Genomic DNA, 144179 nt, shown 5'->3' on the forward strand with positions numbered 1-144179 from the left:
AAGAATAATTTGTCAGTAAATATGACGACGATGAGCGGTATGTAGCCTGACTGCCTTGATATACGATATATCGTAGTATCGAATGCTCACAGCAGATAAACTTTTTTTCGGGGGTATCAGTCGTTGCTCACGACGTGTGTGTGTGTGTGTGTGTGTGTGTGTGTTGTTTTTCTTCTGGAAAGTACACGCGGCGGCAATACGTCTCTCTCTCTCTCTCTCTCTCTCTCTCTCTCTCTCTCTCTCTCTCTCTCTCTCTCTCTCTCTCTCTCTCTCTCTCTCTCTCTCTCTCCATTGGGCTATTTCATGTTCCAGCCAGTTCATCACGACTGGTATATCAAAGGCCGTGGTATGTGTTATCATGATATGGTGCATATAAAAAATCCCTTGCTATTAACAGAAAAATGTAGCGGGTTTCCTCTCTAAAACTATGTCAAAAATACCAAGTGTTTGACATCCATTAGCCGATGGCGGGGGGGGGGGGGGGGGGCGGGCGCGCAGCCCAGTGGTAAATCGTTCGCTTGAAGCGCGGTCGGTCTGGGATCGATCCCCGTCGGTGGGCCAATTGGGCTATTTCTCACTCCTCTCGCAATATCTGTGTGGTCCTTAACCATATGTCCGACGCTATATAACCGTAAATAAAATGTGTTGAGTGCGTCATTAAATAAAACAGTTCCTTCCTTCCATTAGCCGATGATTAATATATCAAAGTGGTGTCATTAAACAAAACAAACAATGGATCAGGGTGACACATTGGTTCCCATAAAGCTTGTAACACGTTTCAGATCGCTGCAGACAAATATATTTCTTTTTGTCCCCTATCAAAAGCTAGCTACGTCATTCTAATGGGCGGGAAATCGTGCTCCACTACATTAGGATCCGTCGCAGATCACCTGCAACTAAGTCTATGCGACAATCTGCAACCGATTTTACGAGAACCATGCCTGAATGCTAAGTTCATTGGAGAACATGTCAGACCACTAAATCGAGTTACCGTTCATTAATCATTTACCTACGTTTATTTACACCAGAACAGAGGGTTAACTTTGTTTTGTATGGCTTGTTGTGAGCCGATTTATCCGGGTCGTTTCGCCCTAAAACCCGACACGAGAGGTTAAATCACTCGGGGCGAATCGTCTAGGCGAAAAGGTCGCGCGTAAGGGCGAAACAACCTGATGTCAAACCTATTAACCCGAACAAAGGATGTAGCCGTGGTACCGTGCTCGCTTGATACGCGGTCGGTCTGGGATCGATCCCCGTCGGTGGGCCCATTGGGCCATTTCTCGTTTCAGCCAGGGCACCACGACTGGTATATCAAAGGCCGTGAATGTTTGACATCCAATAGCCAATGATTAATAAATCAATGTGCTGTAGTGGTGTCGTTAAACCAAACAAACTCTGACTGTACAAAGGATAACGTGAATAACAAGATATCCTTAAAGGGTCACACCAGTTCTTATAGGAAAATTATCATATAGGTGTATGGAATGTCCCTTTAACTTGTGATATATATATATTTAAGGGTTTCATGGTTTCCACGTAAGAACTATACTAATAATTGAAGCTAGAAGGTCACTTTTGGTTTCTGGAGTTGGTATATAAATATAAAACATTACGAATGAGACGATATATATTTTTTTTCTCTAAATATAAACTTAATTTAGTATAATGTTAGTATTTATAAGAGTAAACTTTTTGCGACAGCACCTTCTGGCTTTAATACAAGTAGCAAGCACATAACCTATCTATGGTCAAAAGGGAACCGATTGTTTTCAATACGTACACATCCGAACCCTCCTGCTTAAACCATTAAAAAAAAAAAAAAAAAAAAAAAAAATATATATATATATATATATATATATATATATATATATACTGAAGTATTCAAATAACTAATTACTCGGACTTCCGATAAACAAATATAACTTTGCTTATATATATATACTGAACATAACTTCCGATGAACATACAAAAACAAACCGGGGGAATAATTGTTATATATGCATTTAAAGAGTGTTCCATGATGCATCGTTTGGTGCAAAAATCATGGCCATAGGTTAACAGAAACTCGGAGAAATTTTGACCAAGTGTGGTAGGGGTTAAAAATAAAAACACCCACTTAATAACTGATATGACCACCTCTTGAATTGACCACTGCAGTGCATCGCAGGCGCATAGAATTGACTAAAGTGTTGATTTCTGCCTGTGGAATATTGTTCCATTCCTGAATGAGCGCTTGACGAAGTTCGTTGACGTTAGCGGGTGGGTTGGGACGACGCCTCAATCGTCTGTCCAGACTATCCCAGGCATGCTCGATGGGGTTGAGATCAGGAGTTTTAGTGGGCCAGTCATCAATGATATCAATGTTATTTGTCCTAAGAAAATTTACAGTGTCTCTAGCTGTATGAGAGGTGGCATTATCATGCTGAAAAATCGAGATGTTGGCGTTGTTATGGAACAGAGTGTGACGATACATGCTCTTAATTTCTTTTCGCCTGTGGCGATATTAATTGTTTTAGAAGGCCTTGTGCAGTTCCAAATGCACTTAGCCCAGATGGGCAATTTGTTACGTAATACCTTCGCGCGATCGTGCATTCCAATATGCACTTAGTCCAGCTGTGGAGGCCATGTGGCCAGTAGTTACGTAATACCTCTGCGAGTGCGGTTTTTACAACCGTGATTTGGCGAATGGCGACAGCCAGTCTGACGATCAGAGAAAAATATACCGACTCTGGGAGAGGTGGGAATATCAGATGATAGGTGAGGTACCGCCTTGTACCCCCAGGCGATATTCGCTGTCTCTGAGAGTTTTGAATAAATAGCTAGGATTTTAGATATATCGAGGAGAAACATTTGGAAGTATCCAGGGGCACGGACGTAGTCCACTGAACGATCTATATTAGTTCAGACGGGACTTTGGTAAATATATATTTTCTGCTCTGTGTATAACCTTGATGTGATTGATGTGACTTTAAATATTTTAATACTGTATTATACCAATATTATTTAGACGGTGCTGCCGGTCATCTGACGCAGTATTCTGTAGGCTCACCGTTCTGATATAAGCTATAGCCATATATATATATATCATCCTAGAGGACCTAGGTAAACTGTAGGTTAGGTTATTGTCTTTATTGTGATAGGTACCAGTATTAATTCTGTATTACAAGGTTATTGAATGAGTAGTTAGGGTTAATTAAAAATTAACCAGTTAGGAATAGTGTTGTAATTCCTTTATTAATTAAGTTCCCCTGGAAGCGTTTCTCCATTATCGCACGTGTGTGTGTTAGCGTTTCAATTATCACACGTGTGGGTGTTGTGTCACGGTGAAGTGATTAGCATACTGTGTAAACTAGACACCTAGAGATTAGCTAATTATGTGATCAGTTCTGGGTTGTTATTATTGTTGTTATTAATTAACTACTGCGGCAGTACATTTGTCAGCGTAGGTTAATACAGATTCCAAAGTGTATTGTGTTTTTGTTGTGTTTTCTAGTGAACTAAACGTGCTATAATAATATATACTTTATATAAGATCTTATCTCTGATCATACCTAGACGAGCCACATTAGGCTATAGCCGCCCGTTACAGAGAGATCTAATAGATATACAGTTAGGAGAGATATTTGGACAATCGTGTTTTATTCAGTTACGGGTATTATAGAATCCCCGTGACACAGAGGAATGACGTGATGAGCGAGAATGTCATCGCGGTAACGTTGAGCATTTAAATTGCCATCAATGACGATTAGTGGTGAACGATAACCATGGGCAGTGGCTGCCCAGACCATGACAGAACCTCCACCCCCGAAACGATCTCGTTCAAGAACACAACAGTCAGCATAGCGTTCATTTCTCCTACGATAGACGCGCACCCTGCCATCACCACGTTGTAAAGAAAATCGGGATTCATCCGAAAAAAGAACAGTATTCCAGCGTCGCCGTATCCAACGAGTGTGTACACGTGCCCAATTAAGACGATTTAGACGATGACGTTGCGTTAAAACGCATCCGACGTAAGGACGTCGTGCATGTAAACCGTTCTCCCGCAGACGATTACGAACAGTTTGCCCACTGATTCGGTTATTGTGAAGCCCAGGTGTGTTAGCAGCAGTAGCAGTGGCAGTTTGGAATCGATTGCGCAAATGCGTGTTCATGATATAGCAGTCTTGACCACGTGTTGTAACACGCGGACGTCCACGAGGTGGCAAGTCGTTGGTGCTTCCTGTCGTTCGAAATCTTACACGAAGATTTCGTATCGCTCGACTAGAACTCCCAACATGCCTTGCAACGTCTTCTGTCGACATGCCAGCATCAAGCATGCCAATCGCCCGTTCGCGTAAATTATTGGGTATTCTTGGCATACTAAAAATGCCACAATGTAAAAAACGTAATTTTTTTTTACAAATTTTGAAGCGTTTTCGTTCACTTGACAACAATGTCAGTAAGACAAGTAAAACAAATAGACCGAATACTACACGGGACATGTCGAACCATGCATGCATCTGCAAATTGAATTTCACGTTGTCGACGATTAACAGTGCACAAATAATCGATAAAATTCATGAATTCTGATAATACAGCTCAAGGCTAATACTACCTATATAATTTCATTACACAATGAATTCTTTAACACAACAAATACTATATGTACAAACCGGAAGTTTTTTTTTTTGTTCAGTATATATATGTGTATATATATATATATATATATATATATATATATATATATATATATATATATATATATATATATATATATATATATATATATATACATGTGTATATATATATATATCCTTGAGCATAACCCGAAACCTCCTAAAATCTTGGCTTCCCATTGTCTAGAGTCACCCCTTCCCACCCACCTTCCCCCGCATGATATTTTGCACATGCGCCAAGATGATGAGTAACCTCTCAATGTAATATAATTTTTTGACTTACGTTTTCTATCAAATACCATTTTGAAAGTAAGATCTATACGTATCTAATCGAATCTCTTACCATTAACAGCAAACATAATCAACCTTTGTGTTATGCTACTTTTCAATGCTCTGTGTTGCATATATATATTCCAGCCATTTAACTTCAAAAAGTGGAACTTTAAAAAGAAATGAAATCAGCCGTAATACAAGTGGTTATAATACAGAAGATACAGAATGAGGCCTCCATCTCTTGACCATCGGCTGGATATGTCAAAGTTAAATTTTGTTTCGTCTGACGACACCACTGGACATCGGCTACTGGATGTGAATAATTTGGTAATTTTGACTAATATAGTTTTAGAGAGAAAACCCACTATATTTGTTTCCATTATTAGCAAGGGTCGTTTATACGTACCATCCCACAGACGGAACAGCATATACCATAGCCTTTGATATACCACTCGTGGTGCACTGGCTGAAACAAGAAATAGCCCAATGAGCCAGTATAGCCCAATAGGCCCATATAGCCCAATGGGTCCATAGACGTGGAGTTGGGAGTTGGGTTGAGATCGTTCGGGACACAACCACTGGCGATGTCACAAGTTGCGCCTTTGACGAAGATGCCTGAACATCAAATTGATATTTTGTTTGTTTTATTTAACGATACCACCAGAGCACATTAATTTATTAATCATAGGAAGGAAGGAAATATTTTATTTAACGACGCACTCAAAAGATATTGAGGAAGGAAACCCGCTGTCGCCACTTTATGGGCTACTTTTTTTCGATTAGCAGCAAGGGATCTGTTATATGCATCATATTACAGACAGGATAACACATACCACGGCCTTTGATATACCAGTCGTGGTGCACTGGCTGGAGCGAGAAATAGCCCAATGGGCCCACCGACTGGGATCGATCCTAGACTATTAATCATAAGCTATTGGATGTCAAACAATTTGTCATTTTGACATATAGCCGCTACATTTTTCCATTAGTAGCAAGGGATCTTTTATATGCACCATTCCACATACAGGATAGCACATACCACGGCCTTTGATACACCAGTCGTGGTGTTTTGTTTAACTACACGACTAGAACGCATTGATTAACTAATCATCGGCTATTGGGTGTCAAACATTTGTTAATTCTGACTTTAGCAGCAAGGGATCTTTTATATGCACTTTCTCACAACCAGAAAAGCACATACCACGGTCTTTGACCAGATGTGGTGCACTGGTTGGTTGTACGGTGACAGACATGTCTGGTGCTGGAGTTGGGAGTTGGGTTTAGATCGTTCTGGACACAGCCACTGGCTATGTCAAAAGTTTCGCCACTGGCGATATAACAAGTTGCACCACTGGCGATGTCAGAAGTTTCGCCACTGGCGACTACCAGAAGTTGCGCCAGTGACTAAAACGGAAGGAAATGGTTTATTTAACGACGCACTCAACACATTTTATTTACGATTATATGGCGTCGGACATAATTATGGTTATGGACCACACAGATATTGAGGGAGGAAACCCGCTGTCGCGACTTCGTGGACTACTCTTTCCGATTAGCAGCAAGGGATCTTTTATATGCACCATCCCATAGACAAGATAGCACATACCACGGCCTTTGATATACCAGTCGTGGTGCACTGGCTAGAGCGAGAAATAGCCAAATGGGCCCACTGGCGGGAATCAATCCCAAACCGACCGCGCATCAAGCGAGCGCTTTACCACTGGGCTACGTCTCGCCGTTCTGTGACTATAAAATGCAAGGACATTAAATTAATACAGACACATCATCAGTAGACTGACAAGGACGGACACACTGGTTAGAGGACACAACGAGATAACGCTGAGACTTAACACATCTCTACACAAACACTTCCCTTCTTCCCATTCAGATAACCGACTCACGATCGCCGCAAACAGTTCTGTGTTGTTATGGCAGACACCGATGTGCACCCATTTCCCCAGTGTACCATTCAGCAAAATGTCAGACACTGGTAGCAACACGGCGACGAGTGGATTTCAGATGGACCATGTGCTTAACGCTGGGAGTGTTACAGAAGCTTATGACTTTTATTATCAACAGGTTGTCATGACGTAGCTAGACCAGACGCAAGAGGGTCGTAGTATTACGTTAATACCATCTATTCTGGGAAGTCCGACCATCTCTGGCTGTCTGAATGAAGACCATGCTCACCTCAAAGGCTATTTTTACGAGCTCAAATACATCATTAAACATATGGTGGTTTTACTATGTAAAAACCCACAAAAACCGTTATGCGTCTATACAAAAAGATAAGCCCTGTATATGTTACCATGACATTCATTACTATATAAAAACCTATAAAAACCGTTATACGGCTATACAAAAACATAAGCACTGTATATGTTACCATGACATTCATTATTAAAGACGTAAGTCATGTCAATACTGAATACAATATACCGAACAGCAAAAAAAAAAGAAAGAAAAAAAGAAGAAAACAAGTAAAGTTTGTTGTATTTAACGACGCCACTAGAGCACATTGATTTTTTATCTTATCATCGGCTATTGGACATCAAACATATGGTCATTCTGACAGGTTTTTTTAGAGGAAACCGGCTGTCGCCACATAGGCTACTCTTTTACGACAGGCAGCAAGGGATCTTTTATTTGCGCTTCCCACAGGCAGGATAGCACAAACCATGGCCTTTGTTGAACCAGTATGGATCACTGGTCGGTGCAAGTGGTTTACACCTACCCACTGAGCCTTGCGGAGCACTCATTCAGGGTTTGGAGTCGGTATCTGAATTAAAAATCCCATGCCTCGACTGGGATCCGAACCCAGTACCTACCAGCCTGTAGACCGATGGCCTAACCACGACGCCACCGAGACCGGTAAACAGCAAAAGAAATGCAGATATATTAACATTATATGTTTTTCGTGATAAAATTAATTCAGTAAATAGTCCGTCAAAATTGTCGTAAAATCTTCAAAATACATTGATAATTTTAATGGACACAAAAACACAACAACCCCAACAAAACTAATGAGATTCATGCTGAATATTTAAAAATAAACTAGAAAATTAAATGAATATTCACGTTTCTACTGGTGTTCAGTATATACAACTGACAGCTTTGTTTTGTTCTTGATGTCTGTATAACCCACACTACTCTATGGCAAAATACCAGAATGGAAAGATAAATATATGGATCCGTTCTTCTACACACATTACACAGTTTGCGGAGTAGTCATACAAGCAGAACAATGTTCAGTGAATTAAAAAAGCAGCCTCCCCTCCCCACCCCTAATCTTATGCAAAATACAAACACAATTGCCGTTTTAATAAACTCGTTATTTTCTGTCAACGCTGCAGTCAAGGTTTGTTTTGTTTAACGACACCACTAGAGCACATTGGTTGATCAATCATCAGCTACTGGATGTCAAACATTTGGTAATTTTGACATACATGTATAGACCCGCTAAATTTTCCCATTAGCACAAATGGATCTTTTATATGCACCATCCCACAGACAGGATAGCACATAATATAGCCTTTGATATGCCAGTCATGGCATTTTGGCTGGAAGGAGAATTAGCCCAACGGGCCTAACAAGGGGAATAGATCTTAAACCGAACGCATATCGAGCTACAATCTAATTAAAATTAGCTCCTGGATCAAACAGCACCCCGTTGGAGCTCATGTCCAGTTGACCTTTCATTCGACCAATCAAAATCATGCCAGTGATAAAACCTTACTTGCAAAATCATGCCAGTGATTTGAAAAGAATTTGAAAACATTCGGGATTATACCGAGGGTATACGAAATGATTCGGGTGAATTACGAAGTATGCTGCAAACTAATTTCAATATAAATCTTTATATAAAATTCGTTTAAAAAATCCCAACAAAACCCAGTGATGGTATAGCCATCAAATCTGTTTATGCTAGTATACAATTCAGTTTATTACTGCACTCTACCCCCCCCCCCCCACCCCCGTTTTTTAATGCTGAAATAGACCCAACAAGTTTGCCTATTGCATAGTCTCGCCCGATATTTTTTTGAATTTGTATGCTCCCGAATAACGCTATAAAAGGCGAAGTTTAATTGGTCGATATTTAAATTGTTATTTATAGATGAAATGTCACCTAAACATGGGAGTCCACGCAATGCTGTTACATCTACTGGTAGACCAGTAGAGATAATTTTAATCAGATTGATCGAGCTATCGCTTCACCTCTAACTACGTCCACATTGACTTTATAAAACACCTCTGTCAAGTCTTCCACTACGTTTATATGCTAGTGTATTTTGTAGTTCTGTAGTTACCCTTCTCTGAAAATGTAGACACTTCCTTAAAACCACTTTTTCTGCTCCCGAGGCATCACATTTTAGGTCACTGTGACATAGTCTAACACAAGACACAACCTGGCACCACTTGAGCTATTCTTTTTTTTAAATCTGCATCAAAGGCTCTTTTCAAACACTTTCGCAAAGACGCACTATCAAATACCATGGCCTTTTGATATATCACTGGTTGAATTTTTTTTTTTTTTTTAAAGGTTAAAAAGTCGTGAGAAGATAATCTAAGGATAGCTGTAGCTTGAGGCGAAGTTATTTAGATATTCTCCAACAATAACGAGCTGTTGGAGTAATAACACCTGGAGTTTGAGGGAAAAGAAGACTAACATAGAGGTTCTGCTAAAAGACGGGAAAATCAAATAAAGGCAGTTCCAGACTTGATACGATTGGGGGGTGGGGTGGGGGTGATTCAGGAAGGCTATAGGCGTACGGGCTCCGATTTTTTTTGTAGGGGCGCAGGCTGGTTTTTGCCCGAATTAAACGAAAATGGCCGAATCTGTATTACAACATTTATTCATATTTATAGTATTATTACCAAACAGCTAGAGTGGGTTGCAAACGAATCACTATGCATTTTTACATGAGGGTATAAGGATGGAAATGCATGGTAAATAGGTCTTAGGTTAGCATATTTTGCCCGAATTTTTTTATAATTTTTGCTCGAATTTGAGATTTTGCTCCAGTACCAGCGGTGCAGTTGCCCCACTGCCGCCTGTCTCGTACACTTACGCGGAAGGCTATTTAATTGTTTATGTCATGCGAGTCTGGGATCTGATGCGTTTCTAAATATCAAGTCCCCAGGCACTGTTAATAACATTACTACACTAAAAAGAACTCTCTGTACTAAGAACAGACAAAACCCCCACAAACTCGGCTATGTCCAAATTAATGAGATCTAAAACCTACTCTGAGAATTATACATTGACGTCTGTCTACACTCCCCCTCCCTCCCCCCCCACACACACATTAATATAACTGACATCATCAGCTGCTGTCATCTTCCAATATTGTGATGATAAATACTACCACACTTATTCTTTTATTTTTTGTTTGAAGACACCTCAGCACACTTGTACTATGGCCATTTGTTGTGACTGAAAAGTTAAACTTTTGATTTGTTTAACGACACCACTATAGCACAGTGGATTTATTACACATCAGTTATTGAATGACAAACATATAGTCAGTGTGTCATGTAGTAATTTTTCCATCTTTAGCAGCAAGGGATCTTTTATAATATGCATTTTTTTCATAAACAGGACAGCTCATACCATGGTTTTTGATATACCAGTCTTGGGGCACTGTTTGGGATGGGGAAAACCCAAAGCAAAGATTAGGTCCACAGAGTTGTTCTGACGGTCTAACATATCACTATTTCAATACTCAGGTGAGAGTTAAAGTTTGTTTTGTGTACCGACACCACTAGAGTACATTGATTTATTAATGTTAGTTAGTTTTGTTCAATGACACCACTAGAGCACACTGATTTATTAATGTTAAGGTTAGTTTTGTTTAGTGACACCATAAGAGTACATTGATTTTTAATCATTGGCTATGGAATGTCAAACATTTGGTAATTTTGACAGTCTTAGAGGATACCCATTACATTTTTCCATTAGTAGCAAGAGATCTTATATACTGAACAAAATAAGAAACTTCCGCTAACTTTGCTAACTAACTGATGAAAACAAACCGGGGGAATAATTGTTATATATGCGTTTAAAGAGTGTTCCATGATGCATCGTTTGGTGCAAAAATCATGGCCATAGGTTAACAGAAACTCGGAGAAATTTTGACCAAGTGTGGTAGGGGTTAAAAATAAAAACACCCACTTAATAACTGGTATGACCACCTCTTGAATTGACCACTGCAGTGCATCGCAGGCGCATAGAATTGACTAAAGTGTTGATTTCTGCCTGTGGAATATTGTTCCATTCCTGAATGAGCGCTTGACGAAGTTCGTTGACGTTAGCGGGTGGGTTGGGACGACGCCTCAATAGTCTGTCCAGACTATCCCAGGCATGCTCGATGGGGTTGAGATCAGGACTTTTAGTGGGCCAGTCATCAATGAAATCAATGTTATTTGTCCTAAGAAAATGTACAGTGTCTCTAGCTGTATGAGAGGTGGCATTATCATGCTGAAAAATCGAGATGTTGGCGTTGTTATGGAACGGAGGAATGACGTGATGAGTGAGAATGTCATCGCGGTAACGTTGAGCATTTAAATTGCCATCAATGACTAGTGGTGAACGATAACCATGGGCAATGGCTGCCCAGACCATGACAGAACCCCCACCCCCGAAGTTTCTTTTTTTGTTCAGTATATATGCACATCCCACAGACAAGACAGCATATACCACAGCCTTTGATATACCAGTCTGGTGCACTGGTTAGAACAGACACTGGCCTCGTGGTTAGGCCATCGGTCTACAGGCTGGTAAGTACTGGGTTCAGATCCCAGTCGAGACATGGGATTTTTAATCCAGATACCAACTCCAAACCATGAGTGCTCTGCAAGGCTCAATGGGTAGGTATAAACCACTTGCACCGACCAGTGATCCATAACTGGTTCAACAAAGGCAATGGTTTGTGCTATCCTGTCTGTGGGAAGCGCAAATAAAAGATCCCTTGCTGCCTGTCATAAAAGAGTAGCCTATGTGGCGACAGTGGGTTTCCTCTAAAAAAGTGTCAGAATGACCATATGTTTGACGTCCAATAGCCGATGATAAGATAAAAAAATAAATGTGCTCTAGTAGCGGCGTTAAATAAAACAAACTTTACTTTACTTTGGTTAGAACAGAAAGTAGCTCAATGGGCTACCGACGGGGATCGATCCCCAACTGACCTCGCATCAGGCGAGCACTTTACCACTGGGCTACATCCCAACCATCACCCGAGTGTTTTGTTTTGTTTTTTGTTTAACGACACGAGAGCACATTCAATAATTAATCATCGACTATTTGATGTCAAACATTTGGTAATTCTGACATGTAGTCATCAGAGGAAACCCACTAGAGTTTTACTAATGCAGTAAGGGATCTTTTATATACACTTTCCCACAGACAGGAAAGAACATACCACGGCCGTTGACCAGTTGTGGTGAACTGGTTGGAATGGGGGGAAAAAAACAATCAGTTAAATGGATCCACTGAGGTGGTTCGATCCTGCGATGCAAGCACCTCAATCGAGCAGTCAACCGACTGAGTTAAATCCACCACCTCCCAGCTGAGAGTAAAGTAAAGTAAAGTAAAGTAAAGTTTGTTTTATTTAACGACGCCTATCTAGAGCACATTGATTTTTTATCTTGACATCGGCGTACTGGACGTCAAACATGTGGTCATTCTGACACTGGTCAGCTTTTTCATTCTAATATTCTGCAGTAACAGTTGCCAGTTTGTTTTTACATCAGGCTGTCTGAAAGTTCTCCGAGAGTCTATGACAGACCTGCTACTGGAGATCATGTTGAATACCCCATCTGATCGACACAGACCAGCTTCTTCTAATATTTGAACTATATCCCATCACTTTGTTTGTTCATCATGAAACCTATCTGAAAGTTCTCGCTGGAGAGAGTCTATGACAGACGACAAATGGAGAGATGTGTTGAATACCCAGCATTCTGATCGGCACAGACCAGCTTTCTTCATTCACAAATTACATTTAGTAACGTCATTTTGTATTTTTGTTCATCATGTACCTATCTGAAAGTTCTCGTGGAGATAGTCCATGACAGACGACGTACTGGAGAGCGTTTGAATACCCAGCATTCTGATCGGCACAAACCAGCTTTACATTCTTAAATATTCTAGAGTAATCGCCAGTTTGTTTGTTCATCATGTACCTATCTGAAACTTCTCTCTATTCAGTCCTATGGTTCGACGACGTACTGGAGAGCGTGTTGAATACCCAGCATTCTGATCGGCACAGGCCAGCTTCCTTCATGATGCTAAAATTCTGCTCGCCTCATCATACCCTGATATTGTTTGTTCATCATGTACCTATCTGAAAGTACTCTGAATTCTACTCCGGAGAGAAATGTTGAATACCCAGCATAATTTCGGCACAGACCAGTTCCTGCATTCTAACGATTTGCAGTACCCATCACCAGTTTGTTTGTTCTCATGTACCTATCTGAAAGTTCTCGTGATTTTAAGTCAATGACAGACGACGTACTGGAGAGCGTGTTGTCATGACCCAGCATTCTGATCGGACACAGACCAGCTTCCTTCGTTCTAAATATTCTGCAGTACGCCGTCACCAGTTTGTTGTTCATCATGTACCTATCTGAAAGGTCTCTATGACAGACGACGTACTGGAGAGTGTTGAATACCCAGCATTCTGATCGACACAGACCAGCTTCCTTCATTCTAAACCTTTCTACAGCAACACTGTTGCCAGTTTGTTTGTTCATCATGCAACTATCTGAAAGTTCTCGTGGAGATAGTCTATGACAGACGACACACTGGAGAGTGTGTTGAATACCCAGCATTCTGATCAGCACAGACCAGCTTTCTTCTTTCAAAATATTCTGCAGTAACGTCATTGCCAGTTTGTTTGTTCATCATGTACCTATCTGAAAGTTCTTGTGGAGATAGTCTATGACAGACGACGTACTGGAGAGAGTGTTGAATACCCAGCATTCTGATCGGCACAGACCAGCTTCCTTCATTCTAAACCTTTCTACAGTAATGCCAGTTTGTTTATTCATCATGTACCTATCTGAAAGTTCTCCCCGAGAGAGTCTATGACAGACGACGTACTGGAGAGTGTTGAATACCCAGCATTCTGATCGGCACAGACCAGCTTCCTTCATTCTAAACCTTTCTACAGTAATGCCAGTTTGTTTATTCATCATGTACCTATCTGAAAGTTCTCCCCGAGAGAGTCTATGACAGACGACGTACTGGAGAGCGTGTTGAATACCCAGCATTCTGATCGGCACAGACCAGCTTTCTTCATTCTAAATATTCTGCAGTAACGTCATTGCCAGTTTGTTTGTTCATCATGTACCTATCTGAAAGTTCTCATGGAGAGAGTCTATAACAGACGACGTACTGGAGAGCGTGTTGAATACCCAGCATTCTGATCGGCACAGACCAGCTTCCTTCATTCTAAATATTCTGCAGTAACGTCGTTGCCAGTTTGTTTGTTCATCATGTACCTATCTGAAAGTTCTCCCTGAGAGAGTCTATGACAGACGACGTACTGGAGAGCGTGTTGAATACCCAGCATTCTGATCGGCACAGACCAGCTTCCTTCATTCTAAATATTCTGCAGTACGCCATCACCAGTTTGTTTGTTCATCATGTACCTATCTGAAAGTTCTCGTGGAGATAGTCTATGACAGACGACGTACTGGAGAGCGTGTTGAATACCCAGCATTCTGATCGGCACAGACCAGCTTCCTTCGTTCTAAATATTCTGCAGTAACGTCGTTGCCAGTTTGTTTGTTCATCATGTACCTATCTGAAAGTTCTCGTGGAGATAGTCTATGACAGACGACGTACTGGAGAGAGTGTTGAATACCCAGCATTCTGATCGGCACAGACCAGCTTCCTTCATTCTAAATATTCTGCAGTAACGTCGTTGCCAGTTTGTTTGTTCATCATGTACCTATCTGAAAGTTCTTGTGGAGATAGTCTATGACAGACGACGTACTGGAGAGAGTGTTGAATACCCAGCATTCTGATCGACACAGACCAGCTTTCTTCATTCTAAATATTCTGCAGTAACGTCGTTGCCAGTTTGTTTGTTCATCATGTACCTATCTGAAAGTTCTCCCTGAGAGAGTCTATGACAGACGACGTACTGGAGAGCGTGTTGAATACCCAGCATTCTGATCGGCACAGACCAGCTTCCTTCATTCTAAACCTTTCTACAGTAATGCCAGTTTGTTTATTCATCATGTACCTATCTGAAAGTTTTCACGGAGATAGTCTATGACAGACGACGTACTGGAGAGTGTGTTGAACACCCGGCGTTCTGATCGACACAGACTCTTCTCCAGCATGTCAATCAGGTGGTGGTGAAACAGCGGGAAAGGCATGCCCAGAGGCAGAGAGATGTCCAGCTGAAGTGAAAATAACACGTCATGTGACATCAGGTCAGGTTAGGTAAGTGAAGGGAATCAGAAGAGAACAGAGAGACAGGAGAGGAAAGGTAATGAAAGGAAAGAAAACAAAACAAAGAAAAGAAAGAAAAGAAAAAAAGGAAGGGAGAGCACATATTGATTTTATTTTGTAATAAATTAATTAAGTAGCAATGATACACTGAATGACTGTTTAATACATTATACAATGGTTTCGACTTCGTATATAAATGCCACATATTATTATATTCAGTAAAGAATGCTATTTATATTATTCCATTTTTTCAAGAATTATTCCAGAATTCAAAATATCTAATTTTATTATTATTGGTTAGGTAATACAGCTTCATTACACATATAATTTATAACTTTCTTATAAAGTATTAAAATGAAAAAATTTTAAACAAAAATACCCCCCCCCCCCCCAAAAAAAAAAAAAAACACCCAAGAAAAAAAAAAAAAAAAAAAAAAAAAAAGGATGATTTACCCAATCTTGAACACACTGGAGTGGTGTAATGTTATAACCAGCAAACATTGCGGGATTACCCAGAATTCCTCTTGCTGACATTACACCTGCAAAAAACCCCCCCAAAAAACCAATTTAATAATAACACAACAGAATTCATTCTTCTCACCTTATTTATCTCCACACATTCAAGGTAAAAATAACATTTTAACAGTTACAAATATAATGTTTTACAAGACCATGCTTAAAAAAAATTTCCCCTTCAGAATCTTAAATATCTTTTTAAAAAAATCCTCAAAATGTTTTAGTTGTCCATTTTGGTGTCTTCTTTGTTTTTTATCCCACCCCAAATTTCCAATATGATATATAGAGGATTCGTCACGAGTATTTTTTAATATGGAAAATGTAAACCGAGTCTATGTAAATCGGTATTTGTCAAGGCTCTGCCGAGACAAATACTGATTAACTAGACGAGGTTGATATTTTACATATTAAAAAACACGAGTAGCGAATTCTATTTATCCTATAACACTTCTAAAATAACATTCTAATTACTTTTTTAGTAAATCACAGTACTAAAGTTGCCGCCATCGATAATATGCCGTCATCACGATTAGCACAGATTAGTTTGACATCACGCCTTTTAAACAAATCTTTGAAAACGTTACGCTCAGGTACACGGGTCTTGTTGGCTTGTAAGCAAATGACCCATCCACAGCAACAAATTACCTAGAGACCTTGCAGATTTGCATACCATTATTAACCGGGTTAATAAAGTAAATTATCATATGGGTTTATGACATGGATATCATGGGTGAGTTATAGGATAAATACTATTAAACATCACATTAAACCAAAATAAACTGCTGTCCAACAGCTGTTTTAAAATGACGAGTCAGAAAATGACAAAATCAATTTCTGATTAAAAAATTGCTCAAATAATATTGTATTTATTGGCAGAACAATTTTTAAATGTGAGAACTGCTACCAAACCCACAACATAATCTGCTTCATCATTACTGAAGGGAGATAACCTAACTACATCAGTATGCATTGGATTAGATGTACTGGACTTGATAATGTGATAAATGAATTTTGTTAACGAAAATATTTAGTCATGTGTAAGAGTTGATTTATTTGCAATTACAACAGTGATTCTACAATCCACAAGGCAGAAAACAAAAAACTCCAAATGGTGTGGGAAAAAAATAACAACTTACAATTACTAATAACTTGAAATTAAAATTCAAAAAGCCTGATTTTTCTTAAAGGGATATTCCTGAGTTTGCTGGAATTTATAAGATGTTATCGACTAACAGAGGCTTTTTAACGATTGTACTTAAATTAAAATATTAGTGGCTGTATAATTAAACATGTTTCTGATCGTTCTAATATTTGTACTAGTTTAAATTTCATTTTATTTCCTAAAATATATATTTTTCGTATATACAAAATTATTTGAAGACAAAATCCAGTTTGGGCTTCATACAAATATTAAGACAACCAGAAACACATTGAATATACAGTCACTGATATTCTAAACAAGAAAATATATTTAAAATGTAAGTTTAATCATAGAAATATTTTATTAGTCGGAAACATCTTACAATGCAGCAAACTCAGGAATGTCCCTTTAAGGTGTGCATTGTAAAAATATGTACTTACATACATAAAAGTAAAAAAAAAAACGCTGAATTTTGGCCCTAGTGGTTTTCTTGCATAATACAAAATGTCTCTCAACAGGTGTCTGTATTTATATAAAACAAAATTAATTCATAGCTAAAAAAAGTAGAACCTTCAGAAAACTCACGGTATGTCTCATAATTTCTGAAATAAAATAGGTCCAGAAACATGTTTCAGATACTTTTAATGTTCAAATGTTTACTGTGAATATTTATATTTAATTAAAACGTTATCCACAGATTTTTAATTAAAGCTTTGCATACGTTTTCATTTACCATTTACTCCCGTTTCTTTAGCCACCCTAGTAACATCATCCAGTGACTTGATGTCACCATTAGCTACAACCGGAATGTTTACATTTTCTTTAATCAGTCGAATAGCGTCCACGTTAGCTGGCTGGTGGTGCTGGTCCTTGGTGCGGCCATGCACTGTGATCCACGATACCCCGGTCTTCTCCAACTTCTGACACAAGTCGACTGTCGTTCTGAATAAATTAAAAAGGATGCGTAATTATGTACAGTGTTGTACATTTTGTATAAGCAACAGAAACAATCACACACACAGAGCTCACACCATCACTTGCTAAAAGGTCCAAAATATTTTGCCATCTTAATGCTTAGTAACCAGGTATTTTTTTATGACTGCTGCTATTCCTAGAGCTGGGCGGTATACTGTATATACCGTTAGGTATCGGTATCATGTCAATACCGATTTACAGTACTGAGCACATTTCAAAATACCGATATTTCGGTACTGAAAAATGTTTCCTGCCATTTAGTAAAGCACTAACAATATATCTGACGAACACAAAATGGGTTGGATATAAATCAGACGAGAGCTGTGTGTATGAAATTTAATTTTATTTAGATAAAATTAACGGGTGAGACTTAACTTGGACATGCATTTAAAGCCAAGTATATCGAAAACACAGCTCGATGTCGGTATCGGTTCAATATTGAATACCGTACCGATACCGAGGTAAATCATCCCAAAAATACTGATATCGATACCAAACCTCAAATTTCAACACCGCCCAGCTCTAGTAAATACTATTTGCATGAGCACATGTTAAGTCTACTTTTTTCAGCTGTTTGTTGTACAGAGAGAAAATATGCCATCAAACCATTAATAATATGCAACACACATTATGTTGATATTATTATTTCTGTGCTTATTTCCAATTAAGGTTCAAGCATGCTGTCCTGGCACACATCTCACCTATTTGAGCTCTGCCCAGGACAGAAAGTGATTAGTTGATAGTGGATATACTGAATTATTAGCTACAACACATTTTACTTTGAGTTATATTTGAAGCTTTGTTTTAGCTTTAAAGAATAAGTGGTGTAAAACCTAGATCACACGGCTGTTTATTTGTATAAAGTGAGTGTGCAATTTCACATTTTTTTTCTTGGTTATTTTGAGTATTTTTTAGTTGCATACCATTTGCTAAAACAGCTTTAATTTACCAAAACATCATCTTTCCAGGGCCCCGTTCCACGAAGCACTACTATTGTCATAAATACCTACCAACGTGACCTTAACTTTTTTCTATGATCGCCAGTCCATTCCACGATGCGGTGTAGCTTACTATCGTCGTAAATGTCAAATAACAGTTAGATGATGATCTGATAATTTTCTGAGAAAGGATGCTAACTTTTTGTGTAAAAATGGTGCTAATATATACCAAATACCTCTTATGAAACTAGGTGTACAATGAAAAAACGTCTAGGTCGTACGACCTTTACGCGAAAATACATGAGACAACTCTCATGTCTTATACATTCGGCAATTATCGCTTAGCAAATAAACTGACAAAGTTACTTCATGGATGTCAGATACCAATGAATACATCTAAGATGTTCCGAAAAGTCAATAACAAATTTATTATTTAACTAATTCAGACTTCTTTGCAAAGAAGATTTTAATCATTAAAGGGGCACTTACGACTACCGCAAGGTTGCTTTTGTGGAGCTGCTGTAAAGTTTACAGTTCTAGTTGTAAAAGTCACTACAATTAACCATAGCTACGATTCTTTCGTTGAATGAGGCCCTGCTTTATTGCTCATAAAACTTAAGGATGATTCTCAAAGAAAAATACACACTTAGGCTGTAAAAACATGACTAAGAATTAAAATATATTTACAAAGTTTGAGTTGAAGTAATATATAAAAAGACATCAATAACAGTGCTGTACATCATCATAGAGCAATTATATATTTATTTGTCCTTATATGTTGATGTAAGTAGTTACTACATAACATAATTAGGTTAAATCGTAAGGCAAATTTAAGTAACGTACCTAATATCACTGTGTATTCTCATTTTCACTGAAACAGTGAAGTCTGGATTCTGAATCCGAGATTTTGTCTCATGTACAATATCGTATAGTAACTGTGGCTTGTCTATTAAACAGGCACCATATCCCTCCGCCATTGCCCATCTGTACAAGACAAAAAATTCAATATTTATTTACTGAGATAAATTAAATAAAAATGTGTTAAGAAAAGAAGAAAAAAAAGAAAGAGAAACAAACTCAGAATTCAAAACAAAAACAGAAAGTACAAGTAAGTAAATATTACAGATATTTAATCTTCTAATTATTGAAAACAGCTGCACAATAAGAAAAACCTTTTAAAGGGTTCAATGATTTTTATTTACTATTTTGAAAACTGATTATTTCACCAAGCGTAGAAATTTATGACCAAACAAAATGTATATGTACAGTATGTAATTAGGGAATGAAACTAAAGTAAACTTCAAAATAACTGCACTTTAAAAAAAAGAGAAGACATTTTATGCTTTAAAAGTTTTTTTTATAATGATTGTTATCTCCTTGTTTTAAAGCACATTTGCCAGAAACCTAATTAAAATATGGGTTCTTTTTACTGTAAATTTATACTAACACAATATATTCACAATAGTTAAGGATTAATTTCATAAAAACACACCTTTGAGGACAGCCGCAGTTCAGGTCAATTCCATCTGAAAATCTATTAAAAAATAAAAAAATAAACATTTCACCTACTACAGATCAAAATAAATAACTGAAGATGAACTCCAACATTATATAATGTTCTTTCAAAAGTTATTTTCCAGAGCTGACTTCTACATTTCAACGGTTAACTTGTACAGTATTTTCTTATGATCTGAAAAACATTAAGTAATCTTTTACATGGATGGTAGTGGGGGGGGGGGATGGGATTGATTGTGCAACCCACCACACCTCAGGCAAGTGCTCTACCACTCAGTTATACCCAGTCCCATGTGTACATAGAGAATTTCACAAGAAAAAAGTGTTGTGTCTATATTATATTTTACAATCTGTCTGTATTATTTTTTAAGATACTAACGGAGAAATTATTTCTGCTGCATTGGCCAGATCTTGCGGGTTGTTAGCGGCAAACTGCACAATTAGTGGCCGGTCCTCTGAAAACACAAAACTTTATGAACATTGGAAAGCAAAGGAATATGTTTTTTGTGATATCTCAGCACATTTTAAACTATGAAGGAAGAAAATGGTTTATTTGACAACACACTCAACACATTTTATTTCCGGTTATATGGAGTCAGATTAAACTATGAAGCTTTTGTGTCTAACATATGGTTACTGTAGATCCTGAAATTAATGTGTCCCTAAATTAATGCGAGTGATGGTGGGCAGACTAAAATGCGACATGAAATTAATGCGAGTGGCCTCCCTTTGAAATATTACTTTTCTAACAACACACGTCTGTGTACTTTTTGGTTAAATCCAAGTTACGGGTGCATTCGGTGAGATCAACTCACTAACATGTCTGCGTACACATCAATTAACCTGTTTAATTCCTAGTGTTTTTGGTGAGACCAACTCAAAGCATATTTTTGCAGCAATCATTTACGTTACCTAAATCTGGCTAAACATTAGCACACATGTACCATTACAACTGAATATTACTTATCTGTGAACAACGATTTCTAAGTCGTAATTAAATAACAAGTCACTTAGTGATATGCTGACAAAGTTGCAGCTACTTGAACAGTAAAACAAAGAAACGGCTGACCTCAGGATTAGCGTGCTAAAACCCATCATGTGCGATGGATTGAGTCGGCTTTTGACAGGGTGGCCAAAGACCCTGCAAACGTCACATGTTACTGGGATCTTGCTGGACAATTAGTCTGTCTCGCCTACACTGAATTGTTTTCCAATTGTGTTTTATAAATATATTAGAATTTTAATCTTTCTTTGTTTTGTTTTAACGTCAGACACATAGACAAAACATAGAAATAAATGTGTTATATTATGAATGCGAATAACACGAATTTGCATTTTTCGCATTAATATTATGATTGAATTAACTTCAAGATCTACAGTATTTCAACACTTGGTACAGATACTAGATAGTGAGAGAAGGAATATTTGTTGAACGGCAACTCAGCACATTTTAAACTATGGCTATTTGGTGTTATATTGTCACTTCGACAACTGGTCAACACAAAGAAAAAGACAACCTGCTTTAGTATTCCTGAAATTTTAAACTATGGCTATTTGGTGTTATATTGTCACTTCGACAACTGGTCAACACAAAGAAAAAGACAACCTGCTTTAGTATTCCTGAAATTTTAAACTATGGCTATTTGGTGTTATATTGTCACTTCGACAACTGGTCAACACAAAGAAAAAGACAATCGGCTTTAGTATTCCTGAAATTTTAAACTATGGCTATTTGGTGTTATATTGTCACTTCGACAACTGGTCAACACAAAGAAAAAGACAACCTGCTTTAGTATTCCTGAAATTTTAAACTATGGCTATTTGGTGTTATATTGTCACTTCGACAACTGGTCAACACAAAGAAAAAGACAACCTGCTTTAGTATTCCTGAAATTTTAAACTATGGCTATTTGGTGTTATATTGTCACTTCGACAACTGGTCAACACAAAGAAAAAGACAACCTGCTTTAGTATTCCTGAAATTTTAAACTATGGCTATTTGGTGTTATATTGTCACTTCGACAACTGGTCAACACAAAGAAAAAGACAACCGGCTTTAGTATTCCTGAAATTTTAAACTATGGCTATTTGGTGTTATATTGTCACTTCGACAACTGGTCAACACAAAGAAAAAGACAACCGGCTTTAGTATTCCTGAAATTTTAAACTATGGCTATTTGGTGTTATATTGTCACTTCGACAACTGGTCAACACAAAGAAAAAGACAACCGGCTTTAGTATTCCTGAAATTTTAAACTATGGCTATTTGGTGTTATATTGTCACTTCGACAACTGGTCAACACAAAGAAAAAGACAACCTGCTTTAGTATTCCTGAAATTTTAAACTATGGCTATTTGGTGTTATATTGTCACTTCGACAACTGGTCAACACAAAGAAAAAGACAACCTGCTTTAGTATTCCTGAAATTTTAAACTATGGCTATTTGGTGTTATATTGTCACTTCGACAACTGGTCAACACAAAGAAAAAGACAATCGGCTTTAGTATTCCTGAAATTTTAAACTATGGCTATTTGGTGTTATATTGTCACTTCGACAACTGGTCAACACAAAGAAAAAGACAACCTGCTTTAGTATTCCTGAAATTTTAAACTATGGCTATTTGGTGTTATATTGTCACTTCGACAACTGGTCAACACAAAGAAAAAGACAACCTGCTTTAGTATTCCTGAAATTCAGCAAGGAATCTTCTACATGTAATTTCCCATAAACACGTCAGTACATACCATGGCCTTTGATGTACTAATTGCAGGGCTAGCTCTGGCACTCGCCAAATTCGCCACTTGTGAATTTAAAAAACAACTGGCAACTTTGATTTTATTTTGGCGAATTAATTTCATGTAATAATTGATATTTTGTGGAAAAAATAACAGTGTTTCTGAAATGTTTGAAGTTCAGTAGATAATTTGGCGATATTTTCTGCTGACCCAGAGCTAGCCCTGAATAGTGAGACGCTGGCTGGGATGGCAAAAGACAAAAAGAAAAACCAAAGTCTACCGAGGGCAATCAATCCTGCAATTCAAGTGGACTACCACTGAGCAACATTCCACCCCAAAGGCAACATTAGGTATAAAAGTATAAATTGATATAGAACTTCCATCAAGTAATGAAGGAAATGTTTTATTTAGCGACACTCTCAACGCATTTTATTTAAGGTTATATGGCGTCACACATATGGTTAAGAACCACACAGATATTGAGAGAGGAAACCTGCTGTCGCCACTTCATGGGCTACTCTTTCCGATTAGCAGCAAGGGATCTTTTACATGCACTATCCCACAGGCAGGGTAGCACATACCACGGCCTTTGACATGCCAGTCGTGGTGCACTGGCTGGAACGAAAAATAGCCCAATGGGCCCACCAACAGGGATAGATCCCAGACTGACCGCGCATCAAGCGAGCGCTTTACCACTGGGCTATGTCCCTCTCCTCCATCAAGTAATGATCACAAAACAAACGTAAAGCAGAGCGATAAATACCAGCACATGTTGTGAACTCGCTGTCTCTCGCTTTTACCGACCGGATGAAGGAGTCTGAGATTATCATCGGGGTGAAGGCAAGGTCACACTGGTATTTTCGTACCAGCTGGCGGAATGGCAGCCTGCAGCGAAAACAAAATTAATAACATTTGACTGATATCTTTTTTATTAATTGGCAAAGAGGCAGTCTGCTCTAAATATATATATATATATATAGATATATAGATATATAGATATACACATATACAGATATATAGATATATAGATAGATATATATAGATATAGATATAGATATATACATATATAGATATATAGATAGATATATATATAGATATATAGATATATATATATATCTATCTATCTATCTATATATAGATGTAGATATATATATATAGATATAGATATATAAAAAGAAATAAAAAAGAAATTTTAACTATATATAGATATAAATGTATAGATATAGATATAGATATATAAAAAGAAATAAAAAAGAAATTTTTAAAAAATAATTTAAAAAAGGAAATTGTTGGAATCTGAATTTGTCGTATTTTCACCTAAATCATCCCATACATTACAATGTATAACCCGAATTAAAGTTGTAGACCAAGTTTCAACTTGTAAAAATGGACAGAGCTCGACCTTAGCAGTCGCCCGGGATGTTTTGGCTATCAATTTCCCCCTCTGGCTACCAGATATATAAACCTGGTAGTCTGCCAGGCTACTAGCTTTTTTTTGCACATCCAGTTACTCCGCAATCAATAAGACACTTAAACATCTAAAAAAACCCCACCTAAAACAACATGTTTAAATAAAATAAATGATTTTGCTTTCATTTCTTTTTTAAATTTATTAAAATTATGGGGCTACCAATTTTTACCGAGGCCCGAGTTTGATTAATCTACAAACCTGCACTTAAAACAGAGAAATACTCTTAAAAATAGACCAGAGCTCATCTCCATAACTGTTATATCTCAGAGGTTTGTGTGTTTTTAAAACTACCAAAAATACATTTTGTGGTATTAAAAACACCAAGAAGACCAAAAACCGTTTAAATGTACAGAAATGGATATTCTAAACAACAAATGTAAGTAATGTCTAATTTCAATTACCAAAAACGCCTCTGATATGATAAATTAATAATTTACTAAATAGATATGTTTATCTGTTTAAAGATGATGTTTACTTTCATTTTAAAATATTAAATAAACATTCAGCGAACTAAAATTTTACATATTCACCATCAAAATTTTTAAAGATATAAATTCTTTATATTCCTAAGTCAAATATTCGACTTTTCATAGTATTTAGGGGTGGAAGGTGGGGTGCATACCCCCAGTATCAACCCTTTAGATCTGCATATTTCACAACAGTGTTTCTGCCAGAAAGAAATGTTTGGGTATATGGCACTATGAAATTAAATACATGTATTTGCAATATGTGTACTGAATGCAACCACAATCGATAGTGGGTATGGGGAGGGGGCCTCCCCTAGAAAGAAAACGGATTAGGTTTAGGGTTAGGGTTAGGAAAATCATACAGTAATGATAAGTCATTAATTTTGTCAAAAAGTAAACTTTAACCAAAAAATCTGCAAAACAATTTGGGTATGGCACCATACCCATTTTACTTTCTGGCAGAAACCCTGCACATGTATACCTAATCCCTTTTTAGCAATCCATATACAAACATCAGGGCTTCTAGAATATTGATAAAATCCACTAGCCATGGGATCAGTGATTAAAGGTTATTACTAGCCACGATTAAAAATTCACTTGCCCTACTTTACTTTAAGTTCATCTAATTTTACTAAATAATAGTAATACTCAGATATGTCACCTAAAGGGGGAGATACAGATTAAAAACACTAACATTGGTGGTTTGGGGTTGGGGGAAAATATTCACATTTACAAAATAGATGTAACTGCAATTGACCAAAACATTTCACTAGCCGTCAGGCATGGCAACAGTAGTTATTTACTAGCCCAACATTGAATATCACTAGCCATAGGATTGGAGCTACCGTAATCTAGAAGCCCTGTAAACATACTTTGAGTATCGAACCATTGGAGCACATATCTTCACCGTGGTATCCCCTGTCAAGAGTTGAAGTGGGGTCTTCCAGGTACGTTCAGCATACAACGAGCTGTCTGCATCCATTCTTCCCGGACACGAAAACCTCTCCTTTTGTACACAGATGTACGATGCATCACATCAGTTAGACTAGCAATTTTAATTTATTATCTCATTATACTGGTCAAGAATAAGTTGTATTCTAAAAAAATAAGAAAAGAGAACAAAAAGAACAAATTAATTAATTCATGACATTTTTTTTTTTATATACATGTATGTATCTCACTGGAATGCACTGATCACAATCTTAAAAACAGACCACTGGTTAGAAAGGACAAAAATGATGGGGATCAATGTTATCACCCATCATGCATCCAATGTTATTTTACTGAGCTGTACTGATAACTGCTTATTTTATACAGTTTATAAATACAAATTTAACTAGGTCAGTAACGACTTTATGGTTGACCTGGCACATTTATAAATTAACACTTACAGTTTTACATTAACTTAATACCGTATACCAGTCTCCACTAAATGTTTCAGCAATACAATACATATCCACCAGTATATTTGTTATCAAACTTTTGGTAATTTTGACATATAGTCTTAGAGAGGAAACCCGCTACATTTTTCCATTAGTAGCAAGGGATCTTTTATATGCACCATCCCACAGACAGAATAGCACATACCACGGCCTTTGATATACAAGTTGTAGTGCACTGGCTGGAACTAGAAATAGCTCAATGGGCCCACTGACAGGGATCAAATGGCCATGCATCAGACGATATTCTTCAAAATGTTGCAAACGACTGGTCAGGTCAGTTACAAATTTGGTTTTTATGTAACTGTTACTTCATTTGCGACAAAATTTTAGATCTCAGAGCATGGTTTTCATCATTTTCTCAAGTGACAGTGTTTCCTTTAACAAATGAGATAACAGATGTTTTGAATTATCTTTATCATAATGCTAACATGGTGATAAAAACTTACTGACACCATTCTGAGTCTTATTAACATTTTGTGGGATTTCACCTCATGAGAACTGAATGAATATTAAACAGACATTTTGTACTTACTTTGTTTCTTACTCTTCCAGTTGATACTCATATTTGTACAAACTATTCCACACTAGGGTCTACATGGGTACTCGAGTACTCGGGCACAGGGCCAAGTCTAGCATGTCGAGTTTGTTCACAGGACTCGCGTACCCGTACAAGGTAAAATATAATGATCAACCAGGGCTCACCCTGGATCAAAAATACCTGTAGCCCAAATATTAGCCAAATGGAATTTTTATTAGCCAAATTTGTTTTACGCAGTACTGTATAGAGTATTTATATATGAATATGAAAATGTACCTTTTTCAGCTAATTGTGTACAAACTGGAATAAACAGGAATAACAAAACCTCAATGGGGGTTGGGGCAGTTAATATATTACTTCGATTTTTCAGCGGGGGTGGGGTGGGAATGGGGTTATGCAATATCTTCAGAGTTTAAAGCCAGTACCCATACACCCACCCCCACTTCTAAGGCCTATGACATTAAATTAACAAACATACAGAAATATGGGGGTGGGTGGATGTTTATGGAGGGTGCTCTCGACCATAGGTACGAAATTAACAAAGACAAAGGAATAAACAAAAACTGCAGTTAGATATTCATTGATGCAAACAACTAGTTTTTCTACAAATTAACACCAAGATTTACTTTTGCGTAATCATATTGTTTAATGTCCGCAACGATGTCTCTTGACACGCGGGTGTCGGCTAACTCTGAAGCGTGACGTATATTCGCACTGAGAGCTGTCCTCAGTTCAGCCAATGAACGTTCTTCCTAACGTTCGCGAACTATTTGATTGGTGTTTGTCGTGTCCATTTGGTTTAACGTGAAGCGCACAAACCAGTCTAGCGAACGTTTTGTTTTCGTTCAGTCTGGCTGAACTCAGCCCTTGAGACAGCCTACAGGTCTATTGGCCCTGAACTGGCATGTGTATTCAAATTGACATGTATTGTCGGTCTGTTTTTATTACTTTGGTTCAAAGATTTTACAAAATAAAAATAACAAGTTACAGATTTTCCAGACATTGCTATCATACATGTTGAATGCATGCCGTTAAAATTAATAACCGTGATTATTAAAATAAGCAAACATTATAAGGCCTACGCTGTATTCTGCATGACACCGTTTCTCGTTACCGGTCGCGAGATGGCTATTACGCTAATTAAATATTTGCTAGTATTATTATGTTTGAGGTGTCGGATAGATTATGTAACTGTCTGTTCACATCAGAAGAATGGACAATACTTTCAGCAGCAGATGATCAGCGATATAAGTTACACATTATATGATCATGCGCTGGTTTCTCATTTTAAACTGGCCGCCCATCCATCACAAAACTGAATGCATCAACCAGTTTCTAAATGCAATACAATGGCATGATTTGGCATCCATGTTCAGCGCAGGACTTAAGATGCATAATGCCAGTTTACTTTATTCCTTAGTCTCATTATCATCTAGTGTAAGTGTCAGATATTCGTGTCTGGGTCAAGTTTGACCCTCGAGTACTCGACTCCAATATTTTGAACTCATGGAGGCCCTTCTCCACACCCATACACACACCAGGGTTTTGTCAGCTCGCACCCATAACTAAATATTGATTATTTCGTCAATTGTATTTTTGAAGATATCTAGCAATGTGTGTAAATAACTTTCTTTCAAACAAAAACCCACATGCAAGCATATAATATTACCACACACACACACACACACACACACACAGTTATTCATACATGACTGCAACATATTTATAAACATGCAACCAAACGATGAGTCAAACAAATAGTGTTGCCTTCACTATATTACATCTGTACATTTACAAAGTGACCTATTTATATGTAAAAAATTATATTTTTGGTTTTACTGGGCGATTTGTCATTCCAGCCAGTGCACCACGACTGGCATATCAAAGGCCTTGGTATGTGCTATCTTACCTGTCGGATGGTTCATATAAAAGATCCCTCGATACTAATGGAAAAATGCACTGCGGTTTCTCTAAAACTATATGTTAAAATTACCAAATGTTTGAGATCCAATAGCCGATGAATAATCAATGTTCTCTAGTAGTGTCGTTAACCCAAACAATTCTATTTGTGTTACTACTTTGTGGTCAAAAACGTTATTTGGTACGACCTGTCACTTGGAACTATGTAGCAAGAGTTCCCTGTGTAAACTACCAAAATTCGACTGATGATAAAATCAATACATGAACATAAGACAGTTATTACACCAATATTATCCTACCATTCATGTTATGATAAACGAGCCTATTTTTGTTTAAAAAAACAACTCCCCGATCTTCTCCAAAAACTCACATGGCCTCCACTTTCGCTTCTTTCTGACCTTGAACCCTGCTGGTTCTATCCGGTATTACGTTTTTATATTAGTTATTAGTAATTTAATACTTATACTTATTTTTAATTATACAAATAAACCATTATTATTTATATTATACAATTTTTAATTAAAAAAAAATACAAACAAATTGTTCGGGTATTTCCGACATATTTCGTTTTCATGATGGACGGTGATGTGTTGGCTGTATTGGAAAATGATGGTTTGTTTATTATTCACACACGTGATATTGCTCTTATCCATACTAATGATTATTATTTTAAGCAGTATGTTTGTGCATTTTTAATTGCTATGAAAAGAACATACTCATGAGTAACAGTTTAATAAATGTGTATTCCTTCAAATATATCAGTCACGTATCTATATTCGCTCATCACTCATCTTCGCACAGGACCAAGCAAAATATTAAAATGTTTTATTAACGCAAAGCACAAACATATTTCCGTATTTAGTAAACATACATGTTTTTGTCATTAACAGATCTCAATGATTGTCATTGCAATTTGGCAAGAATATGACACCCCCCCCCCCCCCACACACACATCAGAGATTAGGAAAGAAAGAAAAAATTTAATTGACAGCTTTCTTTTAAATATGTCACATATTTATTAGGATACAAAGAAAAATTAATTGACAGCTGATAATATAACATACATTTTGAGATCTTTTATTAAATAAATGTTTTTCTTTTAAAATTAAAATGATCCTTACCACAGTTAAAAGTGTATATAAATTATTATACAGATATTTACATGTAATTGTTTCTTCTTTGTTTCAGATATATTTCGACAGTTTCTTGAATCGTCATTTGATGTTAAGGCTTATTCCAACAGAGCCATACAAGGCTTGGCCATATCTGAACAGCTGGGGAAACTTGCAGAGGGCATTTCCCTACTTGACAAAGAAATACACTCACAGGTTTGACATTTTAAATAAAATCTCAGAATACAGGGCTAATACACATGTATGGAACTGCCATTGGCAGTTGAATTTCAATAATTTGTATATTTTAATTAAATTACATGTGCTACTTTTTCATCATGACCCAGTTTCATTAATAATTACATGTGCTACTTTTTCACCATGACCCAGTTTCATTAATGTGTGTAAGTTGTATTAATATTAATTGTAACTACCCCTCTGATTAAAATCTGTTAAAAAATGTAAACACTTCCTTGGTTATCTACAATTCGGTCATATGTTCAATGCATTGAATTTTAAATAAATTAATCTTTTATTTGTGTTTTATAAAACAAACTGTAATATAACAAAATTGTTTTCAATGCTTTTAGATTGTAGAACATCATGAAGACTTGTTATCGCAGGCAACAAGTGTGGAGACTCTGGAAGGTAATTCTATTTCTCATTCCAGCCATACACATTTATTATATCTAGAATAATAGTTTGAACTTGTATACAAACATGTATGTAAATTCATTATTTACTGTGAGCTAAAATTTGAAAGAGCATGTAAATAGTAAATGAAGATTACTATTCCATATAATATTAAAATTAAGTTTCATGGATTTTTATGGTCTTTTTTCAGGTGTCCTACAAATGATGCAGACACGAATCCAGTCTCTTTTGGCTGCAATGGACAGGTAAATTCTTACTTAAAATCATTCAGTATCAGTTTCACATTCTACGCAAATACATGTAAAAAACCAACTTTTTTCATGTTAATTACTAGAAATGAAAAACTACTTCTCTCCTTGTTCTTTGATGAAATGGTCACAGTAACCCTTTCTTTTATGATGTTATGTCAAATGATTTTTGTTTAATTTCTAGGATAAGAACAAAGGTTACAGATGTTTACAACAAAATACAGTCAAGAACAATCCAGCTCCGACATTTGCAGGTAATTTAAATTTTAAATGGAAAACAAAGGTTAAAGTAGAAAAGTATAGTTCCCTTTTTTTTTACCCAGTAGGTACTTTTTCATTCAAATCGGTGCTCCACATGTGGTATATTAAAGACTGTGGTATGTGGTGTCCTGTTTAATGTAAAGTGCTTATAATTAAAAAGGCCTTTTGATACTAACTGGTAGGAGTAACCTATGTAGTGTGAGTGGGTTTCTTCTCTAACTCTCATCCATATGTCGAAATTCCTTAATGACATCTTATTTACGTGTAGCTGTTAAACAATATCTTCATATTGCATAAAAAGCACTGACCCTAGTTATTGGGCATTCTAAAATATTTTCAGCTACTGCAGGCTCTTGTCACATTTTGCTTAAACTATTAATTTGTGAAAACCCAATGTTTTCAGTTGTTCTGGTGCTTATAGTAGCTACAAACTCATTTTAAACAAAACCGAAAAGGTTCCTGTGTGTACATCTTTAACCAAGGTCAATGTATTTAAACATGTTTTTTTGTTGTATAATATATTTACTCCTTTTTAATTTCCTGCTTGAATCTTAGTGGAATATAAATATTGAAAAACAGTTTATTAATCAGTATTTACTGCTAAGGATATGTTTATCTTGTTAAACTCAGAATCGGCAAATTTTCTTTTTCTTCAGACAACGTGTGACCTGCTGCGTAGAACTATCAGAGTTATGTACCTTAACAAGCGACTACACAGTCAGCTGCAGGGAGGTGCTAGAGAAATCACCAAGGCAGCACAGAGTCTGAATGAACTTGGTGAGTTGATGTTATATATTTAAAAAAAAACCCACATATAAAGTGGCAATTTCAACTTTGTAAATATTTTATGATGGATTTGTATAAAATATAGTAAATGTATATTTCTGAGGTTCTAGAATGCAGTTGCCCGATGCTCGAGACCAGTGTTTTTTAGATTCAGGCCACTAAAAATTACTTTGTTGCATCCTGATGGCAAGTGGAAATATTGAGAAATGCATTTCAAGTTATTTTGATCTAATTACAGCTTGACATTCCATTAATTTTGAGGTTGGCATGTTGTACTTCATTTGGGCTTGTTTAAATTATTTTGGGCACACCCTTTATTGCCTCAGTTTTGGTTCAATCTAAAGCCCTGGATATTATAACAAGGTACATATATTTTATTGACAGGAAGGAAGGAAATATTTAATTTAATGACGCACTCAACATATTTTATTTACGGTTATATGGCGTCGGACATATGGTTAAGGACCATACAGATATTGAGAGAGAAAACCCTCCATGGGCTATTTTCGATTAGCAGCAAGGGATCTTTTATATGCACTATCCCAGTCAGGATAGTACATACCACAGCCTTTGTTACACCAGTTGTAGAGCACTGGCTGGAACGAGAAATAGCCCAATTTGCCCACTGACAGGAATTGATCCTAGACCGATAGCGCATCAAGCGAGCTTTGTACCACTGAGCTACGTCCCGCCCCTTTATTGATAGGTTATATAGATTGTGTCATGTTGATATTATAACAAGGTAATGGATTGGTTATTTATGTAGATTATGCTATAGATATTATAACAAGGTATCAATTTATTGACAGACTATGTCTGTGAGGGAGTGGATCTCAGTGGTATTGAAGTGATTGAAACAGACCGCAGATTTATAAAACAAGCACGGAAAGAGGTTGAGACTCAAGCTCAGAAAATGTTAGAGCAGGGCATGGAAACACAGGTAATAATATTGGCAGTCATAATATTTACATGTAGTTGATACCACTGTTGATAATGTCATTGGATTAGTATTTTATTTACACGGTCATTGATTAAATAGTCCCAAATTAAACAGCAGTTTGTATTGCCAATTATGCTTTTTAAGTTCCAAGTGTCTGATATACAGCAATAATTTTTATTTTGTCCCTAAAACTATTGATTTAAATTTGATTAATTACCTCAAGTTGAGAGTATTGACAATTTCAGAAAATATTTAGTTTTTGAAATCATCAGCATTTACAAAACACAACTTTGGATTGAGATGCTACACTTACATTTGGAATGGTGTAGCAATATCTTAACTTATATATAATTATTTTTGAAATAATTCCAAATAATTTCCTCAGATAGTGTAAAATGTATTTTAAAAAGAAGTTTTTTTTCTCAGTTTTACCGGTAATTCATTTTCAAAGGAGTGTTCTTGTGTATACATTTTGCATTTTATGTTCCGTCTTTATACCTAGTAGGTACACTAGAAATACTCAAAACTATAATGGATTTTTCTATATAAAAGTGTCTTCGCTAATTCTCTAACCATGTTGGAAGTCCTGTTATTGGTTGCCAGTGTGACATCATAGCTTAAATATCAGTTTGTTTCTGTCCTCGTGTTAACGTACAAAAACTAAAACAACAAAGAAACATGTTCATATTTCTGTTATCGTTAATATTCTTTCGATTTCAGCAATAACTAAATTCCTTTCTCAGAAGAACGTTTCTAAGGAAGGCAGTTTAGCTAACTGCCGAAATGACGGGACATGCTAATTAACTTGTCTTAATTTCAATGGGTTTTTTACTGTGTATCACAAATATGCACTTATAATTTTCTCTATGCACTGTTATGTGAACAACCGATTAACCTTTATTTTGATGTTTGATTTCTACAGAACCAGACCCAAGTGGCCACGAGTCTGCAGGTGTTTCACAATCTGGGCTGCCTGAGTCAGGTGGTCGAGCGTGTGGTTAATGACTGTAAGGAACACCTCCACCGTAACATCCGCAGCTGTCTGGATGTACAGGCACTGTCTCAACAACAGTCCAACACAAGAGGTAGGCTCCCAGTCTAACAGACATTCTCTCAGTGTTTCCTACAGCTTAGATCGTTAAAATGCATGTGAAATTGGCTGGGGTTTGGATTTCTTTTCATGCTTTTTTTCAAAGAAAACAAACATTAATGGTAAAAGTATCCTGATAATTAAGGTTTGTCCCATTGAACATGGCAGTAGAATGAATGAATGAATGAATGTATGTTTAATGTCACCCCAACACAATAATAGAGACGGGCTATCAGGTGTCAAAAAAGGTATGCAATGGGTGCATAAGTCATAATAATTCAAATCATTCATATAGATGTATATTCTTACTGATTGTATAATTAAAAGTTAAGCAGTTAACAAAAACCAAAACATCCAGCGATAACCTGTGATCAAAGTTCAAATTCCAACTGATTCTCAACACTAATAGTTTATATCTGCCTGTAATTTGATATATAGAGGATACTCCGCGATTGTCTTGTGATATAATTTATCAGCACGAGTTGATAAAAGTATGAAATTCGAGGCGAGGCTTGCCGAGGATTTTATACTTTTATCAACGAGTGCTGATAAATTATGATATCACAAGGCACGAGGGGATATTCTTTTTATCATCCATTATCATTCTTTTCATATGCGACAGTTGTAAACAATGTCAGTAATGTGGGTTGAATGTCAGCGGTAGACTCGTTAACTAGCAGAACGGCAGTGGCGTGACGCCACTAATGGTAGGTTTAGCGCAGAAACGAACACAGTGACATAACAAAACATTGTCTTGTGATTAAAATTTGACCAATCAAGATTATAAGAAATGATATCTCCTGCGGAGATATCACAGGAGATATCGCAAATTATAGTGCCAGCGATATCTCCTACAAAAGCCTTTACTGGATGATAAATTCATTTAATGCATGCACAGAGATTATTACAAATGTATGTGATATGTTTTGGATGAATCTGGATCTGTTCACAATACTGATCATTTGGATGCACACAGCTGACTTTATTAAACATACATTGTATGTGCCAGGTGGTCCCGGAAAGGCCGCCATGCCAGCTCCAGGAAACACTGCAGCATTTCGAGCCATGCTGTGGACGAATATGGAGAAATTGATGGACAGCATACATGCATCTTGTGCACAGGTAAGTCTTCATGGCAATCCAATGTTTACAAACATTGATAGCTCCTTTGTCATGATATAAAATGATCACATTTATTTTTATTATCAGCAGGATGTGATAATGTTTAATGCTGTAAATATGGATTAGCACAGCTTTGTACTTGCATTTAACATGTAATATGTGTGGTCAAAGGGAATAATTTTAATGACTGTAACAGTAAAATCAACCTCCACTGAGAGGATTTGATCCACGGACTCTCAGTACGAGAGTCCAGCACTCTACCAATTGAGTTAATAAGGAAATTCCCACTGGCTACTGCCAGTAGGAGCACTTTATACCAACACTACTACATGACTACTATAGCATAGGCAGCATTGTACATTGCGTCTGTCCATTCTTTACTTTTTGTCTTGTTTTTAAATGTTAAAACTAAATGTTAAAACATAAAAATATTTATATTACATTGCATGAACATACAAATCATAGGGAGGGGTTAATGCATTAAAATGTGGCTTTCGTTTTAAATGTTAAAACGTAAAACAATATTGATATTAGATTTCAGTTACATACATATACTCTTCAAAAAAAGAAACGCAAAAGGGTACAAATGGGTTATAACTCCGATTTTATGTTTCCTACAGGTTCATGCTTTGTGAATATAAGGTCATTGCATGTCCCAAATACATTCCCACGGTTACATTCGATAAAACGCAGCTACTGTACAATAAAGTTCCAAAATGTGAATATTCGCAAAAACGCAGCCACGTGCAAACCATGTCACCACTGCACGTGCGTTGTCTGCACGTGCAACATGAACACCGACAGTATAAAAGTGCAGGGTGTTCGCTTGCCTGGCCTCTGTATCTGGCCGACAGTTGACAATCCAGGAGATGCCACGTCTCAGTGAACCGCAGAGAAACAATGCCATCGGCCGACTAGACGCAGGCGAATCCAGAACGGCCGTTGCCAGGGCATTCCATGTGTCCCCAAGCACCATCTCCAGACTGTGGGACCATTACCAGCAACATGGATCAACACGTGACCTCCCTAGATCCGGTCGACCACGGGTCACTACCCCCGGGCAGGACCGCTACATCCGGGTACGCCACCTTCGGGGACGATTGACTACTGCCACCTCCACAGCCGCAGCAATACCAGGTTTGCGCAGGATATCCGACCAGACCGTACGGAACCGCCTACGTGAGGTAGGAATTCGTGCCAGACGTCCAGTTCGAGGTGTCATCTTAACACCACAACACCGTCGACTCCGACTGCAGTGGTGCCAGATTCATCGACAATGGCCTCAGCTGCGATGGAGACAGGTGTGGTTCAGTGACGAGTCCCGATTTCTGCTCCGACGTCATGATGGAAGATGTCGCGTGTATAGGCGTCGTAGGGAACGTTATGCGGCAAACTGCGTGCAGGAAGTGGACAGATTCGGCGGGGGTAGTGTCATGGTGTGGGCAGCCATCTCACACACTGGCAGAACTGACCTGGTCCACGTGCAGGGCAACCTGAATGCACAGGGCTACATTGACCAGATCCTCCGGCCACACATCGTTCCAGTTATGGCCAACGCCAACGCAGTGTTCCAACATGACAACGCCAGGCCTCACACAGCACGTCTCACAACGGCTTTCCTACAGAACAACAACATTAATGTCCTTCCTTGGCCATCGATCTCACCGGATTTGAACCCAATTGAGCATCTATGGGACGAGTTGGACCGACGACTCCGACAGCGACAACCACAGCCCCAGACCCTGCCCGAGCTGGCAGCAGCCTTGCAGGCCGAGTGGGCCACCATCCCCCGGGACGTCATCCGTAATCTGGTTGCTTCAATGGGCAGGCGGTGCCAGGCAGTTGTCAACACACGCGGAGGCCACACCCGGTATTGACTCCAGATGACCTTGACCTTGGTGGTGTGTCCTATCACTTACTCACAATGGACTAGAGTGAATTGTGAACAATCCTGCAACATTTGCTAATTATCGGACTCACCATTCAATAATTAAATCAATTCTCCAAATGTTACGACAATGTGGTTTTGCGTTTCTTCTTTTGAAGAGTTTATATACTAGTGCAAGGGGTTAATGCATTAAAAATATGAAAAAAAAATATCCCTTGCAAAATCAGCACTTTTGATGTATAATTTTAGGAAGGGGAGGGGGTGTAATAAAACAAGAATAGTGTTAGACAGATGTGACCAGCCACTATATGATATATATATCTGCAGATGCATCATCTACAACAAGTGCTTGTCAAGAAGAGAGATCCTGTTACACACATCTGTTTCATTGAAGAAATAGCCAAAGTAAGTTGGGAAGCATTTATCAGCAAAATTACATTACATGGCTTGAACTTAAGAGCTTGTTTCCCCGGCAGTTTTGTAAAGAATTGCTATGTGTGAAACGGCCAACCGACTGCAGTTTTGAGGCTGTCTATGACAGTGTTTTAAAATGTGACATTTGCAGCAAGTAAACATTACTGAAAGGTTATTTTGCTGTATTTAGACATTTCAAATGTACAAATGTTAATATTGGCAGATAATGCACACCAGGCAGCCTTTGAAATAAGCACTTGTCCGTTTGTCCTGACAAGTGAAAATCTATTCGGACAAACAAACGCACTTTGGTGCTTATCCTGTGGACTAGTGAAAATGTTGAATGAAGTTTCGTTTTAAACAATCAAAAACATCATTCTTGTACTTGAATAAAACAAACTACTTATTTGGACAAGTGAAAATGATGGCGGACAAGTAGATTTCTAGATGTATTTGTCTGTTAGACTAGTAAAACATTCTGCTTATTTCTATCACTGCCAGGTGGATACATTTTGCCATTGTTGAGGAGCTTGACAGATGGCACAAAAGATCTATCTGCAATGCTCTCTGCCTACAGCAATTTATTTAATTGCCGTCGTTAAGTTCAAGCCCTGCATTACTTGTGGTTATTCCAGTTGCATGTAGGATGAATCTTTATCTGTTTTGGGAGGGGAAGAATGTAGCCCAGTGGTAAAGTGCTTGACTGGGCTATTGCTCATTCTAGCCAGTGCACCATAACTGTTATATCAAAGACAGTGCTATGTGCTATCTTGTCTATGAGATGGTGCATATAAAAGATGTGAAAATGTAATGGGTTTCTTCTCTGTTTGGCCCAATGTGTTACATTTCAAAGAATTGGTTACAGATATATTTCTTTTCAACCAGTAACACCACAGTGACCGCATCACTGGTCAAACAGTCTGTTTTCATGAGCTGGTCTTACCTTAGTTAGTAGACAGTGGTCTTTAGTGTGTACTTTCAGAACAAGTAATAGTTCACTATGTAACAGACTGGTGGATTGCGTGAATTTAAATTAACATATTGTGCCCTGTTAAAAGTGTATATCACTTAGTGTCAATATGTTCATAGTACATTCAAATACTAACCTAATTCAATTTTGCTTAAATCAGTTTATCATTGACTTGTGTTTCAGTAATCGTTGTCATACCTTGAAGTGGAATAGAGTGTGTGTGGAAGAGAAACTGATTAATAATAATATCTATCCTGAGGCTTTTACGTGTTGGACAGTCATAATACTGTGTATGTAATGATAAATAAATATTATTATCTGAATTTGTTAAAGTTTTATATGCACAGGCTCTTATGGAACAATAGATTTGATTCAAACCATTTTTAATGTTTTAATTATTATTTTATTGTATTATTTATTCCAGCACCGGAGTGATGATGTAAATATTATGCATGAGTTCTGGATTAGTGTAACCAACATGTTGACAAATGAGTTCAGAGAAGCTGCTGAAAGTAAGTAATTTTACTAACTGATCTGTTGTACAGAAGAGAATGGGGTGAGGTGGGGTTGGACATATCATGATATGGTTGAATATTCCGAGTATAGAGGGCCATGCCTATTCACCAAATTGGATTGAAAATCTAGTAAGCATTTTAGCCAGATAGTTATGCTATATTTAGAATTTTTGTGCCATTTAGGCAAAATGTCATATACAGAGGCAGTGGGACAGTGATTGTCTAGCCCCCCAATTGAAGATTATATATCTCCCTCCTCAGTTGAAAAGTGAATTAATCTGACTGGCCTAGTAGTTGGAAGGCAAATTACCAAAGTAATGTAACTGGCCCCCTCTTCCACAGGGGCATCTTCCGAAGGAGATGAAAAAATTGTGAGCGATTTTGTAAAATTCCTTTGAAAATGTCTAACCGCAGTCAGTTTTTACAATCATGTAACGGAATGATAAAAGTACATGTAAAAGCTGCTGTTTCATATTACAGCTCTAGGTGAAATTTCTAACTATAGTTCATCTCACGGGGAACAACCTTTTTTAATGCTATAGAATTTACTAGAAGTTATTTATTTCTGAGCCGATTGTTTTCTAAATTGGACGCAAAAATTGTTTCCAAAACACTTTTACTTTTCTTCTTACAACAAACAAAACTGAAACTATTTACAAAATAATTTTTTTTTTTTTTTTGTAGGATGAGATGGACAATAGCTCAGTTGTTGAAATAAATTTATGATAGACACCAAGCAGCCAGAGTTGAAAATTTGATGAGATGTTAATAAACAAATATTCCTTTCGTTTCTTACATCGGTAAAACATTTGCTGAATATTATGTCACACATGACTTCATAATATTCTTTCAGCTTCCACATTCCTGAAACAAGCCTTTGAAGGGGAGTACCCAAAGCTGTTACGTCTGTACAATGATCTGTGGAAGAGACTGCAGCAGTTCAATATCAACATGGCTGTCAGTCCGGGCAGCTCGGACGTCGCACCGGTCGATGATGTCAAGAAAGTGGATAGTTCCGTAAAGTCAGATAGTGACAGCAAGAGATATGAGTGAGTTCTTGACAAATTCTCATTTATGTGTTTGTCACCTTGAGGGAAACAAAGCTATTGCTTCTTGACAAAGGAGCTGGTATACATTGACACTTGCACCCATGACAGGCGTGCACTACAACAGTTTGCTGTGAATGTGCATGTTAAGCCCTGTGACCTGACGTGACCTGAGGAAAACAAGCATCCTTTTATTGTCATGAAAGGTTTTAATAGTATCCATTTTGGGATGATGTATGTTCAAAAGGGGATGAAAGAAGACTTTTTATAAATGTGTGTGTGTGTGTCTTGTGTGTGTCTTGTGTGTGCTCTTAGAAGAAAGAATGGGATTAGGGAGAAGTATTTTTAAAATATGTGAAATATTTATCAGTTGACTAGTGGGGTTTGATAAGTTGCAGGATCAGTTGCCATGAGTGGTTTTTTCCTTGTCTTATCCAATGCCCTACAACTAGTACGTCAAAGACCATGGTGTGTACTGACCTTCCTATGGAAAAATGCACACAATATCTCATGGGGTAACCTGTATTACAGTTTCTTCTCTCTCTGTGTCTCTCTGTGTGTGTCTCTCTCTCTCTCTCTCTCTCTCTCTCTCTCTCTCTCTCTCTCTCTCTCTCTCTCTCTCTCTCTCTCTCTCTCTCTCTCTCTCTCTCTCTCTCTCTCTCCCTCCCTCTCCCTCTCCCTCTCCCTCTCCCTCTCCCTCCCCATTCCTCCTCTTTCCTCCTCTCTGTCTATGATTTTCTCTTTTGAGTGATCGATCTTTATCAAATGTCATTAGAACCATTTTGTTAGATACTAAGTAGTCTTAATTTAAGATGTGATAAAAAATGCCTTTCCTTCCGCCCATCCAACTGAGTCATTGATTATGTTGAATTTTTGTATTACAGCTCTGAGGCAGCTCTGCGAGAGACGCTGTGCAGCTTTGAGAATGCCTACTTGTCGAGATCTCTGTCTCGTCTGTTTGACCCCATCAACCTGGTGTTTGCAAGCGGCTCCTCCAATCCACCAACATCTGAGGAGGTGGAAAACATCGTGAAGACAATTTCAAGGTTTCTATATACAGTGAAACCCCTTTAAACCGGACACCCACAGGATCAAGTAAAAAGTCTGGTTATAAGGGGTATTTGGTTTAGAAAGGTTATGTAGGCCTACTCCACTGACATTTAAAAGGGGACTGAAAAATTTCCTATTTTATGGGAATTCTGGTTTATATAGATTCCTGTTTTGAGGGAATTCTGGTTTATAGAGATTCCTGTTTTGAGAGAATTCTGGTTTATAGAGATTCCTGTTTTGAGGGAATTCTGGTTTATAGAGATTCCTGTTTTGTTTGAATTCTGGTTTATAGAGATTCCTGTTTTGAGGGAATTCTGGTTTATAGAGATTCCAGTTTTGTGGGAATTCTGGTTTATAGAGTTTCCTGTTTTTAGGGAATTCTGGTTTATAGATTCCTGTTTTGAGGGAATTGTGGTCTGTAGGTATTACTGTTTTGAGGGTTTTCATTCTATAATTATAATTATAAGTATTATACCTTGGGTACTAGAGTTACAATAAATATAAATCCTAGAATTCATAAAATAAACTTCAGTTATTTTTTTATTGGTAAGAGGCACTGTTTTGAACATAACTTTGTTTTCTTCACTAACTTTTAAGTGATTTAGTGACTTGAATATCTATAAGTGACCTGCAATTGTTTACAAAGACAACTGGCCTTAATAGTGTAGTGGTTAAGCCATGGGACTTAGTCCGGTAGGTACTAGCTTTGCACACTGGTACCATCTCTCATCCAGGGCGAGACGTAGCCCAGTGGTAAAGCATTCGCTTGATGCGCGATCATTTTGGGATCGATCCCTGTCGGTGGGCTCATTGGGCTATTTCTCGCTCCAGCCAGTGCACCCTGACTAGTACATCAAAGGCTGTCGTATGTGTTATCCTGTCTTTGGGATGGTGCATATAAAAGACCCCTTGTTGTTAATCAAAAAGAGTAGCTCATGAAGTGGTGACAGCGGGTTTCCTCTCTCAATATCTGTGTGGTCCTTAACCATATGTCTGACGCCATATAACTGTAAATAAAATGTGTTGAATGCATTGTTAAATAAAACATTTCCTTCCTTCCAGATCCCATTCAGAATGAGCTCATTGAATGATATGTATTTAGTAATGTAGTCAATTTGTTTTGTCTTGTATCTTTCAGTGAACTGAATGTGGCAAATGTGGACAGCAAATTGAGTATTACAGTGGCTAAAAATGTGGCCAAGACGATCAAGCTTTTCTGTGTGAAAAGTGAACAACTGGTACATAATGTAGTAATATAATTAATTAATGATTGAAAGATCTATTAGAAACACATTATATTATACAGTTACTATTCAGACTGTTGACAGTAATAATGTAATTAAAATGAATATTATTGGTGAGTAGAGAAATTTAATTACTATTAAACTATGATAACTTGAAATATAAGTTTCAGGGAATTTGAATTTTCAAGTCATATGAGATGGTGGGGGGCAGGGGAAGGGTTCAGAAGGGTCACCTTTCCCCCACTGCTGAAGCAAATCTTCACATTTGGGCAAAAATTATATGATGGAGATTTACAAACAAAATGAGCTGGCCTGAATATTTCATCATTCTATTCACAATATTTGTTGTAATCCATATCAATATTTGTAGTTATTCAATTGAAATCCTATGTAGCTGTAATGTATAAATGTTAACGAGATTCAGGCATTTTTGTTTAATTCAGGCGAAAATCACAAAAATAGAAGCAAGCCAAATCAAAACTGTAAATAAATTGTGTGGCTTCATTCATATTGTAAGAAACACATGTTCCTTTTGTGTATATTGTAAAATGAAATGAAGTACAAAAAATAAAACATAACTGACATAATAAGCTGTTTTTATATGCATGGATATAGATGTTAAAATAATATTTCCGTTTCTGTTTTAATTAGCTGACTACAGACGGTGAAGCCAGCCAAGTGATAGGACCACCAACACCAGGACAGAGCCGGAATGCGTCGGTCGTGAATACACTGTATCAGCTGCATCACTCCATGGCAAAGGTGAACTCGTGTAATATGCTAAATGAAAGATTTTTAAGGACTTGAGGTGGATCTGAGTGTATAGCTTAGGTGTAAGTTCAGTTGGCCGTTTGTCGCTAAGGCTTTCTAGACTGGTTTTTGTGTTTCACATTAATCATATGACATTTATCAAAATAATGGCTGGCTGAACTTGGGCCAGTTTCCTGAGGTGCAGTGAGTTATAGGATCTGTCCTCATCAGTGAATTATTTATAATATGGTTTGTCATGCACACAATCAGGGACGTTTGTGTCCTGGTTAGGTGGGGGTGCTCTCTGTAAGCTATATGAAGTAATAACAACTGCAGCTCTGATTGAAAGTAATACGAGACAAATAAAGAGTTTTAAATTCCTTCCAAGCAAAAATAATTTATGCCATTATTCCACTATATCAGAAGCCTCAGTAATGGTTTTGGACACATTTTAACCCGTTTCCTGCCGTTGACGTGTATACACGTCAAGCGTCATTACAATGACGTCATTTTGCATTGTTTTCATTTAAAAATCGTTTTCTAAATTAATTGTTGACATTTTTGTCAAAAAAAAGTAAGAAAATGTTAATAAATAGTCTTTAGAATGACATATCCAAATATTTGCTAAATTGTTGTTGTACATCTTATGTTTTTTTGAAAACAAAAATGACCCGTCAAATGGCGCGTGGCTATTGTTTGTTATTGTTTCTTGTTTTTTGGTAGCGGTTTCTTTTATCTCTACAAAGTTGTCATAATATACTATTATATATGAACTACATTATGACATTTGCATTAAAATAGAACAAGTATCACTTTTAATGCCTAAAAAAAGGTACAAACACAATCAAGTAGTTGTAATCCGACGGCATAAACAGTCATCGAAAAGCGCCATTTCCCTATTTCTATTTATAAACAACAGGTCATGTGACAGCACATTTCCCGCCATACAATTTGACAGCAGTAGAAAACATTGCTTGCATGTGCTGCTAACTGTTTTCATTAATAATTACAACATAGTTACTTATACTACAGCAGACAATATTCTAACTAGCTATATGTATGTTTGCTTGAACAGTTACGTCGACTATATGATCGAACACGTACATGTTCATCGTTGTTTTGTTGTGTGTTGTTTTTCTGCCAGTTTTTCCTTTTTCCTTTTCAGCATGACATATTACATTCACATTGGTATTAATCACTACTGAGTGGATATATGTTTGTTCTCATTTTTTAAAAGTGAATTACAAATGATAGTTTACGAATATCTGCTGAATTAGTCTGGGGAATACCTTGACCTACATTATTTTTAATAACCAACCGCAAAACATTCTCGTTGCGTGTCACACATAATTATGTGGTGCCACCGGTTTCTTGTTTTATTATTGAAATGGATTAAAGCATGTATTATACTGTACCAGTCGCGGATCCAAGGATTGTGTGTGTGCGGGAGGGGGTGGGTGGGGAGAGAGGTGCCGTGCATGGCTTTTTATGAATAAGTTAGTGTATATAAGCAGTGAATGTTTTGTAATTATGTTTGTATGGTGGATGACATTTTTTTTTAAATCGGGCATGTGTGCTGGGATTTTAGGTGGGGATGTCTGGAGAGTGAAGTTTATAGGGGAGTTCAGTCATGCTCAGCCAGGAATATGTATTGTTTTTGTTTTTTTAATCTGCTCAAGCAGGGACTGGAAGGGGGGTGGGGGGGGGTGGGGGGCAGTGGACCCATTCCCTGCACACACATCTGCAAATGTTATAAAGATAAATTAATCATCATGAGGTAAACTGTAGTTGTATTGGATCGAGTGTATTTTGATAAATTTATTGGTACCAAAATCTAAAATTCGGGCGAATACGACACAGACATTCGGGCAAATTGAGCTGGCCTGAAACCTTTTCGTCATGTACTAGTATTTCCAACATTTCTCCCACAATACTAGTTGTAATTAAATCCATGTAAAAATGTGAAGTGCTTCCTTTGAAACCCTGTATTATATATACTAAAGTTGGTTGGCAGTAACGCTAAAACTAATAAATATTGTTTTTTAGTTGGTGGTATTTTCGTTTAATTCGGGCACAAATTAGCCTGCTCTTCTCCCTCTCCCACCCCTACAAAACAAAACGGGATCCCATACGCTTATGATTAGTACATCAGGCCTGTACGGTACAAATTGGTGTGGATGCGTCGGGGGAATACACACCCTCGCCGCGAGGTCCAATTTTTTTTTCCACGCAACAGTTATCGACCGTTTTTTATAACATCCACACGGTCCTTTTTCGTGTTACGCAACACCCCCAAAACATGCAGTAACTATATGGACCTATATAAAATGTGAAAATTACAGTAGGATAATGGTTTGCAATAGATTCGAGTAAGTAATCGCATTTTTTTATTTTATTAATATTATCGACGATTGACCCAGATACAATACTTCGCGGTACCAACTGCCAGTGATTTCTTCTTCTTTCACTCCCTCAATAAACATGTCAGAAGAAGTTGCACAAATATAAATTCATGATTCCGATAATAATGTTTTCAACATTTATTGTGACACCTATTGCGGTAGGGAGCACATTTTCTACGTCCGCTCGGACTACTGTGAGTCATGCATAGACGTTTCATGTTTTTGACTTCTCAAAAAGTTCTTAATCAGTTCCAACTACATTTTGTACCACACATAAACACATTCTGACCTCCCTCTCCAAGGGCCTAAGCGACAGGGCCCAAAATTAAAAAAAAAAATGAAGCGGTATAGGCCAAAGCGTACAGGTTCTCATTTTTGTTGGGGATACAGGCAGATTTCTGCCAGAGTTGAACGAAAATCCCTGAATTTGGATAACAACAATTATTCATATTAGCTTTACTGCCAAACAGCAGGGCCTCAGCTAGCGGGTAGAGGCAATGGTGTGTGTGTGTGTGTGTTTTATTTTTTATTTAACGACACCACTAGAGCACACTGATTTATTAATCATCGGCTATTGGATGTCAAACATTTGGTAATTTTGACATACTAGTAGTCTTAGAAAGAAAACCCCCTACATTTTTCCATTAGTAGCAAGGCATCTTTTATATACACCATCCCAAAGACAGGATAGTACATACCACGGCCTTTGATATACCAGTCATGGAGCACTGGCTGGAACGAGAAATAGCCTGGTGTGGGAGGAATGCATTGGGGGAGGGGGGTAAAATAATAGAAAAATAGTTTATTGCTACTGATGTTTTAAGTATGTAACCTCCCTGAAATGACCGCAAAATGGTGTCTTGCACCTTCCATGCTCATTGGTTCATTGTTTAAATCCTAGTTACAGCCCTGAATAGCTACCGTATATAGGGTTGCAAATGAATCACTACATATTTTTACATGGATTACAACTAATATTGTGTGAGTAAAATGATGGAAATACATGGTGAAAATGTTTTAGACCAGCTCATTTGCCTGAAATGCTACATCTGGATAGTATTCAAATAATATATAAAGGCAAATAGATGACCAGTGTATATAACTTGTGAATGTCCCCCTAGGTGGGGATGGAGTTCACAGTAGTTATATAGAAATTGAATATCCGTGACTCATTTCCTTGTGAATTTGGTCATTCTACCCCTCACCTAAGGGTGGGGCACAAACATGGGAAAATTAAGCCAATTGTCTTGTCCAGGAATACCATAAAAATATCAATTTTGCGAATTCCGTTAATATCGTGTCCCCCGTCCCATTTTACTCTTTTTTTTGACAATTGTGACCGTGTGAAGCACTATTGCAAGTATCTTGTGTCACAATAAATTACTAAAATGCATAAAATCCTTTTTACTATTTCTATTATTCTAATATCAGTGTCCAGGGTTTCTGCCAGAGGGTATGAAGGGTAAAATTATGCACCCTAAAATCTTGGGAATTAATGGATATGTTTTAATAATTTTTAGAACGATTATAGTAAGATTGCTGCTGCTTAAAGTTTGTACATGAAATGCAGTGTCCAATTTCAAAAGATTCCAAACCCCATAACCACCTAGTAGGGGCAGTTATGATCTGGATTATTGATTACTGGTGTCCTTTGCTTTTGACCTTATGACCCAAAAGTTGCATGCACACAGCAAATAGTTTCCAGTTTTACATACCTTACCATGGTAACCAAAATTTTGCATTGGTTACCATGGTAACAGTTTCGATCTGGGTACCATGGTAGCATATAGTTTTGAACTGGTTACCATGGTAACAGAATTAATAAGCTTCATATATCTTTTGTACAGGCATAGTACCGGTAGTGTTTTATTCATGTTTTCTTAATTAATAATGAAAAAATTGTATATTGAAATGTGCAGCCATTGCCATGGTAACATAAATAAAATAACCATCCCCAAAATGCTATCATTACATAGGTGGATCATTATGGTATATATGGGTGTAATTTCATGTTAAAATGTCCATGGATTTTAATAAACTTACTAGAAATGTAGAACAGGTGAAAATTCTTTGAATTTAGCAAAAACGAATGCGGCAGGATAAGGGTTAATATATTTGTAATTTTGTTATGGAAGATGTTGTAATACTGTTTCAGGTATTGTCAAATATTGGTCACTTCGCCCAAGAAGCTCAAGATTCCATTCAGACAGCACTAGAGGTAAGGTTTGGATAATATTATCTAAAAAATACATACATTTAATCCTTATCCACTGAGATGGCAAAAATAACTCCCATCAGTTTCAACAAAACTTTATATTGTAGATATATATATATACTCTTCAAAAAAAGAAACGCAAAAGGGTACAAATGGGTTATAACTCCGATTTTATGTTTCCTACCGGTTCATGCTTTGTGAATATAAGGTCATTGCATGTCCCAAACACATTCCCACGGTTACATTCGATAAAACGCAGCTACTGTACAATAAAGTTCCAAAATGTGAATATTCGCAAAAACGCAGCCACGTGCAAACCATGTCACCACTGCACGTGCGTTGTTGCACGTGCAACATGAACACCGACAGTATAAAAGTGCAGGGTGTTCGCTTGCCTGGCCTCTGTATCTGGCCGACAGTTGACAATCCAGGACATGCCACGTCTCAGTGAACCGCAGAGAAACAATGCCATCGGCCGACTAGACGCAGGCGAATCCAGAACGGCCGTTGCCAGGGCATTCCATGTGTCCCCAAGCACCATCTCCAGACTGTGGGACCGTTACCAGCAACATGGATCAACACGTGACCTCCCTAGATCCGGTCGACCACGGGTCACTACCCCCGGGCAGGACCGCTACATCCGGGTACGCCACCTTCGGGAACGATTGACTACTGCCACCTCCACAGCCGCAGCAATACCAGGTTTGTGCAGGATATCCGACCAGACCGTACGGAACCGCCTACGTGAGGTAGGAATTCGTGCCAGACGTCCAGTTCGAGGTGTCATCTTAACACCACAACACCGTCGACTCCGACTGCAGTGGTGCCAGATTCATCGACAATGGCCTCAACTGCGATGGAGACAGGTGTGATTCAGTGACGAGTCCCGATTTCTACTCCGACATCATGATGGAAGATGTCGCGTGTATAGGCGTCGTGGTGAACGTTATGCGGCAAACTGCGTGCAGGAAGTGGACAGATTCGGCGGGGGTAGTGTCATGGTGTGGGCAGCCATCTCACACACTGGCAGAACTGACCTGGTCCACGTGCAGGGCAACCTGAATGCACAGGGCTACATTGACCAGATCCTCCGGCCACACATGGTTCCAGTTATGGCCAACGCCAACGCAGTGTTCCAACATGACAACGCCAGGCCTCACACAGCACGTCTCACAACGGCTTTTCTACAGAACAACAACATTAATGTCCTTCCTTGGCCATCGATATCACCGGATTTGAACCCAATTGAGCATCTATGGGACGAGTTGGACCGACGCCTCCGACAGCGACAACCACAGCCCCAGACCCTGCCCGAGCTGGCAGCAGCCTTGCAGGCCGAGTGGGCCACCATCCCCCGGGACGTCATCCGTACTCTGGTTGCTTCAATGGGCAGGCGGTGCCAGGCAGTTGTCAACACACGCGGAGGCCACACCCGGTATTGACTCCAGATGACCTTGACCTTGGTGGTGTGTCCTATCACTTACTCACAATGGACTAGAGTGAATTGTGAACAATCCTGCAACATTTGGTAATTATCGGACTCACCATTCAATAATTAAATCAATTCTCCAAATGTTACGACAATGTCGTTTTGCGTTTCTTCTTTTGAAGAGTATATATATATATATATATTTTTTTTTTTTTCCACTATAACCTGACCTCCCACCCTTATGTATTTCAAGTTTTGGAGCACTTGTTTGATGTGCGGTCAGTTTGGGATCGATCCCCGTTGGTGGGCCTATTTGGCTATCTCTCGTTGCAGCCAGTGTATATCAAAGGCCATGGTATGTGCTATCCTGTCTGTGGGATTGTGCATATAAAAGATCCCTTGCTCTTAATGAAAAAATTAGCAGGTTTTCTCGCTAAGACTACAGGTTAAAATTACCAAATGTTTGACATCCAGTAGCCAATGATTAATAAATCATTGTGCTATAGTTAAACAAAACAAACTCTGCATCAAGTTTGCAGACATCTGTCAACACAACAACTTATAATAGATTTTATGAACGCTTGCTTGTTAATTTTCAGAGTGTTGTGTTGTTGATGGGTACATCTATTAACCCTTTGTTGTCATCCATCTCCGATGCACTGGAGGCCATCATTCTAACCATTCACCAGGAGGACTTCTCAGGGTAAGATGCAGCCATGAAGGAAAGGACACTATTAACAAAACTAGCATATTGTTTAATCCAGATCTAGTGGGTCTGAAGCACAATTATTGTGATGTTTGATTGAGGGTGGGAGAGGAAAGGAAAGGTATCTTTGTTTTAAATGACATCTCATCACAACAAAGGAGAAGACAAAACCCCATTGCTTTCACAGAAGCAAGCCGTCTTTTAAGCCTACCACATACGAGAACTATCAGTTGAGCACGATTGCTTATGACTTTCATAATGACGTCACTCTGATGCAATTTTCGTGCTTCCATTGGTCAGTTAGTAAATTTAGCTTAGATGGTAACTCGCATAGCAGGGTTCGAAACTCGCAAAAAAAATATGGTGGCCCAAAACATTATAATGCATGTTGGCAAATTATGGTAAGTGAACCATGAGTATGATATTAATGTGGAATACACATATTAATAGTGGCTCATGTGTTATAGCTCTAAAGATTATAATATTATTTGGGCGACTTATGCCATTATTTTGTAATGTTAAAGTCACCCAAAGAAAACATTGGTCGCATTTGGCGAACCTGGCCACAGGCCATTTCGAGCCCTGCATAGCCAGACACATGGTGAGAATTTTCACTCAAGACCAAAAATATAAAATATGATAGATATTTTCTTTATGATCACACAAGGTGAAATACTCAGCAAAATTGTGTCCGCTCAAAAGGCTATCTGCTGAGCAAAAAGTCTCAAGTAATTGTTTGTTCAGCTGATAGCTCCTGTGTGTTGTAGGATTGATGTAAATTTTTCCAAGATAGGATAGCACATTTCTATAGACATTACCTGTCCTCAAACAAGTGCACCTCCCCCCCACGCAAGTGGTCTGGTCCGAACATCCCAACAGCCAATGGGATGGCCTAAATTCTTCTACTGCATACTGCTCTCTAGTTCCGGTCACATGACTGTAACTTCCTTCTTTTTCTCTTCGCTAAAGGGTCTGGACGTCCTTTTGCTTGGCTCTGTTTGGAGTCAACTTTTATAAGACCTTTGGTTTTGTATTAGTGTTTGGGTGAAATGTTTTTCACCTTCGTTTTCATTAGCTTTCGTATGTTCTTTTCGCGTATTTCACTTGACTTCCAAGCGTTTAATTACATGAAATGTTGTTTATATTGCCGGTTGTCGTGTCGGACGCCATTTGCAAAATGGCGTCTGTGTTGACTGGCTTTGTGTTTGGGTGAAATGTTTTTCACCTTAATTTTCGTTAGCTTTCGTTAGCTTTCATATGTCTTTCGCGTATTTCGCTTGACTTGCCAAGTGTTAATTACATGAAATGTTGTTATATCGCCGGTTGTCGTGTCGGACGCCATTTGCAAAATGGCGTCTTTATTTACCGGCTTTGTATTTGTGTTATGGTTGGTTTTTTCTTTCTTTTCACAGATTGAAAATTACTATTATCATATCTGATAATGTTCAGGTGACTAGTTCGAGCGTGTTACGCTGCAAGAAGTTAGCCGGCGGCGACCCAGGTTGTCGTGTTCGTGTGGCCTCACTTCTAGAAAGATCCCTGCTCTTAATTGAAAAAATTAGCAGGTTTTCTCGCTAAGACTAAAGGTTAAAATTACCAAATGTTTGACATCCAGTAGCCAATTGCTTTATAAAATTCATTGTGCTATAGTTAAACATTAAACAAACTCTGCCATCCAAGTTTGCAGACATCTGTCAAACAAACAAATCTAGAATAGATTTTATGAAGCCTTGCTTGTTAATTTTCAGAGTGTTGATGTGTTGATGGGTTACATCTATTAAACCCTTTGTTGTCATCCATTTCCGATGCACTGGGATGCATCATCCGAACCATTCAAAAGGAGGGGGACTTCCAGGGTAAGATGAAGCTTGAAGGAAAGGACCACTAGTAAAAAACTAGCATAAGTGTTTAATCCAGATTCAGTGGGTTTGAAAGGCACAATTATGGTGATGTTTGATTGAGGGTTTGAGAGGAAAGGAATGGGATCTTTGTTTTTAAATGACATATCATCCCCAAACAAAGGAGCAGCACAAAACCCATTGCTTTCACAGAAGAAAAGCCGCCTGTAAGCCTACCACGTATCGAGAAACTATCAGGTTGAACGATTGCTTAGGACTTTCATAATGACGTCACTCGATGCAATTTTCGTGCTTCCATTGGTCAGTTAGTAAATTTAGCTTAGATGGTAACTCGCATAGCAGGGTTCGAAACTCGCAAAAAAATATGGTGGCCCAAAAAATTATAATGCATGTTGGCAAATTATTGTAAGTGAACCTGAGTATGATATTAATGTGGATACACATATTACTAGTGGCTCATGTGTTTATAGCTCTAAAGATTATAATATTATTTGGGCGGGTGGGGCTTATGCCATTATTTTGTAATGTTAAAGTCACCCAAAGAAAACATTGGTCGCATTTGGCGAACATGGCCACAGGCCATTTCGAGGCCCTGCATAGCCAGAACATGGTGAGACCCTTTTTCACTCAAGACCAAAAATATAAAATATGATAGATATTTTCTTTATGATCACACAAGGTGAAATACTCAGCAAAATTGTGTCCGCTCAAAAGGCTATCTGCTGAGCAAAAAGTCTCAAGTAATTGTTTGTTCAGCTGATAGCTCCTGTGTGTTGTAGGATTGATGTAAATTTTTCCAAGATAGGGATAGCACATTTCTATAGACATTACCTGTCCTCAAACAAGTGCACCTCCCCCCCACGCAAGTGGTCTGGTCCGAACATCCCAACAGCCAATGGGATGGCCTAAATTCTTCTACTGCATACTGCTCTCTAGTTCCGGTCACATGACTGTAAACTTCCTTCTTTTTCTCTTCGCTAAAGGGTCTGGGACGTCCTTTTGCTTGGCCTCTGTTGGAGTCAACTTTTATAAGACCTTTGGTTTTGTATTAGTGTTTGGGTGAAAGTTTTTCACCTTCGTTTTCATTAGCTTTCGTATGTTCTTTTCGCGTATTTCACTTGACTTCCAAGCGTTTAATTACATGAAATGTTGTTTATATTGCCGGTTGTCGTTGTCGGACGCCATTTGCAAAATGGCGTCTGTGTTTGACTGGCTTTTGTGTTTGGGTGAAATGTTTTTCACCTTAATTTTCGTTAGCTTTCGTTAGCTTTCATATGTCTTTCGCGTATTCGCTTGACTTGCCAAGTGTTAATTACATGAAATGTTGTTATATCGCCGGTTGTCCGTGTCGGACGCCATTTGCAAAATGGCGTCTTTATTTACCGGCTTTTGTTATTTGTGTTATGGTTGGTTTTTCTTTCTTTTCACAGATTGAAAATTACTATTATCATATCTGATTAATGTTCAGGTGACTAGTTCGAGCGTGTTACGCTGCAAGAAGTTAGCCGGCGGCGACCAGGTTGTCGTGTTCGTGTGGCCTCACTTCTAGATGCGACCTTTGTGCGGGCTTGTCTGATGTCGAGTTCGCGGCTTTTACCTGAAGGTGGTGTCAGCGAGGACCAAGAAGGTGGAATCTTCGAGGACCAAGAAGGTGGAATCTTCGCCTTCGATTGCTGACTCCGTGGCGGAAGAGTTACGTTCAATTCTACCGACCATGCTGGAAGAAACAATGGCGTCAATGGCGACCTTACCTAAATCGGCGAGTTCGGGGTCAGGTCCGGTTCCAGTCCCCTCTTCAGGGGGTGCGGCTTCTTCAGCTCCACCGTTACTTAAGACTTCGGATGACAGGCCTGCGGTCTCTACGCAGCCCTCTAAGAAGCCGGCTCATTCAGATAGACGCTCCACGGATTCCAAGGCTCACCGATCTTCGGCGGGGAAGTCCCCTTCGGCGCATCGGAGCCGGGACCGTAGCCGTTCCACATGACCTGTATGGCTCCCTACGGGTTCCACAGATCGTCAGCGCCAACCTTCAGTTGATGTGGCTTCCAGGCCTCCGAGGGCTAGACGGGACCATCCACGGTCCGGTTTAACCAGCGGCTTCCATTACGGTACATCGATTGGCCTGTGCTCGAGTTCTACGAGACTTTGGTGATGAAGCGCCTGCGGCATCTGTCATTGAAGAGCCCGACTCTACGGACCATATGACTATGAGGGATTGCTTGGCGGCTGTCTACGACATGTTGCCGTCCTTGCCACATCCAACGACGATGTGGTCATCCGTTCCTTGGTATCCACACGGGACCGCCCACGGTCCGGTTCTCCGGTATTTCCATCGGGCCATGACCAGAGCGACTGGCCTGTTCACGGGTGCTACGTGACTTTCTGATGATGTACGGTTCATGCGGTGCTGGAAGATCTGGATGCGGCGGACCACTTGTCACTGAGGGATTGTCTGGCTGTCATATCTGATATGCTACCGCCGCTGGCCCATCCACCGGTTTCAGCCAAGAAGGGTCCGGGTTCGATGATCGCCACGGAGGTTCCACCGGCAGATATCGGCATTCGATCGTTGGCTGCCACAGGCCCCCGTCGGTTTACACGGCTACCAGTAACTGGCCCGTGCGTATCGTTGTTCCAGCAAGCAGACGGAGCCCTGTAACGAATTGGAAAATTGCGTCATCGGCTCACCGTTCGGTACCGTCGTCCCGTGTTGGATCGAAGTGCCTGTGCCAGGTTACTGACCGATTTTCCAGATGATGCGTCGGCACCTTCCGTTATAGAAGATCCGGACGCAGTGACCCACATGGCTGTGACTGTTTGTCTCGCTGCGGTGTATATGCTTTCGTCACTTCACAGTCCACTCGCACCATTCTAGAAGGTTTCCGTTTGAGGACTGATCCGATGTCGGTTTACTTGAGTAGACTTCGTTTGTGCCGTTCCCCATTCGTCACAACGAACGTATCCCGTCTTCAACCTATCCTTCAACGGTGTGACGCCGGCCTTGGATGACGCTGTTTTCCGGCGGGACCAGACGTCTTCCTAGAACTTACAGATTGGCACGTCCTGTCGATGGCTTCAGTTCAGCGTACATGTTGTACATGGCGACCATAACTCCTCATGTGCAGGATGCCAGAGGATATGCCTTGTTCTAGCCGTCGACTTTGATGTTGGTCTACCTTATATCTTCCGTGACGTCGATGTGCACTACGATTGCACACTATCGTCAACCGACTTGCCTGAAGCGATCCATTCTTGACTTTCAGCACAAGCCGGTAATCTTGGCAGACCTGTGGTCTACATACGGCTCTTTGCCGTGAAGGGGTCGACGTTACAAGCGTTCCGGGTTGGTGACGAAGAAAGTCTACTGGTCCGGTCACTTGTGTTGAGATCCCGTGCACCGATATTCTCTTGTTCGAGGAAGGTTCAGCGACATTCGGGCAGATCGTTCTCTATATCCGGTGGCGATGCAAGACAGTCGCTACTTCCGCTGGTTCCGGAAGTTATCCAGTTGCCATCACGTGGTACGGGGGTTTTACCGTCACCGTTTTCCTATGGTTCATTGCGGCTTATCAACTCACTGACGTTTACTGTTGTTACCGCCAGAGTTCGTGACCGATGCTGTCTAGATGGTCTCTGCTGCTGTTTCGCACCGGGTGGTGTGACGGCCGTGGATTTTAGCCGGTTGCTGTTTTGCGTTGCTTCACTTCCAGGTATATCGGGCATGTAGCGTAGCGAGTTGCTACGCTGTCTTGGCTCTTGCCTGTATCACGGGGTCGCTGTTTCCGATGTCTTGATTCCTGAATCACTCTATTACTGTTTCATGAAGTATCATTGCAAGAGTAATTTTGACGTCGGCGCAACATTTTATGCTTAGAGGTCGCGGTATCCAGTTTGTTTCTGAATCCATGCATTCAGTACAATAACGCAGATTTGCTGATCCGGTTACCAGTCGCCTTGCTTGCAGTCCAGTCCCTGTTGGTGGCTGTGGTTTCCCAGATGAAGCCGATCTACACATCAACCTGTTGGAGATGTTGTCAGTTACGTCATCTTTCATTGGCGAGAGATGCTGTCAGGCGCCTCTCTCATGGTAGCCACAGACAGTACTACCGTGGTGGCTTATATCAACCGTCAGGGCGGAACCCACTCCAGCAGTCTGCTGCAGTTGACTTATCGTCTCTACAAGCTGGTTGACGAGATTCCGTTGCAACTTCGGGCTCGCCATATTCCAGGGTTTCCAATGTACTAGTCGACACACTGTCTCGGCCGTCGTCTCCACAGCCGACGGAATGGATGCTCCATCCCGAAGCGTTTCGATGGGTGTGCGACAGACTTTGGACACCAAACATCGATCTCTTCGCCACACGATTCAACCATCAGCTGAGGGTTTACGTGTCTCCGGTGCTGGATCCCGAAGCTCTGGATCTCGACGCCTTGGCCATCAGCTGGGAACAGATGGACGCGTACGCTTTTCCTCCACGAATCCTCCTTCCAAGGGTGCTTCAGAGGTTTCAGCTGTACCATTGTCGCCTGTTACTCATTGCTCCAATGTGGCCATCCAGGATGTGGTATCCAGATCTAATACGTCTTGCCGATCCACATCCTTTACCGCTGCCAGACTGGGATCATCTGTTGCTGCATCCCACGTCAAGACTATACCATCCACGTCCGCAGTTGTTCCAACTGCCAGCGTGGACTTTATCGCCAAGAGTTTGAGAAAGAAAGGTTTTTCTTCAGTCTACGGCGGCCATTTTGAAAGCGCACAGATCATCTACTACTGTGGCTTACAACGTCAGATGGCTTTGCTTTCACCGAGGGTGTGTCCGGCAAAACCTCAAACCTCAGACGATCCAGATACTTCGTCTTGCTGGGTTTTTTGGCTGTATCTGCGGACCACTTTACGATTAAAGGGGTCTACCATCGCTGGGTACGTTTCGGTCATCGCTACTGTTCGTGATGTCGCTACTGGAACGAAGTTATCGGGTATTCCTGAGATCCATAAGATGATCAAAGGGTTTCGCCTTGATGATCAAGTACACCGGTTTCGGCCACCAAGATGGGACCTGAATCTGGTGTTACGAGCGTTATCGACCGCACCTTATGAGCCGATCGAATCCTCTTCCCTGCAAGACTTGATGCGGAAGACGGTGTTTTTACTCGGTTTTGCCACGGCTGCCCGTGTCTCAGAACTCCATGCTCTTGATGTAGACTTGGTACGTTTCACACAAGATCGGCGTGCAGTCAACTTGGGGTTACTCATGAACTTTGTTGCAAAGAATCAGTTACCAGACCAAGCGCCTCGTTCGTATGTTGTGCAGGCCCTCTCCTCTATCGTTGGTCCGGCGGACGTTGAGGACTTGGCGTTGTGCCCTGTCAGAGCCCTGCACCAGTACATCGAGAGGACCAGATCTTTTCGACAACATCGCAAAAGACTTTTCCTTTCCTGTAACCAGAGTCGGTTGAGGGACCTTACCAAGAACACGGTGGCCACCTGGATCCGGTCTTCTATCCTGACCGCCTATCAGAAGGAGGGTTTACCTGCTCCGTCTGCTTCTAATCCGCATGAACTCCGTGCCTTGGCTGCCACGATGTCCCTGCACTGCAACACACCCATTCAGCACATTATCACTTGTTGGTTCTGGGCTACGGACTCCATCTTCGCCAACTATTATCTGAGGGATGTCTCCACAGAAGACGTTGAGGGGTTCCATCATCTGGGTCCGGTTGTTGCTGCACAGACTCTGTTGAATACAAGCCGTCCTCGTCGCCGTTGATGTCTGTCTGATTCTGGGCTGCATACCGAGATGTCCATCGAATAGACAGATGAGGATTGCTTAGACTTTTGTTCTTTTGCACAGTTCACGTACTGGTGCCGGAACTTTTGTCTCGATAACCTTTACCCTGCACTGCATGTGGTTATTGGTTGTCGTTATTGAACTAACAGATCTTTGGTGTACTAGACAGAAAACACTCGGGGGTCTTGTTTTGTTCAATGTTCTGACGGATGCACCTCATTAGGTTGTCGCTTGTTATTGAAAAACTATAACACTTCAATACGTGAGGGTTACCTAACACCTGCATCCCTGGTGGCTACGTCTTCCCACCCTGTCAGAACCAGCATGAGATGTGGCTTCCGCCTCCTGGTCCATGTGTTCTAGGAGCCGTACCTGCCACTGCTGACGGATGCCACCATTCTGGTTGTTGTTACTAACATCACCTGCATTGGTCTGTGACGGGCATCCCTAGGATGAGGGCTTACCAAGGTTGGCCTTATTCTTCCACTAGTCAGCCTCTTTCCGGTTGGGGAGTTATCACAAGCATCTACGGATCTCGGCACCCACCACCATCTGTTGAATGCTGCACTTGTTTGAGGACAGGTAATGTCTATAGAAATGGAGAAAACTTGAGTGTTTTCTCTTTTATAGATACATTACCTGTCCTCAAGATTCATCCCGCCCGGGCCTCCCCGCTTCCTGTTCTCCGTGCGATGCGCTCAGGGAAAAAGAAGGAAGTTACAGTCATGTGACCGGAACTAGAGAGCAGTATGCAGTAGAAGAATTTAGGCCATCCCATTGGCTGTTGGGATGTTCGGACCAGACCACTTGCGTGGGGGGGAGGTGCACTTGTTTGAGGACAGGTAATGTATCTATAAAAGAGAAAACACTCAAATTTTCTCCATAGTTTTTGTTAAGATTATCTTTCAAATAAATTTGCTGTAAATCTAAAGTGTCTTTATTTCTTTGTTTTCAAAATACAATATGCTTTGTTTGTCTCTGCAGACCTGCCCCAGCTGATGGTCAGACGGATCCCCCGTGCTCTCTCTACATGCGAGAACTTCAGGGATTTGTCATACGCTGTCAGTCAGATTACTTGTCACAGTTCAAGTGCAAAGACTTTATCATGGACAGGTAAGGGCTGCGCCAGATTTTTTCATGAGTTAGCAGACGCGAATCCAGGATTTTTGCAGGGTGTAGGGTTACATGCAACTACTTAATGGAATTTGTATATTAGCCATGAATGAACTACATAATGAAATTTGTATAGTAGCCATGAACATTAAAATAAATGTATCTTTAATGGAATTTGGTCCTCTTAAAACATTGTAGGGTTAAAACACCTACAGTACATCATAAATTAACATACACAGCTAATAGAATTGCTGATTAAAACAATTAGCCATGGGTGCCATTAAACATTCATTTCTGTCTTTAAACAAGTGAAAAATATCAGATGATTTTAGGACTGTTCCAGAATTTATTATATTGAAGAGTGAAAAGGCAAAAATATTGTATTTAATTTAAAACCATATATGCATACGGGAAAGTGGTGTGACATGTCTACATGGCATAATTATGGTACCTCCCCAACCAGGCATGAATTCAGGGAGTTTGTCTGTACCGGTACCTTCCTTGCTCACGACAAAAATATGTGTCCTAAGTTGCTGCTATTATAACATGTTTCTGACTAGTAGAGCCTTTTAATGATCTAAAATACTGAAAAATTACCTTAATTTAATTCTGGTGTAGAATTTTTAGCTTTTCAAAGATCATTACATTTATAATCATAACTTTATAATTTAATTAATGTGTATTATATTATTTCAGTATCCAGTTTATCGCGTGTCGCTGTGTTAACCTGTTTATCCGCCACGCCACTCTGATCCGCCCACTGGGAGAGGGTGGTAAGCTACGCCTTGCTGCCGACTTTGCACAGATGGAACTGGCAATATCACCGTTCTGCAGGCGGGTTTCTGATCTGGGGAAATCCTATAAATTGTTACGGTCTTTCAGGTATGTTGAAATTTTACCAGATAAAGACAATGAGTTGTGGTAAGTCAGTTGCTACATATAGCAGGATGTAAATGTAACTCAATTCCATGTTTCAGTGAATCCAGATTTGGGGTTAGAAGCATAAGATTATTACAGGGAATCCCAGTTGAAACAATTTATGAATGAAAAGTTAAATTTCAGAAATGTATATGTGATGGCAGAGAAGGGGTTAATTTGTCATGTTGTATCCTTTGGAATTTAATTTTTTTTAATATATCACCAGGCATATACAATATATGTGCTTCAAACAAAACAGGTTGTATTTTGTTGTATGGCAGGTAGGGGTAGGATGGGTTTTTTTTTTATATCTTACTGCTACTGTAATAATTTGGACATTTTTTTTATTAATCATTTTGAATTTGGAATAAAATACCTTTGTCGTTTTACTTGAGAGAATTAGAACATTTTTCAATTCTTGGTCTTAAAGTGTTTAGTTGTAATATACATGATATATATCTAATCTTTGTACCTGGATTTATTTTAATTATTAATTTTCAAAGAGCGAGAGATTAAAATGTTTGTTTTGTATTTTTCAGGCCATTGCTATTTCAAACTAGTGAACATTTGTCACAAAGTCAGGCGTTAGGGGAGATAATTCCATACAGCATCATCATTCATTTTCTTTTCGTAAGAGCTCCACCGGAACTCAAATCACCACATCAGGTTGGTTGCAGTCTTTGTGTTTTTAGCACGGTCAGTAACAAGTAGAGTACTCTGCTAGTAAATATTGGATTTAAAATCTGTAAATGCCTGATCCTATAACTGGTATATTGCATTCAAGTTTTATATTTATGAGTGATATCCAATTTTTACTTGTGAAAGAAAACAAAAAGAGAATATATGTTATAATAATTATATTGCTTTATTAGTTAAAATTTATGTGGCTCCACTATGAGGAGAAGATTTACCAAGCATCGGAATATAACAGAACCCTGATAAGTAACCAAGGAGGTTATTAATAGGGGGCAGACATTTTCCATTGCCTTTTTATTAAATTGTTGCGGGGTATAGAATTTCGGAGAATAAATGCTTCCTGAACATAAAAATATTTTTTAAATAAAAAAAAGGAAGAAAAAAAGGTTCCTGACCTAATGTTAATATTTTACCATCTAATTAGTGTTAGATGTGCATTTGTAAGCATGTTTCTGATTGGTTAATATTATCTTGTTATGTATATTGTTAATATTTAAGACAAACCAATGAAACTGCATTATTCTCTGGCTTTAAATCATGCAAAAAGTAAGTGAAGAGACTTGTAAAAAGTTTATTTAGAAATATCCATCCATATTAACATTGTCCATATTAAAATTGTAACTGTTAAAAAAACAAAAATGTATGCCAGAATATTTATAACACACAAATATTAAACTAACCCATGATTGGCTTAGGGCTAACTATGCTTTGAAAGAAAGAAAGAAGTGTTTTATTTAACGATGCACTCAACACATTTTATTTACGGTTATATGGCATCAGACATATGGTTAAGGACCACACAGATTTGGAGAGGAAACCCGCTGTTGCCACATAGGCTACTCTTTTACGACAGGCAGCAAGGGATCTTTTATTTGCACTTCCCACAGGCAGGATAGCACAAACCATGGCCTTTGTTGAACCATTTATGGATCACTGGTCGGTGCAAGTGGTTTACACCTACCCATTGAGCCTTGCGGAGCACTCACTCAGGGTTTGGAGTCGGTATCTGAATTAAAAATCCCATGCCTCGACTGGGATCCGAACCCAGTATCTACCAGCCTGCAGACCAATGGCCTGCCACGACGCCACCGAGGCCGGTCTCTATGCTTTGAAGAACTGGGATGTAATCCTGGTTTCAAATGATATTGAATGTCAGGGCTAGCTCTGGGTCAGAAAAGTTTGCCAAATTATCTATTAAACTTAAAAAATTGCAGATAACCAGTTATTTTCTAACAAAATATAATTATTTCAAGAAATTATTTTGCCAAATTAAACTAAAATTCACCAATTGTTTTTAAAATTCACAATTGGCGAATTTGGCACGTTCCAAAGATTGCCCTGAATGATAACTGTGGACTAAACTCTCTTTCAGGCATCGGACTGGTCAGTAAGTCGGTATTCACAATGGCTCGATGATCACCCGTTAGAAAATGACCGTCTCCTCTTTATCAAGTAAGAATTGATTTACACATTAATGATGTCACCTGAAAACCAGCGAGTCTCAGTGCCGATTTTTTTGGGGTATTGTTGGTTACAATGTACCTGTACCACTCTGTCCAGTTAGTTTAGGTATAAATTTGAACTTCCCTGACGCAATGTTGCAACAATTTCTGTATGATTAAGTAGATTGATTCCTATGGTGCAGGGCGGGACGTAGTCCAGTGCTAAAGCGTTCGCTTGCTGCACGGTTGGTCTGGGATCGATTCCCGTCGGTGGACCCATTGGGCTATTTCTCGTTCCAGCCAGTGCACCACGACTGGTATATCAAAGACTGTGGTATGTACTGCCCTATCTGTGGGATGGTGCATATAAAAGATCCCTTGCTGCTAATCGATAATTTTCCTATGGTGACTTTTCACATTTTTTAATATATTAGCCATTAATAAATAATTCTGTAAGCACATATTTATTGTCTCGCCTTAATAAAGTTAATGAAACTTAGTTTATAGTTGTTTAAATGATGAATGTTCATCTCGATACGTTAAAAATTTGAACTGCATTAAATTTAAAAAAATTAATTTAAGTTTACTCTTTAATTATTTTTTAGTTATTATTAATATTTTTTAAAGCTAGATTAATCCATAATGTTACTTCACAAATTATGTCTATTCACCAAATCAGTTTGTGGAAGGCAAGACATTTAATTCCATTCTTGTCTGTTTCAGGGGCACATTAGAAGCATACAACAAACTGGTTCGTCAGAGACAAGGAAAGCAGTATGCCTCTGTTTACCCCATCATGGTGGAACTGTTACAAAAGGGTTTACAGCAGTCTTCCTAGCACTGTTTTATCTTTGGATTATTGTTATTTAATTCTCATTCATGGACAGATGTCACTAGTGAGCTCAGAGATTCTGCCCAGGAGGGCTGTGCTTGAACCTTCAGTGGGTGTAATCATGTGGTTTTGTAAGACAAAATATTTGATAATGTTAAACAAGAAACTGGTAAAAAAAAGTGTGAAATAAAAATTTAATGTAGCGATATAGGTCTAGCTGCTTCAGACATGATCTCATTGCAGTGAATATGTGAGGCAGCTGTTTTTCAGTACACACAGAACATCATGATTACAAACATACTGGCTTTATATTTGTGTGATCTGTGATGTCATTTCTGGAAAACTGCAAATTCTGACACTAAATGATTCCTTCTTATGTTCCAAATGATGATGATTTTACAGGATGAAAATGTTTCACTTTCTCTGCAATTTCAATTTGTCAGAACTGACTTTGTCTTCTGAGCAAAAAGGGGGACATAGCTCAGTAGTAAAGCACTTTCTTTCTTATGCACAGTCTGTCTAGGATTGATCCACATCAGTTGGCCCATTGTACTATTTGTCGTTCCAGCCAGTGCACCATGACTGGTGTCAAAGGCTGTGGTATGTGCTATTCTGTCTGTGGGATTGTGCATATAAAAGATCCTTTGCTACTTATGGAAAAATGTAGCAGGTTTCCTCTTTAAGACTACATATATATGTCAGAATTACCAAATGTTTGACATCAACAGCAGATGATTAATAAATCAATGTTCTCTACAGGTGTTGTTAAACAGAAGAAACTTTAACTTTGTCTTCTGAGCTGTCATCAACTGTTTTATCTTCCTCCACAGGAGTCTTATATCGGGTGGCCCTCCAGAAACCTGATATACAGTTTCTTTGGTGGGCCAGCAAAATATATATTTAGTATCCCTCTTAATAGAATTTTATTTAATAACACCATTATAAAGTTGGTATGTATATAGGGATGTATTTTTGTTTTGTTTTTGTTTTTATATGGGGAATAAAGACATGTTATGTGGTAGTTTTGTTTGTGTGTTATATTTTTTGTTAAAATGTGTGCTATTTTTAGTCATCAGAAGTTGAGTGAGGACATGGGGAGGGGGTGGAATTGGTACATAGCTGGGGACGGGACACAGCCCAGTGGTAAAGCGCTAGCTTGATACGCAGTCGTTTTGGGATAGATCCCTGTCAGTGCACCAGTGCACCATGACTGGTATATCAAAAGCTGTGGTATGTACTATCCTGTCTGTGGGATGATGCATATAAAAGATCCTTTGCAACTAATGGAAAAATGTAGTGGGTTTCCTATCAAAGACTATATGTGAAAATTACCATGTTTGACATCCAGTAGCTCTAGTGGTGTCGTTAAACAAAACAGACTTTTGTACACATCTCTCTTCTCTCCAACTGAAAAGCTTACTGATATGTAACTGCCCCAGCCATCACCCCAGTTGCTGATCATCTTCTTGCCTATGATTTTTTTACCAAAACAATAACAGTAGGCCCTACACACAAGAGGACTGATTGATGGTATATGTTTATATTTTGGGGTGGGACATCACACACTGAATGAGTTCTAGTATCCGACACGCAGATTTGGCAGATGGTCTTGATCACATACTAGGGGATGGGATATAGCCCAGTGGTAAAGCGTTCACTTTATGCCCTGTCGGTCTAGGATTGATCCCGGTCGTTTAGCCCATTTGGCTACTAGTATTTTGTATATCTAGCCAGTGCTCCATGACTGGTATATCAAAGGTTGTGGTATGGTTCTTTTAAAAGATCCCTTGCTACTAATGGGAAAATATAACCGGTTTTGTCTCAAGACTATATGTTAACATTACTAAATATTTGAAATCTAATGGCTGATAATGAATAAATCAATATGCACTAGTGGTATCGTTGAACAAAACTAACTTATGTCTAAAAGTCATGCGGCTGGTAATTGAATTTAAAATGCTTATTAATTTCAGTGTGTAATGTGTAAAAGTCACCCGTGGACCCCCCCCCTCCCCCCCAAAAAAAAAAAAAAAATTGGCAGTTCCCGGGAAAGATCCAGTGTTTAGCGGATGCAAACTATGTATTTGTTTTTTAACGTGGAACGTATTTAAGCATTATATGCTTACGAAACGGGGTTGGTGTGGGGGTCAAGGGGTTAAGTCCCTCGTAGGAAAAGCCCCATATTAAATTATCTGTAGCGTTGCAGTCGGAGGGTGGGGTGGGGATAAAAAGAGAAACGTAGGGGCCTAATTGAGAGCAAAAATAACACTCGAAGGAATAAAGAAGTATTTTAAAACAATTATGGCCTGTGAAAAGAAAATGTGTGAAATTGGGGAGCCAAATATTTGTGGATATTAAAAAAAAAAAATGTTTAAGCCTTTAATTTATCTTATGGCCTAAAGTAAATGTTCAAAGGCTTTACAAGTAATTAAATATGAATATCAAATATATATATAGCTTAAGAGACAAAGGTCTAGGTCTATGTGAAAACGATCTTAATCTCCAATGGAATGTAGATCAATCAAACTTACGTTTAGTATCAACGAGCGATTCTAACGTTCGCGAATATAGTGCATGATTCTGTTTAGCGAACGTTTTTTTGTTTTGTTTTTTGTTCTGTCTGCCTGAACGCAGCCCAGTTGACGACCCTTTCCGTAATCAAAGTCATGTGATTTAGTCATGTGATAAGGAAATGGCGAACTACTGCAGGTTGGGTTTTTCTCACTATTTACTTAGTATGTTCTTACTTGTAATTTTTGCAAGTCACATAAAATTAGATGGGCATTTGTTTCTATTGCACATTGTTGTATAATTTTAGCTCGAACTCTTTTATTCCATTGATTTTATAACTTATTTTAACCACATCACATTGATTACATTACAAGTTCAATGAAGTCAATACACACTAACATAGCCATTGAATCAAAACGTACCCACTGTTTGGTCAAAACATACCCTTACTTAGCCCGAGTACTCTGCCGTTCGAGAATTATAGTCCTTTCCACAAGGAAACCTGTTTTCTAATAATATGAAATTTACAAGTTGTTTATTTCTGAGCCATTTGGGGGGTTTGTTTTTGTTTATTTTTTTAACTTAAACTGCACATAAAAATGGTATGTAAACTTTTGTTATTTCCAAAACACTTACTTTCTACATACTCAAACCAAACTGAAATTATCAGGTCAGGTCATAGGTCTTAACATGCACATTCAGAGCAAGCTGTTGTAGTGCACGCCTGTCATGGGTGCAGGTGTCGACCCATGCTGGCTCCTCCGTCCAGGACAGGAAATGGTTTGTTAGGGACCGCCCGCACTGGCAAGTGTAAGAGAGCACAACCACAGCCTGACCACAGTCAGTAGTGGGCGGGAGCATTTGTGGTGTTTTTGGATTTTGAATGTCCTGTAGGATTAAATCCAAAATATAAAAGGTAGCACAGTTTTCACCAGGTATTTTGGCTCATAATTTGGAACGGTTCATCAAAAAGAAATGGAGCTATATGGGTAATTTTGACTTAGTTTGCTGAATTGTAGCTTATACTGGAACCTTGCCTATTAGGAGCCATTGTGGTGGTCTCCTGTGGTTGTCCCCTGATTTAACCCTTTGGAAGGATTGATCGATTGGGTGATTGTTTTCCAGTTCTGCCCTTAAAAGGGCATTGCTGGCTACCGAAATAGTAACAATTTTTTTTTTGTAGGAGGATGGCACAGACTATGGACATTTGGATGGTTATGGCTGCTCTCTGTTATCAGAGATAACTGTATAGTGAAAACACGGATTTAAATTTAAAGTTTGTTTTGTTTAACGACACCACTAGAGCACATTGATTTATTAATCATCGGCTATTGGATATCAAACATTTTGTAAGTTTGACATATAGTCTTAGAGAGAAAACCAGCTACATTTTTCCATTAGTAGCAAGGGATCTTTTATATGCACCATCCCACAGACAGGACAGCACATACCACAGCCTTTGATATACCAGTTATGGTGCATTGGCTGGAACGAGAAATAGCCCAATGGGCCCACCGATGGGGATTGATCTCAAACTGATCACTCACTGCCGGATAGGCAAAAATTTCTGTTCTAATACAATAATAATTCTATGTTTGGCATTGTACACCTTGGGGTGGGACATAGCCCAGTGGTACAGCATTCGCTTGATGCGCGGTCGGTTTGGGATCGATCCCCGTCAGTGGGCCCATTGGGCTATTTTTCGCTCCAGCCATTGCACCACAATGGGTATATCAAATGCCATATTATGTTTTATTCTGTCTGTGGGATGGTGCATATAAAAGATCCCTTGCTGCTAAGAGTAGCTTATGAAGTGGCGACAGCGGGTTTCTTCTCTATATTTGTGTATCATCCTTAACCATATGTCCGATGCCATATAACTGTAATTAAAATGTGTTGAGTGCGTCGATAAATAAAAAAAAATTCTTCCTTGTATACCCTCTACCCCAGAATGTTACATAATTGTTGTACAGCCCCATATGAGTCTTTTGACACATACCATTTAATTAGTATTTATGGAAGGAATATCTTTAACATTTTGAATATTTTTTTCAACTAACTATGACTCATTTTCATTTATCTTTTATATCCTTATTTAGTTATATATATACTAGTTTTAATAATGCATTTGAAAAAAATTATCTCACAAGTGTTAAAGTGACAGACCAGGGTGCAATTTGTTTTAAAAAATTTGATTAGCAGTTTTTCCTACTGGATGGAGAATTGATTAGCAACTATTGGAATTTGATTAGCACTTTAATAAAATGAGTAAACATGAATAAAACACATTCTTTTCAATAATATTGCATATTTCTTATACCCCAAAATAAAACAAGTACAGAACAGTACATGTGAAGGGTCATCACTGTCACTTGTTTACAAGGCCGGAGGTCAAGGGGGGCAGTGAGTTCAGCCAGCCGTTTGTCGCTAATGTTTGCCAGACTGTTTTTGACGCAACAAGTTAAACCGAACGACCACTTCGACAACCGGTCAAAATAATTATCGGACCTTTTGACTACTGGCTATCGCTGAACGCAGATCATGCATAGCACCGAGTGTCACTTGTAGTATAAAACCCCGTGGCATGTGTATACATTGCGCAATTGTGTCTATGAGTTTTGCTTATACAGTGTGTGTGTGTGTGTGTGTGTGTGAGAGAGAGAGAGAGAGGGGGGGGCGACGAGAGAGAGAGAGAGAGAGAGAGAGAGAGAGGTAAAGAGTAACAACAGACTACACCTTTTGCAAATGTAATTATGTTTGTAATAGATGAAACTGAGTGTTGCGTTGAGTTAAATGTAGCAGGTGGGCACAAATTACAACTATGGAGACTTTCTGTTTACGTCTGCGTAATATTGCTATTACTCCTTTTGCCTTCTTTATGTATATGTATATAGTTAACATGCTTATTTATTTATTTATTTATTTATTTATTTATTTATTATGTGTAGTGGCATATGTATATGTGTGGATATGACATGTCTGCATAACTTATTTATTTATTTATTTATTTATTTATCTATATATTTATCTATATATTTATTTATTTATTTATCTATCCATATACATGTACTTATATACTTTTATAATTTTACTTATTAATTAATTAATTATTATTTGTTTGTTATAAGCTATAGGTAAAAAACCATAAGTTTATTTACTGACATCTTTAAATATACTTGTAAGATGGCGACATCCTGCAGTGTAGCACAGTAGCTATTGGTTTAATACGTTCTGTTCGAAATAAATATACATACATGTATTTTTATCAAGGCAAAACGAAACACGATCTCAAATTCATTAAACATTGTATTTGTAGCTATGTATATACGTGGATAGGCCGGATAGTGTATATATATATATGCATATAAATGTTTAAGAGTTCACATTCATATTTATGTTGCAAAATTCTTATATTATGTTGACTCTGATACTAAGTGTTTATCGCTCTCAGTCTAACGATTATAATAAATTATTAAATATATGTAAGGAGTATATTGTTTTAGCAAAAAATGGATTTAAATTAAATAAGTAAGAGTACAAAGAGGTCTCAATATATATTTCAGGGCGCTATTTTGAGCAATATACTTTACTTGGCAAGTAATGTAACTCAAGAACAAGTTGTGCTTTATCGTAATGTTTTTTTTTCTACTTCACAGTATATACCACTTTATAAAACTGAATAGACTTGGGTTATGGGAAATAAGTCATGACCTACATGTTTTCATGTTTTATGTTCTTCACATTTCTATCTTTTTTCTGCTCCCAACATCTTACGGTTTCTTTTTTCATCTTTACTTTTGTTCTTCTTCACAATTCATTGATTTTAATAATTGGATGGAGTAAACATATTTCAGCTTATATACTCAAAATGTATCTAATATTACCATCAAATGCATTAAGTATAATCTTTCTAGAAATAAAACTAGATAACGTTGATCTATCAATTTATATTAAATTAAAATGGCCTGCTTTCAGATAATGACATTAAACTGTCAGGGACTGGGAGATCCAGAAAAACGCAAAGATGTTCTGAATTATTTAAAATGTAAACGGTTTCATATATACTGCTTACAAGATACACATTTTACTCATGAAATAGAACCATATGTACAAACGCAATGGGGGTACAAATGTTTGTTCAACTCATTCACTAGTAACGCAAGAGGGGTGGCTATCATGCTAAATAATAATTTTCAATACGAACTTCATAGAATAAAATCGGATAATTCCGGTAATTATATTTTCCTAGACATTACTGTAGAGGGAGAAAGAATAACACTTTTGAACATATATGGACCAAACACTGATAAGCCTAGTTTTTTTCGAAAGTATATTGGAATGTATAGAAGAATTTGCTAATGAACAGTATTTAATATGTGGAGACTTTAATTTAGTGTTAGACCAAAAGTTGGATACCAAAAACTACCAACATATTAACCACCCTAAGGCTCGTGAAATACTGTTGCAAAATATTGAAGCGTTTGACTTAAAAGACCCTTTCAGAGAACTATATCCTACACTTAAAAGATACACATGGAGAAAAAAAAATCCATTAAAATTAGCTAGGTTAGATTTCTTTCTTCTATCAAATAATTTAATGTCATGTACAGAAAAGGTCATAATAGAGAACAGCTATAGGTCAGACCATTCGAGTGTAGTACTAGATATGAAATTAAATAAAATCATTAAAGGTAGGGGTCTTTGGAAATTCAATAACTCACTGTTAACTGACCAAGATTATGTAAATATTATAAAAGAAGTGATTACAAATATAACAAAACAATATGCAATATTAATTTACAACCCACAATGCTTAAACAGAATTCCAAAAGATGAAATACAGTTTGATATAAATGACAGTTTATTTCTGGAAACATTATTAATGGAAATAAGGGTTAAAACAATATCATATTCGGCATTCAAAAAGAAGAAAACTAATGCATTGGAAAATATTCTTTGTGAACAAATTAAAGAATTGGAGGAATCTGAAAACGACGATAACGCTGAATTATTAGCTGCAAAAAAACAGGAATTAATAGAATTAAGGAGACAAAAGCTGAAGGGTCATTACATAAGAGCAAGGGCAAAATGGATCGAAGAAGGTGAAAAACCAACAAAATATTTTTGTAATATGGAAGCTCGAAACTACTATAGCAAATTAATATCAAGAATTGAATTAAATAATGGATCAATAGTAACTGACCAAAAACTAATTTCAGCAGAGACAAAGTGTTTTTACCAAAAGCTCTATTCAGCACCGCTTGACAAATCTGATAATAATATATTTGAGAAATTATCTGACTATACATTTGAAAAATTAACAGATGAAGAAACACATTCATTAGAAGGAAAAATTAGTTACTCTGAAGCTTTCAATTTACGGTCGAGTTTTTCAAATTCTTTTGGGCAGATTTAGGACATTTTATAGTTAAAGCAATAAATTACAGCTATGAAGTAGGCGAAATGTCTACTGTCCAAAAATTAGGAATAATCACTTGTATTCCGAAACCAAATAAGCCAAAGCAGTTTTAAAAAAATTGGAGACCTATAACTCTTTTAAATTGTATATATAAAATAGCTGCTGGTTGCATAGCTAACAGAATTAAAATTGTCCTGGATAAAATAATAAATAATGACCAAACAGGTTTCATTAAGGGAAGATATATCGGAGAAAATATACGTTTAATATATGACATTATGCAATATACCGAAACACACTTTATACCTGGTCTTTTAATATTAGTAGATTTTGAAAAAGCATTCGATTCAGTATCTTGGTCCTTTATAGAAAATGCATTAAATATATTTAACTTTGATTCATCAATTATAAGATGGGTAAAAACTTTGTACAAAAATTCGATGTCGAGTGTAATACAAAACGGTCATATGTCAGAGACATTTAAACTCGAAAGAGGATGTAGGCAGGGAGATCCACTCTCACCTTATATCTTTTTAATTTGTGCCGAAATTCTTTCAATTCTTGTGAGAAATAACAATGACATTAAAGGTATTTCTATTGAAGGCGAAGAATATTTAATAACTCAATACGCAGATGATACTACTTTTATTCTTGACGGGACATCCCAGTCTCTGGAAAGTACAATGGTTTTACTTGATTACTACTCAGATATCTCAGGTTTAAAAATAAATTATACAAAGTCTAAAGCCATTTGGATAGGCAGCAAAAAATATTCTAAAGAAGTATACCATCATACACGGTGGAAGCTAGAATGGGGTGGAAATAAATTTAACCTCCTTGGTATAAATTTCACAGTTAATTTAGATGAAATTATAGATTGTAATTATAATTCGAAAATTAAAGATATGCAGAATGTAATGAAACTTTGGTCAATTAGGAAATTGTCAGTACTTGGAAGGGTTACAGTCCTTAAAACCTTAATAATACCAAAAATCACACATCTTTTAATAGCACTGCCAAATCCACCAACACATATGATACAAGCTCTTAAAAATATGTTTTTTAAATTTATTTGGCAAAATAAACCAGAAAAAATCAAGCGAGATGTATTAGTACAAGATTATAAATATGGCGGTTTAAAATATTCCTGATATAGTACACCTTGTTACATCTTTAAAAGCAACGTGGATACAAAGAATTTTCCGACAAAGTACAAAATGGGTTACATTATTTGAGTCCACCACAAAGTTACGAACTAAAGACCTTGTTATATACGGAGATTACTTTCTTGTAATTAAAAAGGAAAGAGTAAGAAATATGTTTTGGAAAGATGTTTTGGGTAGTTGGGCACTAGTTCAAAAATATCAAAAGTTACAAACCACTGAAGATATCCAAGGATTGAATATTTGGTATAATACCAACATATTATTAAATAATAAACCATTTATGTATAAGAACTATATTAACAAAGGAGTCATTTTTATTAGCGACATACTGGATGAGGAAGGAGACTTTCTTACATTTGAATCCTTTACCCAAAAATATAACATAAATACTAACTTTTTACATTATGCATCGCTAACAAATGCTGTAAAAGCCTTTTTACAAACACAAGATAGCTTAACTGTAACAGAGTTTAGCAAAATTAAAATACCAATTTTTCCTTTTAAACTGATTTTTCTGTTGAACAAGAATACAACAAGTAAGGTTATGTACAATATTTTGAATAATAAAATCACCACTCCAAAGTCACAAACAAAGTATGCAAGCAATGGTTTAATATTTGACCATCCTACATGGACAAAATATTATGTTTTACCTTTTAAATGTTTAAAAGACACTACATTAATATGGTTTCAATATCGACTGCTGCACAGAATTCTTGCCACAAATACATTTCTATATATGATAAACTATTCTGAATGAAATAAATGCTCATTCTGCAATAAACTACCTGAAACTTTACAACATTTGTTTTACGATTGTGACAAGGTACGAGAGCTTTGGAAAAGTTTAGAAAATTGGATATTTCATGAAACGGGATTTCGCATTTCACTAACAAAACATTTAGTGATTTTTGGGATGATTGATGGAAAAATGGCCCAAAATATAAACTGGTTAATAATTAATACTAAATACTATATTTATACCATGAAAATACTTAAAAGAAATTTATGTATCAATGCGATTAAAGTTATTCTACGTAAAAAATTTCAAATAGAAAAATATATATATTTTAAAAATTGCGAATATGATAAATTTTATAACAACTGGTCCAAGTGGCTTGATCTTCTAGCTTAAACAAAATACATATTGACACAGACGTATACAATTAACAAACTATATTCTTTAAAAAAAATCGGTCTTTTACTCCATCCAAACGTTTATTTCTAGCGTTACACACCTGTCCAAGCACTCGTCTAGTTCCTTTATCTTCTACTTCTCATTTCCTTTCTTCTCTTTTTCCTTTTTCTACCTCTTTTCTACTGTCTTCTTTCCTTCCAAACTTTCTTTTATTTTTGTCTCTCATTCCTCAGACCAAATGTTATTTGGAAATAACGTATGGGCGTGTCAACTTAATGTTTGAGTTTAAAAAATATTATGCCTAAATCTCACATTTATGAAAGATTATGCTATACAAAAAGTAAATATTTTTGGTACAATATATATGTATGTATGTATTTATATATATAAAGCTAAACCTCTATTCTATGTACATGAATGTTAGTGTATATGTGTATTATTGTAAATGTTGGTTTAAGATTGTATAATATGTGTATGTATTATGTACTATTGTAACCATGTGTATATAATATAATTATGTATATTAGCTCATTGTAAGGCAATGATGCAAGGCGCCCCACCCTTGTCATTGTTAAATTGATCTGGGGGAAAAAAAAAAAAAAAAAAAAAAAAAAAAACCGTGGCAGGTAATTTGATGATAAAAATAAAGTGCATGCGATGCGCTATGTGTTTTGTATCTATAGGCATTATTCAAAGCTAAATCGGAAATAAGTTAACGCGTAATTAAATTTGCGGAGCTATCAGCATGTTCGCAATTTTCGCGGTATATTTAATTCGTAAACATAATATATTTGCGTGCACGGTAGGCTACAAGTTCAGTGTACAAGGTCATAGCTACTTGCAAATTAGGTTACCACGATGACGTAGCAACTAGTACGTTATGTCACTGTTCTTGTTAAAACGTCAAACATCCTCCGCGTATTCCGACAGTATTTTCTATTTGAAATACTAACACAAGTGAGAAGGTTGTACACTGAGATACATTTTTAAAAATGTTTATCATTGGCGAATCAGTTACCAGCTTGGCTGCGATCACCGAAAATCGACACCCCTAAGTGTGTTCTTCTCCCGCGATCTCAATTCAAAGATCAATTTGGTTACAAAAAACATGCATCGCAAACTGCTAGTCATTGTTACAATATTGCATCGCGATCGCAAGATTTTGCATTGCTTTTTGCGATGCGAACCCTGTCATTTTGCAGCCTGCAGACCCTAGTTTTTAAACACTAAAAGACATATTTTTCACTATTAGAGCCGTTTATGATCACTGAAATCAAACATTACTTATATTTTATTGTTTAGATCATCCATTTCTGTACAATCGAAGTATTTCTGTTCATCCTGGTGTTTCTAATATCACAAAATGCATTGTTTTTGGGGTTTTTTTTATAGCCAGTGGTCTTTGTGTTCCTTAACTATATGTCTGACGCCATATAACCGTAAATACAATGTGTTGAGTGCGTCGTTAAATAAAACATTTCTTTCTTTCTTGTTCATATTTTTAGAAATGCACGTGTGTCTGAGAAATAACTGTTATGGAGTCGAGCTTTAGTCTATTTTTAAGGATATTAGCCTTTTTCAACATCACATACTCTGTTGTAACTTTATCTAAATGTGTGTTGCAGGTTTGTAGATTAACTAAACTTGGTGTCCATTTTAAAATTTAAAATGGCATAAAGTATCAAACAGATTTAAGTTCACCAAAACACATTTACTCGATCATTCACTGATCACTAATCGCATGGTGCAAACTGATTATCATTTTAAAAATATCATCCAACTCCCAACACTATACTAGTATGTTTTTATGTTACAGTGACCACGTAATCTGCAGTTTGTTCATTTTTGACCACACAGTGCTAAAACGAGAAGAAGATGACTTGAAAGACGCCATTCTCTACTTTTATCCTCACACAGTAAGATTAAATATAATACAGTCTTACAAATACATCTTTGCATCCTCTACCGGAAGGAGTGCGACGTAGCCCATAGGTATATTTGTCGTTCCAGCCAGTGCTCCACAACAAAGGTGTAACAAAGGCTGTGGTATGTACTATCCTGTCTGTGTGATGGTGCATATAAGAGATCCCTTGCTGCTGATCGAAAAGAGTAGCCGATGAAGTGGCGACAGCAGGTTTACTGTCTCTATATCTGTGTGGTCCTTAACCATATGTCCTAACTGTAAATAAAATGTGTTGAGTGCGTCGTTAAATAAAACATTTCTTTACCAATACCAATACCAAAGGGGTTAACGTGCACATTCAGAGCAAGCTGATGTAGTGCACACTTGTCTTGAGCACAAGAACCGGCCTTGGCCGGTTCCTCCGTCCAGGACAGGAAAGGTTGGGGAGGTGAAGGAGGGACCGCCTGCACTGACAGGTGTAAGGGAGCACCAACAGTCCAACCGTAGTTGGTAACAGGCGATGTGGTATGGTGCTATGTAATTTGGAATGTCCCGTAGGATTACGCCAAAGAGAAATGGTGCGTGTTTTAATGAAGGAAATGTGGCACAATTTAATGTGAATGGTAGGGAGCTACGTATAGGTTTGGATTTTAGTAGGCCGAGAGTAGCTCGTGGTTAAGACCTTGTTGATGCTGGGGTGTCTCCCTAGGTTGCCCTTAGAAAGGGCCTGATGTCTTCTGATGGCATGACAACCCAGGGGAGACTCAAGCAGTTATGAACATTTCTTTCTACTGGAGTTTTATACAACCCTGATTTAGTCATTGTGGGAAAGTGTTCGCTTGATGCACGGTCAGTCTGGGATCAATCCCCGTTGGTGGGCCCATTGGGCTATTTCTCATTCCAGCCAGTGCACCACGACTGGTATATCAAAGGCCATGGTATGTACTACCCTGTGTGGGATGGTGCATATAAAAGAACCCTTGCTACTAATTGAAAAGAGTAGCCCATGAAGTGGCGACAGCGGGGTTCCTCTCTCTATCTGTGTGGTCCATAACCATATGTCAGCCATTGACACATTTAGGGCAGAGGTATATATATATAATTGGGCACATAGTCTTTTTTTTCCATTAACAGCAATAGATATTTGATATGCACTTACTCTGCTGACAGGACAGTGCAGACCACGGCCTTTGATTTACCATTGGCAACATAAAACTTCAGCAAGGTCATCATATCAAATACTGAAAAGAGTAACTCAGGCAAGCATTCGACAGAGCTAGATACCACTACAGTGTACCAGTATTACTATTGTTTGGATTAGTCAATAGCATTTAATCACCGACAGAATAATTGCACAAGTTTTTATAAACAGTGTATTTGTATACATGTATGTATCTTTAAATTTAGCGTCATGAAATATTGGTCGTTTGTGGCCTCGCTAAATTTGCTAAAATGTTATGCCTGGTAACATAACTTTTCTGATGCACAGTATCTGCAATCTGCCTCAGTTAATACATTCATATAAGCAAAATGTATTACAATCATTGTGGATGTGGGATTTAGCTCAGTCATTTGAGTGTTAGCTTGAGGTGTTTGCGTCACAGGAATGAACCACCTCGGTGCATCCGTTCAAATTTTGACCGGCCTCGGTGGCATCGTGGTTAGGCCATCGGTCTACAGGCGGGTAGGTACTGTGTTTTGATCCCAGTCGAGGCATGGGATTTTTAATCCAGATACCGACTCCAAACCCTGAGTGAGTGCTCCGCAAGGCTCAATAGGTAGGTGTAAACCACTTGCACTGACTAGTGATCCATAACTGGTTCAACAAAGCCCATGGTTTGTGCTATCCTGCCTGTGGGAAGCGCAAATAAAAGATCCCTTGCTGCTAATCGGAAAGAGTAGCCCATGTAGTGGTGACAGCAGGTTTCCTCTCAAAATCTGTGTGGTCCTTAACCATATGTCTGACGCCATGTAACCGTGAATAAAATGTGTTGAGTGCGTCGTTAAATAAAACATTTCTTTCTTCTCTTTCTTTCTTTTTTTCCGTTCAAATTATTGGGGGTTTTCTCGTTCCAACCAGTGCACCACAACTGTCTGTGGGAAGTGCATATAAAAGATCCCTTGCTGCTAATGGAAAAATGTAGCGGATTTTGACATATAGTTTTTAGAAGAAACCTGCTACATTTTTCCATTAGTAGCAAGGGATCTTTTATATGCACCATCCTTCAGACATACCAGTCTTAGTGCACTGGCTGGAACGAGAACTAGCCCATTGGGCCCACCTGACTGACAGGAAGATTCAGATCTATATGTACTGTGTTACTTAAAGTTTGTTTTATTTAACGACACCACTAGAGCACATTGATTAATGAATCATTGGCTATTGGATGTCAAACATTTGGTAATTTCGACACTAAGTTTAAGAGAGGAAACCCGCTACATTTTTTTCATTTGTAGCAAGGGATCTTTTGTATGCACCACTTCACAGACATGATAGCCTTTGGTGCACTGGCTGGAATGAGAAATAGCCCAATGGGCCCACCAACAGGGATCGATCTCAGAATGACTGTGTATCAAGCAAGTGCTTTACCACTATGTCTCTCCCCTGTACTGTGTAGGGAGAACAGGCAGCCAGCTGGCCTGGTCATATGTTTGTTTATAATGTGTATCACAAGTGCAAGTTTATTCATAGAAACTGATAGCTCAGTGTTTTGTTTTTCAAACGTGATAGACACTATCAATCAGGAAGCTACTAATCAATGGCTGGAAGTGTCAAACATCAAGTGTCACAACCTTGGTATAGATTACATTGTATACGTTTGTAGTTTGACACCCCAGTACAGCACATTTCAAACGTGTTAGATACCTGACATAATAATATGAATATCAGGGCTTCTAGATTATGGTAGCCCCACTCCCATGGCTAGTGATATTCAATGTTGGGCTAGTAAATAACTATTGTCATGCCCGACGGCAAGTAATTTTCTTTTTGTGGTCAAATGTTGCAGTTATGTCTATTTTGTAAATATGAATATACTGCCTCTATCCAACCCCCATATTAGCATTTGAAAGCTCTATCTCCCTCCTTAGGTGACATATCTGACTATTACTATTATTTAGTATTTTAAAATTGTATTAACTTTAAAGTAAAGTAGGGCTAGTGAATTTTTAATCGTGGCTAGTAAATTTTTTAAATCACTGATCCCATGGCTAGTGGATTTTATAACAATTCTAGTGGATTTTACAACAATTCTAGTGGATTTTATAACAATTCTAGTGGATTTTATAACAATTCTAGTGGATTTTACAACAATTCTAGAAGTCCTGTAAATATTAAATGTGGCATTCAGTGACTTTTACCAATTAGCAGTGAAGGACACCAGGTGAATGTGCAGGAATTTTCGCAAGAGGGGGGGTGGGGTGGGGGGTCTAGACTGTGGCGAGTGAAGTTTTTAAGGGGGTCGAGTCATACTCCACCAAAACATGATATATTGAATAGAAAACATTAACTTTAGCATGGAGGGGTTTTGATCCCCGAAACCCATCCCCTGCACACGTGTCTGAACATTTAATGTAGTTTCCCATAAACATGATAGCATATATAGCACCACAATCTTTGAAATACGAGACATGGAACATTGGCTGGATTGAAAAATAGTCACAAATTATACAAAATTGCTTAACGTACATGCTAAATGTATTATTGGTACGTCCAAAACAAGCCGTATAATTACAAGAAAAAAGACATGTTTTATTTAATGATGCACTTAACACATTTTATTTACAGTTATATGGCATCAGACATATGGTTAAGGACCACACAGAGAGAGGAAACATGCTGTCACCACTTCATGGACTACTCTTTTTGATTAGCAGCAAGGGTACTTTTATATGCACCATCCCACAGACAGAGTAGTACATACCACTGCCTTTGATATACCAGTCGTGGTGCACTGGCTGGAACGAGGAATAGCCTAATGGGTCCACCGATGGGGATCGTTCCCACACCGACCGTACATCAAGCAAACGCTGTACCACTGGGGTACATCCCACCCCTATAATTACAAGCAACACATGAATATGTATAAATAATTTTCTTTCATCGTTATTGTAATCCATCTTCCTTAAGGACATTAAATATACAGTTTATTAGTCCCCACTGGTTCAACTGGAGGGGACTAAAGGTTTCATCTCTTTCCGTCTGTCCCACATATAATTTTCTGGATGTTTTTTTTTTTTAGAATACCTTGAGATATTGAGGTCTTGTCTCTGTTACTGTGTCAAAATGACCATATGTTTGACATCCAATAGCCGATGATTAATAAATCAGTGTGCTCTAATGGTGTCATTAAACCAAACAAATTCTTCTTCTATTTTTTGCAGGTCAGTAATGACAATCAGTGTGCTCTTGTGGGTAAAATCATCGGTATATCTGACTTCTTGCTGGAAACTCTGCCCAAATCGCCACCGACCATCATCAAACTACAGAATGAGAAATTTGCCATGAAGAGGACGGACTGTTACAGCATTGTATGTTCTCATTAAACATTTAACGTGTAATGAAAGTTTTCATACTTGATTATTCTACAATTACTAGCAGACCCATAGGGAATCAGGGCGAAAATGTAAGTTTTTTTTGTCCTACTGTATATAAATAGAGATAAAAATCTGCTTGATGTATGTGCCCCCCCTCGCCCCACCCCAATAGAGACTCTGGTCCGCTGTACTAGAGGTTATACCCTTCACTCCATATGTCGTTCCTACACACCTGAATAAAAGTGAAAATGTGAACTACAACACATGTCACAATTAGATCGTGATAAATGAACTTTCACACAGAAAAGAAAAATGTGTGGTGAGACCTATGATGGTACATGTATACATGTATCTAAATCTATTTGTGTTTCCAGGGACTTGGAAGTAGTCTGTCTGTGGCCGACACATTTTTGTCTGCACATCTGGAATTTGTATGGAAAACCTTCACTTTCTTCCAAGGAGGGTTGTCTGCCATCAAACAGGTTTGTCTGGCGATTCTGCTTACCTGTGTTACTATCTTATTTGTTACTGCTATTACGTGAAATGTGATGCTTGCTTGTCTTGTTTATCTCAACAGTTATGTTATTAACAACTAGCTGGTTGTCAGTAGAGTGTTCTGTAGACCAAATGCTCACAAATAAATTGACTGGTACCATCATCTTCTATCATATCACATTCATCTAATGTTAGGCTAAAAACATAGTTTAATGAAAGACTACAATCACAGTTGAAATACAAAATGTCATCACATTTGTTTCTTCTTGTTTTTAGTTCCCAACCCGAGGGGACTACATGCATAAGTTTCATTTCCATCTGTATGTCTTTCTGTTCTGTCCCACATATCGGTGCCGTAGCTAGCGGGGGTGGGGCCAGAAAAAAATCCGGAAAGCATCATAGAAACTTAAAGAAAATTCTCTTCTTAACCGTTTAAGGAGTTTTAGACTATTAACTACTCAATTGCCCCCCCCCCCCCCCCCCCCCCGAAACAGAAAATCCTAGCTATGGCCCTGCACATAGTTTTCTGATTATTTTTTTTTAACAATTTTGTATATAGCTTTATCTTGTATATCTTCAGATCAAATTTGACTTTCATGGGAATTTATTCAAGGGCCATAATTTTTTCAAACATCAAATTTATTCATGTCTGACAGACTAGTTATGGGTTTCGACTGTTGGAACGTATTACTTTTAGAGTTGGACTGTATGTTCTGGGCTAGGTATATTTCTGATAATATCACTTGCTTTTATGGCACTATAGAGCATCGCCTCACAGACTATGAAAATTGATAATTGTTATCTTTGAAGAATTATTCACACCTAGTAGCTTTCTTCAAGTTCTTTGCCATTTTCTCCACGGCTGGGTACAAAGCAAGTGACATCCATTTCATTACAGAGATAATAATAGTGCTGTCAGGCTGATTAACAGAAACTTTTTGATTATTTTGCCTTGTTGTGTCTCATCTGAAAAAAAAAAAAAATATGTACACTTTTGGAATGAGGGAGATGGGTACCAAAACAGTAGGCGTGAAACTGTTTTATCACATGTATGTACTAGAAAAATCAACCTCCACTGAGGGGATTCGAACCACAGACTCTCAGTACAAGAGTCCAGTGCTCTACCAACTGAGCTAATAGGTAAATTCCCAATAGCTACTACCAGTAGGAGCACTTTATACCAACTCTACTACATGTATTTTACCTTTAATTTAGATTATCATTTGTTAGTTAATTATATATTTTTAAAATTAGTACATTATTAAGAGCCTGTCACTCATACTTGTTATAGAATTTGATATGAATTTTAATTCTGAGATTTGTTTTTGTTTTTTGTATGTATCACGTGTACATAATAAATCTTTAATTATTTTCAGAGATTTCAAAAACAGCAGTTTCTTCAGGAGCTGGAAAAGATGTGGGATTCGTACTTGCCGTTCTATCAGTTTTATGGGGATGTTCTCTCACAGGCTTTTCAACTGCTTCCATCAGTGAGCTTAGCCAAAGTGAGTGCTACCTTCTGTTACACATTGAATCACTTCAGCAGTCAGTGGACCCATTTGGCTATTTAGCGACCACAGCTGTTGTAACAAAGGGTATAGTATGAACTATACTGTCTCTGGGATGCTGCATATAAAAAAATACCTTGCTGCTATTTAGATTTTTTATTTTTTTAAATTAAAAACATACTTTATTGCATAAAGAACAAAAGGATTTGGTACAAGTTTGCCAACTTACTAGGCCCTCTCCTATATACATACAATATAATAGCGACAATTACTTAATTATATATAATAATAATGTATACATTTTGCTAATCGGAAAGAGTCCCTATGGCATGGCGGCATCAAGTTTCCTCTGCGCCATATAACCTTAATTAAAATGTTTTGAGGGGATCATTAAATAAAATATTCCTTTTATTATTATTGTCTATTAATTAGCAGGGTATTCTTTACATGGACATTACCCCATAGTATTTCTTCATCTGACCTACATGTAATTTACTGGGTGTAATTGTACTTTGTAATTGATAATATACTTTGACTTGATTTGCTGTTACAAAGTTAGTTTCTTAATACATGTATCCTGAATTTATTGTTAAAGATACAAACATGACCACCTCGTATTACTGATCTGTCTGCCAGTTTAAACCCTGTTGTTTAAAGGGACATTCCTGAGTTTGCTGCAATTTGTAAGATGTTATCAACTAACAGCGACTTTTTAACAATTGTAATTACATATCAAATATATTTTTCTGCATAAAATATTAGTGGCTGTATATTAAATGTGTTTCTGATCATTCTAATATTTGTACTAGGTTAAATTTCATTTCATTTCCTAATTTATTTATTTTTTCATACGTATGAAATTATTTGAAGACAAAATACAGTTTGGGCTTCTTACAAATATTAAGATGACCAGAAACACATTGAATATAGAGACACTGGTATTCTAAACAAGAAAATATATTTAATATGTAAGTTTAATCGTAGAAATATTTTATTAGTCGGAAACATCTTACAGTGCAGCAAACTCAGGAATGTCCCTTTAAGGGGAGGTATCACTCTCATTCTATAATCCTCATCAGTCCCCTGCGACTAGTTCAATGAGCATAATTTTTAGCTCTCCTTTAATAGCATGTGAATTTGTTTTTTAAGTTCTACAAAAGGAATATCAGTCCTCAATATGATAATCATTACTAATGTTTTAAATGGCTCCCCATAATCTAAAGTTAGGGGGGCAATTAAGAACTCCCTTTATGTTTTTTCCACAGCGAGGTCTGCAGTTGTCTTGTACTGGGCCCGTGCTTATAAAACTTCTAGAGTCCAGACTCAGTCTCTAATGACGTCACATGCATACACTTTGTATGGCGTTAATGTCTCAGACTTATTAGAGTCTCAAGTCTAGACTCTAAAAGTTTTATAAGTACCAGGCCTGGTACATTCTTTAATTTTATCTACATCTTGGCCAGAAATGTATGACCATACTAAATGTTTCATTTGACAGGGGAGACATTATACTATAATTTGTTAATTCCTTTTTATCAGGATTCATTTTTTTTTCACGATTCATTTTATTTCTTAATACAAAAAAATACTGATTAAATAACAGGAGCAGCACCCATAACATACTTCAATAGCTAATAGTGAATGCGGATAATGACATGCTGCTGTGTTTTTACTGCAGAGTGACGCAAATGTGTTCCTTCATGCCTCTCACATCCTACAGCGCGGTCACAAGCAAGACGGTGTCCTGGCCGGAGTTCTGGTATACAGGAACAAGTAAGTCCATGTGCAATTATAATTATTGCCCCTTACATGTATAACCACAGGCTGGTATTAATGTTGGCAGTTAGCTGCTTTCATCTCGTTTAACAGTTGTTTGCAACCAAGTGTCTAGTGGTCTATAGACAAAATGGCCTCAGATCACAGTTATCTTCCCATTTGGTTCCCAATTTTTTCCGTGCAAGTACAATTTAGTCTGCTGTTTGACTGTGATTATTTCATGGCAGACAGCTTTGAAGTGGCAACTATTTGACTGAAGTCACAGGGGAGAACATGTAGTTTGAAAACATGTGTAACTTGTTGACATTGAAGACTTGTTTGTGGTAATTCCAGCCCTTGCAAAAGTAGTTCTTTTTGTGTAAAATAGGTGTACTTTGGCCAGGTTTAGTGGGTGTGTTTGTTTAAACCAATATCCTGGGAGAAAGAGGGTTGTCCTTTTCAAAATTGTCATAAGTAAATTCTTAATTTCAAGCCTTGAGCAATCTAATTAAAATTAGCTCCACTATTACATGTGGATCTAACAGCAGCCAGTTGGAGCTCATGTCCACCAATCAAAACCTTACTTGCAGAATCATGTTAGTGATTTGAAAATAATTTGAAAACATTCCGAATTATCCTGAGGTCTATACACATGTTTCATGTGAATTACGAATGCCTTATTTAGACCAGTAGAACTAATTTTATTCAGATTGCTAACAACACTGCGTAGTCTCCAATGTCCAGGTAGCATTTCGTCTGTAAATAATAATTTAAATACTGACCAATCACACTTCGCCTTTTATAACGTTATTTGGAAGCATGCAAATTCTAAAAATATCGGGCGAGTCTATTTTAGTGGCCGCAGTACAGCGAACCATACCAATACGTACGGGATGGGTTATCAGTCTTCAATTTTACATTAAAAATTATTTATTTATTTATTAAAAGAAAAAAACTAAATCAGTCTTCAGTTTTACATTACAAATTATTTATTTTATTTAAAATAAAACATGTTTTACGGCATTCGTAATTCACACGAAACATGTCGTATACCCTCAGGATAATTCGGAATGTTTTCAAATTATTTTTAAATCACTGGCATGATTCTGCAAGTAAGGTTTTGATTGGTGGACATAAGCTCCAACTGGCTGCTGTTAGATCCACATGTAATAGTGGAGCTAATTTTAATTAGATTGAGCCTTGAGTGACTGATGAAGTATTTATTTATTTTATTTTATTTCAACTTATTTTCGTGCTTATATCCTGGATAGTGGGTTGGATGTTAGTTGTTAATGGTTAGTGAGAAAGAAGAGGGTTTAGTGGTCTTACACCTACCCACTGAGTCATTAAAACTCGCTCTGGGTGACAGCCGGTACCAGGGTTGTGAACACAGTACCTACCAGCCTAATGTCCGATGGCTTAACCACAACATAACCGATAGCCGGTCGATGTCAGTAACTGACTGCAGTGCACCTGTTTTAATCCTTTGAATGTCTGCTTCTTTGTTTCAGGGTGTTATGCACACAGCTCTCCCCCGACCTGACAAAACGAATGCTGATGCTCAAACCACATCAGACTCACGTAAGTCAGTTAGATAAATTAAGAACCAATTATCAGGTTTTGGTACACAAATATAATTTATTACCCCAGCAGGCACTCATAATGGGAAAATTAAAAATCATAATTTCTCACTGAGAAATTATCATCCATTGGTCTTAATGAACGATACTTTTGGATGATCTGATGCTTACAAACCAGTGACCTTGTCGGTACTAAATATGAGGTCACACAATGACGTCATGTAGTTTAAAGAGTTTGTGTCTGTGGCTGTCTGTTTTTGGTGTTAAATTTGTAAAAAAAAATGTCATTTTAATGCAATTCATGATAGATTTGGTACCAGAATAAAGAGAACATTTGTTTTTGACTTGATTAAATTACAAAGTTATAACAATACTCAGAACAGTGCGTAAAGTGGTTTATATGGTTTCTATACGTGTAGGCCTACGTGTCAAAAATAAAGGCTTTTAGAGAAAAAAATAGGTTAGGTAATAAATAGAATTGCAAACTCGGTACCTGTTATTATCGCTAAAGCTCGTGACAACTGAAAATGATTTCAGCCAGGACATAAATTTGATAATAATTGGTAACTCGTTTATTATCCTCTGTATCAGTGGCTGACAACCAGAATTGGTTACAGACCTTGCTGTTTAAGGGGAGCTATCACTCTGGTTCCCCATCAGTCCTCCGAGACTAGTTCAAGGAGTTTCTTTTGTTTAACAACACCACTGGAGCACATTGATTAATTAATCATCGGCTATTGGATGTCAAAAAAATTGGTAATTCTGACTCGTAGTCATCAGAGGAAATCTGCGACATTTTTTCTAATGCAGCAAGGGATCTTTTTTATGCACTTTCCCACTGACAGGAAAGCACATACCACAGCCTTTGTCCAGTTGTGGTGCACTGGTTGGAACGAGAGAAAAAAAAACAATCAGCTGAATGGATCCACCGGGGTGGTTTGATCCTGTGATGCAAGCACCTCAAGCGAGCACTCAACCGACTGAGCTAAATTCCGCCCTGTTAGTTCAAAGAGAGTAAATGTTTAGTTCCCCTTAGCATATGAATTTGAAAAAGAAAATACCACAAAGGGATTAAATATCGATGTTCAGTGTGGTAATATCTTAAATAGCTTCCCATAATCTGTCACGGGAGCAATTAATCACTCATGTAAAAAAATATAATTTAATGGCAAAATCCAAGAAGTAATGATTTTTAGAAAAAAAATTAATGTTAAAAAATTCTGAAATAACACTACAGTACATATACATGTAATTCTGAAAAAAACATTATTTAAAAAGTAAATTGTCTTTTTTCTTTTTTTCCCGGCCTCGGTGGTGTCATGGTTAGGCCATCGGTCTACAGGCTGGTAGGTACTGGGTTTGGATTTCAGTCAAGGCATGGGATTTTTAATCCAGATACCGACTCCAAACCCTGAGTGAGTGCTCCGCAAGGCTCAATGGGTAGGTGTAAACCACTTGCACTGACCAGTGATCCATAACTGGTTCAACAAAGGCCATGGTTTGTGCTATCCTGCCTGTGGGAAGCGCAAATAAAAGATCCCTTGCTGCCTGTCATAAAAGAGTAGCCTATGTGGCGACAGCGGGTTTCTTCTAAAATAAAATGTCAGAATGACCATATGTTTGACATCCAATAGCTGATGATAAGATAAAAAAAAAACAATGTGCTCAAGTAGTGTCGTTAAATAAAACAAACTTTACTTTTTTCTTTTTTTCAGTTTCCATGCCTTCCACTGAAAGTAGGTGAGTGAACTTTTAATGGGTTTTTTCAGTTTCCATGCCTTCCACTGAAAGTAGGTGAGTGAACTTTTAATGGGTTTTTTAAATAACATTTTGAAATGTTGATCTTAAATAATGATCTTGATATAATGTATCTTGGCTATCTGTCCAGGACAAGTATTGGTGTTTAGTTGAATGCTTATTAGTGGTTAATAAGACAGAAGTTGACACAATGGTATTAAACCTCCTCACTGAGGTGTTGAAATGTTCTCTGGGTGGGAGCTGGTACTGGGTTGCAAACCCAGTGCCTACCAGCCATAATGCAGATGGCTTAACACTACACCAACCATATGTGTCTTAATTATCATAATTATATATTTGGTACTTAATGGCTACTGATTAAATATGGTTCTGGGTTCTGTTATGCTAACATTCCATGACTAAGCCTGTATTTGTAAACAGTGTAAAAAAAAATACAGTAAAATTGGCAGCTATGCTACTGGTTGGGATGTTAAAAAAAACGAATCAGAGAATTGTTCCACTGAGGTGGTTTGATCCTACAATACAGGCACCTTCAGGCGAATGCTCTGCCCAAGTAAGCTAGATCCTGCCATATCAAATGTCTTTTCACCAACAGTTTTATATTAATTAAAATAGTCATACAGAGTTCTACCCATGGTGTTCAGGCACAAAGTTTTGACCAGCACTGATGCAGCTGATCTTGTGGTGTTCCTCCACTTAGACTACTAATGAATTCTAAAGTGTGTTTTGTTTAACAACAACACTTGAGTACATTCATTAATTAGGGGCCCGGATCTAGCTGAGTTGGTAGAGATGCTAGCCTGAGATGTTTGGGTCATAGAACTGAACCCCTTGGTAGACCAATTATCTGCTTATTGTTTTGTTACATCCCAACTGGTGCCAAATGACTGGTATATCAAAAGTATAAAAGACTCCTTGCTGAAAACATATAGCTGGTTACTCTAAAGACTGTGATCATTGGCTATTGGAACTAAGAACTCTTTTTTTTTTAAGTCGGCAGAATAAAGTTTTTTAAAGAAATGATGTTATTTGTAACACTTATAAAAAAATTTAATAGAACTCTGTAATTATTAATTGCATTGTTTTTTTGTTTTTTTCATTTAGATTTTGATAAGCCAGACTCTGTGAGATTGTTGAGAGTGTTTCTATCTGAAAACGAGTACAAATGCATCAGCTTGAGAAGAACAGATCATCTTCGACGAAATTGCAGAAAAAACAAAAACAAACTTGATTCAGACTACAGTCAGTTTGACAACGAGGTGTTCATTCAGGATGGAGTGAATCTCACCACATTGCACACGGTACACTGCAAGACGGCAGTGCCTGAAACACTGACACCTACGTTACAGATAGAAAACCCTCCCAGCTATCCAGAGCACCAAAACATGTCTTTCATTCAAAGTGAATCTCTTTGTAATGAGGAAAGGTCAGAAATGAAATCTGCTACAGATACACCCAAAACTGAACAATTGGAGATTGCCAACAGTAGCCTGCCATTTGTTTCTCCTTTGAAAGGTGATTCTTCAGAACATGGAGAGCCATTTAGGACAGTGAATGGTTTGAGCAGATCATTAACAGAACGTCCATATTTCGAACAGTGTCAAATGCCTCAAGTTAGTGAAAACAAAACTCTGTCACATGGAGAAAATGAAAATCGTATTTCAACCAGTGATGGTTGTTTATCACCTTCAAATGAAATACTATCTTCCCAAAGTGCTAACTTGGCTTCAGTAACTAGTCCATCAAATGATCAAAATGAAAGTCACGTTGTAACCACTCAGAGTGATCAAGATGTCTTAACTTCCCCGAGATTTAGTTCAAGTCAGTTAAACGATGTGTCAGAGGACATTGGTGAAGATTTGGTGTCTTCATCAACCGGTGTTAATACTCAGAAAGAAATGAATGTTGGAAGTGAAGTTGTCCTTGAGGAGCAAAACTGTGAAGAACCTGAGTCCCCAATATCTAGTGAGCATGAACAAACGAAATTATTACACAAACATGAATCCACCATTGATGGTTCAAAACTTGAAATAAATTGTAAGGAATCTTTAACAGAATCTGAAACTTTGAAAGATATTTGTGATTCACAGAACAGTTTTTGTGTGGAACACAAAACCAGTGGATGTAACTGTGGTACTGCTGCTGGCAGTACTGATGTCAAAAACTTACCTGGAGAATTACTCGACACATCACATGTGGCTGGGTTAATAGACGGTGGTTCTAACATTGCACCAACTCTGTCGCTGGTCGATCACAGTCATCGGAGTCCTTGTAGGTCAGGAAGTATTTCTTCCCATTCACCATCATCCAAGGACAACTCTTATGATGACAAGCATTTGGCAGTAAGTGGCGGGAGTCTTACTTCTGCATCAGAAGAGAAAATCTCTTCACACAAAGAAGTTCTACATTTTCCACAGTCACCAGAATGTCGTACTCCATCGGTGGGACCTGAAGAGATGTCCGGCAAGAAAACAGAAAGACCTTCAGCTCCCAGGTTATCAGAAACGTCCAGCGACATCCCTCAGAGTTCCGATAGTCTCACGAATTCCTTGCAGTGTGACACAAACGGAGCAGAGTGGATCCCAGCAGCAGACGGACTTGTTGACCTTGTTCTCTACATTCAAGGTCACTCGGAGACGATGCTTCTGTTGCTCTTAGACCATGGCTGTAGATGTGACTCCACTCTGGTTCATAAACTGGTGTGTGTGTATTGGCTTAATGTTGCCATGTTCCCTGTTAAATATGTTGAACTGGACAGTCTCGTTAAAGCAGTTAGCTCTCATTAAAAGGGGATGAGGTGTAGCCCAGGGGTAAAGTGCTCGCTTGATGCACGGTCGGTTTTTATATTTCTCAATGCATGTATGTTATGGTAACACATTTATTTTCTACATAACCCATCATGACCCTGTAAATAATGTCCTCAGCTTGTGTGAGTGATGTGTGAATGAAACTGTTGTTTTCACAATCTTCAGAAGTCTGTAAAAACATATCGACCTGTAAAAAAAAAAAAAAAAACGTCTGTGCAGGATCCATTATTTTGATAGGTGAAAGTACCACAATCTAAAAGCCACATCTCATAGCTTATAACATTTGTTATTCAAATGATGTCACTTTCTATATTCCTACAATAATATAGTTAGTAATGTAGTTGCACAACATAATGTTATACAATAAACAAATATTTGGGGTCTTCCAATTATGAATAAGGGTATTGATTTCTGCCTCTTTAGTCAGTAGCTACTTAGAAATATAAACCAATCATTCAGAATCGCAAACATTTTTGAGGAAGGGAAGGAAATGTTTTATTTAACGATGCACTCCACACATTTTATTTACAGTTTTATGGCGTCTTTAAAAAAAAAGAAGAAAAAAAGTGAAATTTTAGTACATGTATACAATGCAAGATGATAGTGCCAGAATATCCTGTCGTTGACTTTATTAAATGTAGTGGAAGCAGACATGTTATATTCTGTAGTGGTAGCAATGAAATGGTCTCCATGTTTCATCATTTCCATCTTTTTAGTGGAAGTTTTCCTTGCCAAATTTGGCTGAACTGGACTTCCAAGTGAAAGACTGCCTGGATGAGCTAATTGAGGATCAAGCACAGGTATGGTACATAGATTTAAATATATAGCACTTGGGCAAATACACAAACAGATGTCCATACTTTTAAAGCTGTGTTCTGAAGTAAATGTTAAAGGAAGTCGTCACAGTGTGCTGAAGGTCACTGCTGAAATGGTGCTAATATTGCTCTAACTTCATATTTTATTCACATTTACATTGTCAAATAATTTTCCAGAAAAAAGTTCTGTTTATTCTATTCAAAATATTTATAATGAATTGTATTAAAATAACATTTTATTACTGTACAGAATTTAACAATGAAAACAGACTGGCATAAATGCAAATTCTTTAAACTATGTGTGTTTGCCAAATCGTGAAGATATCATATTTAGTACCGACAAGGTCATTGGTACTTGTATAACGTGGGTCATGTAAGAGCCAAATCATCCAGTATTATTGTATGTTAAACCAGTGCATGATCATTTTTAGTAGGAAATTATGATTTTTATTTAGACGATTATGAGCGCCTGATGGGATAATAAATAAAATACAGTTAAGAAAACTAAAAATCCATTTTGAGCTCATGAATACTAGGAGTACTGGAAAAACGCTGGATATTCACAACAGTATAATGTAATTGGTATGTAATTTTAATAGTTAACAAATTGTTGGGAAAAGACCTAATATAGGGTTTATTCTGTTGACAAAACCCACCCCCATAAAAAAAAAACCCCAGAATAAACATTATTTAAAACAATAGCGAACAAGTCTCTTATAGTCTGACACATAGCAATGACTACAAACTAAAAAGCATTCTTTTAAATCACTTAATATGGTTTATTCACATTATTTTTCTTCATGTCTTCAGTGTTCTTTAGATGCATTATGTTTGGGTGGGTTTCTTTTAATGCGAGTTCATTCATCAGGGTCAGTGATAGTTAAGTTAATTGTTGTGGTAATTGGGAAAGAATTAAAACAATTTGTATTTTTCAATGGGTTCCAACAGGTCTGTATTAGAACTGTAGTGTGTTTGTATTTTACATCTGATCAGTAAATGATTTTTTTTCATTAGGGCCTATAACATGATGAAGCATGATTGTAACTTTAACCGTAAATACCTGTATGCACATAAACATTGTATGTGTAGCACTGTCAATGATATACAAGTTTTATGATGTGTCTTTGCAGCCTCACGTGGACAACTACAGTTACTTGCGATATGATTCATTCTCTAAAAGTCTTACAGGTAAGTTAACCTGGACTGAGTGTTCTTTGATAACACCTGGCTGTGGTAATCTCATCATACTCGTGTAATGTGGCATATAAGATATCCATATTCTGTTTTAAAATGTGTGTTTTGAGTCCAAGCAATTTTTAATCAATCTGTTGCTTTACAGAAAATACTACTTTAATTTATAATGATTTTTAATATTATGGCCTTAACTAAAAAGGGTTAGCTTGAATATCCTCTAGCCTTATAATTTTTAAGTGAATTTTGACTTCCAGTTCCCAATATTTTTATGAATGGTATTACAAAGATTATTTATTGTCAGCTAATCAAAATAACAGTTAGAGCTTATCTCCTGCAATTAAGAAAATGTCTAGACAAAAACCATGCCATATTAAAAAAACATTGAAAATAATCCACAGCAAAATTTAAGTGCTTTTGGCAATTGTAGGGGTTGGAACCCCATCTTAATTTTTTTAATGCAAATACATATTTGGTTACTTGAAGAAGCAAGTTTTTTTTACGGATAACTTTCTTCCAAGCATAAATAAATTACAATATTGTTTCAAACATAAAAGCCAACTGATTAATGTTTGTTACATGTTTGTTGTTTTTATGGAATAATACATGAAGGTCATTATAAAATTAATTCAGTTTTTAGCTTTTCACTCCAGAGATTTTTCATGAATTGTGTCAAATAAGTAACATACAAAACAAAAATTAATTGATATAATTATGATTTTGGGGCATTTAAAATAAAAACACTGCAACAAAATGTGTTTTAACTAAAGAAAACTATTTTAGCCTCAGCTTTGGTTTTCACTGAGGACATTTTCTGGATAAGATCATATTAATAGATTTTCACACACCTACCTGTGTGGCTGTATTGTTTTGTACTGCAGGTAATGTGCTGGATTCTGTCATCCGTTCCAGTCACGAGTTTACTGATACCGCGATAAAGATTCATCAGAACTTCCAAGAATTGGACACTCTGACTGATGTTACATTCTGGTACTAAACCTATTTTATTTACTACTGATTATATGTTTATTATCTGTTGAAACATATTCATTATATTCAAGAATTATAGAATCTCTTTGGAATCTGGGTGGGACGTAGCCCAGTGGTACAGTGTTCGCTCGATGCATGGTCGATGTGGGATCGATCCCCATCGGTGGGCCCATTGGGCTATTTCTCATTCCAGCCAGTGCACCACGACTGGTATATCAGTGGCAGTGGTATGTACTACCCTGTCTGTGGGATGGTGCATATAAAAGATCCCTTGCTGCTAATCGAAAAGAGTAGCCCATGAAGTGGCAACAGCGGGTTTCCTCTTTCAATATCTATGTGGTCCTTAAACATATGTATGACGCCATATAACCGTAAATATAATGTGTTGAGTGTGTCGTTAAATAAAACATTTCTTTCTTTCTTTCCGAAGCAGGAACACCCCCATCCCCATCTCTAAGTCACATGTCATGTTCATTAAAAAAATTAGGATGGAAATTTTGACCTTGTTATTGCTAAAAGGACAGAACTAATTAATGGCATAATTGTTACCATTTATCCGACACCATATAACCTTAAATAAAATGTGTTGAGTGTGTCATTAATTAAAACATTTCCTGTTATCATTTGTTTATGGTGCCTTAGGGTCCTAATATTGGTTATTATTGACTGGTATACACCTTGTCTCCCCACCGCCTCAAACAAATATTCGAAATGTACTCAAGTATTAGAAAATAATGATCAAGGATAACTACAGTGTTGTCTAACTTAATGGTTTGTGTTTTATTATTAATTAAAATTGTACATTTACATTTTCTTAGAGATCTTCAGTTTCATTGGCAAGTTATTCTAATATACATGTATTTTGTGCCTCATGTAATAAATATGTAAATAATAATTAATTAAAAATGAAAAAAAAAAAGTAAACGAATATGCAGATACATTATATACTGTGCAAGTATAGTCCATTTTCAATTTTTTTATTATTTTTTTCTTTCAGTTCTCACAAAGCCAGTGTCTGTGCTCACAGATCTGTGAATCATGAGACGTTTTTCCAGCTGAACAACTCACCGTGGCTATCTGGAGGGTATCCTACACCCAAAGACTTAACATTTACACTGGATGAGTTGGCTAGAAAAAAACTTCAAACTGATCATTTCATTTCTTTGTTATAACATGGTGTGTTGGGAGGGTGGAGAAGATGACTGCAGACAATAACCATTATAAAATGGTTTGTTGGAGGGTGGATACGATGACTGCAGACAGTATCCAGGGGCCATGATTCACAGTTATCAATATTTTCATCAGCATGTTTAAAACCAACAAACAGTGTTGAAAAAAAAATGCTATGACATACAATGTGTAATTAGTTGTCATGATGCAAGTGTGTGTGATCATAGATAATGGAGATTTATCACCAGGGTCCTGTGTGAGATGGGATTGGGAAAATTAACACTAGTAAATCATATTTGGGATATTTTTTCAGGCCACTGAATGATTCAGTACACCACTGATAAATTAATTTATTGGAACAGATATAATTTAATATATATGTTGGGAATTTGTAAGTCAGAAATTGGGAATGCCTGGATAAATCCCTGGATAAGAAAATTATAAAAAATGTTTCTAGTTGAAGAACTCACTGCAGCCATCTGTAGATATCCTATTGCCAAAGGCTTGACATTTATGATTGACATGATCAAGACATTTTTTGGTTATAAGATAGGTGCAAAAAAATGCAAGCAGTAACTAATCCAAAGCATTAAAGAATGGCTGTCAAAAGAAATGAAAATCTTTCATTGGCAGTGTGCAATATTAGTTCTCAGAAAGAAGGAATATCTGTGTGTGAAAGAAGTATGAGATATTTTTCTACTTAAAAAAAACTTACTGTGGTTCTCTTGGAGATATACCACCCCCAAAGGCATGACATTCACACTGGATAAGTTGGCTAGGACAAAACTGTGTACGGATCATGATGACTTGTTACAGAAAGTCTGGGAGAACCTGCATGAGAAAAATGAAAGGATGAAAGTCAAAAAGGATGGAAAAGTGAACTGTTTGAAAGGTCATGTAATGTGCAGTATTACACAACATTTGTTACGCTTCCAGATTCAGCCTATGAAGATTGAAATGTGTTAAAATATTAAAAGTAACCACCAGTGCAATGATGGTTACATTTATTTAGTTGCCTGAAAATAGACAGACATGAATGTACTCAGTTATAAATAAGTTATTTATTTATTTGTTGTCTAATACTGAATGAATGAATTTATATGTAAGTGAAATACTATTTTGCTCTCTTTTTAAAGCAATATATGTTATATGACTTGAATCAAGTAAATTATCTTGAACCCTAAAAAATATTTGAAATTCATATGTTAAAGATGGGGTGGGGAGTGGCAGTCTTCCCAGGCATGAGTACCTGATGGTGGATAAGGGAGGCAATCCCGCCTTTGCCTAAAAAACTAATTTCAACTCTGCCTTGTGTGGAAATACAATTTTGATTGAGGTATGCAGTTTTGTCATTCAGATATATGGAACTCCTGTCTCGCACTCTCTGCATCCAATAGGCGATGATTAATTAATCAATGTGCTCCAGTGGTTTCGTTACACAAAACCAGAGGCGGATCGAAGGGAGGCCCCAGGGGCCTGGGCCCCTCGTAAATTTTGCGATAGTTATAATTTTATTATATATTAATTTTCTTTCTTTTTTTATGATCACCTTGGCATTCCACCTCATGTCGCTGGCATGGGTTTTCTGGATCTGCCACTGAAAACAAACTAACTCACACTGTCTGAAACCAAAGAAACCGAGCACATTAGCTTTAAAGTGCAATTGTCATTTGTAAATATTTCTTTCCTTTTAGCTACTGACCCTGGCCTCTTGTGATTATTGCACTCTTCTCAAAGTGTCTTTGTAACCATTGTAAAATATATTTTGGCCATTTATTATCCAAATTATAATATTTCAGTGTTCTCCAGTTTTTCTGAAACCAGCATGGCACAATGGTTTCATATGATACGTGAGAGGCATTGATGCCTAGACTACTGTGGTGGATATGCCTTTGAAAATCACAAGAATGGCACCAATTTACACCACCATGGTAGAGTGCCAACCTGCTTATGGAGTTGGAGATATATACTTAAGGGGGCGGGACGTAGCCCAGTGGTAAAGCGCACGCCATATAACCATAAATAAAATGTGTTGAGTGCATTGTTAAATAAAAAAATTCTTTCTTTCTTTCTTTTTATATACTTACACTTGTATATTCAGTGCATTTCTGGTCATCCTGCTGTTAAAAATAACTCCGTGTGGAAATTTGACTACAAATAAAAATTTTTTTAATTCAGCTGCCAAACAAATAAAAATTGAAATAAATGAGTTTAAAAGAATTCCAAACATATTTATGATGCTTTGTTTCAAATTTTTTGTAGGTCATTCTCAAACACTCATTAAAAAATAATTGAAAACAGATATAATATTCTGAATTTTATACAAATAAAATACATGTATTGACAAGCAAGGCCATAGGTTTTGTCTATTTTTTTACTGTCACAAAATAGTTTGTCTTTACTGTTAATCTTTTCTCTTTATACATGTATAAGCTGTATAAAAATTGTATGATGGTAAAAACACTTTTATAACGTTAAGAATGTTTGTAGTTTTGAAATGAATAAAGACATGGAAATTATTTTGGATTATTTAAAACATAATATAATGGCCCAATACATATTTGTGGTGCTACTTAAGGCTGTACATGTGATATTGTATTAAAGATTACAGGCTATGCAAATAAAGAAAAATCTGTTGTGTTTTCTTTGATTACAAGTTGATAATGCCTTGTTATGACAAAACCATGCTAATGACATCATGGAATTAGGTCATAGGTGTTGGAAGATGCCAGAAACAGAGAGTGGTGGTGGTGGTGGGGGGGGGGGGGGGGGTATTAATTTAGCATCAAAATAAGCATTGTGCCTGGTTACCCATGGGCGGGATGTAACCCAGTGGTCAAGTACCTGCCTGATGCGTGGTAGATCTGGGGTCGATTCCCATTGGTGGGCCCATTGGGCTATTTCTCATTCCAGCCAGTGCACCACGATTGGTATATCAAAGGCTGTCGTATGTTTTATCCTGTCTGTGGGATGGTGCATAAAAAAGATCCCTTGCTGCAAATGGAAAAATGTAGCAGGTATCCTCTCTAAGACAGACTAATGTAATATTGGTAACCAATGAACAGATTATTACACAAAATGTATGAAGTTTTCAAACACCATTATCATTCTTTCACAAACATGCTGATATTTTGTTATTTATTCATATCACTATTCTTGTTTTATTGATACTTGATTCATTTCAACTTATTTTTGTGCTTATATCCAATTAAGGTTCAAGCATGCTGTCCTTGGCACACACCTCAGCTATCTGAGCTGTCTGTCCAGGACAGTGGGTTAGTTGTTGGTGGTTAGTGAGAGAGAAGAAGTTGTGGTAGTACACCACCGAGTCATTAAACTTGCTCTGGGTGGGAGCCGATACCAGGCTGCGAACTCTGTACCAACCAGCCATATGTCCAGTGCTTAACCACAACACCATCGAGGACACCACTGAGGCTGGTTACTGATACTTGTGTGTGTATTTTATATTTAAACAGCACACAGTTGTTCAAAATTTAAGTGGTGTTCATTAAAAAAAAAAAAAGGTGGAGAATGAAGTATATGTTCTTGACAAGTGGTCCATTGGGAATTTCGAGGTAACCAGAACGACCATTCTGAAATTATTTCAATACCTGTAATTCATCTTTTAATGTTGTGGGGATAGTGGTGGGGGACAAAACAATGTCCACTTCAGCTTCAGATTTGATAGATTAACAGTTATGATTAACTTTGCTGGATTATTACTGACAAAGGGAATTCAGGAAGTGCCCAGTATAGGCAAATTATATACATGTATGGGATGGAGAAGAGGTGTGGTAGTAGTGTCATTAAACAAACCAAACTATAACTGTATTGGCCATGGTGCTTAGCACAATTTCCGTAGTCCTTGAACTTTAGGCCATGGTGCATATAAGTAGTTCTGCTTGAGTGACATCTCCATTTCTTAGATGGACGGACTTATCATTATGGGTCATCATGTTGGTGTGGTAGACATTCACAGAGAGTGAATAATAAACCATCCAGTAGTGTCTACATGCCATGGTGTTTAGCACAATTTAGGTGGTTCTTAGATATTGGCCAATGTGCTTAGTGCTAGGGCCTCTACGAGTCCAAAATATTGGACTCGAATACTCGAAGGTCAAACTCGACCCAGAACCGAGTACAATAGCATTATGCATCTTAATTCCAGCACTGAACATGGATGCCAAATCATGCCATTGTATTGCATTTAGAAACCGGTTGATATGTTCAGTGTTGTGATGGATGGACGGCCAGTTTAAAAAGAGAAACTAGCGCATGATCTTATAATTATTGTGTAACTTATATCGTTGATTATCTACTGCTAAAATTATTGTCCTACACTGTCCAATGTATTATAGTTGATCACTGTATTCCACTTTGTACAGATACTCGAGTCCTGTAAATGGAGTCTCGAGTTGCTAGACTCGACCTGTGCCAGAGTACTCGAATACTCGTGGAGACCCTACTTAGTGCTCAGTTCACCATGAACGACATCTCTATTTCTGGGTTGGATTCGTTTATGGATCATCAAGTTGGGGAAGTGCACATGACATTTAGCCACAGATAGTGAATAGTCAACTGTCTAGTAGATGTACCGGCAGTGATGCTTAATACAATTTCGGTGGTTCTACAGACCATGATGTTTTCTATAATCAAGTGGAGGTGTTTTTTCATGCTATGTATAGTTCTTAGTTCTGTATGAATGACATCACCATTACAGATACTATGGTATGGTTGATTGAATGCACTTTCCGTAGCTACAATATTGGCTATGGTGCTTAGCTTACAATAACGAGAATTGAAGAAACCAGTGAGATAGAGATCAACAACAGACACTTGCCACACCATCGGCTTAGCTTCGTATGCTATAAATATAATAACGCTTAGTCCGTCCCATCATCATACAAAAATGTTTGTTTTTTTCTAAATAATTTCAGTTTTGGTTTGACGTAAGAAGAAAAGTAAAAGTGTTTTAGAAATAATAATAATATTTTTTTATAACCCCCCCCCCCCCAACTATTGTTGTATCCAATTTAGAAAACAATCGGCTCAGAAATAAATAACTTGTAGTAAATTATATAGCATAAAAAAAGGCGTTCCCCGTGGGACGGACTATAGATGTTACCATAAGTTCACTTCATATCCATATTTTACTTTACTTTACCCATACTTTACATTTACTTTACGTTTATTTTACATTAACTTTGCTTAATTTTACTTTTTACTTCACTTTTTTCTTTCTTTTTTGGACGTGTTTATAGCCAGTCCTCAGTTGACTTGAATACTAATTACACGGCTGCCGTGCATATAGCCTCGAGCCATCCGCCGTATCACCGAATATATTTTATGTTTTTATTTCTAAAATTTGTTTTGCTATTTTTAGTGAAAATTGTGTTTGTTTTTATGTTTTACTTAATTAATATTCATCTTGGTATCGTTCGTTTATTCATAAGATAACAATTCTTTGTTCCGCTTGTTTTCTCCGAGACAATTTTTAAGAAACCTTTTTACAAAAGTCACGTGACAAAAGCAACATGTCGCTTTGCTGTGCGAGTAAGTTTGAACATTTATAAATTGTTCATGATCAATGCAACGTAATATGTTCTAACACTAAAAGTATTTTGATAAACATTTTTAAAGTGAAATATATAGTAAGAAATTTGCTAACATTATACAGCTGATTTTTTACAACTCATAAACGGGTTATAACTTTAAAGGGAGAGAACTTTAACAAAAAAGATTAAGTAACAAAAGGGTTTAGGGTACGAAATTAGCTTTTATTCCCTAACCAGCCCAGTAACAGGCTATTTAAGAATTTTAGTAGTCTTTACCAAAATATAATGGGCCCAGATTAAAACAAAACGAACAAAAAACCACTTTACAGGGAATGTTTGCACAGATCTGGAAGCATCATCTGAGATTTTATGGTTGCACTTAAACTGTGTCCGGTGTATCGGTGTGTCTGGTGATTCCGTGCACTTGGTATTTTGCTGGAAAGAGTTCCTTATTTTCCCCACTATTGGGGTATTGAATTACTGGATTACGAAATATAAACATTATGTTGGTTTTATAGAACAAATTGTTTTAAAAGATATTGTATATAACTATCGCTAACCCTAACCTTAAACTAATTCTAACAAATATTTCTTTAAAATCGTTATGGGGAAAATAAGGAACTCGTGCCTTTTTATTTAAACTGAAAAGGAAAACACAGACAAATGCAAACAAAACAAAGGTTTTACACCTTAGTTGACTGTCATTCCAGTTCACAATCATCGCATTGTTACAAAAAATATATATTATAATAATACAAACGAAATAAGATCCACGTGTGTACACAATCTACCTGAGAAAAAAATCCAAGTAGGCATCTTAGCTATGCATGACATTAAACATGTATGCATCTGCAGTACTGTGCCACTCAAGAAAACGATTCCGAAACTGATCACGAGATGGGTCATGTGTGATCGTTCATTTTCATAGTAATATTTTTTAACAAGACAAACAAAAAAAAGCAGCTAAAATAATCCTAGGACAATAGTGTAGCGTTTATGGGCTACAAAGTGAGGTCATGGGCGGTTTATAAATAACGGGGTCACCGATCCTCATCTGCTGCGCCGAATCACCGGACATGCAAATCGTTTTGGATTCAAGGGGGTGCCTATATTTATGCACCATTTTAAAATGTTTATTTACTACAGACATAAAACAATTTGGTGTGTATCTCAGATTATGCACTGCTTCATTGGTGAGAGACACATTTTATTAAGTATTTCAGTGTTCACATAGAAAATGGTCTTTGAATGCTTAGGCATGGCTTCTGGAATTTTTATAAAATCCACTAGCCATGGGATCAGTGATTTAAAACATTTACTAGCCACAATAAAAAATTCGCTAGCCCTACTGTACTTTAAGTTAATACAATTTTACTAAATAATAGTAATAATCAAATATGTCACCTAAAGACGGAGATAGAGCTTAAAAACACTAACATGTGGGGGTTGGAGTGGGGGCAGGATATTCATATTTACAAACTAGACTTAACTGCAACATTTGACAAACAAAAAGTCACTAGCCATCGGGCATGGCAATAGTAATTATTTACTAGCCCAACATTGAATATCACTAGCCATGGGAGTGGGGCTACCATAATCTAGACGCCCTGACTTAGGTGCGCCGATACACCGGACAGCACTGTACAGTTTTTAAATAAAATATGTATTGGCATTGATTGGCTGCATTTTACTTAATGAATAAAAATGTGACAATTGGTTTGAAGAAATGACATAAGAGCCTGCTCACTCCTCCATAACGTATCACATGATACGCTAGCCCGAGTACTCTTACGGTAAGAGGGCTATAGTCTGTCCTATCCGTCTAAACAAAATGTTTTCTCTTAATAATTTCAGTAAAAGTGATTTCGAAAACAACACAAAATTACTATTTGTGTGTGCAAGTTACCAAATAATCTGCTGAGAAATAAATACCTTCTAGGATTAATTCGTTCCATTTCCAAATTTATAATAACTTACTTTGTGACTGATGTGAAAGGGTCAATAAAAACTTTGTACATAAATCAGGGCTTCCAGATTATGGTAGCCCCACTCCCATGGCTAGTGATATTCAATGTTGAGCTAGTAAATAACTACTATTGCCATGCCCGACGGCTAGTGAAAATTGTTTGTCAAATATTGCAGTTAATTCTATTTTGTAAATATGAATATCCTACCCTCCACCCCACCCACCCCACAATGTTATTGTTTTTAAGTTATATTTTTCTCTTTAGGTGACATATCCAGTTTTTACTATTATTTAGTAAAATTATATTAACTGTAAAGTAGGGCTAGTGAATTTTTAATCATGGCTAGTACATTTTTTAAATCACTGATCACATGGCTAGTGGATTTTATAAAAATTCTAGAAACCCTGCATAAATAATTTTTTGTATTTCTTCGGATAGACTTAGTCGTTTAATTTTACAGTTCGGACTAATAAACTGGTTCGAGAGAAAGCTTCTATATATATTAAAATATGTTCTCTGCAACTTATTTTTAAAAGGCCGTTGCATGTACTATATAAAATATCCTAGTCTGCTAATCAAAGAGAGTAACATGTGGAGTAGTGATAGCAGGTTTCTTCTCTAAAGTTATGTCTGTGGTCCGTATATATGTCCAACTCTACATAGCCCTAAATAAAATTGTGTTGAGCATCATTAAATAAGACATTTCTTTCTTGCATGAATAATCCAACAAATTGCAGAAAATTAGTGCAAGTTGGGTGGGGAGGGGTTACTTATTGAGGGGTCATCAAGATAGTAATGCAAAAACCTTAGCATCATTTAACTAATCTGTAAAATATACAGACAAAAAGAAAATTTAATTATTGTTTTTTTTTCATTGTCACAGTCAGTAATGAAGTGCCAGAGCACCCAGTCATATCCCCAGCGTCAGGCCACATGTTCGAGAAACGACTCATTGAGAAGTACATACAGGAGAATGGGACAGATCCCATGAATTCGGAGAAGTTGTCTGTGGACATGCTCATTGATGTTAAAAGTAAGTTTATAAAAAAAAAATTATACAGTGTCAGGAAAATGTGTATTGTAGCACACTTGTACAGCATTTAACTATATATGCAACTCTAAGCCTGTCTGTGAGATTAACATTGTTTTTGCTGTTTCATGGCTGACAAACTAATATGAAAATCGTGTACTTTTTCCAGTCAACTAATATGAAAATCGTGTACTTTTTCCAGTCAACTAATATGAAGATCATGTCCTTTTTCCAGTCTTTGAAAAATCTCCAGATTGTATTGTGTGATATTTGTGTTTCAAAGTAGAAGGCTGTCTAAATTCTGCAGAGACTAGTTTTACAAAAGTTTGTAAGGCTAGTTCTTATAACTGTATAGTTAGTCTGGGATCAATCTCTGTTGGTGGGCCCATTGGGCTATTTCTCATTCCAGCCAGTGCACCACAACTAGTATATCAAAGGCCATTTGTATGTGTTATCCTGTTTGTGGGATGATGCTACTAATGAAAACAGTTTGCCAGTGTCCTCACTTACAATATATGTCAGATTTACCAAATGTTTGACATCCAGTAGCTGATGATTAATAAATCAATGTTCTCTAGTGGTGTCGTTAAACAAAACAAACTTTAACTGTTATTTATTTAACTTATTTTATTCAGGTTCTCCACTTGTCAAGCCTAAGCCGCCATCTGCTACCAGCATTCCTGCAATCCTCAAATCCTTACAAGATGAATGGGTAACTATTATTGTTTTAGTTACGAAGAATGTTTTATTCAATAGGTTGGACAGAGATGATGTTTGATACATTTGATAAAAGTACCATGTTTTTGACGATGTCTGTCAGATGGGAATCCATTTTATGATCCAGCTAACATCAAACTTGAACTACTTTGCACTTTAAAAAATGTACAATAAAAGTTTCTGATCAGTGACATACTTATATTTGAGTTTGGAGTATGTCGGGAAGTCTGTTACTTGCAGTACACATTGTATCTGTATCTAAAATATACATCTGTTGACTTGTCTTAAGAATTTTTATTTATTTATTTACTTATTTAAATTGCTATTATTATATTAAATTACAGAGTGTATGTTTTTCTTTCAGGATGCCGTCATGTTACACAGTTTTACTTTACGTCAACAGTTGCAGACTGCAAGGCAGGGTGGGTACAGGGAATTTGTTTTTTTGTGGGGTTGGGTGTCGTTAAATAATCATTTATTCAATGTAAATACTTCACATTTACACTATTGTATTAATTTCATCAAAATCAAGATTACAGAATGATTGTCAGATGGAAATAAAATAAGATTCAAGTCATGATAATTCATTAATCTATTTCTTGTAAAATGGTAAAATTTTATTATGATAAAAAAATCTTGACAGTTACGTTGCACTAAACAGAAAATACAACTTTCCTAACTCAAAATCATCATTGATTTTCCAAAACAAATATAAAAAAAGGTTAAAGGATGCTCAAAGTCAATGCCTTTGTTAATGACGTGTTCAGAGCTCACACTGGAAAGAACTTTATTCTAGCCAATTTTCACATTTTTAAAGTATTTCCTTGAAAATTATTCAAAAGTGGCTAATTAAAAAAAAATTATTAGCCAAATGCTAAATGTTGTAGCCATATTGTATACAAATGAGCTATTGACTAATTTGATAATGGACATGGTAAGCCCTGTGTAAACTCCTGAGCACTACTAAATGCTCCTAAATGTATATTTGAATATTGCACTTTAGGGTTTTGGTCATAGTACCACATCCATTGTTTGTGTGTGTGAGAGATATGTGCATACATAGAGGTTATTATCAGTTTGTGTTTCCGTATTGTCAATATCATATATTAGGAATAAAAATTATATTATGTAAGCATAATTCATTATTTTTATTTCTAATATAAGATATTGATGATACCGAAACACCCATGGATAATAATCTCTTTATCATAAGCTTTATACAACATGCTTTTGTAAACTCCATATGTAACTTTAATTCTAGTCGGCCATTATTCGATAGTCAAATGACATAAGAATATGTTACGCAGTGTCTTTTTGAATGAAAATGACATCATTTTGGATATCCTTACATAAAAATAAACTAGTGCTTAAAGTTTTTTGTTTATGAATGCTGAACAGTTTACAGTGTTAAGTTGCTATTGAAATGTTTTTGTTTGATGACTATGAATGTATACATTAATTATGGAGTGTCACTGTAATGCATTTGCTAAAATCAGGGCTCGAACTTAACGGCAGCACCAACTATAAATTGCCATAGGTAGCGAGCATCACTGATGGCACTTTTGTGCCATCAATAAAGCTGCTCAACAATGGCCAGATGTATACAGCTGGTGTACATTATCTGCCAATATTTAACATTTGCACATTTAAAAGATGTCTACATATAACAAGATAGCATTTCAGTCAGGTTTATTTGCTGCAAAGGTCACTTAAAACAATTGTGCAACCATAGGCAGGCTCAAAATTGCCGTCTGTGGACTGTTTCACCCATGGCAATTCTTTTAAAAATCGCTGTGGGAGACAAATTCTTAAGTTCGAGCCCTGAAAATGTCAATAAACATAATGCCTTGACCTCGATTAATTTACATCTAACTTGGAAAGTTATCAAATTTTCAAAGTATGTGATCAGAAAAATATCACAATACTTTGATTACTCTGGATATGCTAGCTATTATATGATACATTGAACTGTGTATTTTGGTGTGTTTAATTTAATGACGTGGGTTTTTTTTACGTGATTTCAGAATTGTCTCACGCCCTGTATCAGCATGATGCTGCCTGTCGTGTGATAGCTCGACTCACCAAGGAAGTCACAGCTGCCCGAGAGGGTAAGATGTTATTGATTTTCAGTATTGAAAGAAGAGCAGTGTAAATTGTATACCCATAGTGGGAGGTTATGTTTATGAAAATCTGTGGACCATTTTGTCCTCCAACCATTTAAAATCATACAAGAAGACATTGGCAGCTTTTTTCAAAACATTGTAATATTACTGGGATGTTGGTGATTGCAGAAAAATACTTTAAAATTTTAAATATATTATTAAAAATGCCTTAAAAAGTCCAGGATAGTATTGGACTTTGCTTGATAGCAAAGTGTATGAATGCACCGTGTGAGAGATCAGATTATATTCATATTAAATATAACAAAAACACTCAAGTTTCTTCATATCCGAATTTATGTAATTTTATTTATATACAATTTAATGAATATGTTTGATTTCTGGGGCTTATAGCAAACAGAGGCTGGCACAGTAACAAATTTTGTCGTGAGTAACTCACATATGGACGGATGATTAACAGTAGAAAGTTAGTTCAGACAGTTTCCAAACTTGTGCATTCTGTGAATCGAGTATTAAAAAAAATATACATTTAGTATTGGATATACTCGATAAAAGATTAAAGTTTTTGTTAGACATTTAATATTGTGTAGGTTATAATTCTGTGTTACTCTGTTTATTTTCCCAGCTTTGGCCACACTGAAGCCACAGGCTGGAATCACAGCAGGTGCTCCTGGCTATGCACCTCCAGTACCTGCGCCTGTAAGTATAACTTTAATAAAACAGACTTTTTGGGGATCGACCATAAATGTCAATGTTTTTCACAATCTGAACAGTGTTTGGATTGGGGGGGGGGGGGGGGGGGGGTTAGTTAAAGTCATGATCTTATTGCTTTTCAGGTAAAAAAAAACCCAATATTTTTAGGACCCTTGTTTTAAAGGGACATTCCTGAGTTTGCTACAATTTTTAAGATGTTATCGACTAACAGATACTTTTTAACGATTGTAATTACATATCAAATATATTTTTCTGCATAAAATATTAGTGGCTGTATATTAAACGTGTTCTAATATTTGTACTAGGTTAAATTTCCTAAAAAAAATAATTTTCATACGTACGAAATTATTTGAAGACAAAATCCAGTTTGGGCTTCTTAGAAATATTAAGACGACCAGAAACACATTGAATATATAGACACTGATATTCAAAAAAAAAAATTAAAATTTAATATGCAAGTTTAATCGTAGAAATATTTATTAGTCGGAAACATCTTACAATGGAGCAAACTCAGGAATGTCCCTTTAATATATTATTAAACTAGTTTTTATGTAAACCGCAGTAGGATCTTTACCAACCAGGAAGAAAGATGACTTTTTAAGTTTTCTAGCTAGTTCATCAACTCTATTTTCTTTTAATTATTTTCTGGTTTGTGGGTTGTTTTATGTTCATCAATTTTAAATATGGCAACAACATCCTCTACAGTCTTCGCCACAAGCAAAATCAAGGCAAGCTGAAGATCACTCCCCTGAAATGGTGCCAGGTGAGCAATCACACAAACTTTCAAATAAAATCTAATAAAAAATGGTTATTGCAAGATGCTCCATTTGTCATGCCTAAAACTGTCCAGGTGAGTTTGTGGGAGAGCGGTAGTAATCTTATGCTATTTAATTCTTCATTTTTCTTTTAACAGGCGTATGCAGCAGAAGCAGGACCTGAAGCTGCCCAACAACCCTTGGAGGAGGCCGGCATGACTGACGAGGTCATACAGAAAGTAGGTCACACGTGTTTTATCGTCATTGTATGTTTATCAGGGTGGTATGCGCCTCAATTCGTAGACCACTCCCTGGAGGTGTAATGGATTGTAAAATCAATATTTTAAGAATTGAACATGTGAACCGTATAATCGCTTTACACACTGTATAATAGGCGTAACGCAAACATAGCCATTGGACAAGTATTATATAATTCACTCATCTGAACAATTGGTTTACTGTTACTTAGGTAAAAATCACTTGAACCAAATTTTGGTTGCAGAAATTATTTAAATTTTGCAATATTTATGTTGTTTTATATGTACTCAGTTAAATAATTAATAACTGCTCACTCCCCCCTGAATTCCGCAGCAAACATTTTAAAATTCCGCGGTAAAATTTGACATATTCTGCGGTAAAATTTGATAAATTCTGCAACATATAAAACTGAAAAATAACACTTAAAATTAAAACTAGATGTTCAAAATGTTAGATTTATTTAAAAATCGCGAAAAAGCAGACGATTTATGTTTTAAGCAGACGGGTGCTTCCGGAAGATTGAATCATTAAAACTTGAAATGGAAAACCACCTGTTTTTACGCTTACGGATTCTTTGTTAAATGTGATTTGTGATTAATAAATACTTAAATATTGTTGCTTAACATCACGATTCCAACAATCGATACTTATATATTAATATAATTATTTTATATTAAATAGAATGGAAGTGCTGAATCCTATTTCGTATATGTGGAATCTGTCAAAATGTAATTACAACCTGTCTTCGTCGGTTTCCATAACCAACGCACCGAGCAACGATTGGAACATCTCGCCACAATCCATTGCGCTCTACCTTGCGAGAATTTCCGATTCAATGACAGAAACTAAAGGCTGGTTCCAAACGCAGGTTACGCAGACTAGTAACTGAAGCGGTTACCAGTCCAGCTTGTAATAACTTAAAACAAAAGAAACAAATGATTTATGTTTCTATTTATTACTGCATGGAAAGTATACACTATTAAAATTCCATGTTTAATGTTACAATTCAGAAACATTGAACATTTTGCAGCGTTTAAGACAAATTCCATGGCCTAAAATTATGAATTTTGCACCTGTTCTGCACAAAAAGTGATTTTCCGCGGACGAACAACTATTCTGCACGATGGTGCAAATTCTGCAAAATTTTTCGCGTCCACGGAATCGTGGAATTCAGGAGGGACTGACTGCTGATTCAACAGGTGATATGGTATCTTTAAGTATAATGATAAAAAAAAAATTCCCGTTTTTTTCCATCATATTTTGTTTTGTTTTATAGCTCCAAGACAAAGCCACATTGCTTACAGCTGAACGTAAGAAGGTATGTAAATGTGTTGTAACTGTGTTGTAACTACTAATTGTTTTCCAAGATTTTATCCATTTTCTTGCAACAAAATATACAGGTTATATTTTGGGAGTGATAATTTGTTCATGCAGGGTATCGATTAAGTTTTCCTTATAACTGGATTATTTTGAAGAATCAGTCCTAAACTCAAGCTTATTTTTTAAAAGTATTTTGCAATCTGGACTGGATGCTCCAACTTACAGCATCTAAAACAAAATTGTAATAGTGCTTTAATTTAAGTTTAAACCTAATACAAGATTATTTCGGCTTTTGAAGCATAGATCAGTGTAAAGTCTTCCAACACACCTTTACTGTTATTTATTTTTTCTTTCTTTTCTTTTTCAGAGAGGTAAAACAGTTCCCGAAGGTTTGGCAACAGTTGAAGATATCCGACAGTACAGACAACTGGCTTCACACACTGTACGTATATGTAACTGTTGAGGAATTATCGAGCGTGGGCTCTAGTATAACACAACATCTAGATGGGTACACTTTGGTGCAATTTATAAGTAATGGTACAGTTATTTGCCTGATATAATATTATGTATTTTTAATTAATATGTTGAGTGTGTGGGTTTTGTTTTATATTGTATTTCGTTTAAACAGGGCTAGCTCTGCCACTTGCCAGATTTGCCAGTTGCGAATTTTAGGAACAATTGGCGAATTTTATTTTAATTTGGCGAAAAACAATTTGTGTAATGATTGATATTTTGTTGGAAAATAGCTATAGGTTTGGCATTTTCTAGATAATTTGGCGACATTTTCTGATGACCCAGAGCTAGCCCTGGGTAACCATGATGAGAATACTTACAGCTTATGTTGGCAATAACTTTCATTCACATTATAGCAGGATGAATGAAAAGGTACATTTTTGTTAGTGTGACAAACGTTAAGTTTTAAAAATGTAACAAAATTCTTTCAGTGCAGTGTATTATTTAAGTATTCTTGTTTGGACGAAATGTATTATGCATGCTAGTTGAGATGTAATGGGTTGTGCATTATTTTCCTAATTTCTACAGGGTTTGCACAGTGCCAGTATTCCTGGAATTCTTGCTCTTGATGTCTGCCTGAGAGATACATCAAGAATTGTTACTGGTGAGTTAACCTATCTGTGTTCTGCGGGGAGAGACGTAGCCCAGTGGTACAGCGTTTGCTCAATGTGCGGTCGGTGTGGGATCGATCCCCGTCAGTGGGCCCATTGGGCTATTTCTCGCTCCAGCCAGTGCACCACGACTGGTATATCAAAGGCCATGGTATGTGTTATCCTATCTTTGGGATGGTGCATATAAAAGATCCCTTGCTGCTAATCGAAAAGAGTAGCCCATGAAGTGGCGACAGCGGGTTTCCTCTCTGTATCTGTATGGTTCTTAACCATATGTCTGACGCCATATAACCATCACCATTTGTGACACCCAATAGCTGATGTGTATTTTTGTGCTGGGATGTTGTTAAACATTCATTCATTCATTCATTCCATATAACCGTCAATAAAATGTGTTGAGTGTGTCATTAAATAAAACATTTCATTTCATTTCTATCTGTTTTCTCTGTTCATTTCACAAATTCCAGAAACTTAATTAATTAATAGTGTTGGCATTATGTCATATTAATATAAAAATTTAGTGACTGTTAACAACAATATTTTCGGGAGCCATATTCTAGTAGAAGAATATGTAATGCCAGTGTATTCTTTTAAAATAAAAATATTCCATAGAAAATCTTCTCTTTTTTTTATGTGCACTTTTGATGAGCAATGGGTACAGAAAAGGTTTTGAAAATGTTTAAATCCAGCGTTACGTGTAATGGGGTATTTTTAAATGTTCATTTATTTATTTATTTAAAAAAAAAGTTTAACATGTTATTATTTTTTTCCCCAGGTGGAAATGACAAAAATGCTGTAGTCTTCAACAAAGACACGGAACAGGTCATAGCCATTCTTAAAGGTCACACGAAGAAGGTCACCAGTGTAATTTATCACCCAGAGGAGGTCAGTTCATTTTAAAACCTGAAAATGGCCCAGGTCTCTATAAAACTCTTAGATGGCTTAGATGAGTGTTCCGTAACAACACCACCATTTACTGTTATATGCTTTTTAGTCGAATTTTTATATTGAATATATTCTGTGAAAAATAGTGAAATATCAAGAGGGCTACATGTCTTCTATTTTTAGTAAGTCCAGTCTCTTGGTAACTACCTTGCAAAAAATCAATATAGCTTGAGTTATCCACCCTTAAGCCAGAGAACTGCTTCATATTGCTGTTATAAATATAACTCAACATACCGTATGCACAATTGATAAAATTTACTAATAAACACAAGTAATTTCAAAGTAATGTGTTATTTATATACCACAGATGTCAACCTAGTTGTAAATATCAACGAAAGATGTGAAAAGGCAGTTACGTATTTTATATTATTTTTAAAAGCAGACTATATTAAGCTGCTAAAGAAAGTAACACTTTTGGAAATGGTAGAGTGCTGCCATAATCCTAACAACAATATTGTATTGTATTTAAAGTGTTTTCTGTTTTTCATTTAATTTAAATGTTGAGTTTGTAATTTGCATGTTGGGAGAAGGGATTTCAGTGACACATTGTTTAATTTTGTGTCAGCCTTTAATATTCAATATGTATCTTATGCTTTGCATAATGTAAAATGATAGAAGTTTGCTGTTTTTATTTTGTAGGAATTGGTATTCTCGGCGTCTCCTGACAACACGATACGTGTGTGGGGCGTGGCCACAGCGCAGTGTGCCCAAGTGATTCGAGCCCACGACGCGCCGGTCACGGGAATCAGCCTGCACGCCACCGGAGACTACCTTCTCAGCTGCTCCCTCGACATGGTAGGAAATATTAAATACAACTGTCATTGTGTATGTTCAGGGTGTTTTTATGTCTCTGGAACCTTGCTATGATTTCATGAAAATGTAACTATTATGAGTTAGAGTGGTCCGAAGAGTTTAATCCATTGATGAGTAAATGCTGAATGACAAAGAAAGGAATCTGTCTGTTAAACTGTACTTCTTCTTTTTTCTTATACTAAGGAATTGCTTTCACCGCCAAGTACTGACTTAATTTTACTGTTATGAACAGTTACAGTATGTGGCATCCATAACTTCCCCACCCCATATTCACTAAAGCTGTTTTTAACACTGTTATGTTGTACATACATAAATAGAGAGTCAGTTTGTTAATTTTAACTTAAATTTGTCAAATTAGTTCTAGACATGTATTCAAAAATTATTTTGTTTTCAAAATTTTGATTAGTGACAAGTTGCTGATCAGTTTGAAAATTGATTAGCAACTACTATTATTACTTTAGAAAATTTGTGTCATAATATTTAAAACATGCATAGCAAATCACGTCACAATAATGATAAAAATATTTCCTATTCTTATTGTATTTTTTTTGCATTTAAAACTTTGATTATTATTATTAGCACTGGGCGTTTTCTGACATACGAACTGGCCGTGTTTTGACCAAAGTTGGTGAGACATCAACGCAGTCGGCTTCTGCATTGACCTGTGCACAGTTCCACCCCGACGGTCTCATCTTCGGAACGGGCACGGAGGATTCCATCGTTAAGATCTGGGACTTGAAGGAACGCACCAATGTAGCCAATTTCCCAGGACACCAGGGTCCAATCACCAGCATTGCCTTCTCAGAGAACGGTTAGTAAAGACTTGTTTCAGGGATGTGAGAGCTATGCATAAACACTTAAATGCGCTTTTCCATTTGTCTAAAAAAACCAACCCAAAACAAAACGATGCACCTTTTGACTGATAGAGACCGCCACACACAAGCGTTAGGTCAAAATTAGTATCGCGTGATCGCAAGTAGTATTCACGTGTAGTACATTCCCTTGGCTGGATTTTGTCAGCTTTGCTGTGATTGGTCAGTTTTGTCCAATCCAGGATGTGCTATTTGAAAGCTTTTGTTCGACTTGGGAAGAAAGAAGCTGAATCGTAAATGAATCTCCGACCATCATGAGGATTTTACACCGTGCAGTCAATGTTAAAATTGAGGACCCCAGTCGCAGTAAGCTTTTTTGTTCATCCCCTCGCACATCCCTGTTGTTTATATTGGCTATTTATGTTTCCTATGTTTTGAATTGATATTGTTTTTTTAACAGATCTGAAGATTTTGTTGTTTTGAATTGTTATTTATTGTCTGTTATATTTTTCATATTCACTGGGGTATAAACCACAAAAAGGTGTGTGCAAACTGAAAAACCAATATAAAGTGACATTCAACCAAAAATGAACAAACTCGCATTGCTATGGCTGGACCTTGTGGATATCTAACCAGCCTCGGTGGCGTCGTGGTTAGGCCATTGGTCTACAGGCTGGTAGGTACTGGGTTCGGATCCCAGTCGAGGCATGGGATTTTTAATCCAGATACCGACTCCAAACCCTGAGTGAGTGCTCCGCAAGGCTCAGTGGGTAGGTGTAAACCACTTGCACCGACCAGTGATCCATAACTGGTTCAACAAAGGCCATGGTTTGTGCTATCCTGCCTATGGGAAACGCAAATAAAAGATCCCTTGCTGTCTGTTGTAAAAGAGTAACCTATGTGGCGACAGCGGGTTTCCTCTAAAAAAAACCAGTGTCAGAATGACCATATGTTTGACGTCCAATAGCCAATAAGATAAAAAATCAATGTGCTCTAGTGGCATCGTTAAATAAAACCAACTTTTTTTGTGTGGATGTCTTTAAACTAATGAATATAATGGAAATTTAACTACTGCAAGTTATTATCCGAGTATTCTGTATGAATTATATTATGAATTTATATTGTTAATACTCATCATTAAAGATTTTGATTTTATGAATTGATATTGTTATTACTTGTTATTAAAGATTCTGATGTTATGAATTGATATTGTTATTACTTGTTATTAAAGATTCTGATGTTATGGATTGATGTTGTTTTTACAGGTTACTATCTGGCCACATCTGCTGAAGATTCGGTTGTTAAACTTTGGGATTTGCGCAAACTTAAGAACTTCAAGACGATCACTTTGGATGAGAAATACGAGGTAATGTTTTAACTAGTGAAGTAATCCGATCCTTCTCCTCAATGTGTTAAAGATGAGATGTAGCTCAGTGGTAGAGTGCTTGCTTGATGTGCAGTGGGTCGCCGGATCGATTGGCCTTGATGTGCTCTGGTTGTTTACTCTCCCAACCAGTGCCCTGTGACTGTTATTTTAAAATAAAAGCTGTGACATGTGATGTTCTGTCTTTCGGAAAATGCAGACAAAATGTCCCTTACTGTTTCTTGGTAGGAGTAGCCGCCGCCGCCGCGCCCCCCCCCCCCCCTCCTCTCCTCACAGTACTTCAGTAAGCATTTCTCTCATCTTCCTTCCCCTTCCACTCCCTTTGTCCTTCTTATCCCCTCCCCGCCCCTCTCCATACCTTTCCTAACCAAATGCTCCTCAGCTCCCCCCCCCCCAGCCTCTACCCTTTCCTCTGCTTCTTTCCTCCTCTCTTCTCTCTTTCAATCTCGATCTTGGAATATGTAAGATGTGAAAATTATTTTGCGTTCTGTTTTTTCTTGTAGGTGAAGAACTTGAGCTTTGATCAGAGTGGAACGTATTTGGCTGTAGCAGGTTCTGATATCAGGTCAGTAATACAGCCTTTATTAATGTGTACTCGCATCTGGCGGTAAAGGCTACCCATAGAGGTGTCTTTAACGATCATTTTGGTATTGCTTCTCTGGTTAAAAGAGAATATGAATTAATTAATTAATTAATAACAAACAACTCGTTATTTGGTTTTAGAGAGTGGATGCTACATCGAAAAAGAGCACCTACAATATTTCAGTGTACAGTGAAACCTCTCAAAACCAGACCCTCTGGTAACTGGAATTCCCTAAAAAAAAACCGGACCCTCTTGTAAACTGGAATTCCCTTAAAAAAACAGACATTTTCCATGGTCCTTTTTTAAAAAATCAGTAAAGAATTTAACCTCTCTAAACCGGATTCCTCTTTATAACCAGACATTTTACTTGGTCCCAAGGGTATCTGGTTTAGAGGGGTTTCACTCTTGAATATTCATGCATCATTATAAAAACACTCCTCCTTTCCACTAAAAGAGTAAATTTACTATATTTGTATGTCGAAGCACTTTGAGGATCAGGTGAGGGGGTGTACACCCCCAGTACCCTTCCTCTAAATATCTGTGCCTGAATAAATGTTTAGGGTTGAAATTTACTATGTCGTTCAACTGTCTGTAAAGTGTGGTTTGCACATTTTACTTGCATCAAGATTTAAAAAGTTTCACTCAGTTTGTCTTTTGTATTCATATATTTACCTCTGTTTGATATCCCACAGCTGATGTATTTTTCATGCTGGGGTGTTGTTCATTCGTTTGTTTGTTTGTTCGTTCGTTCGTTTGTTTGTTCGTTCATTCGTTCATTCATTCATTCAGTATTACAATTGGCTGTGTTATATTTCAGGGCCTACCTCTGCAAGCAGTGGAGTGAACTTGTGGTCCTCAATGACCACACTGCCGCGGCCACAGGTGTCCGGTTTGGTCATAATGCGTCCTTCATAGCATCGGGCAGTATGGATCGGTCACTCAAATTCTTTGGGATGTCTTTAAACTAGTGCTTGCTTCTAGGACAGTATGTTGTCCCTTGAAAACACACAGTTCGTGTATATCCACAAGACTTGAGACGGTTGTTTTGTTTTTTTCATGATTAAACATACTTTCAGTCGACCAGTTATACCATGCAGGACTCACACTGGAACAAATTTTGGTTCGGCCATTTCTATAGACATTACCTGTCCTCAAACAAGTGCACCTCCCCCCCACGCAAGTGGTCTGGTCCGAACATCCCAACAGCCAATGGGATGGCCTAAATTCTTCTACTGTATACTGCTCTCTAGTTCCGGTCACATGACTGTAACTTCCTTCTTTTTCTCTTCGCGAAAGGGTCTGGACGTCTTTTGTTTGGCTCTGTTTTGGAGTCAACTTTTTTTATAAGACCTTTGGTTTTGTATTCGTGTTGGGTGAAATGTTTTTCACCTTATATTTCGTTAGCTTCGTATAGCTTCGTATGTTCTTTTCGCGTATTCGCTTGACTTTCAAGCGTTATTACATGAAATGTTGTTATATTGCCGGTTGTCGTGTCGGACGCCATTTGCAAAATGGCGTCTGTATTGACTGGCTTGGTGTTAGGTGGAATGTTTTTTTTTTTTTTCCACCTTATTCGTTACCTTTCGTATGTTTCGCGTATTTCGCTTGACTTGCCAAGTGTTAATTACATGAAATGTTATTATATTGCCGGTTGTCGTGTCGGACGCCATTTGCAAAATGGCGTCTTTGTTGACCGACTTTGTGTTTGTGTCATGGTTTCTTTTCTTTCTCTTTCACAGATTGAAAACTTATTATCATGTCAGATGTTAATGTTCAGCGTCAGGTACGAGCGTGCCTACGCTGTAAGAAGTTCACTGCAGGCGGCGACCCTCATGAATTATGTCCGGGTTGCCGTGTTCCTTGTAGCCTCTCTTCGAGATGCGACCTGTGTTCGGGCCTGTCTACTGTCGAGTTCGCGGCTTACTTGAAGGTGCTGTCGGCGAGAGCCAAGAAAGTGGAATCTTCGCCGTCAATTGCGGACTCCATAGCAGATGTATTACGTTCGATGCTACCTACTATGCTGAAAGAGACTATGGCGTCAATGGCGGCCTTACCACAACCGGCGGGTTTGGGACCAGGTCCGGTTCAAGTCCCCTCTTCGGGGGGTGCGGCTCCAGGATGCAAGACTTCAGATGACAGGCCTGCAGTTACTACGCAGCCCTCGGACAAGCCGACTCAATCAGTTAGGCGTTCCACGGCCTCCAAGGATCACCGATCTTCAAAGTCATCTTCGGCGCAGCGGAGCCGGGAACGGAGCCGGGCTCGTAGCCGTTCCCCACGACCTGCACGTCTCCCTACGGGTTCCGTGGATCGGCAGCGCAGACCTTCTATTGACGCTTCAGAGGGTTCTCGACGGGACCGTCCACGGTCCGGTTCACCAGTGAATTCTGTTTCGGCGGATCGATTAGCCTGTGCTCGAGTGCTTCGAGACTTTGGAGATGCAGCGCCTACAGCGGTTTCCGTCATTGATGAGACTGAATCTTCTGATCATATGAATATGAGGGATTGCTTGGCGGCAGTCTATGACATGTTGCCGTCCTTGCCACATCCACCAACGCCGTCCAAGAAGGGGCCGACACCGATGATAGCGACTGATGTCCCTCCGGAAGATGTGGTGATCCGTTCCTTGGCTGCCGGTACACTCGTATCCGAGGTGGCGACGGATTTAGACCGCACTTTTAAAGACACAGCGTCTTTCGTCGCCTTCCCGACTTGGGGTCACCGTATGTATCCGGTATTTGACATGACCTTTACAGATGTAGCTCCGTCCTTGGATGAAAGACGTTCACCGTCTTGGGAAGTCGTCAACCGTGGATTTGACAGACAAACAAGTACAAGCCATGGATACTGCCCAGAGACGTTGCTTGTTTGTATTATCTTTACTTGGACGTTTTCCTTGCGGCGATGGCCACCCAGGCAAAAGATGCACGGTGCTACGCGCTATTTCAGCAATCAGCGCAGATGCTAGCTTTCCTGACGTCTTCGGTGACTTCGATGTCCTCGATGTTAATGCAATATCGTCGCCAGGCTTATTTAAAGAGATCCACTTTGGATTTTCAGCATAAGAAGGAGCTGTTAGCTCAACCGTGGTCAGCAACTAAGCTTTTTGCAGGCAAAATTTCTGAGGTGGTGAAGGCCAATGATAAGGGACCAACAGTCGACAGCAACTGTCAAAGCGTTGCAACTTATTTCAACATTGGAATCTACAAAGCGGAAGTCTACATTCACACCACAACCACCATCTAAACGCTGGAGAGGTTCCTTTCGAGGTCAACCTTCTCGAAGGTTTCCGGTCAGACGACCATCCGGTCCGCCAGCTCGGACCCAGGGGAAGCCTGGTCGACGTTGACGCCAGCCAACAGATCGTGGATTGCTCAGATTGCTTCAACCTACGCCTGCCCCTGATTTTGAACCAGAACAACGATTCGGTTTTTGACGCTTCCGGTGTGTACCACACCGGTCGAAAGATCCATGGTCGGAAGTCGACTTCGCCGTTATTGGCGAAACTGGCAGACACTTTGCCAAGATCCGTTTGTCACGTCGATCTTGAAGACAGGGTATCGTCTGCAATTGTCTGCCATCCCTCCATTGACCACTTCACCTCGAGAACCGCGGCATTCCGTTGCGCAAATCAAGGTTCTACAGGAGTCCGTCAACAAGCTGGTGGAGAAGGGAGCCGTTCGCAGCATTTCGGAAGTACAATTAACACCCGGATTTTACTCGGAACATCTTTCTCGTACCAAAGAAAGATTCTCCAGAGCTGCGAATGATTCACAACTTGGCGGTCTTCAACGACCGCTATCTGTCTCCTCCTCCGACCTTCAAGATGTTAAACGTTGCGAGATATCATAGCCGTGATCAGACCGGGGGATTGGCTTGCCTCGCTAGATCTCAAGGACGCCTACCTGCACGTTCCGATGCATGCCGATTTCCATCACTACCTACGGTTTGTGCTACAGGGTCGGCATTACGAATGGAAAGTCCTGCCCTTTGGGATATCCATAGCGCCATGGCTGTTCACCAGAATCACGACTCCGATGTCACGCTTCCTGCATCGCAGAGGTATATCCTTTTACCCATACCTCGACGATTGCCTGATGAGGTGTCACAGCAAGACAGGGCTGACTGCACATGTTGCCTTCATCATGGACTTTCTCAAGCAGCTGGGTTGGATTATCAACATCGAGAAATCTCGACTGGCTCCCACACAGTCTCTACAGTTCATAGGCGCTTGGCTTCGACCCGACCTGGGCCTCGTTCAAGTTCCCTTAGACCGTTGGGAGAAGATCCAGACCATGATTGTCATAGCCCTCACCGCTCCAATGACCTTCCGCGGTTGGCAGAGTCTCCTGGGTCTCCTCACTTCTGCCCAGGATTTGACACTCAGAGGTCGTCTCCAGTTGCGGCGCTTGCAGATGTTTTCTCAACCCGTTTGTTCGTTTTCAACAATCCGGACTTGATCATCTCACTTCCAGACGATCTACGCTCCAGCCTGCAGTGGTGGCAGCTCCGATCGAACGTCTTAGAAGGTGTCTCTATGCGGGCCTTCATAGCCACTCATCACCTATTCGTCGACGCGTCACTGGAAGGTTGGGGAGCCCATCTAAGCAACCAGACTACTTCAGGGCTGTGGTCTCCCGTCGAACTTGGACTCCACATCAACCTGTTAGAGTTGTTGGCAGTCTACTACGCTATCCTTCATTGGCGACAGATGTTGACGGAAGCCTCTCTCATGGTGGCCACAGACAGTACGACCGCGGCGGCTTACATCAATCGTCAGGGCGGAACTCACTCCAGCAGTCTGCTGCAGTTGACTTATCGTCTCTACAAGCTGGTCGACGAAATTCCGTTGCAAACTTCGGGCTCGTCATATTTCCAGGGGTTTGCAATGTACTAGCCGACACTTTGTCCCGGCCGTCGTCTCCACAGCCGACGGAGTGGATGCTCCATCCGGAAGCGTTTCGATGGGTGTGCGACAGACTTTGGACACCAAACATCGATCTTTTCGCCACACGATTCAACCATCAGCTGAGGGTTTACGTGTCTCCGGTGCCGGATCCCGAAGCTCTGGATCTCGACGCATTGGCCATCAGCTGGGAACAGATGGACGCGTACGCTTTTCCTCCACCAATCCTCCTTCCAAGGGTGCTTCAGAGGTTTCAGCTGTACCATTGTCGCCTGTTGCTCATTGCTCCGATGTGGCCATCCAGGATGTGGTATCCAGATCTAATACGTCTTGCCGATCCACATCCTTTACCGCTGCCAGACTGGGATCATCTGTTGCTGCATCCCACGTCAAGACTGTACCATCCACGTCCGCAGTTGTTCCAACTGCACGCGTGGACTTTATCTCCAAGAGTTTGAGGAAGAAAGGTTTTTCTTCACAGTCTACGGCGGCCATTTTGAAAGCGCACAGATCATCTACTACTGCGGCTTACAACGTCAGATGGCTTTGCTTTCACCGATGGTGTGTTAGAAAAAAGATCAAACCTCAGACGATACAGATACTCGTCTTGCTGATTTTTTGCTATATATCTGCGGACCACTTTACGATTGAAGGGGTCTACCATCGCTGGGTACGTTTCGGTCATCGCTACTGTTCGTGATGTAACTACTGGAACGAAGTTATCGGGTATTCCTGAGATCCATAAAATGATCAAAGGTTTTCGCCTTGAAGATCAAGTACACCGGTTTCGGCCACCAAGATGGGACCTGAATTTGGTGTTACGAGCGTTATCGACTGCACCTTATGAGCCGATCGAGTCCTCTTCCCTGCAAGTTTTTGACACGGAAGACGGTGTTTTTACTCGGTTTCGCCACAGCTGCTCGTGTCTCAGAACTTCATGCTCTTGATGTCGATTTGGTACGTTTTTCACCGAGATCGGCGTGCAGTCAACTTGGGGTTACTCATGAACTTTATTGCAAAGAATCAGTTACCAGACCAAGCGCCTCGCTCGTATGTTGTGCAGGCCCTCTCCTCTATCGTTGGTCCGGCGGACGTTGAGGACTTGGCGTTGTGCCCTGTTAGAGCCTTGCACCAGTACATCGAGAGGACCAGATCTTTTCGACAACATCGTAAAAGACTTTTCCTTTTCTGTAACCAGAGTCGGTTGAGGGATATTACCAAGAACACGGTGGCCACCTGGATCCGGTCTTCTATCCTGACCGCGTATCAGAAGGAGGGTTTACCTGCTCCGTCTGCTTCCAATCCGCATGAACTTCGTGCCTTGGCTGCCACGATGTCCCTGCATTGCAACACATCCATTCAGCACATCATCACTGGCTGTTTCTGGGCGACGGACTCCATCTTTGCCAACTATTATCTGAGGGATATCTCCACAGAAGACGTTGAGGGGTTCCATCATCTGGGTCCGGTTGTTGCTGCACAGACTCTGTTGAATACAAGCCATCCTCGTCGCCGTTGATGTCTGTCTGATTCTGGGCTGCATACCGAGATGTCCACCGAATCGACAGGTGAGGATTGCTTAGACTTTTTGTTCTTTTGCACAGTTCACGCACTGGTGCCGGAACTTTTTTGTCTCGATAACCTTAACCCTTCACTGCATGTGGTTATTGGCTGTCGTTATTGAACTAACAGATCTTTGGTGTACTAGACAGAAAACATTCGGGGGTCTTGTTTTGTTCAATGTTCTGACGGATGCACCTCATTAGGTTGTCGCTTGTTATTGAAAAACTATAACACTTCAATACGTGAGGGTTACCTAACACCTGCATCCCTGGTGGCTACGTCTTCCCACCCTGTCAGAACCAGCATAAGATGTGGCTTCCGCCTCCTGGTTCATGTGTTCTAGGAGCCGTACCGCCACTGCTGACGGATGCCACCATTCTGGTTGTTGTTACTAACATCACCTGCATTGGTCTGTGACGGGCATCCCTAGGAGGAGGGTTTACCAAGGTTGGCCTTATTCTTCCACTAGTCAGCCTCTTTCCGGTTGGGGAGTTATCACAAGCATCTACGGATCTCGGCACCCACCACCATCTGTTGAATGCTGCACTTGTTTGAGGACAGGTAATGTCTATAGAAATGGAGAAAACTTGAGTGTTTTCTCTTTTATAGATACATTACCTGTCCTCAAGATTCATCCCGCCCGGGCCTCCCCGCTTCCTGTTCTCCGTGCGATGCGCTCATGGAAAAAGAAGGAAGTTACAGTCATGTGACCGGAACTAGAGAGCAGTATACAGTAGAAGAATTTAGGCCATCCCATTGGCTGTTGGGATGTTCGGACCAGACCACTTGCGTGGGGGGGAGGTGCACTTGTTTGAGGACAGGTAATGTATCTATAAAAGAGAAAACACTCAAGTTTTCTCCAATTTTCAGATTATGTACATCTATAACAAGTATTTCCTTGAAAATTATTAAAATGTGGTTAATTTAAGGAATATTTTATCAGCCAAAACCTAAATGTTGTAGCCATTTTGAATAAAAATTAGCCATTGGCTAATTTGGCAACGTACAGGGTGAGCCCTGCCGTGGTAAAAACTCTTTTTAAGTTAACTGGCTTTGCCATGAGTAAACACATTGTCAGTGTAAATGGACACATCACTTATGCTATGGTTTAACCTCAAGTATTTTTATTAATTTCTTTTTATGTTTTTTTTTTAAATTCGAGAAAAATACAGCACCAAAATGTACCCTATATACATGTTCATACTAGTATTACTACATGGTTTAAGGAAGGTTACAGGCTTTTATCATTGATACTTATAGGCTTTATTTTTGACACCTGTTTTCTTTGATTTTTAATCGGCTGTCATTCTTAGCCAGAGTGTTTTACACCCAAAAGCCAATATATTTTTTTGTGCTGGGGTGTCATTAAACATTTAATCTATTCTATTCTATTCTTAGTCAAAGCTTTAGAATCGAAACAGTAAATTCTGACCTATTTGACCTCATTCTCTGAAATGTTTTGTTTTTTCAATTCTTAAGTTTTGCAAAAAAAAAAAATTCTTTTAAAATTTTAAATCTGTTTTATGGTATCATTAATAAACTTTAATCAAGTATAATATTTAACCAGTGCTTTGAAATGGGGAAAAAAATTAATTCTCTTTTTTGTGACAAAGCTGACATTTAGTCTCAACTCGAATGTTACAAGTTGCAATGTGCATTGTACCAAACCACAGGCTTTTAAGTATAGTTCTAGATAAAAAGGACTGCAGGTCTGATTAGTGGTATTTCTAGACATACTGTTCTAGACATACTGTAATCTCTGCCCAATAATTCATACATGCTGAACTCCATTGAAAACGCACAACCCAATTTTCAGTTATTGGTATTGCATTTGTGAGGTTACTATAAATAGAGCATAATACATGAGTGGCCGTAATGAGTTTGATACGTTTTTAAACGAGTTGTGAGATAAATGGTATCTAACGGACACAAATGTATATTATTCTATGTCTTACATACCCTCAACAACCAGGTTTTAAGCAAATTTTAACATCTTTTTCGACTGAAAGTTATTTACAGTAGTTGCACTTGTAGCTGACTTACCAGTCACATGATCTTCAGGTTAACTATACGTCAGTGTAATCGATTTCCATTGCGTTGTTTTTTATTGGACGTATGACATTGGTGACCTGGTCATCACCTAGGAGCAGCCAGTCGTATGTCTTGAAATGGTTAACACACGTACATGTGTAAACAACTGTGTGTTATCAAAAGTAACACATGGTGTTCTCACCAACGGGTGTGTAAGAAAACACTATAACCCTAACTCTTGTATCCAATTTTGGGTTATTTATTGCTAACTAGAATACATCCAGTTTTACACAATCAGTTAAATGTATTGTTATTTATTGCTAACTAGAATACATCCAGTTTTACACAATCAGTTAAATGTATTGTTTTTTTACTTTTCATATTCTTATTACAACTACAAATCTGGTGTCTTTTTTTAGTGGAGTTTAGTCTACTTTATTTGGTATGCAGTGTACAATTATGTAAAATGGAAAGGGTTACTTGACCCAAAGTGAGTGAATAGGATGGAAAATTATTATTGAAATGTCAACATTCATGCTTATTCTTAAATTTGTGCATTTAGATAACATATTCATGCAACATACCTGTTCATGTCACTTTAGAAAACGAACCCAAAATAGTTACATAAGTGTTTAAAGCCACATTCCAGAATTTGCTGCAGTTTTTATGATGTTATCGACTAACAGAAACTTTTTAACTATTATAATTACATATCAAATATACTTTTCTGCATGAAATATTAGTGGCTGTATATTAAATGTATTTCTGATCGTTCTATTATTTGTACTAGGTTAAACTTCTTTTTATTTCCTAAAATATATGAAATTATTTGAAAACAAAATCCAGTTTGGGCTTCTTACAAATATTAAGACGACCAGAAACACATTGAATATATAGACACTGATATTCTAAACAAGAAAATGTATTGAATATGTAAGTTTAATCGTAGAACTATTTTATTAGTCGGAAACATCTTACAATGCAGAAAACTCAGGAATGTTCCTTTAAAAATATTTCATGGACTACTCGTCCACCAATTTCATCCATGTTCATTCATATTAAAATGTTGTGTTCTAGATCACATTCATGTACTAAATGACTGGATCCCATTGGAACTGAATGTGTTTTTATGTGGATACAAATAAATGCATTGAATCTATAGACTTTGGTATAGTGCATCATTATTTGCTAGAAAGCAGTGAGGCACAAAATTCATTTTGTGGAATGGGAATGATTGATTCTCGTATTTTAAATTTGAAGAACAACTACAAATTGAGAACTTGGCATGGGATTTTTTAATCCAATGTAGCACAACAAAATCGTAAAACTATCATAGGCTATGCTATCATTACAGCTAACACCATAGTGACATCATTTACAATTTCATTGTGCTAAGATGGCTTCGAAAGTATGGGCTCAGTTCTAGAACACTGGTATTGATATAAATTCTGTAACTGTATTACCTTTTCAAGATGGATGGCAAAAGCTTTGTTGCAGTATGTAGACCATTAGATACTTCTTATTAATATTCATTATACTGACGATCGTGGGTTCTTAACAAATTATTTGATTGGCTGTTACTTTTATTCACTATAAAGTTATTTGATTGGATCCAACCATTTGATATATGATTGTGGTCTAATAAAACATGTCATGTTTTTAAAAAAAAAATCCAATTAGATCATGATTCTTGCATTCATTCATTGCTTTATGGACAATTGTAAAATATTTCATTGCATTCTTACATCACTGTCACCTGATTTACCCAATAAAATTGATAAAATTGAACATGGTCCTGTTGTTAGGTTGTTGTTTTTTTTTGTTGTTTTTTAAATTTGTTTAAACTTTAATGTCGTTGAACTTATTCCAAGGTGTAGTTGATCACACGACCCAATCTCTCGGTGAACATGTTGGGTTATCTCCCATTTGCTGCTCATAACTTGTATATTTAAGTAAAAGTTTGTTTTGTTTAACGACACGACTAGAACACATTGATTTTATTAATCATTGGGTGTAGGTAGTACTAAACCAAATAACCTCCGGCTGAGTCAAAGTTCGAGGTGCACCCGACTTTTGATAGAGAAGTGAACACCACAAGTCCTGTGATTGGTTATAAATGTGGGTGTATTGGTTGTAAAAAATAATAGTTTCATCTGGGTAAAAAAAATATGCAATTTTATTTCATCTAGTACCAATGTGTCAAGTAGCCTTGTGCTTGAAACATGTATGGGGTACCTGTAAAAAAAAGTACTCTAATTTTGTGTGGAACTCGGGGTAGTCATAGACGCTACCCGTTCTCTCAGAAACGAGCAGCTTGATCCCCAATTTGTTCTGATTCACTTCAAGTGTGAGGGGTGGTAGTATTTATATCCGTGGTGTTTATGTCGATTGATACGCTGCAGGTAGGAGTTTTAGCCACATATGTTACTATTGTCGTCTATGGGATTTGATTTGGTAGTATACATCCTATTAGATGTCAAACATTTGATAATTTAAGTCTTCGAGAGAAAACCTACATTTATCCATTGGTAGCAAGGGATCTTTTATATGCACCATCCCACAGACAGGATAACACATACCATGACCTGTGATGTTCCAGTCATGGTGCACTGGTTGGAACGAGAAATAGCCCAATGTACACAGTATATTAAAGGGACAATCCATAGCAAAAATTCATTTATTCTACCTAAAAATATAAAAGACTCGTGTTGCATTTTCTTTTTTAAAAAAACAACTATCACCTTAACATATTTTAAATATAGAGTATTATATGGATATATACATTTGGAATGACCGTTTGGCTGAATTATTTCAATTTGTTTGGCAGTTCGAAGAAATAATAAATTTAGTTTAATATTAGTTTAGACAAAAATTGATAATTGAAATACTTCAAAACATTACGATATTTAGAAACGCATTGGTTTTAAAAATACTCTTTTTATTTTAAGCAAGAAAATATAAGTAAATTATAATTTTAATTAAGTAAAAGGGTTTGGGTTTTTTTGCCGAAAACAATAAAATGTCTCGGGAGAGTCCCTTTAAAAACCACAGTAAGTGCCAGCTTGTCTGAGGAAAGTATATTTTATAAGATTTATTGCTGTCAAAAATAAACAGCCTGCATTATAACAATTTATTAAACGATGAAAGTAATGTTCTAATTTTAAGATGGTTGTCACCAAAACATGCTGAGAAATTACTCTTGTTTCCATTACGGAGAGCCGTATATCAAAGGCCATAATATGTGCTTACTGTGGTGCATATAAAAGACGCTACTGTTCGAAAAATGTAGTGACTTTTCTCTCTAAAACTATCGAACCACCTCGGCTGATTGTTTTTTTCTCTCGTTCCAAACAGTGCATCACAACTGGACAAAGGCCGTGGTATGTGTTTTCCTGTCTGTGGGAAAGTGCATATAAAAGATCCCTTGCTGCATTAGGAAAAATGTAGCGGGTTTCCTTTGATGACTACGAGTTTGACATCCAATACCGGTTGATTAATTAATCACTGTGCTCCAGCGGTGTCGTTAAACAAAACAAACATTCTCTAAGATTATTTCAAAATTACCAAATGTTTGACATCCTATACCCTATGAATAATGATTAGTAAATCAATGTGCTCAAGTGGTGTCGTTAAACAAAACAAACATTTAACTTACCACCACAACGTGTTTAGCTTACATGCAACGTCAACAGAATGAGTATTTTTGTTTGACTGTTTGGCGATTATGACCAACTTTGTTAATGTTCACGTATGACCACAAGATTTCCAATTTTGCTTTGGTCTCTGTGTTTATTGACATCATTCTACCTCATGTTGATATTTTGTGATCTATTTGGGCGATCAGAAACACAAAATGTCATTTAATATACAGCCAGTGATATTTTATGCAGAAAAATATATTTATAATTTCGTTAAAACGTGTTAGTCGGCAATTATGGGAACAAACACAGCATTGTTCCATTAATGTACATACCCAGCACTATGAATGTGGCCCCAGGACATGGGCATGGTCATTTATAATTTTTTCTTTTTTTGAATTGGAAGGAAGGAAATGTTTTATTTAACAACTTACTCAACACATTTTTATATACGGTTATATGGCGTCAGACATATGGTTAAGGACCACAAAGATATTGAGAGAGGAAACCCGCTGTCGCCACTTCATGGGTTACTCTTTTCGATTAGCAGCATATGCACCATCCCATAGACAGGATAACACATACCACGACCTTTGATGTACCAGTCGTGGTTGCACTGGCTGGAGCGAGAAATAGCGCAACTACTCGCGGGGATCGATCCCAAACCGACCGCGCATCAAGCAAACGCTGTACCACTGGACTACGCCTCACCCATTTTTCTGAATTGATTCAACAATTATAAATTTTAATGGATGACTTTCATATTTTTATAGGCTTCTCCTTAAGATAAAGCAGATAGGTATATTTCACATTACTTTTCGATAGGTGTACCTTTTCTGCTATATAACGACAAAGTGGGACGATTTGGGTTTAAAAAAAAAAGAAAAACCTGATATATTAAACAGTTGCCATAGGCACTGAATATTAAATTAATTTTCAACTAGAGGATTAGTGGGAACAGAGCATTGCGCCACCAATGACTCTTTTTGTTATGATGAAATGCACATCTGGCTTATTCGAGGGTTATTTCCTTCCCCTGTAACATTTCGAGATTTCCTTTTGACAAGACAATCGATCGCTACTCTGTGTCAAGGGCTATTCGATATGGGATTGTCTCCGTTCTAGTTCGTGCGGACAAGTACACACTATAGTAGAACATAAAACATCAAAATGTCAGTGGGAAAAAAAAAATTAAATAAAAAGTTAATGTTTATTTTGTTTAACGACACCACTAGAGTACTGGCTGGAACGAGAAATAGCCCAGTGGGCCCACCGACCAGTGGGTTGTAGTAAAATAAACTTTTGAACCCATGGGCCAATCAACCATTATTTAAGTACGTAGGCCTACAGTGGATGTTGAGTACATTCTCAGTCATAGGCGTATGGGTTCCTAATTTTGTAGGTGTGTGTGTGTGCGTGCGTGCGTGCGTGCGTGTGTGTGTGTGTGTAGTGTGTGTAGTGTGTGTGTGTCTGTGTGTGTAGTGTGTGTGTATAGTGTGTGTGTGTAATGTGTGTGTAGTGTGTGTGTAGTGTGTGTGTGTAGTGTGTGTGTGTCTGATGTGATGTGTGTGTGTAGTGTGTGTGTGTGTAGTGTGTGTGTATGTATGTAGTGTGTGTGTGTGTCTGTGATGTGATGTGATTTGTGTGTGTGTAGTGTGTGTGTAGTGTGTGTGTGTGTGTATGTGATGTGATGTGTGTGTGTGTGTGTCTGTGTTGTAGTGTGTGTTTGTGTGTCTGTGATGTGATGTGTAGTGTGTGTGTTGTGTGTGTAGTGTCTGTGGTGTGTGTGTGTGTGTGTAGTGTCTGTGATGTGATGTGTGTGTGTAGTGTGTGTGTGTGTGTGTGTGAGTGTGTGTAGTGTGTGTGTAGTGTGTGTGTGTGTAGTGTGTGTGTGTGTGTGTGTAATGTGATTGTGTGTGTGTGTGTGTGTGTGTGTGTGTGTGTTGGGGCGGGAGGAGGCAGGCTGGTGTTTGCCCAAATTAAACGAAAATACCCCAAACTGGATAACAAAATTGTTTCATATTAGCGCATTTTTACGCTTATGTTCTCAATGGAATACCATTGTTATTAACAAAAAACGACTGTATAATTACCAATAGACAAACTAAGAAACTGTCTTTGTGTAATTTTGTAATGTTTTATAGTCCACATTTTTTCGTCTAATTAAAGTTTAAAAAAAAATGACGGTACCTCTGCCCACGTCCCCACCCTGTCCTGTTTTGTTTTGTTTTGTTTTGTTGATGTTGATGTTGATGTTGACGTTCATTCATTCATTCATTAAGTAGCGAAGGAAGGAAGTGTTTTATTTAACGACGCACTTTTGAATATATCTTATATTTAAACTGGCGCGTGATACAAGCCTACCCCACTAAAAGCGAATATATTCATTCATTCATTCATTCATTCATTAAGTAGCGAAGGAAGGAAGTGTTTTATTTAACGACGCACTTAACACATTTTATTTACGGTTATTTGACGTCGGACATATGGTTATGGACCACACAGATATTGAGAGAGGAAATCCGGGAAAAGTATGGGACGAAGAATAGCGAAATATTGCACATAACAGTTTTATTGTGTTGTGTATTGACGGTATAATTTTCATTTTGAATATATTTTACATTTAAACTGGCGCGTGATACAACCCTACCCCACTGAAAGCAAATACATTCATTCATTCATTCATTCATTCATTCATTCATTCATTCATTCATTCATTAAGTAGCGAAGGAAGGAAGTGTTTTATTTAACGACGCACTTTTGAATATATCTTACATTTAAACTGGCGCGTGATACAAGCCTACCCCACTAAAAGCGAATATATTCATTCATTCATTCATTCATTCATTAAGTAGCGAAGGAAGGAAGTGTTTTATTTAACGACGCACTTAACACATTTTATTTACGATTTTATGGCGTCGGACATATGGTTATGGACCACACAGATATCATGGGCTAGTCTTTTCGATTAGCAGCAAGGGATCTTTCATATGCATCATCTCACAGACAGGATAACACATACCACGGCCTTTGATACACCAGTCGTGGTGCACTGGCTGGAGTGAGAAATAGCCTTATTAAGTAGCGATGACAACATCTGATTATTAAACAGTTGCAGACGTGAATGGTTCGTTCATCCTGCTACGTCATCCTATGATCCGTGTTTCCCATGTATGTCGAAGCTCAGATAATAATATCTATTAGACATGTTTGCCATGATTCGACCAGAATACAGGGCTATCTGACCATGAATGTCCATGCGTTATTGCTGTACCCTCGTGACACTGGTGGTAGCAGGATGCGGCCAAGAGAGATGACTCTCTGGCCAGGATATTTGTCACAATATCGTGACACATTTTGGACTGAAATGGACTCTTTGCTGCCTATAAGTAGGCACGATATACACAGTTGATTTTACATTCAGTGGTAAAAGCTTTTTTGTCAAAGTCAATATTTATTAAAGTCCTAGTAAATTCTTATTTGTCAAACTAAATATTTATTAACGTTCTGGGATTTTAATTTTAATTTTTGTTTTGTTGAGAATATAGACAACATGAAGACAGATATTCATATATATTTGATGGTGTGGTTTCCACTTTTATATGTAAGTATTTTTGTCTAATATTATAAATAAATACTTAACTTTTAATTTTATTGTGTTTAGAGAATCATCTTAAGCCAGCTAAAAAAAATGTATTTCGAAACAGAAATGTTTTTGGGAAGTTTCGTATTAAAATGGCAACTGACACCAGTTTTTTTGTGATGGGGTGTCGTTAAGAATTCATTCATTCATTTAGTTCAATGCGTTCCGTACAACGAGGAAAACCCTTTATATCAATCAAAACTACTCGAACGTTCTCCCCACTGTGATACTAATAATCGAAATATTTGAAACGCACTAAAATATTTAAAATAATTTTGTCAGTGGCAAGGGGTAACAGCAGCATCAGCAAATACTAATAACAACAACAACAACAACAACAACAATAATAATAATAAAATCATGATAATAATAATAATAATATATAATTAATAATAATAATTAATAGTAATAATTAATAACAAAAAATAATAATAATAATAATAATAATAATAAGAAGAAGAAGAAGAAGAAGAAGAAGAAAATAATAATAATAATAATAATAATAATACTAAATGATGATGGTGATGGTGATGATGGTAATGATGTTGTTGATGCTGCTGCTGCTGTTGGTGGTTTAAGATGTTTTAGAAAGTCGAATGTAAGATAATAAATGGAGAATACTTTATGAGTGGCCTTAGATGTCATTTATCTTACGAATTGTTTGAAAACGTATCTAAACAACAGGCCGGGGCGGGACGTAGCCCAGTGCTAAGGCGCTCGCTCGATGCGCTGTCGGTGTGGGATTGACCCCCGTCGGTGGGCCCATTGGGCTATTTCTCGTTCCAGACAATGCACCACGACTGGTATATCAAAGGCCGTTGTATGTGCTACCCTGTCTGTGGAATGCTGCATATAAAAGATCCCTTGCTGCTAATCAAAAAAGAATAGCCCATGAAGTGGCGACAGTGGGTTTCCTCTCTCAATATCTGTGTGGTTCTTAACCATATGTCTGACGCCATATAACCGTAAATAAAATGTGTTGAGTGCGTCGTTAAATAAAACATTTCTTTCTCTTTTTTTTTCTAAACAACAAGCCAAACCAAAGCGAGTATAGTATTCTATGTCTTACATATCTTCAAGACATAGTTTAAAATAAATTTGAAACATTTTTAAATGCTAAAACTTATTTATAGCGCATATATGCTTGCAAAGTTAAATTATGTAGGCTACCACAAAGCAATTCGGTAGTGCTAATTTCATAGGATGACGTGGTTTCCGTGTGTGGATTAAATCGATATTGATATCTTGGGAGATTGTCATATAATAATAATCTTGTTCCCTTCATCAGGTATATAAGAATAATTGTTTGCCAATAATACGTCAATAATTAAGTATGTTTTACTTTCTAAAATCTTCACAACAATTTTATACCCAAATTAATCATTAGTTGTTCAAAAAGAATTGTGTTACTTTCTGAAATCTTAATTGTATTGTTAACACCTAAATTAATCACTATTTATCTCTTTTGTTTTCAATGTTCTTCTTTTTTTTTAAATAGTTTTTTCATATTACCCCAGATCAGTGTGACAATATCAATGATGGGGAGTCTTGAATCATTGACTTACACAGTGTTCATAACATGTGTACATACATATCCATACACTCATAAATAATTTATACATACATACACATATTTTCACAGATATACACATATATGTTTAGTGATTTAAATGTACCAAACTACTTTATCATTTTATGTTGGAATGGGGGAGGGAGTACATTTGTTTGGCTATGGTTTTCTTTCCATTACAAACTATGACACTTATAACAAAATTGTTTTATTGAGTAAGTTTAGAAATGGGTACACACGTTTTAATTGTTTACTTTCAGCTTCTTAATGGATCAAACGCTATGACCATGGATCAACTGATTGCCAAAGCAGCAAATTCAAGTACGTAGCTACTCACCTATTTATGAATATTGAATAACCAAACAAAACAACGTAAATTTACGTTTATGGTTAGCAGTCATTATGTTTACATGTGTTTGGTACTATTTCAAATAGGGGCGGAACGTAGCTCAGTGGTAAAGCGTTCGCTTCATGCGATGTCGGTTTGGAATCGATCCCCGTCGGTGGCCCCATTTGGCTATTTCTCGTTCCAGCCAGTGCGCCACGACTGGTATATCAAAGGCCGTGGTATGTGCTATCCTGTATGTGGGATGGTGCAAATAAAAGATCCCTTGCTGCATTAGGAGCGAGTTTCCTCTGATAACTACTTGTCAGAATTACCAAATGTTTGACATCCAATAACCGATGATTATTTAATCAATGTGCTCCAGTGGTATCGTTAAACAAAACAAACTTTTTAAAAACTATTTCAAGTAGAACATTACATAATTACGGAAAATGGACCACGGCAAAGACGAAAGAAACCGTTTTTAACATTACTGTATTTATAAGAACAGTTTTTTAATCGTAGATTTAGTAGCCTAGCTTTGCACATAAACGCAAATTTATTACTGAAAAACTAGTGTTATAATTACAAAGCGTACAAATAATACAGTTCAAAATGCACGTAAATCATTTTCTATTGTCCTTGTCGTAGCCCAGCTTCCATGTCGACGTAATTTTGTGAGTCAAACAGATCAAATACTAGTACTTATAAACGTACGATTGCTAACCGTATACGTAAGATTATGATTTTATTCTTGTTGGAGGTATTGTTTGTTTGTTTGTTTTGTTTTATTAGTTTGGAGCAATGCCAAAGTATATCATCTTAAATATTTACATTAACCTTTATTTGTTTTTTGTTTGTTTTGTATGTGTGTTTGTGTGTCCGTGCGTTCGTACGTGCGTTCGAGAGAGAGAGAGAGAGAGAGAGAGAGAGAGAGAGAGAGAGAGAGAGAGAGAGAGAGAGAGAGAGAGAGAGTAGAGATAGGTGTGTTTCTCGATTTACCTATCTGACTCCTAATGTGTCAGTCATTTTACGTGTGTGCCTATCAAGTTATCCAAATAGTTATCTTTAATTGTTAATTGTATTCACCAGTCACAATCCCGTAGGTCCGAAAATGAAATAACCTCCTGTCTTTAATTAAGACAAATATGAAACAAAGCATGGGGATTTATTATTCTGGTTAGTGTGAAAACCAGTAGCATACAATAGTCTATTTAAAGTCTGGATCAGTTATGGATCACTGGTCAGTGTAAGTGGTTTACACCTACCCATTGAGCCTTGCGGAGCACTCACTCAGGGTTTGGAGTCAGTATCTGGATTAAAAATCACATGCCTCGACTGGGATCCGAACCCAGTACCTACCAGCATGTAGACCAATGGCCTAACCACGACGCCACCGAGGCCGGTTATTTGTGTCACAACGACTAGCTGTTTAACATTTAAAAAAAGATCTCGCACATGTTTCAAGTAACTGATACATTGATACTAGTTCATAATAAATTACAGGAATTTACTGGCCAGATAAAACAATATTTTATAACAGCATCTCCACATTTATCACTAATGAAAGGACTGCGAATATTAACTGTGCAATTAAAAGTTGGGTACATTTTGAATTTTGATCCAACATTTTCGTAGTCAGAATTTTATATTGGTGGTGAGTGGGAGGGGACACCCACATCGTCTGTAAGTCGTGTTATGGGTTAACAAATAAATAAAAGATGGTGTGTTTGTGGGTTGGTGGGGAAAAGATGTGACTGGGAGAGAATGGTCTCATTGCTACACCAGTGTGATTCGGTGAGATACAATATGGTATACCGCTAACTACAGCAAATTCAGAACAGTCTCTTTTATATATATATATATATATATATATATATATATATATATATATATATATATATATATATATATAAAGTCCATTTAAAACGTGTATTTCAAATTAACCGGTAGTCATTGTTAATATTTATTCAGTTGGCTGTATGTTTATAATTTATATATATAATATTATTCATTGAAAGGCATGGAATTCGATTTCTTCTACGACGAAAAGAACGCGGTCGTCAAGTTAGAATACGACATGGAATACACTATGGAAGACTGGAAGATACTGAAAGAACTGTGAGCGTTTAGTCTATTTCCTCTTTGTAAATATACATACAAGTATGATTAGTTTATTAAAGGGACATACCCTATTTTTTAAACACTAAGGCATATTGTTTGCTATTAGAGCCGATTTTGATAACTGAAATCATACTTTACTTAGATTTTATTGTTTAGATTATTCATTTCCGTACATTCGAAGTGTTTTTGGTCATCCTGGTGTTGTTAATATCACAAAATGCATTTCTCATATTGTCATATATAAGTAACAGTTTTGGAGTCGAGTTTTAGTCTATTTTAGAGGGTATTTCACCATGTCAAAGTCACTGACTCATGTTTCACTAATTGTAACTTTATCCAAATGTGTTACAGGTTTGTAGATTCAGTGTATATATCCCTTTAAATCCTTTCCTCTATACACTAAACGGAAAGCTCTTCGACAAGTCATACAGCGTGCTCATTAATTGTTTTGTTCAGTCATGTACTTGCATCAGAATTGTTAAAGAGACTATCCTGAGTTTTTAGCACAAGCAAGACTCCCCCCACCCCCAAAAAACAACAACAAAACAACAACAAAAAACCCCCAAACAAACCACCCAACAAAAAGCCCACAAAAACCAAACACACATCCTGTTTTTTCCTTAGCATGTGTTAAATATAAAACGTACAGATCAATACATTTGGAATGAACTTTGGTCGAATTGTTTAAAATTTCATTTGGTCTTCAGAATTCGTACGTGTGACATTATTGTAGACCTACCGGCCTCGGTGGCGTCGTGGTTAGGCCATCGACCTACAGGCTGGTAGGTACTGGGTTCGGATTCCAGTCGAGGCATGGGATGTTTAATCCAAATACCGACTCCAAACCCTGAGTGAGTGCTCCGCAAGGCTCAATGGGTAGGTGTAAACCACTTACACCGACCAGTGATCCATAACTGGTTCAACAAAGGCCATGGTTTGTGCTATCCTGTCTGTGGGAAGCGCAAATAAAATATCCCTTGCTGCTAATCGGAAAGAGTAGCCCATGTAGTGGCGACAGCGGGTTTCCTCTCAAAATCTGTGTGGTCCATAACCATATGTCTGACGCCATATAACCGTAAATAAAATGTGTTGAGTGCGTCGTTAAATAAAACATTTCTTTCTCTATTGTAGACCCAAGTCGATATATTGAGGTAATACAAAACATCACGATCTCCACAAAATTTATACATTGATTATAAAGATATTCATATTCTAATCAAGAAAATTTAAGTGAGTTGTAATTTTAAAAATGTAAAACTATTTTATTTGCAGAAAATAACGTTTAAAATGACTACAAACCCAGCATAGTCCCTTTTACATAAGATGAGTTTTTAAGATATTGACATCCAATAGCCGATGATTAATCAGTCTATGTGCTCTAGTGGTGTCGTTAAACAAAACAAACTAACTGAAGCTGATGTCTTCTCTTAATCTACTGTTTGAGACTCAGTATCGCAATTACCATTTGGACATTTTGCATATTAAAGACTCTATATACATTACATTTTTTCTCCTTCTTTTTCAATTAAAACCACTTAAATAAAAATATTTTAATTCTAGTTAGCCTAAATCGTTTTCGTTTAGGTTGCCCTGGCTTTTTCTTCTTCTTTCTTTCTTTTTTTATTGGAGTGGGGGTGTGAACGTAGCTCAGTGGTAAAGCGCTCGCTTGATGCGTGGTTGGCCTAGGATCGATCCCCGACGGTGGACCCATTGGGCTATTTCTCGTCCCAGCCAGTGCACCATGACTGGTATATCAAAGGCCGTGGTGTGTGCTATCCTGTCTGTAGGATGGTGCATATAACAGATCCCTTGCTACTATTAGAAAAATGTAGAGGCTTTTCTCTCTAAGACTATATGTCAAAATTACCAAATGTTTGACATCCAATTGCCGATGATTAATAAATCAATGTGCTCTAGTGGTGTCGTTATACAAAACAAACTTCATTTTTTTCTTTTGTTTTCCTACTTAGATTTTTGTGTTAAACCTTTCATCATGTTTTAAATTTTATTCTTTCTATTGTTGTTCTACAATCATTGTTTTTACAGAAATAAAACTGACAGTGTTTCTAGAAAGAAAAGAAAAGCTATTAGAAGCCTAAATTCGAGATGGACAGCCAACACCTTGCCTTATGAAATAGAAGCTAACACGTTCAGTGAGTTTGTAATGTTGTGTGTTTTAGAATACTGCGTCGTTACGATGAAATCTATAGTCTAACTTGTTTCCAGTGTTTTAGAATACTGCGTCGTTACGATGAAGTCTATAGTCTAACTTGTTTCCAGTGTTTTAGAATACTGCGTCGTTACGATGAAGTCTATAGTCTAACTTGTTTCCAGTGTTTTAGAATACTGCGTCGTTACGATGAAGTCTATAGTCTAACTTGTTTCAGGATTTTGCCGCGCATCATAATTTAAAATTAAAGTCCAGTGGTTTAGAATTTTGTGGTGTTTACAATCCTGTAGTACGTGTTTTAGAATTTTAAGTGTAACTTGTTTTAAACATCTGTGGTATAACCTTATTTAGAATACTAGTACTTTAATATAATAGTCAGAATACAGTGATGTAACACGTTTGTGAATTCTGTCAAATGTAACTTGTTCAGTTAATCCTAGTGTGTTTAGAATCTTGGAGTGTAAATTAATGTAGAATACTGTAGTGTAATTTGTTTAGAATTATGGGGTCGAATTTACAACGCCAGTTTATGATTTACACTCGTGTAACTACATACATTTACACTGCTTAAACATCTCTGTCTAAGAAAACAGGCATCGTAAATTCGGTCACATCGAATTTTATTAAGTGTAGCCTAATATGTTTTTGAATGCTACATTGCAACCTGTTTGGTAAATTCAGATTCCCTTTGTTCGTGCTAATATTCGTTAAACATCTATCCATCCCTCCCTCCCTCCCTCCCTTCCTCCCTCCTTCGGACCAGAGGCGGATCTAGGTGGGGGGGGGGGGGGCAGTTATAATTTTATTATATATTAATTTTCTTTTTCTTTTTTACGATCCCTCTCCAAACCTCCCCCCAATGTACCCTTTGGATTTTCTGGATACGCCACTGCATCCATCAATCAAACAATTTGGTATCATTTCAGCAACCCGGCAGAGAGCTGAAATAATGGCGGCCATCGATGAGTGGCAAACGTTCACGTGTTTAACATTCCGCCCCGCCCGTTCTTCAGACACGAACAGAATACGATTTCAGAACGGCGGAGGGTAAGAACATTTCATCAAAAGTTTGAAAATTAATAGTTGAACATGTCAACACTCTTCAAATCGTATCTTTTTGTCACAATTACAACAACGCGTCTTTTGGTTTAATGGTTGTCTATATTCCTTCCCAGCAATGGACGTCGTTTTGTTTCAATGGTGTGTATTATAATTTCATGTATTTCTGAATTGATGGGGTGGAATATAGCTCGGTCGGTTGAGCGCTCGGCTGAGGTACTTACGTCGCAGGATCAAACCACCTGGGTGGATCCATTCAACTGATTGGGTTTTCTATCGTTCCAACCAGTGCACCACAACTGGTCAAATGCCGTGGTTTGTGCTTTCCTGTCTGTGGGAAAGTTTATACAAAAGATCCCTTGCAGCATAAGGAAAAATGTAGCGAGTTTCCACTGATGACTTCAAATCAAAATTAGCAAATGTTTTACATCCAATAGCCGATGATTAACATATCAATGTGCTCTAGTGGTGTCGTTAAACAAAAACAAACAAATTACACACCAAAAAGTTAGTTTTTTAAAATTTATTTCGAAAACACTTTTACTTTTCTTCTTACATCAAATCAAACTGAAATTATATTCAAATTTACAATGCTCATGGAGCTGGGAAGAACTATAGGTAGTACTAAACCAAATAACTTCCGGCTGGGTCAAAGTTCGAGGTGCACCCCAACTTTTGATAGAGAGGTGAACACCACAAGTCCTGTGATTGGTGATAAATGTGAGTGTGTTGGTTGTAAAAAAAAAAGTTTTATCCGGGCATAGGGTAGTCATAGACGCTACCCGTTATCTCAGAAATTAACAGCTTGACACCCAATTTGTTCTGATTCACTTTAAGGGTGAGGGATGGTAGTATTTATATCCGTGGCGTTTATGTCGATTGATACGCTACAGGTAGGAGTTTTAGCCACATATGTTATCTTTGTCGTCTATGGGATTTGATTTGGTAGTATACACCCTATAACTGGATAGACCCTAGTTGACAGGTGCAAGGCGTATTTATTTTTGTATTCTTTATGACAAAATTAATCATGTATGCCCAATAAACTCCTTATGATGTTACTGTTATAACGTTGAAAACAATATGTGTTTTATTGAACATAAGTTTTGTTGTTGTTATTTTAACTGAACTACAAAATACAAATAATGATCTTGAATCTCTGTTTAGATGTTCGTCATTCGTGGGAATGATAAGACGGAGATCTCAGTCTGTCACTCTCGCACGCGGATGTAGAGTGGTAAGTTGCTGTTTTCTTCTACTAGTCCATATTCAAAATATCTTGCACGATTCAAGTTTCTAAAAATTAATATATACTAGATAGATTTTGGTCAAAGGAACGTAACAACGAACACGTGCTTTTTTCACCATCTCCCTCTTTCTCTGTCTCTGTCTATCTGTCTGTCTCTGTCTGTCTGTCTGTCTCTGTCTGTCTGTCTGTCTGTCTCTGTCTCTCTGTCTCTCTCTCTCTCTCTCTCTCTCTCTCTCTCTCTCTCTCTCTCTCTCTCTCTCTCTCTCTCTCTCTCTCTCTCTATATATATATATATATATATATATATCTATATCTATATATATATATATACATATATATATATATGTATATATATTGGAACGTAATTTTGGTTATAACAAAGTAGAAAATGTTCTATATTTACGTGCAATTTGTAAAATCAAGATCTGTACGTTTAAAAATCAAATAACAATGCCTTACCCATTCTATTTTCTGGAATAGTTTATTCTACTACTACTACTACTACTACTACTACTACTACTACACACACAGACAAACACTAACACACACACACACACACACACTAACACACACACACACACACACACACACACACACACACACAGAGAGACATACACGCATGTATATAGAATAAACAAAATGTTGGTGTAGAATTTAGTGGGGGTTGTTTTTCTCGTTTTTTTTTTCTTTTCAAAGGGACATTCCTGAGTTTGCTGCACTTTTTAAGATGTTATCGACTAACAAAGACGTTTTAACGATTGTAATTATATATCAAATATATGTTTTTTCTGCACAAAATATTAGTGACTGTATATTAAACGTGTTTCTGATCGTTTTAATATTGTTTTTTTTTTATTATTTGAATATTTTATTTTCATTTTTTGGTCACATTTTCACGCAGTATATATATTTTTGTATACATACATACACAGATCAAAATTAATATACTATGAAATAAAACAACAAACCTCTTGCCAACACGTCATTGAACCTCGCTCAGTACTAAACACTCAAAAATGTTGTATACATGTAATAGATACTTAAGATACTGTCAGTGGTGGATGACCTAGAGATATTTATTCAAACAACTTATGGTATACACTCCATCTTTTAATAAATTCATTATATTTGATTTTATTGGAATACATTTTTTTTTCTAATATATAATAAGAATGTATATGAATTTTTTATATTTTAATATCTAGTGATTTCTTCAGAAATTTTGAACTATATATAAATTGCTTTGTCAAAAGAGCAATAATGTCAATTATGATATTGTTCTTTGAGTGGCCAAGAAGAAAACTGGTACGAGAGAAGCTAACTATAATGTCTGCCGCTTCTTTTATCCATTGCTCGACTTGTTTAATTACATTTTGGACGTGTATACAATCAAAAAATAAATGCGTATACGTTTCAATAGACGCATTACAGAAGCTACATTTTTGGCTGCTTATTGATCGTTCTAATATTTGTATTAGGTTATATTTCATCTTATTTCCTAAACAATTGTTTTTTCGTACGTACGAAATTATCAAGACAAAATCCCGTTTGGGCTTTTTACAAATATTAAGACGACCAGAAACATATTGAATATACAGACACTGATATTCTAAACAAGAAAATATATTTAATATGCAAGTTTAATCTTAGAAATATTTTATTAGTCGGAAACATCTTACAATGCAGCAAACTCAGGAATGTCCCTTTAATGTTTTAATTATTTTATTTATTATTTTTTTTTTTATTATTTATTATTTTATTTTTTTTAGTTGTCTTTGCTGTTTTATTTGATGGTGTTATACGTAATTTCAGAAAGGTATTATTGTACACGAGGTCGGCCATGCCGTGGGTTTCCACCACGAGCAGACGAGACCCGACAGGGATAACTTCGTAAGCATCGTGAGGCGGAACATCCCTTCGAACCTCTTGTACAACTTTCAGAAGTATTCCGCGGCTGTCATCAATACTCACAGCGTGCCCTACGACTATTTAAGTGTGATGCACTACGGTAGCACGGTAAGTACCGTGCTTTTCATCTGTTCAGTGTAGGGGGCGAGACGCATTGGGCTATTTCTCGCTCCAGCCACGACTGGTACATCAAATGCCGTGGTAAGTGCTATCCTGTCTATGGGATGGTGCATATAAAAGATCCCTTGCTGCTAACCGAAAAGAGTAGCCCATGAAATGGCAACAGCGGGTTTCCTCTCTCAATATCTGTGTGACGCCATATAACCGTAAATAAAATGTGTTGAGTGCGTCGTTAAATAAAACATTTCCTTCCGTCCTTCCTATTCAATGTGTTTATTTAAATGTCACATGACATCATTTACATATAAGTAAAATGGTTGTGTTCTTGTCTATATGGAGTTGTTATGTTATTTAAGTGTCACATGACATCATTTACATATAAGACAACTGGTTGTGTTCTTGTCTATATGTAGCAATATGTCTGTTTGTATTCTGGAAGTTTATATTAGTAAATCAAATAAAAAAGATAGTAAAATAAATAGGTCATCGGTTTCAAAAACAAAAGTAACCGAAAATACCAACTGGAATTTTTTTAGTCTTTTCAGTTGATGTTTTTATTATGTTAGCAGCCATATAACGCAAATAATAATATATGGAGAATTAATATCACTGCAGGTCCGTACGCAGAAATATATAGGGTGGGTGGGTGCGTAATCGACGGCCCAAAGGGCCGGAGTTGCTAGGGAGGTCCGGGGGCATGCCCCCCACCCCGACATTTTTTAAAAACTAGAATGCAGGAGATGCATTTTCCTGCATTCAGGGAAGTACATTTGAAATGTTTCTTTGCCTCAAAATATTTTTTACACATCCACGGACGGACCTCTGTAGACTATGGTGCACGGGCCTGCACTGTATATCCTGTAATAAGTATATACATAATGTTTAAATGGTTCTGCATGATGTTTTTAATACATTATTATTTCATTCAAAATCAAAGATAGCATAGGTTAAACATGTTTTTAAATTGGCTTTTTATTCGGGATTGAAGTCGGGGGGGGGGGGGGGGGGGGGCGTTTGTTTGCAATAATAGCTTTCATATGCCTTCTGTGTGCCAATATTCCAGTCATTAAAGGGACATTCCTGAGTTTTCTGCATTGTAAGATGTTTCCGACAAATAATATATTTCTACGATTAAACTTACACATTAAATATATTAACTTGTTTACAATATCAGTGTCTGTATATTCAATGTGTTTCTGGTCCTCTTAATATTTGTAATAAGCCCAAACTGGAGTTTGTCTACAAATAATTTCGTACGTACGAAAAAAACCCAAAATATTTTAGGAAATAAAATGAAATTTAACCTAGTACAAATATTAGGACGATGAGAAACACGTTTAATATACAGCCACTAATATGTTATGCAGAAAAATATCTGTTAATCGATAACATCTTAAAAATTGCTACAAACTCGGGAAGTCCCCATAAATATATTACTGTCCACCGCCTACTCCGTCCCATGCAAAACTTTAACCAACGGATATAGACTTTACCGAAATGTATATCGAGTTTATCGAGTTTTCGAAGTGTGAGTTTTCGAAGGCCGTTATTTATAGTTTGCATAGCAACTCTGCCGGGACCGTCGCTTCAGATCGAGAGATCAAAGTTCTCGAGAGATTGACTGTATGTACTTTATTTTAAGGCTTTCTCTACGAATGGCCAACGAACGATTATTACGAAAAACCCGGCTTTCCAAAATATCATCGGTAACAGAAGAGGGCTGAGTTTCAGAGACATCAAACTAGCCAACATTATGTACTCGTGCGCAGGTGAGAAAGGAAACTATTTATTCTATGTTATTTTATTTGTTTACTTTACTTTGTTTTATTTTGTTTTATTTTATTTTATTTTATTTATTTATTTGTTTATTATGTTTATGGGAGCTTCGTTATCGTCATAAATGTTATAGCTTCTGTTATAGCTGACATTTTATATTGTCTAAGCGTTATACTGATGAATAAATTAACACATTATATATAGTCAATCTTAGGGGCGATATGTGAAATGAGGGAGGATGTGGATGTTGCGCACGCTTGGGGGAAAAAAAAAAGAGTGCGAAATTCCTTTAAACGCAGTCTCGGGATACTGCAAACATTATTAGTGATCCACCGGCCTCGGTGGCGCAGTGGTTAAGCCGTCGGGCTACAGGCTGGTAGGTACAGGATTCGCAGTCCGGTACCGGCTCCAACCCAGAGCGAGTTCTTAAGGGCTCATTGGGTAGGTGTAAGGCCACTACACCCTCTTCTTTCTCATTAACCACTAACTAACAACTAACCCAATGTCCTGGACAGACAGTCCAGATAGCTGATGTGTGTGCCCAGGACAGCGTGCTTGAACCTTAATTGGATATAAACACGAAAATAAGTTGAAATGAAATTAGTGATTCGCGAATGTTATATGAAAGTCTGTGTACCGTCCTTTAGGATAGATCCCCGTTATTTCTCGCTCCAGCCAGTGCTCCACAACTGGTGTAACAAAAGCCGTGGTATGTACTATCCTGTCTGTGGGATGGTGCATATAAACGATCCCTTGCTGCTAATCGAAAAGAGTAGCCCATGAAGTGGCGACAGCGGGTTTCCGCTCTCCTCTTATAATATACGAGTGCCTCGCTTGAGAATGGGGCGGGGCGTAGCCCAGTATTAAAGCGTTCGCTTGATGCGCGGTCGGTCAAGGATCGATCTCTGTCAGTGGGCCCATTGGGCTATTTCTCGCTCCAGCCAGTGCACCACGACTGGTATATCAAAGGTCATGGTATGTGCTATCGTGTCTGTGGGATGCTGCATATAAAAGATCCCTTGTTGCTAATCGGAGAGAGTAGCCTATGAAATGACGACCGCGGGTTTCCGCTCTCAATATCTGTGTGGTCAGTAACCATATGTCAAACGCCATATAACCGTAAATAAAATGTGTTGAGTGCGTCGTTAAATAAATCATTTCCGTCCTTCCTGACCGTCCTATGTGTTCGGTGTTCCTTGCAGCTGTGTCATTCTAAAGCCTAATTTCGTAATTTAATAGTCTTGTTTTCCACTCTTTTTTTCCACCAGCTTCATCTGGGTGTGCCAAGATGAACTGCGACGGCGAAGGGTTTGTGGGTAAAGACTGCAAGTGCTGGTGTCCAGGAAATCCCGTTAAGTACTGTGACGGTGGAGGCGAGATTAAAACCGGAAACGGAAATGGAGGGGGAAATGGAGAAACTGGAGGCGGTACAGATGGTGGCGGTACAGATGGTGGATCCGGTGGTGGCGAGACTGGAGGTAACTGGCCATGAACCAGAAGTATTTACTTTCTGTGTGTTCTGTATAGTATTAGTGATTGTAGTGACTTATTAATATCAGTAGGCTCATGTTGGTTTTTATTTTTTATTATTATTTTTTTTTTTTTACTGCACCTTTGCCTCCCTGGGGCCAACATATCTGACAGGGACAATCCATAGGCTCCTTTGCAGGAAGCGATCGTAGCCCTAAGATCACCTTAAGTACATAACTACGCTTTATGCACTTACCTACCTGAAACTGACTTGAGTCCATCCAAGGGGCGGGATTTAGCTCAGTCGATTGAGTGCTCGCTTGAGGTGCTTGCGTCGTAGGGTCGAACCAACTAGGTGGATCTATTCAGCTTATTTGGTTTGTTCTCATTCCAACCAGTACACCACCACTGGACAAAGGCCGTGGTATGTGCTTTCCTGTTTGTGGAAAAGTGCATATAAAAGATCCTTTGCTGCATTAGGAAAAAGAAACGGGTTTCCTCTGATGACTACGTGTCAGAATTACCCGGTACCAAATGTTTGACATCCAATAACCGATGATTAATAAATTGATGTGCTCTAGTGGTGTCGTTAAAGAAAACAAACTTTTGAGTCAACCATTATAGTACACATTTGCATAGGTTGGAATGACCACAAATAAGTTAACAAGTGCTGTTATAATATTACATGTACATGCTTTATAGTTTATTGTGTCTCTTTTTTTCTCCAGACTGTATGAACATGAATCAGAACTGTGAATTCTGGGCGAGTATAGGAGAGTGTGATAAGAATCCAGGCTACATGAAAGAATTGTGCAAACCAGCATGTGACGTTTGCAATGCAGGTGGGTTTACCTTTTATGTTATAGTGAAATGAACAGACTCCACTAGCTTATAATATACGAGTACCTCGTATGAGAATGGGGCGGAACATAGCCCGGTGGTAAAGAGTTCGCTTGGTGCGCGGTCGGTCTAGGATCGATCCCTGTCAATGAGCCTATTGGGCTATTTCTCACTCCAGCCAGTGCACCAGGACTGGTATATCAAAGGCCGTGGTATGTGCTGCCCTCTCTATGCATATAAAAGATTCCTTGCTTCTAATCGAAAAGAGTAGCCCGTGAAGTAGCGACAGCGGGTTTTCTCCATCAATATCTGTGTGGTCCTTAACCATATGTCCGATGGGCCCACCGACGGGGATCGATCCCAGACCGACAGAGCATCGAGCGAGCGCTTTACCACTGGGT

The 144179-nt window shown here is 37.7% G+C and overlaps 5 protein-coding genes across 5 annotated transcripts in view; 4 read left to right on the forward strand and 1 right to left on the reverse strand.

Moving 5' to 3' along the window:
• Positions 1-13493: 13493 nt before the first annotated feature.
• On the reverse strand, positions 13494-29432 carry LOC121368428 (tRNA-dihydrouridine(20a/20b) synthase [NAD(P)+]-like). Its single transcript, XM_041493158.1, has 9 exons — positions 29353-29432; positions 26026-26250; positions 23979-24100; positions 20858-20933; positions 20456-20497; positions 19807-19947; positions 17784-17992; positions 15847-15932; positions 13494-15341 (listed from the first exon to the last, which is right to left on the reverse strand). The coding sequence occupies exons 2-9, from the start codon at positions 26133-26135 to the stop codon at positions 15174-15176; spliced, it is 954 nt and encodes a 317-aa protein (XP_041349092.1). The 5' UTR covers positions 26136-26250; positions 29353-29432; the 3' UTR covers positions 13494-15173.
• A 192-nt stretch (positions 29433-29624) lies between these two features.
• Positions 29625-63187, forward strand: LOC121368429 (conserved oligomeric Golgi complex subunit 5-like). The gene is made up of 22 exons (XM_041493159.1): positions 29625-29665; positions 30242-30381; positions 30756-30813; positions 31010-31064; positions 31252-31321; positions 31985-32105; positions 32924-33054; positions 33977-34139; positions 35154-35266; positions 37482-37559; positions 38963-39050; positions 39907-40102; positions 40984-41145; positions 42288-42387; positions 43045-43155; positions 47701-47763; positions 49789-49892; positions 58531-58659; positions 59356-59541; positions 60117-60243; positions 61646-61725; positions 62439-63187. The coding sequence occupies exons 1-22, from the start codon at positions 29626-29628 to the stop codon at positions 62551-62553; spliced, it is 2430 nt and encodes an 809-aa protein (XP_041349093.1). The 5' UTR covers position 29625; the 3' UTR covers positions 62554-63187.
• An 11393-nt stretch (positions 63188-74580) lies between these two features.
• On the forward strand, positions 74581-95939 carry LOC121368781. The gene is made up of 12 exons (XM_041493529.1): positions 74581-74697; positions 79068-79214; positions 79595-79702; positions 81092-81220; positions 82902-82996; positions 84490-84559; positions 86274-86298; positions 87421-89015; positions 89840-89923; positions 91069-91126; positions 92011-92119; positions 93117-95939. Exons 1-12 carry the CDS (start codon positions 74581-74583, stop codon positions 93289-93291), a joined length of 2712 nt encoding a protein of 903 aa, XP_041349463.1. The 3' UTR covers positions 93292-95939.
• A 2751-nt stretch (positions 95940-98690) lies between these two features.
• LOC121368430 (pre-mRNA-processing factor 19-like) lies at positions 98691-114512 on the forward strand. The gene is made up of 16 exons (XM_041493160.1): positions 98691-98842; positions 101695-101844; positions 102477-102553; positions 102923-102980; positions 104583-104666; positions 105304-105377; positions 106306-106386; positions 107682-107723; positions 108093-108167; positions 108767-108842; positions 109625-109734; positions 110434-110589; positions 111187-111418; positions 112685-112785; positions 113307-113368; positions 114204-114512. Exons 1-16 carry the CDS (start codon positions 98824-98826, stop codon positions 114352-114354), a joined length of 1548 nt encoding a protein of 515 aa, XP_041349094.1. The 5' UTR covers positions 98691-98823; the 3' UTR covers positions 114355-114512.
• A 3411-nt stretch (positions 114513-117923) lies between these two features.
• The window catches only part of LOC121368782 (zinc metalloproteinase nas-13-like), a 27933-nt gene continuing 1677 nt past the window's right edge, over positions 117924-144179 (forward strand). The window contains exons 1-9 of the mRNA XM_041493530.1: positions 117924-118161; positions 133084-133183; positions 135233-135339; positions 136283-136403; positions 137583-137652; positions 139477-139680; positions 141335-141461; positions 142737-142946; positions 143667-143780. Coding sequence (XP_041349464.1) covers positions 117924-118161; positions 133084-133183; positions 135233-135339; positions 136283-136403; positions 137583-137652; positions 139477-139680; positions 141335-141461; positions 142737-142946; positions 143667-143780 — 1291 coding nt within the window. The remainder of the gene's footprint in view (positions 118162-133083; positions 133184-135232; positions 135340-136282; positions 136404-137582; positions 137653-139476; positions 139681-141334; positions 141462-142736; positions 142947-143666; positions 143781-144179) is intronic.

Source organism: Gigantopelta aegis, chromosome 3, assembly GCF_016097555.1.
Source record: "Gigantopelta aegis isolate Gae_Host chromosome 3, Gae_host_genome, whole genome shotgun sequence".
Classification (NCBI taxonomy): Eukaryota; Metazoa; Mollusca; class Gastropoda; order Neomphalida; family Peltospiridae; genus Gigantopelta; species Gigantopelta aegis.

Coding starts and splice junctions, on each gene's coding strand:
- LOC121368430 (XM_041493160.1), top strand. Junction 102,981..104,582: donor GTTGCAGACTGCAAGGCAGG/GTGGGTACAGGG, acceptor ACGTGATTTCAG/AATTGTCTCACGCCCTGTAT. Junction 104,667..105,303: donor AGTCACAGCTGCCCGAGAGG/GTAAGATGTTAT, acceptor TTATTTTCCCAG/CTTTGGCCACACTGAAGCCA.
- LOC121368429 (XM_041493159.1), top strand. CDS start 29,626: ATGATGGACGGTGATGTGTTGGCTGTATTGGAAAATGATG. Junction 41,146..42,287: donor ATCGTGAAGACAATTTCAAG/GTTTCTATATAC, acceptor TGTATCTTTCAG/TGAACTGAATGTGGCAAATG. Junction 47,764..49,788: donor CCATTCAGACAGCACTAGAG/GTAAGGTTTGGA, acceptor GTTAATTTTCAG/AGTGTTGTGTTGTTGATGGG.
- LOC121368781 (XM_041493529.1), top strand. CDS start 74,581: ATGTTTTTATGTTACAGTGACCACGTAATCTGCAGTTTGTTCATTTTT. Junction 79,215..79,594: donor GGACGGACTGTTACAGCATT/GTATGTTCTCAT, acceptor TTGTGTTTCCAG/GGACTTGGAAGTAGTCTGTC. Junction 81,221..82,901: donor CATCAGTGAGCTTAGCCAAA/GTGAGTGCTACC, acceptor TTTTTACTGCAG/AGTGACGCAAATGTGTTCCT.
- LOC121368428 (XM_041493158.1), bottom strand. CDS start 26,135: ATGGATGCAGACAGCTCGTTGTATGCTGAACGTACCTGGAAGACCCCA. Junction 15,933..17,783: donor TAAAGAAACGGGAGTAAATG/GTAAATGAAAAC, acceptor GGTTTTTTGCAG/GTGTAATGTCAGCAAGAGGA. Junction 15,342..15,846: donor TCCAGTGTGTTCAAGATTGG/GTAAATCATCCT, acceptor TTTTCACTTCAG/CTGGACATCTCTCTGCCTCT.